Below are 144,179 nucleotides of genomic sequence, written 5' to 3'. Positions count from 1 at the left end.
AAACAGAAACTTCTAGAAACCTCGAACAGTGGTTTTTCCAGGTACTGGGGAGAGGGGAGAGTTCTTGGTTAAAGAATATAAAGTTTCAGTTTTGCAAGAGGAGTAAGTTCTGGAGCATGGGGGACTAGGGTTAATCAAACTGTATTATATACTGGAAATTGGCTAAGAGTGTAGATTTTAATTACCCTCAACACACACACAGAGAAAACTATATGAGGTGATGGATATGTTAATTAGCTTGGTTGTGATCATTTCAAAATGAATATCAAAACATCAAATTGTACACCTCAAGTATATGTAATTCCTGTGTGTCTATTATAGGTCAATTAACTGGGTTTTTTGGTTTGGGGTTTTTTGTTTTGGTTTTGGTTTTGGTTTTGGGGGTTTTGCTTAGTATTTAGTATTTATACCCACATCGATCTATTTTGTCAAATTGGTGCTTCCCTAGTCTGGATGCCACTGTCTAGTCCCCCTAACAGAACCGCTCTCACTGAATTGCATTTCATGTTTATACCACCGGCTCACATTACAGAATGTAATGAGGGACACTGACTTTGAAGATGTTGTTGAGGACACTGTTCTCTACGGTATACAGGGCTCTGCGTAAGGGCCAAGGGAGCACTTTATCTCCATTCCAGAAAAAGTTACTTCTCCCAAGCAATTGCTTTTTTCTCCTTTAGAGATCTAATGGGAATTCTAATGAGTGGTGGTACCTTTCTACTATGTTACAAAAACTCAGCTGACCTTGTGAACCTGAGTTTCCTCCAGTAATTTCAAAGCATTTTGAAATGGGTGATGACCCACATTTTGTGTACTGATCTCTCCTTCATTTTTACTCTATTTTTTCCAGTCTTCTGTCTCATTAGCTCCAATTTCCAGTGACACTGGGTGCCAGAAGTGGCAGAATGGGGGACTAGATCTGCATCTGAGGACAAGTCTATACTTGGAGCCCATCCTGAGCTCAGCTGACCTTGAAGGCTCAGCTGACCCTGAAGAACTTCCTGGAAAGGAGGAACTCAGCTCTGAAAGCATAAACACCTCCACTTCCACGCAGTGCCTCCCTTCCACCTCCAGAGAGACTGTAAGGAAGCTGGAGACCCCTAGGGAGAGAGTGCAGTATTGGGGTTAAGAAAGAAAACATACTCTCTCCATCAGGAGGAAAGGCTATAGTCACCCACTGAAGAGCCAAGGGAAGCACTCGTGAGCTTGGAGAAACCCCTGAAGCCTGAGCTCGCTGCACAGCTCAAGTGCCAGGAATGGAAGGTGTCTGAGAACAGCATGCACCCCTCTCTCCCAGGAGCCCCCCCGAGACCAGGGGTCTAGGCAGCTGGCCTTGCAGCTCAGCACACCTGCTAAAGGAAGAGAAAATGTGAAGAGAATGTGAAATTAAAAAATGAACAGGCAGGGCGCCTGGGTGGCTCAGAGGGTTAAGCCTCTGCCTTCAGCTCAGGTCATAATCTCAGGGTCCTGGGATTGAGCCCCGCATCAGGCTCTCTGCTCAGCAGGGAGCCTGCTTCCCCCACCCCTCTCTGCCTGCCTCTCTGCCTACTTGCGATCTCTCTCTGTGTCAAATAAATAAAATCTTAAAAAAAAAAAAAATGAACAGGAAGGGGCGCCTGGGTGGCTCAGTGGGTTAAGCTTCTGCCTTCGGCTCAGGTCATGATCCCAGGGTCCTGGGATCGAGCCCCGCATCGGGCTCTCTGCTCAGCGGTGAGCCTGCTTCCCCCCCCCCCCCCCCCCCGCCGCCTGCTGCTCTGCTTACTTGTGACCTCTCTGTGTCAAATACATAAATAAAATCTTTAAAAAAAATATTAACAGCAAGCAGCAAGACACCTACATGTGATTCCCAGCCAAAAAGCTGACAAATGTGCGGAACTGGGCTGAGATGCTGTGTAGGGCCAACAGGAGAAGAGTTTCATGGGGCAGTTCGGGGAGCATAAAGGGGCCTCCTGTTTAAGACCAGTGCGTGGAGACTCCTGACCCGGCTGTCTTCATGCTCTTACAGCCTCTTGACCACATTTTCCATTTGTCAGCCGCCAGCTCCCAACACGGCTCGCGAGCAGGGCACGCTGTAGGAGCCACGATGCTCCCAAATCAGATTTTGGAAAGTACAATGCTCTAAACTTACGGATACCCTTTGACTCAGTCATTTCTTCCTAGAAATTTACTATGAGGAGTAATCAGATACATGCCTGGAGATTTTCAAGGTCAATTCCACCTCAAGCGCCTGTTGGGAACTCCCTTGTTTCCTTTACCTTCCTCCTCCTCTTCCCTCAGGACAAACCAGGTTTGCTTCCAGCTGTCCGCCCTCCACACAGGTTTCCGGTTGTCCCAGTAAGGCTGACAGACCCTCAAAGTTCGCTGGATTTTTGGAGGCGGCTTTTAATCCATCGGAATTTTCACAGCAGCTCCTCAAGATGCTTTTAACGTTCTCCTGCTAATATTAATATAAACTGCCAGTTGTTTTCAACTTTCAGTGTGTCAAGCACAGATCCAAGAAATTTATATTTAATCTCTGAGATCATCCACGTTTTATAGATAGGACAACCCAGTTAGGAAGGCAAACTCAAGACAGTATAACTCTAGGATTCCATCTCATAACCTGACTTCTGTGACCGCTATAACCTTGTTGGGGGGATGGGTTTTATACCCTCAGACTAATCAAAATTGTCACTGTTCTCCAGTTTGCCAGAAGACCAAAGCTGGGGAAAGAAGGAAAAGGAGGATGGAATGGAGGAAAAGTCCACCCAAGAATGTTCATCATGGCACATTTTTAAATAGAAAAAATTGCAAATAATCTTGAGGACTGATATAATATGTTATGATACATCCAATTTACCACATGAAATCATTAAAATCATGTTTTAAGATGGGGCACCTGTGTGGCCCAGTGGGTTAAGCCTCTGCCTTCGGCTCAGGTCATGATCTCAGAGTCCTCAGATCAAGCCCCGAGTCGGGCTCTCTGCTCAGCAGGGAGCCTGCTTCCCCCCCCCTCTCTCTGCCTACTTGTGATCTCTGTCAAATAAAATCTTTTTTAAAAAGTCATGTTTTGGGGCGCCTGGGTGGCTCAGTGGGTTAAGGCCTCTGCCTTCGGCTCAGGTCATGATCCCAGGGTCCTGGGATCGAGCCCCACATCGGGCTCTCTGCTCAGTGGGGAGCCTGCTTCCTCCCCTCTCTGCGCCTGCCTCTCTGCCTACTTGTGATCTCTGTCAAATAAATAAATAAAATATTTTAAAAAAATAAATAAATAAAAGTCACTATCTGCAGGATAATATAAGATACACATATTATATGCATATCTAGAAGACTAGAAGTATGGGACTCAACATTTTAAACCACTATCTCTGGCGATGAAATTGGGGAGATGTTTCCCTTTGTGCCTTTCTAGTTTTTCCACGTCTTTACAACAAACTTGTGATACATTCTATTCAGAAGGGGGAAAGTTCCTTTTTGAAAAGGTAAAATATGACATCACAAAAACCACACCATCACTTGAGTCAGCTGAAATGCCAGCAGCTACTAGCACCATTTGGCTAACAGCAGTGAACTTGCACTCCCCCATAATAAAACATGATAGGACACCACAGTAACAATGTAGCACACACATAAAGACTGACAGTGCAACCAAATAATCTGGAAATGGAATCTAACACGTTATCTACTTGATAAGCATTTAGCATGTGACAAAGGTAGCATTACTAGTCATGCAGTAGGACGAAGGATTGTTTAGTAGATGTTGTAAAAATAGGCCATTAACTATTTTAAGAAGATAAATTATTATCTTATAACATACAACAACACCTAGTTCGGATGAATTAAATGGCTAAATGTAAACAGTATACTCAGGAGACCTTAGAAGAAACACATGTGAATTCGTGACCCTGAATTTAGAACACTTTTGTAAGCAAAATTTTAGAGGAAGAAAGTAAACCAGAGAAAGCAATTTTCCTACATTTCTGTATATTGCTTCCTTACATCAAAAACCACCACAGGGGCGCCTGGGTGGCTCAGTGGGTTAAAGCCTCTGCCTTCAGCTCAGGTCATGATCCCAGGGTCCTGGGATTGAGCCCCGTATCAGGCACTCTGCTCAGCAGGGGGCCTACTTCCTCTCTCTGCCTGCCTCTCTGCCTACCTGTAATCTCTGTCAAATAAATAAATAAAATCTTAAAAAAAAAAAAAAAAAAAAAAAACCACCACAGGGTCCTGGGATTGAGCCCCGTATCAGGCACTCTGCTCAGCAGGGGGCCTTCCTTCCTCTCTCTGCCTGCCTCTCTGCCTACCTGTAATCTCTGTCAAATAAATAAATAAAATCTTAAAAAAAAAAAAAAAAAAAAAAACCACCACAAATTTCGAGGTAAAAGACAAAAATAAGGAAATCTATAAACATATACAAAGAATTAAAATTCTAAGTGTAAAGAGATCTTATAGGTCAATAAAAAGAACCTTCCATTTTTTATATTTTTATTTTCTTTTCTAAATTAGAGAAAGGAGAGGATCAAGCATTAAGTTCCATTCCGGCAGGGATGGGTTCTCGTTCTCTGCTGATTCAGCAGAATGCGCCACACACAGTGAACCACCACTAAATATTGATCCCATAAGAGTGATAACTTACAAAAAGAGTAAATAGAAATGGCCCCAACAACCCCATATTTGGGGAGTCCAGAACCACTGGTAATCAAAGAAATGCACGATAGAGCTAACATTTTATTCTATTTGGCAAATTTTTTTTTTAGATAATGCCCACTGTGGTCAAGTATACGATAAATTGAACACTATTTACTGCTACTATGATTTTAAATTTGTTCAAACTTTTCACACAGTGATTTGTCCCTACAGAAATTTTCATGTTTTTCTGACCCTTAACAGGTATATTTATTTCTGGGTATTTATTCTGAGAAAGTCATCGAAATACACACAAAAATATGAATCTCTCCAATCTTTTTAGTGTTGTAAATTGTAAACAACTGAACTGTTAAACACAGGGAGTTGGCTAATAAGTAGATGCATGCGATACGTTATGAAAATAGTTATGATCTAGAATATTTAAATATATGGAAAACTGCGTATTATAAAATAAGTTTAAAAAGACAAATATACATGTATATATTGATTTCTACTTTCTTAAAAATATGTGGATATATGTTTACTTGGATAATGGAATAGGTTTTTGAAGTGTTTCCCATAAGAACTCATACTTATATAATATAAGTCAAAACTTTCAAGTCCTCTCTGAGGTTTGTAAGCTCTTCACGCTGTACAAGCTGTTATTTGAATATACTGTTATCCCAAAAAATAGAATATGCATTCTAAATTGAAACTTCCCCCATTTCTGCTATTAAACCACAATTCCAGTATGTGATAGAGTCATTGGTAAGATATCCGTATGTATAAAAACAAATTGCCATTCTTCATACCATATTCAACACTTAAAATGGATTGTAAACCTAAATATGAACTAAAACTATTAAACCTATAGAAGACAATGGGGGTAAAAATCACGATCTTAATTTGGCAGAGATTTCTTAAATAGGAAAAGAACCAAGACATTGAACTTCACCCAGAGACATCTATAGACAGTCCCTGGCTTACAACAGCTCATCTTATAATTCTTCAGCTGTACGATGGTGTGAGAGCCACATGGGTGTAGTAGAAGCCATACTTGGAGTTCTGGATGTGGATGGTTTCCGTGGGCTAGCGATGTGCACCGTGGTCCTCCTGACACAGGGCAGCAGCCACTACAGCTTCCAGTCAACCACGTGATCAAAGGTATCAATACACGGACTACCATTCTGGACCCACACAACCACTCCGTTTCACTCTTTCAGTGCAGTATTCAGTAAGCTACATGCAATATTCTACACTTCATTATCAAACAGGATTTGTGTTAGAGGATTTTGCCCAGCTGTAAGCTAACTTAAATGTTCTAAGCACTTTCAAGTTAAGGTAGGCTAAGCTAGGAGGTTTGGTAAGTTAGGTGTATTATCTCCATTTTCAACTTACAAGATTTTCAAATTATGATGGGTTTATCAGGATGCAACCCCATTTTAAGTCAAGGAGGATCTATATTTTGAAGATTTAAGATGACTGAGGGGGAAAAAATCTTATCAAAATATGGATCTGGGGTGCCTGGGTGGCTCAGTCGGTCAAGCGACTGCCTTGGGCTCAGGTCATGATCCTGGAGTCCTGGGATCGAGTCCCGCATCGGGCTCCCTGCTCCACAGGGAGTCTGCTTCTCCCTCTGACCCTCCCCCTTCTCATGCATGCGCTCGCTCTCGCTCTCTCTCTCTCTCTCTCTCTCTCATTCTCTCTCGCTGAAATAAATAGATAAAATCTTAAAAAAAAAAAAAAAAAAAAGAAACATGGATCTGCTGAAGTACGGGTATCAAGAACATATAAAGAACTTAGAACCACCACATCGTTTTTAAGAAACAGGAAATATACTTGAACACACACTTCACCAAAGAAGGTATGTGAAGGGCAATTAAGCACATAAAAAGATGTTCAACATTAGTCATTAGGGCAATTATTCCCAAATAATACCACATCGAGATACCACAGTGAGATTCCACAGGAATTGCTACAATTTAAAGACTGTTTTTAAGAATGTGGAGCAAGTGCACATCTCCTACATCACCGGCGGCAATGCAGAACGCTTCAACCTCTTTGGGAAAAGCTGCAAGCCCGCACCTCCCATAGGACCCTGCCATTCTACCCCTAGGCGTTTGCCCAAGGGAAAAAGAGCACGTCCGCACAGAGACACACGTGAATGTTCATAGCTTATAACAGCCAAAACCCAGAAACCATCCGAATGTCCAAGAGGAAGACTGACAGAAATTGTGGTGTGTTCTTACAATTAAATACTACTCATCAATAAAACGGAGTGAACTATGGATTCATACAACATGAAGGAATCTGGAAATAATGATTCTGAGTGAAAGAAACCAGGAAAAAACAGATTCTAATTAGAAAGAGAAGATTCCTTATTACTTAGCCATCCAAAACAATGAAATCTTGCCATTTGCAATGACATGGATGAAACTAGAGGGTATATGCTAAGGGAAATAAGGCAGTCAGAATGGCAATTATCATATGATCTCACTCATATGTGGAATTGAAGAAACAAAAACAGATGAACACTGGGTAAGGGAAGGAAAAATAAGATGAAATCAGAGAAGGAGACAAACCATAAGAGACTTAACTCTAGGAAAGACACGGAGGGCGGCTGGAGGGGAGGTGGTGGGGGATGGGCATTAAGGGCATTGATGTAATGAGCACTGGGTGTTGTATGCAACTCATGAATCACAAACCTCTATCTCTCAAAGTTACACTATGTTCATTTTAAATAAGAAAATGTAAGATTCCATACTTAACATTAAAGTCCTTTTGCCCAGACTGGGGAGCAACCTGATTGATCCACGCAGACCTGAATGGAGCCAGAGCACTCCCACATCTTTCATGAACTTAATGTGTTATTTAAGGTCTTAATTTTCCCTCTCACCGTTATCTATGGATGTCGGGATTCCAGAGGTTTTTCTTTTCTATTTTTATTAGGTTCCAAGTTTTCTTTCATGATCACATAATCCTTTCATAGTAAAAAAAAAAATTTATTTAAAAACATTTAATGAAAAGACCAATTTAAAAGATCTTATGATGGTAGAAACACTAAGCACCAAATGTTGAACCAGAGCTAAATGCTGATTGGAAATGTGTGCCTGAAGACGGACAGATGGGGCTGTACTGAGAGGTTTCACAAGGAACCACGTTAGTCTAGAGAAGAAGAAATGAAGGTGACCTCAGAGAAGAATTTTCTTTAGTAATGCCTTCAACTTCGCTTTGATATCATCTACCGCAAATCCTTGTCTTCTCATCAGCAGGGAGCGGAGGAGATTCTGCCACACCAGAGAAAGGCAAAGAAGCCTCCAGCAGTTTGCCCAAAAAAAGCCCAGGGTGCAGCAGAGGTTAGTCAAGCAGCTGCAGTCTTTGTTACGTGTGCACTATTTTGATGGGCACTAAGGGATGGCAAGGGCAACCTGACCTTGACAGCCGCCACAGACAGGCTCTAAAAGCAAGTGGCAAGGCTCTGCCGTCCCACATCTCTGGAATGCGCGAAAAATCTTCGCTAACCTCTTAGAATGAGATCACCCTTTGGAGACATTGCCTTTTTTAAATGTTTTCACCACCCAAGTGTTGCCTGCAGACACAGCACAAACTTAATGGCTCTGCATCAGTTCACCTTTGAAGAGAGTTCTGGTTCCAGAAGAAGATGCCACAGAACTGTCAAGGGCAAGAGAGACCCCACCTTACAGAAGGGGAGACCACGGTTCGGCATGCCCCCGACACAGAGTTGCATATGCTGAGCCACGAAGCTCCCATCCCTATCCAGATGTAGGCGGGCAAGGTGGGAGCAACTCCACCTGCCTCAAGGCAACTGAAGGGCCACTTAGAATTTTGAAGACATGAATTTTTTCTCTTTCAGAGGAGCACCCATGTTGAAAGTTAACCTCAGCTGTCAACAAATTTCACCAACCTAAGTCTTGGCCAGGACTGGACTTCCTTCTTACAACTTCTCGAAAAGCAGAGAGCCGGACCTGCAGTCTAGGTCACCCTGATATACCCCAGCAAGCGCTGGCGAGGAATCGGAGCCTGAGAGCTCATCTACTGAAGCACGTCCTGTCCAGTCTGCTCACCCCAAGGAGACAGGCAGTGCTAATCCCCTTCGCCTTTCCCACAGATTTAAAGAGAAGCAGGAAGAGAGCAGAGTCAGATCCTTGCTTTGTAAGCAACATAACTCCATAACAACCACTGTGTGGTAGAGGATCCAGAGGATTTACACTCACCAATTAGCTGCTTATCTTCCTTTTGGAAGGGTTAAAAGAACAATGGCCGGGGAAACAAGAAATGTAGACTCCAGAATGGCTTAGAACCAAGGTGGCCCTACCGAAGATCAGGCTGGAGACCTGGTAGAATGGAAGGTCTCAACACATAAATCCTAAAGACCTCCGTTCACTACAAAGCTCAGAGACAACAGTAGAGGACATCAAGCTAGGGAGATAGTGGGGGAGGGAGAAGTCAAGTCTCCTCAGGTTCTGATAGATGAGCTAAGGCTGGTGGCAACGGTCTTCTACCCAACCAAGGAGAGCTCCTGCCAGGTGCAGGAAAGTCCGTCACAGTGGAGTTCTGAATAATCGCTTACTAGGACTTCAGAAACCAACATTAGTATCAGCTGGCTGTGCTACCAGTTCCAAAAGCCTTTATTTACAAACCCATCGGTGTCGCCTCACTTTCTTGTCCAGAGACTTTATAATAGATGGACAGTCACATGACAATTGTGGTATTACCAACCCACAAGTTGCCCGAATAGACATATCCAAGGATGAAGATAAACAGCACAGCAGAGCTAGTCCCTTCTGTATCATCCCCATTTCACAGATGAAGAAACTGAATCAGTTACATAACTGGCCAACATCACAGCTAGGGCCAGAAATTGAACCCAAGTGACCTAGCTCCAGAGTTCACACTCCGTCACTGCACCGTATTGCAAAATGACCTATATAGGTTTCTAAGGAAAAATGCCTTATGCAGATCAAAGAGAGCTTTGTTCTGGTTAGAAAGTTAACCCGCACTCAGATTGTCATCCAAAGCCACAGATTTGGAATTAACAAGAGACAGAGCCATCATCGTGTCCAACCTCCACTCCAGACACTAAATTCTGTCTATAAAAAGCCTCCAACAGATTATCCATCCCCTAGTGTTGCCACAAATACCACAACCAATAAGAGGTAGTATTTACAAAGCATATACTCTGTGCATGCCTCTCCCAGGACTTTATGGACAGAGTCACATTTAGTCCCTATTAGGTAAAAAGCACATAATCCCCATCTTCCAGATAAAATAAATTTACACACACACACACACACACACACACACACACACACGCTCGCGTGCCTGAAAGAGTAAGTGATTTGTCGAGAATCACAGACCTTGTAATTAGCAAACTCAAGACTGCCCAATGGAAAGGGGTCTAGGAGTCAAGATGGAGGTGCAAACGGCTTCTGGGGAGGGGGGCCGCCTGTGCAGGCACAGGTGTCATCGGAGCCCCATGTGGCATGCGTGTGCCACAGGACTGCAGCCGATGTTTCCCATGCCATCAGTTTACTCTTTCTGCAAACTGTCTTTTTGCCCCCTCTCCTTAATCTGTTTGTTTTATCTCTTACTCATGTCAACAGATATTTAATGAGCACCCAGTGTGAGCCAGAGACTAATAGAAGCACTGAGGATACACCAGGGAGCCAAACAGATACACTGCTTCTCATGGAATGTGTACCCTGTCGGGGACGGGAGCAAGAATGTATGTGTGCGTGCAAAATATACAAGATAGGTAAATATCCCTATTGTCTACAGATATCTCCTATAAAATACAGCTGTACCTCACCATGCATCTATCCATGGGCAGATACTAGACACGGAGGAGGAAATCTTTGATATTACGGCAAGAAAATAGGAAGTAAGGCAAAGAAAGGATTGAAAGTGATAGTATAGGGAGGGGTAGAATTTTACATCCATTGGTAGGAAAAGTCTTTTCTAATGGAGGGACTTATAAGCAGAGACTAAGTAGATATTTCACGTACACTGGGGTCCTTAGATGTGGGAAGGGAAGGGGTCAGTAAGTCTCATCTCAACAGCCCTAGAGCAAGGTCTGTAGCTCTTCATTCATCCTGGAGTAGCTCAATGATTCCATTACACTAGACTCTGAAAGACAAGATGAAGAACCACCAGGGGTCTTGAATCAGGGTCCCTGGGAAACAGTCTTAGACTGGTATTTGTGAGCAGGAAGGAGTTTTATTGGGAGTGCTCTGGCGAACAGCATTGTAAGGGAGGAAGAGAAGCAATGCCAGGCAGAGGGGCATGCTGACTCGTCTCACGGGGAGCTCTGGAGCTGGGATGGCCCTACGAAGGCCAGGGCTTTGGACCTCTGCATCATCCCGTCCCTAGACAGCGGCTGTCCAAGAACACGGTGACCCCTGGCTATGCTGCTTTCTTCTACAGACAGCAGTTAGAAGCAAGGGGCTCCAGAAGTAATTAGCAGCCAGCACGTCCAGCAACTGCAGACCTGAATAATGAATGAACACCTTGCCTGGATGGAGGTCTGGGCCAGACGCCACAGCCCCCAGGGCATTCGCCATCCAATGCGTTCTCCGGAGGCAGGATCAGAAGATGGGTAAGAACATGCTGGGTCAGGGTAAATCGGACCCCATTTATCAGTAGGACTACGGATGAGTTCCCTCTGTGTCTGGGCACCCTGGTCTGTAAGATTAGGGTAACAATGGTATTTCCCCGGGTGGCTCTGAAGATTACAGGAGTTAGGACATGTAAAATGCTTAGAGAAACACCTGGCCTACTAGAACAAGCCCCGAATACATGGTTTTTGCTCTCAGAGTATCCCCTGCATGTATCAGTATTTCTCTTTTAACCGTCAAGTTGGGATAACCCACTATCTTCTCTCTCCCTTCCCTGCTCTGCCGTCCAGGTGGTGGGCACGGGGCTGGCGCTGCCCCTCGGGCACAGGGAGTCAGCCCATGAGTCGGGCCTGGCTCTTAGGGCTACGCAGCCCTTGCTGCCGATTCTGGAACAAGCATCCAGCCTCACAGAGACCAGCAACCCCTCCCTCCCCTGCGGCTGCCACCAGCCTTTCACTGCAACCTGTTCTTCCCCTGAAAATCCCAGCTCAAAAGCTTATATAAAAGATCCTGAAGTTTCCAGGAAATCGTCTTTTCTAAAGTTTGGAGACTGCCAGCCTAGAATGAAGCCAACCCAGAGGAATCGAAGCCAGAATAGGAGAGACCAGTTCCTAATGACAGTGATGGAGTTTCTGCATCGTGTCACAGCAGAAACAAGCCTTTTGGGTATTGTAAGGAAGAGAGGGAGAAGGAAGAAATTCTGTTTTTGAATCGGGTTTGAGCTGGGTTTTTTCACGGGCCATACTTGTCTAGAAAGTACAGCTGAGCCAGCCCAAAGTCAACTCTGAGCTCTGCAGAGGTGAGTGAGAGCCTGGGGTCCTGCTATGAAGAGAAGAAGGAAGGTAACAAGCAAAGGACGACCCCGGCCCAGGACGACCCCGGCCCAGGACGACCCCGGCCCAGGACGACCCCGGCCCAGGACGACCCCGGCCCAGGACGACCCCGGCCCAGGACGACCTTGTCAAAAGGAAGACTAACCCCTCACATGAGAGGATGAGAATGGCACTGCACCTCTGAGGCCTTCCTCCCCAAAACCCGTATCCCCAGGCTAGGCAGGAGAACACCATTGAAATCTGAAGAGCGATTCTACAAAGTGCCTGCCCAATCTCTTCAAGACTGTCAAGATACTCAAAAACAAGGAAAATCTTAAGGAAAAAAAAAAAAAAAAAGGAAGAAATTGTCACAGCCAAGAGGAGCTGGAGGATGATTAAACTGTCCTGGGGTGTCCTGGATGAGATCCAGGAACAGAAAAAGGACATTATACACAAGTAAGAGCTGAATAGAGGGGCACTCGGGTGGCTCAGTCGGTTAAGCGTCCGACTTGATTTCAGCTCATAATCGCAGGGTCCCGGGACTGAGCCCCACGTGGGGTTCCACGCTCAGCGGGGCATCTGCCTGCGGGGTCTCACTGTCCCTCTGCCCCTCCCAACTCATGCTCACATGCACTCTATCAAATAAATCTTTGAAAGAATAAAAATCAGAAGGAAGGTCATCTCTGCACTCACTTCACGTCTTTGCTCTGATGGCTGAGGGGCCTGGTAAGACAGCAGCAAAGCATAACCCTCAACTCTGGCCACCGCAGGTGCTTCCGTCACTCTGGTTCACCCCTTTCCATCACAGGCCTCTCCCGTTCATGTAGCACACCAGGCTGCGTGCAGGGTACTGGGGCTCAAAGGCTCAAGGCTATAGCCTTGCACTCAAGGAATTTGCAACCTAAGGAGCAAAAGTGGGTCTCTAGGCTCTCGTAGCAGCTCCCAGACTCCCTGTCTCCACTACAGAACGATCCTTAGCACTGGGGCTGGAGCCATCAGACCTTGGCTTAGAGAACCACCGTACGTCAAACAATGGGTCATGACAGGAGAAAGAGAAGGGAGAAAAGGAGTTGGCCCAGTCGGCTGCTTTGGAGAAAGGACCACAGGTTCTTAACTACAGATCTACGATCCCTTAAGTGAAATCCTTGAGCCAGATAAGCTTCAGAACAGAGAAATTCTCAGAATTTTAGAAAGCAGGGAGGTTGCAGGAAGGAGAGCTCCAGTATGGTCTGGGGCCACACCCCATAATCAACTGTATTATCAAAGCAGAACACAAATATGCACTCGAAGTGGGATCAACAGAATGACTGTAAATTGCCTCATGCATTCCGCACAGGTTTTGCAGTGAAAAAAAAAAAAATGTTGGTGCCAAACTTACAGTGAAATTCATGGTTTTCAGAGCTTTTATGACCTTAACACTTTCAGCTTCAACCCCAAGAGAGTCAGCAGGACTCTTCCCATCCACCTCCATTCCCCCTCAAGCTGTGTTTCTCTCCTAGCCCTGAGAAAGATCAGCTTTCAAGGTCCTTTCAAACTTCTTTCAGCCGTCCGATGATGGCAGCATTTGGAGGGAGAGGTCCTGAACTGGTTCCCCTCCCCAGCTACTGTCTCAGTTCCCAGCCTCTACCCCCCTACCGGCTACAACCTCGCCCACACACTCATCGGTCCCTCTAAGCTTGAGTGTACATCCCAGTCACCTGGAAGGCTTACGAAGACAGATCCTGAGCTCTGCGCCCAGCGCTCCCATTTCAGTGGGTCTGGAGCAGGGCCCCAGAATCGCATTTTTAGCAAGTTCCCACGTGTGTCCCTTGGATGCTGCTGGTCCTGGACCCCACTTTAAGGACCCACTGCATCACTGGATGGAGCTTTCTCATTCCACACTGCAGTGAAGGAATCAGTAAGCGCTCGAATCCATTTTTCATTCTTACAAAGATTAGCTCCCAAATGACCCCAGTGTGTATTTGATGGCTCACAGCTGCCTGCCTGTTTGACACATATAGAGACAAAAAGCCAGCTGGATACTTGTGAAAAGCCTGATTGCCATGGATTGTAATGGGATGTCACCCTGAGAAGCCCAGGCTAGGCTCGTCACTGGTGTAGAACTCAAAACAGCAATTCTAAAGGGGCTTGAAGAGCGGGGTTCGATTTTGATTTTAAAGAAGTTTCCTGAATTGAAATTATTTTCCCAAACCACCGTAGCATGTTGCTATGAGGGGGAAAACCGCAAATGATTTTCAAAAGTAATTAAATAAAATGCTATTTTCCTTTGAACATAAATAATTGTCAGCCAACATGGGAACCACTGCACACAGACGCCCTTTCTTCAGGAATCTGGGAAGTTGTGCCAACTCATGAGTTGATTTTCTTAATTCCTCTACCTAGAGGCCAGATGCTAACATCAAGATATTTCTTTAACTTTTTTTTCCCCCAACTCTATTACTCCATCTTCTAGATCTTATTAAGTCCAGAATAATCTTTTTTTTACTATTTCAATTCTCAGGGGAGAAATGGCCACACTCGATAAAGTAAAAGCCAGGACAGATCTACTCAAATACAAAGCTACGCATTTAGACACAAGAGTCTGTCACCAACCTCTCAAATTTTGGTGTCCTTCCATCTTTATGAAAACCTTTCTTCATATTTGTCTGTACATTTATGCAAACATCTTAATGATAACCAAAAATATACTCTTGAGTTTGTTATCTCCTTTATGATTGAATATTCTAGTACTCTTTTCACTTGTTTCTTTACAAGTATTATTTAACCTACATCATAGGTTTAATTTTGGAGGGTTAAGCTGGGAAACTATTCACGATTTATAATTCTGTAAGTCAAGGGATGTGTATTTTTGCTGCAGTAAAGATCTACAAGCTGGGACGTCGGGGTGGCTCAGTCGGTTGAATGTCTGACCTGATTTGGGCTCAGGCCACGCTCTCAAGGTTGTCCGATTCCACCCCTTCAGGCTCCACGCTGGGTGTGCAGCCTGCTTAGGATTCTCTCCCCCCTCTCCCCCTTCTTTCCCCTCCCTATTCCCAGCCTCACACACTCTTAAAAGAAAAAAAGGAAAGAGATATCTACAAGCCAGTCCATTCCTTGCTCAAGGACTATATGAATTTCTGTAGTCCCAAGCATGACATGTCTGTAATAACAGAGTCCCTTAATGAACATAGCCTAGCTAACTCCTACATCAAGCTGAACCATTTGGGTTTTTTCTTCTACAAAAAGATCTTTGCTTTTCAAAAGAACCAACCATAGTTTCCTTTAAATAGTCAGATGTGAAAGCGTATTTTGACTCACACAAATTTTCATGCACACAGCTGTTGCTAAAAGCAAATGAGAAAATGAAACAGAAATGAAGGGTAAGTATCATCGGTCTGATCTTAGGCCTGTAGATGCTGCCTTATTAGATTGATTCTCATTTCCTAACAGGAGGCTCCAAGCACATGACTTTCCCTGTGGAGATTAGATCTAACCTTGGCTGACACGACTGCATGCCCCCACTGTAGCTCAACAGTAAGCAGCCAGGTAAAATCTAGGACAAGGGATGTTTGCTGACGCCTTACACGTAGTTACCAACAGCAAGACTTCGAATGTCTAAAGACCAAACAATCTGTTTCCAAGTGGGTCTTCTATAGTTCACCCCGAGAGGCAAGAGTTGTATCTCAGGAAGTGCTGCCCTAATGGGAACTATTCTAAAATCAGGGTTCATGCACACCCTCTCCCTCAGTCAGGGTCCCTGACCCTAACCCTAATTGGAGATATTAAGGACGGGGTCTATAGGTGGGTTTTTAACATGCTGTTTCAGGCCTTAAGATGTTCTTACCTCACCATATGTCTTATCTTCTAGAAACAAAATTCAGCCCTGTTTCTAGAGAAGGACCAGGGTGGTACTTGTATCTTAAAGACACACAGCAACCCCGCAGCCTGCTTCTGTGGGAATAAGAATCCCTCACTCCCTAAGACCATGCGGTCTTCCTCCTGCATGTGTCACCGCGCCTGAAATCACGCCATCAGTCGTGGCCCGGATGCATATTTACTGGTGCCTCCTCTGTAACAGGTGCCTCCTAGGCCAACTTGGCCCCTAGCCTCATACGGCTCTGGGTCATTAGAAGGGGTCCCTTCTTGGGGGGTCAATTATTGTTCTCTGTGCACCTGTTAATATGCAACTACTTTCTACCCCATGGATATAACAAGGCAGGCTGTGGATTTGCTCATCGGGTCTTTCTTCCCCATCCTAAAGAAACTGGTGAAGAAAATAATTCTCGCAAACCTCTAGAAAGAAATACAATGACCCACAGATCCCAGTTTGAGAAAAACCACTCTGTCACCTTAAGACTGACTTGACTACAACCACTGTCCTAGGAGCGAGAGGCGAGCACCGGCCATGACTTCAACGAAACACTAGATGGCGCCAGAAACCCGCGGCAGAAGAGCAACCACACGCAGGCCTTGGCGGACATCTTTCCCCAGCATTTCACATACTAGGCTTAAAACTCGCCCTCACGGGTCACTTTGCTGAGAGGAGCTGAAGAAACAAATATTCTAACAGAAGAATCTCCTACCATTCTGTCAACATTCTGATTTAATGCACGGGGCTAGCAATGGGCCTTCAAGGAGACCAGGACTTTCAAGTTTCTCTGAGTTCTCATTTCCTGGGATACTAATTAGAGTTGGAATTTCATCCAGCTCCCCGGCAGAAACACGCAGGCACCAAACACCACAGTGGATCTGAAAGGCTTTTGTAAACTGGTGGGTTATTTACGAATCGCCTTTAGCACACAAAATGAACAGAAAGAGGAATAGGTGGCTTAACATGTTACCCCTTCCAGAAACATCGATATTTCCGTGAGAATGGAAATGAAAGAACATGGTTCCAACCAAAGGAACTAATCTCTAATGACTGAATGTAAGGCACTTGAAGAGATTTTAAGTTACCATCTCTTCCCATTGGAAAAGTCATCTTTCATAGCTTTTAAAAGAAGACGCAGCCGGCTTTTCTCCTTCTGCCCCGACCCCAACTTCTTCTCCTGGTCTATGCAGCTGACTACACACTGGTGCACCTGCCTTGCTTTCCTCCCCTCCATACCCCTCGGCAACCACACTTTCAAGTCTACAGAATCTTTCTTTCTGACCTTAAACTCAATGTTGAGGTTCTCCCTCTCTCTCTACACACACACACACTCAACAGAAATCAAGATAGCCACAACAGGACCACCAAAACTTAGCAATTATATAACTCTTCATACCACTTTCTGACTAAAAAAGAGAATGAAAATAGATGTGTTATCTCAACCCCCTGACACTGTGAGGTCTCACTGATTCCCTGAAATACTTCAGACAAATTCCAGCCTGTGCTGAACAGGACCCAGAGGAACCTTCCCATATCCCAGATTCAACCTCAGACCTCAGGTACCTCAAAAAAACCATGAGATGGGGGTGGGGGAAAGAGAAAGAGCTCTCAAAAAAAAGAACAGCTATCTGGACAGTAAAACCAGGTTCTTGAACCCAGATTTCTTAATCGTCCCTGAGGACGGCCCACATGGGAAGTACATCCTAGGCTGGTGAGAAAGACAACATACTTCTTGCATTTTTACTGGAACCCCCTCCTCGGACTTGACAGTACACCCACTCACAGCCTTTCCTCCCGTTCAGCCATTCCTGGGAATGCTTCCTCTTTGGCACCACAGGGCCGCATGCCCCTCCTGGGCCAGCCCAGTCCCGACGTGCGCACAGCGAAGCCTCTGTAAGAGCTGGCAGTCCTTCCCCGCTGGGGAGAGTCCAAGGCCTGGGAAGAGATTCCCTTCCCTAGAGCAGGAAGGAGGTGCCCAGAACACCTTCAGTCCTGAACTTTTCAACGTGGGGAAGGAGGCAAGCAAGGATTAGGAAGAATTAAAGATGGCCATTGAGAAGGGCCACCACCCGTCCTCTGAGAGTACAATCCTGGCAATGGCCCCTCTAAAAAAATGCACATCAGTATGAAATACTGAGAACTGGGAAAGTGGCCATGGCTCTCCAGGGCACCCCATCTCCTATGCTACCCTCCCCGTTAGACCCTATACCTAGAAAGGATTTCCACAGAAGACATCCAAGGGCAGAAACAGAAACAAGACATGAAGCTCATTCCGTCACCCCAAGAACGGGTCAGGAAGCCCTGGCAGCACTATGTAAGGCTGAGGTCACTGCTGCCCTGGGATTTACACGCCCGTGGTCTAAGCACTGCCCTCGCACCCCCTTGCCCCCAGAGGACAGGGGGATGCTGGAAATACACATGCATACGTGTGCATCTGTGTATACACGTCTTTAGGTTTCTCTGTAGCTGTGTGTACAAATCTACACATACACAACCCTTCACGAGTGTGACTCTGTGGGACTACGAAGGGCAAAAAAAAAAAAAAAAAAAAATACCCTACACTTTTATAAAGCTTTCTTACCTTATCAAAAACTGTTTCAACTAGGACTATATGGTTTCATTCCAAAGTTACAAGGTAGACTGGGCAGATAATATTAGCCCTATTAGAGGAGGAAATTAGACTTCCAATATATTGTACTGGTGTGAATCAAAACTAGATTTTTATCTCAAAATAACTATTGGTCTATTATTCTCAATCCTACCTGTGTATTAGGAATCAACTGAGGATTTTCACTGCCTTACTATCGAAGGCTTTTTGAACAGAACTATGTCTACCCCAAATGGAGGGGCAGCATGATGTGATGGAAGGAGGATCTGGAATCACACAGACCAGGTCTGACAATCTTAATGCCGTCACTCCAGTCACTAGCTGTAGGACATGGACAAGTCACTTCATCTCTCTGCATCTCACTCACCATCTTGCTCCCTGTGGAGGTTGGTCTGTTTCCTCCATCCATTCCCTCACATTTGGCCACCGCCCTCCCACTTTCTTCCAATACCCAAAGCTACCACTGGCCCTGGCTTCATGGGAATGATGGAGTCCCTCATAGTTGTCAGAATTCAACAAGACCATACATGCCTTCTCTGCGCCAGACACTGCCTGGGATCTATAATGAGCAAGACATGACCCTACCCTCAAGGAATCCACTCCAGCAAACCACCTAACATTGTACCTGGTATGGAGTAGGTGCTCAATATCTTGTTGGATGAACTCATAACTGAATAGTTGACTTTTTTTTTTAAAGATTTTATTTATTTATTTGACAGACAGATCACGAGTAGGCAGAGAGAGAGAGGAGGAAACAGGCTCTCTGCAGAGAGCCCGATGTGGGGCTCGATCCCAGGACGCCGGGACCACGACCTGAGTCGAAAACAGAGGCTTTAACCCACTGAGCCACCCAGGTTCCCTGAATAGTTGATTTCTAATAAATATCAATGCCTCGGCTTCACCCTGGCCAACTGAGGCAACCATTTGGGGGTAGACAGGGCAAAGTAATTTTTTAAAGCTCCATGTAGGACTTCACTGTGCAACTGCGGACTTGGGCATACGAGTACACCGTGTCCTCCAATGTGTACCTGAAGCCAGATCACTTTGTATATTCTGTACATTTTGTGTGTACACATGTCTATTTCTATAACTTCAGGATCTCCCAGTTTATCAGCTATGTAAAGGTCATTCTTTTCACAAACATTCAAATACAGTAACTCAAGCTACTATCTAACACATGGTGAGAAACCCACTTACCTGATTTCTGGGGCATCCAGGAAGCCAGTTTTCCCGGTTTATCTCACTCTAAATCTCCACGATGGCCAGTTTCTCTGTCCCACCCACCATCTTGCTTCCTGCAGAGACTGGCCTTTTCCTCAGCCCATCCCCTCACCTTGGCCACTACCTTCCCACTTTCTCTCCATACCCAAAGCAATGATCTGCCCTACTTCGTGGACCAAACCTTTACTGAAAGTTTAATAGAAGGAGACTAGAGGGGCGCCTGGGTGGCTCAGTGGGTTAAAGCCTCTGCCTTCGGCTCAGGTCATGATCCCAGGGTCCTGGGATCAAGCCCCGCATCGGGCTCTCTGCTCAGCAGGGAGCCTGCTTCCTCCTCTCTCTGCCTGCTTCTCTGCCTACTTGTGATCTCAGTCTGTCAAATAAATAAATAAAATCTTTAAAAAAAAAAAAAAAAAGGAGACTACAGCTCCTACTAAAGAAAAGTTTGCCACTGAGTCCTAAGACATCACTGTTCTTGAAGCTTCTTTCCTACACAGGGGATTCCCACTGCCCAGTTTGTCCACTTCCCTTAGTCATCAATAATTTTCTACGTTGCTGTATCTGACTCAACTTTTCCACTATCCTTCCTTCTGTCATAAACCCAGGGATTCCTTACCCACGTCCCACCAGCTTCCACCCAAGAAAGCTCACAGTCCCTCAATTACACAAAGTAGTTTAGCACTTTGGTTTCCTCTTCCGTAGATCATTCCAGGAGGTTTCACTTCTTTTTTTAAACCAAAAATATTCCATCTGGTATTTTCCTAAACAAAAAGTTCATCACCCTTTAGCATCTGGTGGGAGCTTTGAAGTTACTATTCTTCTTTGATCTGTCACAGACTGAGTTTGTAGATGGTGTTCCCTTCCCTCATGAGTCAGTATAGGTGTCCACGGATACACGTATAGGTACAGATAGGATTGGGAGCAAGAAGTCATTGGCTGTCATGTGTAAGAACAGTTACAACCTGGGGGAACACAGGACATGACAGGGAAGTTTGGGGGAGTACAGAGAGAAGGAACCAATCTAAACATGTGGCGACAGCCTGGGGAAATCAGACAGTTCTGAGAAGCAGCCAGAAAAGGACCAAAGGTGGGCCAAAGTGGTCAAGCACAGAACCACAGGAGAATGCCCCAAGGCCTGTTTCACTTAAGGCAATTGGAGATCTTGCCCCAAGCAATCAGAAAGACTTAACCAGTGACACTGAGAGGGAGGAGATCTACACTCCTGGGTAGCTATTCCGTGCCAGATGCTGAGCTGGGGACTTTCATCACAACAAAATTTTGAGGAAAGGGATGAAAGAATTCTGGACATCCCCTCTATCCCCAAATTGCACAATCTTGCTAGTGAGTTTTTCATAGAAGGCGGGCAGCCTCTTACTCATGACCTTCAGAGTCTTAACAAGCAAGCCGGACACTTCCGGACTGAACGTATCAACAGCTGTGGCAGTTTGGCCGAATTCGCAACCAAATCACGATTCCAGGAGCAGGGTATCTTGCCATGAGGAATGATCTTGAATTGGGGAGCTATAAAAGAATTCAAATCATTTAACTCACCCCTTTGTGACAAAGAAATCAGGGTCCAAGGGACAGAGATCTCTTACTGAATGCTTTTGGCTTCTTAGTGGCATGGCCAAGACTTTGTCTTCTGGCTTCCTGTTGAGGGACCTTTGGTGAACACACAACCTACCATAAAATGTACTATTAATCTTTATTTTTACTACTAGTAGAAGCCTTAAGATGTAAAACACAGTAACAAAACCATGATGGAGAGATGCCTGGGTGGCTTAGGGGGTTAAGCCCCTGCCTTTGGCGCAGGTCATGATCTCAGGGTCCTGGGATCAAGCCCCGCATCGGGCTCTCTGCTCAGCAAGGAACCTGCTTCCCTTCCTCTCTCTGCCTGGCTCTCTGCCTACTTGTGATCTCTCTGTGTCAAATAAATAAATCTTTAAAAAAAAAAACAAAAACGTGATGGTAGAAGAAAAACATTTGCTGACAAGTGTCATTTCCTTTCTGGCTATACTGCCCACTTCTCTTTCTCCCTAATACCACACCCATCCATCCACCCCAACCCCACCCCATATGTATTGTAATGCCAGAAGACCGAGCATCTCTTCACACGATCACCCATGAAAACAGCCTAGAAAAAGGCTGTGGTTCAGTCTGACCCCAGAATGAACTAACAGCAAAACTCAGAGCCCTGAACAAAATATAGCCTTAGTCTTGTTGGCTTAAGACATTTTCTCCCAGCACGTATTCTCAACTTTATCACCTCTAGATCTGCTACTTGCTCTACTAAAGTTGGGATATCAATGCCAACCTTGCCTATTAAAGCATGAGCCTATAAAATTCCTAGGATTTAGCTAAGATACCAGGCAATCCTCAAAGGAAATGTATCTCTGGGGCGCCTGGGTGGCTCAGTGGCTTAAAGCCTCTGCCTTCGGCTCGGGTCATGATCTCGGGGTCCTGGGATTGACCCCCGCATCAGGCTCTCTGTTCAGCAGGGAGCCTGCTTCCCTTCCTCTCCCCCTTCTGCCTGTCTCTCTGCTTACTTGTGATCTCTGACAAAAAAATAAATAAAATCTTAAAAAAAAAAAAAAAGAAAAAGGAAAAAGGAAATATATCTCAACCATGAAAAAATAAGTAAAAATGTAAAAGCTTTCCCAGCTAGGGCACAATGAGTAGCACAGTGATTTGAGTGGGAGTCAGGAGACCCAGATATAGTTCCAGCTTTTTTAGGGACACAAGACACCATCCCTGTGGGCCTTGCTTTCTTCACCTGAAATCAAGAACTTTGGACTAATAAACCCTACACATCTTCCATTCACATTTCTATGGCTTCATATAATCATTAGGACATCTGTGACGACCTGAGTGGTGGCACTTAGGTTGGGTCATCCAGAAGACCAGATCTGCCTCCACAGACCCCCTTGGCAAAGCACTAGAAGAAACTGAATGCTGCAAAGAAAAATTGACATTGAACGAGTAAGATCCCTTTCCTTGGAATTTGCTTTACTTGGAAGAAAAGCCTCAGAAGCTCAGTAGCCATGACCATGACTGAGGCAGTGAGACTCTTTTCCCACAGTCCAAGAACGGCCTCACCCAGCACAACTGGGGCGTCTTCTGATACTGGCTCAGAGGGTACTCACCCCGTTTGACCTTCCCCCACACACCATTTTCCTTGGAACATTCCTTATAAACACTTAACTACAACCCAGCCCTGCTTATCTTAAATGAATGCACCAGGCATGGCTCCTCCTGGTCCAGAGCCAGAAAAATAAAAACACAACTCATGGCTACTTAACTGAGGGCTTTCTGGGCAATGAAGAGGAGGCAGAGAAGTAGGCTCAGGAAGGAAGAGGTCATTGGAAATACTGAAGGGAGGACGCAAAGGAGGGATATAGTGCCAAGAACTCTCGGCAGTCGTGAAGTCAGGATGATGGGAAGGACTCGAAAAGTGGCCTCTCTACTACCAGTATGGGAGATTAATAATGGAGATGAAAATGTTATAGGACTGGCTAGCAGAGCGTACATTTCTCAGGCACATGCATTCAAGAGGTCTTCGCACTCCATACATAATTTGGTGCACGACGCTATAGCAGCCTTCCAATTTCACATTCAGAGCCTCAACTTCAAATATGGCAAAAATGTTGAAATTAGTGTGACCTTGAAAGAAGCAAACACATCAAGTGGGAGTATTTAGGAAGCATCCTGTCTATCGCAAAGCTCAAAGGTGGCAGCGGAGGGGGAAGGTCTATCGTGTTTTTCCCTTTCTCCATTCCACCACAGAATCTGAACATACCAAGTGTTATATACCGGATGCTTGTACCCCATGAAGTTTGTATGCTGAAGCCCTCTTATTGTGATGTTACTTGGAAGAAGGCATTTGGGATGTAAGATCTGGATGAGGGCATGAGGGTAGGGCTCCCATGATGACACGGATGTCCTTGTAAGAAGAGAGATCAGAGCACTCTCCACAAAGGGGTCATGGGAGAGGACGGTAGCCTACAAGCCAAGGGAAGGGACCTCACAATGAAACTTCCTTTGCCAGCACCTTGACCTTAGACTTCCAGCCTCTAGAACTGCAAGAAATCCATTTCTATTATTTAACCCAGCCAGCCTAGGATATTTTGCTATGGTTTCCTGAGCTAATACACCAAGACTCAAAAGTCACGGTCCTTCAATTAAGTGCTCTCCCCAAGGCCTCAGGTGAATGCCATGATGCATGGGAGGTCTTGAAACCCGAGTTCAATCAACACAAAGCAGGTTAAACAAATCCTGAGGGCCACAAGTTACGTACGGAGTAGAGTCTTCCAGACAAACAGACCTCTGCTGCCTCCTCATTGCGGTCTTTAATTTCTAACATGGAGGTTCTCTGATAAACTGAGAGGCCGGTCTGAACTCCGGACTCGTCTGACTATTTCACTTTCCCCTCACGATCAGCAGCACACCATTCAGCACGGACAGAGGCGCTATGGACTTCTCACGAGTGTTCTGCTGTTTTAACCTCTCTTCTCCCTGAAGATTGATCATAAGCCTCTCAAGGGCAGAGACCACATCTCTTTGTTTCCAGCCTCCACAAAGCCAGGCATAAGATTGACCATGTAACAGGAAATCAGTATGTACAGGATTTATTGGTGAAATAAACAGCAAAAATGTTTGTGGTCAGGGGAAGAACAATTTGTCACTTGTGTCAAGAGAAGGCCTGCCTTCTCTTACACACAGGAGAAGGAGCTTTGTTCCTACTCCTCATCACACCTAAGAGCAACAATGGTTAGCATGTGTCTCTCACGTGGCAGCACACAAACTACCTTCAAACATTCCCAAAGGTCCCCCCACACACAAATCTGACCAGCATGATCCCCAAATGGGATCCCCTCCACTCTGAGTCTCATCAAGCCCACCCCACCAAACATGACTGCCCTCAAACATTACAGATTTGAGACCATCAAATCTAGCAAAGTTTCCATGGTTGAAGTAAAACAGGGCCGTTTTAAAAACTGTTTACTCACAGGTAGGAGCCCTGTGGGAGAATCTCTAAATGACCTAAAGAATTTTTCTTGCAGACTTGGTCAGATTCGTCACATTCAAGACTCCCCTTTGGCTAAGGACTGAGTCCTTCCTTCCTAGGAAGGTTCGAGAAGCATACTCTATCCTGGGGTGTAACCCTGCATGTAAATTAGAGTGAAAGTCTCCTGGAGACAGATAAATTACCTATTTCTTTTATAGACAGAACCAGACAGCTTGTATGGGAAAAGTCATTCATGAAAGGATAACATCATGTCCTTGGGCAGAGGGGTGTATGCAAAAGAGGAAGGAGGTTGTCAAAATTCCTTTGTCCAAAGCAACAAACAAATCTCCAATTTGTTACACCCAATGAGTGCTTTCACTATTCGGGCAACCCCCCAAATGAGAGTCAGGACCGCATTGTTTAAAAACTGAACAAACAGAACAGATTTACTTCAATAGGACAGAGCACGTCACACTTAGGACCTGTCAGAATTGCTTCATGAAATTTTTTTTTTTTATTTTTTTTAAAGATTTTTATTCATGTATTTGACACAGAGAGAGATCACAAGTAGGCAGTGAGGCAGGCAGAGAGAGAGGAAGGGAAGCAGGCCCCCGGCTGAGCAGAGAGCCCGATGCGGGGCTCGATCCCAGGACCCTGAGATCATGACCTGAGCTGAAGGCAGAGGCTTTAACCCACTGAGCCACCCAGGCGCCCCTACTTCATGAAATTTTATGTATAAAACTGCATTGGGTCTTCCTGTTAAAAGAGATTTTTTACTATGGCAGTGAACCAAAAAAAATTTGCCAGTGTTGCCCCAGCAGTAGCAAGGCTGCTGGTGGAATCATACCGCTCGCCCTTTCTCCTTTCCTGCTAGGAGCACAATGAAAGAACAGCATTGTTTGTTTTCTGATAGAACAGCTCTCGACCCATGAGTGGCAGAGCAGGGTGGCGTAAAGCTTGGCATCCGGCCCATGAGTCATGGCTGCCTCACTGCTGAGTAGATAGGCCTGGGGCTAGTTACTTAACCTCTGAGAGTCTGGTTCTTCGGTCTCTGGAAGATACTACCTAGTTCATTCAGGAGTCCTGAGGACTGACTAAAATAGCGCCTACGAAGTACCTAGCGCAGTGCTCAACAGATACTCCATAAATGGAACTCCCCACCCCACACCACCCCTCCTGGAGGGCTTGTGGGGAGGGGGTCACCTCTGCATTTTTCCCACTCTTCTTAGGAGGCGCTCTGCCAACCCTGAAGATACTTAACAATCCAACCAAGTCATCTGAGGAGTAGTCACTGAACCAAAAGGAGGTGGGCACATCCTTTCCTCAAGTTTTTGGAAACACACTTCAAGGAGGAGACAAAACAAGACCTCACGAACGGTTAGTTGTCTTGGTTTGCACAGAGCAGAAGCCTAAGAGACAGATGGATTGACGAATGGTTTCGCCGTCTTTGGAGTCTCTCCTAAGATCCCTGGCCTCTTTGAAGCAATAAAATAGGTCTCCTCCCTGACTCTACACTCCTGGTAATCAGGGGGTTTCCCCAGCACCCAGAAAGGACTCCCAAAAAATATTAACAAAGGAAAAACGGACCAGGAGAAACTCTCCTCCTCTCTCCTGACTTAGCCATTAAATCAGAGACTGTTTTATCTGTTTCTGTGGAAACCCATCCTGCCCACTTCCGTAAGGATCAGCTGCTGTTTATCTGGTTTCAAACTCCACCAGGTGTGAAACTTTTTTTTTTTTTAAGATTTATTTATTTAGGGGCGCCTGGGTGGCTCAGTGGGTTAGAGCCTCTGCCTTCGGCTCAGGTCATGATCTCAGGGTCCTGGGATCGAGCCCCGCATCGGGCTCTCTGCTCAGCGGGGAGCCTGCTTCCCCTCCCCCCTCTCTGCCTGCCTCTCTGCCTACTTGTTATCTCTGCCTGTCAAATAAAATCTTTTGAAAAAAAAGATTTATTTATTTATTCCAGAGAGCGTATGCACAGGGAAGAGGGGCAGAGCAGACTCTCCAGCAGACTCTCTGTTGAGTGTGGAGCCTAACATGGGGCTTGATCTCGCAACCCGGAGATCATGACCTGAGTCAACATCAAAATTCAGACATTCAACCAACTGCACACCCAGGCACCCCAGGTGTTAAATTTTCCTAACTATGAAAGACCAACTGTCCTGAATCCAGGACTCCAAGGGAAGCAAGCTAATTCCAGATCGTCACCCGCTGGGTTTCCCCCACCTCCCCCCACCCCAGCGGAGTTTGCAAAACACAAACCCTCAAAACCTTCCAGTTCCTCACCAGCAACAACGGTGTCTGTTCTCACTGTTCCTTTCTCTCTCCAGGTCCATTCTTCCCTGAAATCTTCCCCCATGTCTCTTGTCCAAATACTTGTATTTGTCTTTGCCTTGCCTGCTAGGTTGTTTATACATTTCCCAGATCACAGACTATGTTCTGACGTTCACAATTACTTTGAAAGACGCCTGTTCTCCCCCAGAAACACTGGGCATCCTGAGAGCAGGGACCACCTCGCTGATCGCCTCTCCCCTGACCTTCAGCCACAACACAATGCCTGGCCCACCAGGAAGGTCCAATACAGGCTGTTAAAGTCCTTGGTCAGAGTTCTGCTTAACTTCAGGTGTTCGTGTGCTCCTAAAACCAAGAACAAGGGACTCCTCGCTTTGCCACCGTAAGAGGAGAGGGCATTTTAATACACTGCAAAGAAACAGAAAGGCTGGGGAAGAAAAGAAGCCAGGAGAAGGCAGAAAGGCTTTCTTCTGCACCATTTCTGCCCCGTCTGCCTATTCGACTGGAATTAAGGGACTGGTTTTACCTGAAAAGCAGCTCACCCACACTGAAGCTTTCAAAGGCTTCCCGGATCTCTAATGAGAACGACACCCGTGTTTTCATTTTGCATCCTTTTTACCGTTGTCTCAAAACTTTTTCCAGCTAAAGAACCAATCTTTATTAAGTCATCTGTCTGGTGCACCTCCCACCCACCACTCCTAACATTCAGGTCTTTGGAGCTGGACCCCTGCAGGAGGAGAGGGTGTCCAGCAAAGGTGGGACCGCCCACACGATCTCCATGCAGCCTTCCCCCCTCCCCCCGTCCCGTCTGCTGGTCACCGGCACACTGGCCCCGGCACTGCTATAGTCAACAGCTTAACACAGGACGTTGCCTGGGAAGAGATGCTGGAGCCCTTTTGCAGTGATGGCAGAGCTCACTCTGACCTACATTCCCAAGGCCAGAACAATGACAAGGGTCCTTTCAATCCCCTTTTTCCCCTGCACATCTGGAGACTGCACTTAAGGAGGCCCGGCTGAGTCACAGACAACAGACCCAGGGCTCAAGATGGCCCCCTCAGGTCCCTCACCCATAGAATGCCTATGGCACCCCCTCCTGCCTGCTCGTTACGGAAGCAAAAGAGGCATTTTTCCCCTTTAGGGCTGATGGTGGCTCTGACCATTGAGCTGAGCAGCCAGAAGCTCTGTGGCTCCGTCTGAATCCAATCCGGCCAGCGCTCTATACTTCTCAGAGACAGTAGGAACCAAGGCTATAACCTGGTTACAGATGCTTGCAAAGACTCCCCTCCGCCCCACCCGGCTTCAATCAGGAGACAATCTGGGGATGGTGCCCTCCATTACAGTTTTCATCCCACGTGAGGCTGCCCAATACATCCCAGGCTCCCACAACAAATGCACAGGGATAGGTAGATTCCTCCGTCAGAGTCTGTGGCCACACCATGCTCCCAGCTGCTGAAATAGGAGCCCACAAGTCATTCTGATTGCTTCACTTTTCCCTGTATCCAACGAGTTCATTCTAAGAGACTCTGACTCTTCTCTTCCTGCCATTGCTACGCTACGTCCAGCTAACTGGATTGGGTTCATTGCTCTTCTCCCTTAACTTCCTTCCACAAAGCTGCTGGAGTAGTTTTTCTAATGTTCAAGTCTGATTTCATTCTTTCGTTCAAAATTCTTCAGCAATCCCCAGCTCAACTCGGAGATAAAAACCAACTTTTTCAGATGGCTTCAGGATTTGGTCCTTCCCTACTTGTCCATCCACCCCTGTCACTCACTTTCTCCTGTGACTGCAGGGACTTTCATTGGCTTTGGGCTCAGCATAACTGCTAGACTCCCCACGTGCCCCCCAGAGGCACTCCCTTGCCTAGAAGGCACCTACTCTCTGGTTTGTGCCTAGTTTTCAAGACCTCCAAATATTGGACTGACTTGTCTAATCGCATTCTTTTTCCCACGCCCAAGCCAGGACACATGTTAGTCCATTCTTCTCTATGTTCTGTTTCTTTAGCCAGCCAAGGTCAGCAGAAGTTTGAGCATTCCCAAGCAAGAAACCCTGAAGGGGTGTTGTACACGGTGGGATCGGATAGAGAAAGCATGAAGTGGAAGGCAGAACAAAGCTGCAAAGTGGAACTGGGTTCTTGGTAACTTTGAGTGACTGAGCCACGCCTGTCTGGAACCCACTCTATATCTAGACTTTCTGATTATATCAACCACAAATTCCGTGTATTGTATTATTTAATGCTGTTTGAACCAGGTTTTCCATCTCTTGCAGCACAGAGTACCTTATCTGATACAGCAGAAATAATATTCTCTTTGGAAGTAAAAAAAAATAAAAAAGCTTTCCTTAGAATAAATGATAAAATAAAACCAAGGGGGTTCAGTAAATGGGGCACTAAATAGAGTCGAGATGTTTGAATTCTACCATAGGATTTCATTTATATGTGAAATCCAAAAAACAAAACCAATGAACAAACAAGAACGCAGAATCAGACCCATAGATACAGAGAACAAATTGACAGTTGCCAGAAGGGAGGGTGGAGGGTAGGGAGATGGACAAAATGGGCGAAGGGGAGTAGGAGGTACAGGCTTCTAGTTAGAAAAGGAGTAAGTCATGGGGATAAAAGATACAGTATAGAGAACACAGTCAGTGATACTGTAGTCATGCTGTATGGTGACAGGGTGGCTACACTTGTAAACAACAATGTATACACTTGTCAATCACTATGTTGTACACCAAAAACTAACGTAACACTATGTGTCAATTATACCTGACTTAAAAAAAAAAAACAATAAAGCTAAGGTGTGGGGAGGAAAAAATGCCTAAAAGAAGCTTGAATTTTAAGTGAAAATTTGCCTACAACTTTTCAGGTCCTAGTTTCTCATGCTTCATTTTTCTACCTATAAATTGAGGCTGTTCCTACCAACTCCTAATTTACCACACAGTTGATAGGAATCAAGTCTATAAAGATATCTTCGTCTCTGTGGGCTGTTGTAACCAAATACCACAGACTGGGTGGCTTAGTAAACAACAGAAATTTATTGCTCACCGTTCTGGAGGCCAGAAGTCAAGACTGGGATGCCACCACAGTGTGTTTCTGGTGAGAGCTTTTCCAGGTTGCAGAACGCCAACTTCTTGCTCTGTCCTCACGTGATAGAAGCAAGCATGCTCTCTGTGGTCCCTTTTTTAAGGGCACTAATCCCTTTCACATGGGCTCTCCCTTCATGACCTAATCGCCTCCCAAAGGCCCCACCTCCAAATACCATCATCTTGGGCTTTAGGTTTCCAGCCTATGATTTCAGGCCATGGTGAGTTTTGCTGCTCTTTCAAACACTGGCATTAGGTCATTTGAAAAACATCATTGAGCATTTCTTCTGTGCTTGGCAGAGAGTGTCATATATATGGACAAACCTGAGATATCCTCTAGGCTAGGGTTTGGCAAACTACAACTCACAGGCCAAATGTGGTCCCCCTCCTGCTTCTGCAAGTAAGTTTTATTGGAACTCAGCTGTACCCATTTGTTTACAGATTGTCTATAGCTCTTTTTACTCTATCACAGCTGAACTGAGTAGTTGTCACAGAGACCATATGACCCACAAAGCCTAAAATATTTACTATCTGGAACTTTCCAGAAGAAGTTTGCCAACCTCTGCTCTAGGCTATTCACCACAGCTAAAAGTTCTCATTACTATAAACCCTCCCTCCCTGAAGAGCCGTAGTGAAGTATACCTCATCAACTTTTGTGTAACACGGTCCCAAATACCGGATCAAACGCCTCAAGAAAGAAGAAAGTATTCTCCAGCATATATTCACTTGAATGAGTTTTGAGTTTCCAGAATTAACTGGAACCACAAATGGAATGCAGGCCCCATAAGCAATCACTAAGCTCCTCCTTGAGAGATGGGCAAAACCCGTTCCAGCTGGTGTCAATGGAAAACCAAGCGCAGACAATGTGACTCATTAACGAAGAAAGAAGAGAGGTTTGGTTTTTCTCTCCTCCACTCTTTTCCCCGGGTGCAGTCTGTTTCTGAGAACAGTGATCTCATTTTAAGAAACTACAGCCTAGGACTAGAAGGTAAAAAATAAAAACCACCCTATTTCTAAGTATTAATGCAAAAGATGAAATCTAGAAATTAAGTCCCTGGTCTTTTTTTTCTTTAACTGGTCTATGGTGACTCACAGGCTAACTTCTAGCCTAACTATCCCAGTTTCCATTGTGCACTCAAGGCTTTCCCAAAGCTCTTTTCAGGTGCTAGAGGGATTGGCGCCGAAATCACTCACATTATTGTACAGGGGAGTGAAAATAGCACAGGCTGTTGAACCCAACAGATACCGAGGAGAATCTGGTTTGCCTCTTACAATGTATACAACAGAGAAGAATGTTGTTTGTTTTTTTTTTTCTCTGAACTGCGCATTGCCCAACAGTATGCAGAATGCTAATTCCTATTTCTTGGAGTTGTTAAAGAATCAAATGAGGTCACACCTGAAAGCATCCAACACAGTTGCAGGCACAGCACTGTTTTCAATAAATGTGGCTTTCCTCCCTCTTCCCGTCATCCTTCTACACATGAGGAAATAAAAAGCATATCTCCTCTGAATAAGAGAATCACAGCCTCCTATTGTTTTGAGTCTTAACTGTTTTAAAAGAGAAACAAAAGTTAAAAGCTGCGAGATACAAAGAGATTTAATTGTGTTCTGGGACTTTCTCCTCCCCATTACTTCAACTCCCAGCCCCAAGATTAAAGATGAGAATAGGTTTCTATTTCTAAATGAACAGAATGCTGCAGGCATCAATCAGTAGGAACCACTAATGGAAACTTGGCCACTAGTACCTTCTCTGAGGCCGTCTGACACATTTGGATCTAATTGGCAGTCTGCTTTAGAGCAGCCAAAAAATATAGTGTCATACACATCACAGATCAAAGCGGAGACAAACTTGCTAGCGGCCATGCGGCTTTGATTGCCAAAATCAGGCGAGCAGGTCTGTGGGTTTTGTTTAGGGACAGGTAAATGCTCACCACCTTATTTCAAGAAAACCTCTAAAAGGCCCTGTTTTTAGCTAGCTTGGACCCAAAACATGAAGGAATAAGAAAAAGCATTCAGGGTAGCTGGCAGCTTGGGTGGTCAGAAAAAGAGACCAACTTATTTTCATCCTGCCACAAAATATGTTGGAAATTAATTAATATTCTCTTCTGGGCTTGGACATAATAAGTGACTTAGTCTTTTCAATAGGAAATATGCCTCAGCCTGAAGCTCAGGAATGTCAATTATACCCAAAAACCCCCTTAAATCCATTATTTGTAGGAGAAAACAAAATTTCTCCTTCTACTAAAAACTAACAAAAAGAATGCCTCTTTCTAATTCCAACATGACATATGAATGCCTACTCCCCAGAATTTAAATAATAAATGTTCCCATTGAACACTGTTTCTCTTTCTAGTGTCACAGTCCCCCGCAAAGTCATAGAACCCTCCTTTCAGATAAATACATACATGATTTTGTATACAATTTTGTTATTGACAGACTTCCTGAGGACCTCCCAGGGGTTCCCCTGGGCTCTGTACTTCCTAGATTATACTTCCTAAATTAAAGATGCTTGTATCAAATGTATTAAACAGAAGGACAAAACCATTTACTAAATGAAGGTTTACCCCTGAAGGTCTCTCATTACTTATAATTTATGCCAGTCATTGTAGATTGCCTGTTCCTACAAGGACCTCCAGGTCACCAGCCAAAGATTACTACCTTCTAATATCTTCCCATTCTCAGAACCCCACGGAGTATCTGCTATACAGAACTGAGAGGGCTACCGCCCAAATTCCTAGATAACCTTAGAGTAAAACAATGAAAAGAAGACAATGGAAAGCATTCAGATGTGGGAATTATTCATTCACTCCACAAATATTTACTGTATAGCTATTATGTGAAAGACGCTTTCAAGGCACTAGGTTTTATCAAAATGAACAAGACAGCGATGATTCCTGCCTTCAGAGAGCTGATACCTATGTTCAAAACTTGGCCCTACATTTACCGTATCAAGTTATCTGATGATAGCACAAGACTTGAAGCTCCCTAACAGAGGATTATCATTTATACCTTGTTCAGTGGTAGTAAATGTAGTTTTAATGATAATGCCAATGCACCTGACACACAGCGGACTTTCAAGTACCGCCCACTATTATTACTGTCGCGATGATTAATAGTGGCAAGCATGAATTCTTCAGATTACGCATCCCTACTGAAAGATCTTCCAATATCCCTACTCTTAGCAGATTCATACATATTAGCAAAGTATTGCACAAGCACTGGAGGAAATGACAAGGAGGAGGTTTGGGCTCAAGTCTACAGTTCTCGACCTTCTTCTACCAGCCTCAGTTGGGTTGTTTCCAGAATGTGCTCTTGTTAGTAGTCGTTGATCACTGTTGAATTTTGGTTAAGATGGTTCTTTCAGTATGTTTGCTGCTATCTTCCCTCTTCTAAGACCTTATATTTGTGAAAGGAAGTTCCTTTTTATCAAGTTGCTGTTGTTTATTTTCCACTTCAATCTCGCCATCACTGAACTATCCTACATCACATGGTAACTTTTAACACACAGGTGACTCCATGCTAGACCACGTCACCTGCTCAACTTCCTTGAAACCAAGAAGCAACAAGTTTGTACAGCCAAAAAATCTGCAATCCAACCACTAGGAAGTGTACAGTACCCTGGTTACAGGAAGTAAGGCTGTCTGACATCTGTCTTCAACATCAGACACCGCACTTGGAATGTGTTCCATTCTATATAATACTTCTAGGATATTAAAATCAATTCTGAAGGGCTATAAACTCATTCCAACTCCTATCCATGAGAAGTCCTGTGCTCCTCGGAACGTTGAGAAGACTAAGGCTACAAATACAACGAGAGGGGAAGAGCCAGAGAAAGACAATGACAAGCAGAGTTACCATGGAGGGTTCAGTGAGAAGACAGACTAGCTAACCAAGGAAAGACAAATCTAGGATCCTAGAAATAGACAACAAAAACAAAAGCAAAAACAAAAATCCCATCAGAGAAAGTAAACCACAGACCATCTGTAGAACATAAGGGATGAACCTAGAAATATGAGGTGAGTTTTCAAAGAGATGATCCATTTCAGAAAAAGTCACAAACATTTATCCTATTGTATTAATCATCAATGTGTTTGCCTCTAAGCTCTAAATCCACTCTTCACTGTCTGTTCCATAGACATGGATATGGGCCTTTCAAATATTTCTTCTTTGCTAGTTGGTATAACGCTAAGCTTTGTCAGTGGAGGGAGATGGGGGGACAGTGGATTAAAAGAGGTATTTTTCTCTTCGTGGTGTGCTAAGCTCCTTCTGCCAGGCTCCTACAGCTCCTGATTTCTCCAGCTTGGGCACCCGTGGCTCATGCCTTCTGCATATCCAGCTCGACAACGAACCGTTTCTATAAGGAATGGCTTCTTCAGCACCTGCTTCCCACAGTGTATGGGGGCAGCCAGCGGCACTCAGTGGCCAGTTGCTTTCCCAGCACTCCCTCAACTGGTCTTACAGGGAATTGCAGGGCACAGCACGTCCCTGTGGATGGCTCCGGCGTCTCAGAGGGTACATCTCCAGCAAGACCCACAAGCACAGCATCTCAGTGACTCCTGCAGTATCCCCTGAGCCAAGTAATGACACTCATTGCAGCAAAGTCTGTATCTCAGGCCTGATGGGAGAGGGAATGTTCCATCCCACTCCTAGATGTAATGATGCCCCTTTTATCTGATTTCTGAATTCTTCTAAGTTCTCTTTACTTCTTCCAGGTCAGTTCCCCCATTACGCTATTCCTCTATTATAGACACTAAGTCCTTAAGTTAAACTTCCCTTATTCCAGTTACTCTGTGGCTCTGTCTTCTGGTTGGATCCTGAGTTATACATTTGGGTACCACCTGTGAATTCATTCAGGTGCACAAAAGCCACTGTTTTAAGGAAGTAAGGTGCTATTTCTTCAGGTAGAGTATCACAGAACTAGATGTCAGAAATTACAAGAATCTTCGCAATCAAGATGGAAAATTAGAGGCACAATTATGCTAAGCCATTTCTGGGCCTATTCAAGGAAATTTAATCACTACCTTGTTTGTACCATCTCTCCACCTAGAATGCAATGTAGTCAGGACCCCGTGCTAAACGACTTGTTATACGTCTATCCATTTAGAGCACGTTCAGGGTCTGGCTCATATATTACTTGTTGTATCCCATGCACCCAGCAAAGTGCTTAGCACACAAGAGGAGCTTACTAAGCAATTTGTTCAAAGTAAAACAACTACTTAATTTCAGAACCAATGTATTCTCTTCTCCTTTCCAAAGGCTTGTTAACATTTATCCTTTAAATTCTCAAGAAATTAACACTCTATAATTAAAATAGCTCTGGGATCGGTGATATGTTAAGTGTTCTCTATTATTAATACTGGACTCTTCCTCCAGATTGGCTGGGTTCACTCTTTCCTGTGAATATTATTACTGAACTTTACCTGGTTATTTCCTAGAAACCATATTTCATCTTAATCAGATGTTGTTTTTATCTTTGTGTGAAAATTCTGAAGATATAATAGTAAATGAAACTCTGGATGAGGGAGGAAGGGGTTAGAAAAACTGTACCCATTACTATATACATATTAAATAAAAGAAATTCTAGGGGCGCCTGGGTGGCTCAGTGGGTTAAGGCCTCTGCCTTCAGCTCAGATCATGTTCCCAGGGTCCTGGGATCGAGCCCCACATCAGCCTCTCTGCTCAGCAGGGAGCCTGCTTCCTCCTCTCTCTCTTGCCTGCCTCTCCATCTACTTGTGATCTCTGTCAAATAAATAAATAAAATTTAAAAAAAAAAGAAATTCTAAAGATTTAAAAAGCGTAGCACTTAACAAAAAGAAAATGAAAACTGAAATATTAGTAGCAAAGTTAAATTTAAGGCAGACAAGCCTTAACAGGGGACAAAAGAAGCTGTTTTATTTTTCTATTAGGTAGAATGTAAAGGTAGGTGTAACAGTCATAAATGTTTTTGCACTAAACACAGTGTACATGGGAGCTTAATTATATAAAACAGAATTTCATTTCAGAATGGGAGGCCTGCAGGAATTGAAGTATCTCTTCCCTTTTTGTGAGAACCCACTTTAATTAAAGCAATCATTTTTAAAAGTATAAGCCTTCCAAAATAAGCAATAATGAGGGGAGGCCATCAGGGCAGAAAAGAGCTCAGTACATTTCTAGAGAATGGAACACAGATGGAAAAGCATTGACCAATGGATGAACCAGAGCAAAAAGTAACCACCTAATATATAAACCAAGAGGGAAAGTGCTTCTACCACGAAGGGACTTAACTTGCTTGACAGAACCCAAAGGGGATCTTGACTGAGACGCAGCATATACAACAGAGATGAGGAGTGAGAACTGGATCTGGACATAGGGAAATTGGTTGAAGACCTGTATAAGGAAGAGCCAACCACAGCTGTCTTCCCCGCTTCAAAAAAATATATATATATAGATAGATAGATAAAGATATATAAAGATATATATATACTATATATATATAGTATATATATATATCTTTATCTATATAGTATATATAGATAAAGATATATATACTATATATATCTTTATATATATTTATATATACATAAATATATAGAAATACATAAATATATAAATATATATAAAATATATAAAAATATATATTTATATATCTATATCTATAGGTATAGATATAGATATATAAATATAGATATAGATATAGATATTTTTGTTTTTTTCATTAGATAGAGGGAGAGAGAGAAGGAGAGCACAAGTAGGGGGAGTGAGAGAGGAAGAGAATCTTTCAAGCAGATTTTCCCTCTCGAGTGCAGAAGCCAGTGTCACTGGGGCTTGATCCCACAACTCTGAGATCACAACCTGAGCTGAAACCCAGGGCTGGATGCTTAACTGACTGAGTTACCCAAGGGTCCCTGCCTTCCCCTCTTTTGCCAGAAACTAAAGACTTTACCCCAAGGCCAAAATAAATAGGTTAGATAGGTGATGAAAATAGATAGATGATAGATAGGTAGATAGATAGATAGACAGACAGACAGATTGATTCTTCTCTAAAGAAAGTCAGTAAGTCTGCCAGGGAAGAAAGAGCAATCAGTGTGGATGTTGGTAATCAGAGAAATACAACCCAATTTAGAACTCAGAAAGCTACAGTATAGTGGTTAATTTCCTGACCACTCAGCTCAAAGAGAAGCCCCTCGGCCAACAGAACTCAGTCACATGCACCCGGCTGCTGATCATTCAGCTGACTCATCCTAAGTATGAACAGACAACCAAGGAACAACAAACATTTGAGAGAAGCTCGCAGCATTCAAGAGACTGTGGCAAACTTTTTAAAATAGTTTTGGGTTTTTTTGTTTGTTTGTTTGTTTGTTTGTTTAGAGAAAGAGCACAAATGGGAGGGGGCAGAGGGAGAGGGAGAGAGAGAATCCCAAGCAGGCTCCATACCCAGCATGGAGCCCAATGCAGGGCTCAATCTCATGACCCCAAGATCATGATCCGAGCCCAAATCAAGAGTGGGACACTTAACCGGCTGAGCCACCCAGGCACCCCTGTGGCAATCTGTTTCAAAATTAAAGTTCTAATTACCATCCTTAGAATAGATGCTGCATCTACAACAGGATGCTATGGAAAAGGGATGTCTAGAAATAAAAAGAAGCTCTTGGAGATTCAAAACAGTTGTCAAAACACGCACTGAAGCAGAATGGTTGACAGGCATAAAGTCTCCCACAAAGGAGAACACAGAGAAACATGTAGGATGAACACAGAGGATTCTATATTTAATAGGAGTGTTAGAGAGAGACAATGGAGGCAAAGAAGGAAGGAAATTTCCTTCCATTTTTGGAAAATTCCCAGAGCTTAAGAAGACCTGTCTTAACATCAAGACGACTTAGGAACTAATAATAAGAACAAAGGAAAAGGTCTCATATCTACAAACATGACTATGAAAGTTAAGAATGGAAGAAAACAAATCTCCTGCAAACTAATTAGATATCGGAAGGTATGGAATTAACATCTGTAGAAATCTGAGTGGGAAAAATTTACAATCTAAAATTCGGTACTCAGCCAAACTCTCAACTAAATGTGAGGGAAGACTAAAAAATACTGAAGACAAGCGAGGACTCAGAAGTTTGCCTTCCGCACATATTTTAGTTAAAGATGTACTTCAGCAAAACAAGTGGATAAGCCAAGAAAATGAAGACCTAGGACTCAGAAAACAGCAGATCAGAACCAGGAGTAGGAAGCAACATCTCAACATGACAGCCATGGAACTGGCCTAGAGGTACAAGTAGAGGCAGAAAGACTTGGATGTAAGACCTGAAAATGAAAAACTCCAAGAAAAAAACATAGGTGGTAAGCTCCTACACATTAATTCTGGCGATGATTTTTGGGGGGATTTGACCCTAAAAGCAGAAAAGGTGACAAAAGCAGAAAAAGTGGGCTGGGCTATGTTAAACTAGAAACTTCTGCACAGTAAAGCAAACCACTGATAAAATGAAAAGGCAGCCTACAGAATGGAAGCAATATTTGCAAAACCTTTATTTTGATAAGAGGTTAATACCCAAAATATATAAAGAACTCATACACTTCAATAGCAAAACAAAAACAATACCTATAATCTAATTTACAAAAGGGCAAAGGACCTGAATAGGCATTTTTCCCAAGAAGACACACAAATGATGAACAGGTACATGAAAAGGGGCTCAACATCATTAATCATCACGGAAATATAAAGCGAAACCACAATGAGTTATCACTTCACACCTGTTAGAATGGCCATAATCAAAAAGACAAAAGATAACACATGTGCGCAATAATATGGAGGAAAAAAAGGGAATTGTGACCTGAGCCCAAATCAAGAGTTTGGTAGATGATAGGCAGATAGATAGATAGATAGATAGATGATAGATAGATTGATTCTGTTGGTAGGAATGTAAACTGGTACAGCCACTATGGAAAACAGTAGAGATTTTTAAAAACATAATTAAAACAGAATTAATGAGCCAGTGCTGCCATTACTGAGTTTACATCCAAAGGAAAAGAAAACAGGATATCGAAGAGATAATCTGTACTCCCATGTTCATTGCGGAGTTATTCACAATAGGCAAAATATGGAAAGAACTTACATATCCACCCACAGACGAACAAAGGAGATGTACTATGTACACATACATTTTTTTTGTTATTTATTTATTTATTTTAATAAACATATAATGTATTTTTATCCCCAGGGGTACAGGTCTGTGAATCGCCAGGTTTACACGTTTCACAGCACTCATCATAGCACATACCCTCCCCCAATGTCCATATCCCCACCACCCTCTCCCGTCCCACCTCCCCCCAGCAACCCTCAGTCTGTTTTTTGAGATTGAGTCTTTTATGGTTTGTCTCCCTCCCAATCCCATCTTCTTTCATTTTTTCTTTTCCTACCTCCCCCCAACCCCCCCACATTACCCTATGACCCAGCAATTGCACTACTGGGTATATATCCTAAAGATACAAATGTGGTGCTCCAAAGGGGCACGTGCACCCGAATGTTTATAGCAGCAATGTCCACAATAGCCAAACTATGGAAAGAACCTAGATGTCCATCAACAGATTAACGGATAAAGAAGATGTGGTGTATATACACAATGGAATATTATGCAACCATCAAAAGAAATGAAATCTTGCCATTTGCAACGACGTGGATGGAACTAGAGGGTATTATGCTTAGCGAAATAAGTCAATCGGAGAAAGACAACTATCATATGATCTCTTTGATACACATACATTTTTGTACATGTATTTATACACACACAGAGAAATAGTGTTCAATCATGAGAATGAAGGAAATCCCGCCATTTGTGACAACATGGATGTATCTTGAAAGCATTCTGCTAAGTCAAATAAGTCAAAGAAAGAAAAACAAATACTGCATGGTATCACTTACATGTGGAACTTTTTTTTTTTTTAAGTCAAACTCATAGACCAGAAAAGTAGTAGGGGCTAGAAAGTGGGGGAAATAGGGAAAGCTTGGCAAAAAGATACAAAGTTTCAGCAGCAGATGCCTGAGTTCTAAGCACCTCATGGGACACAAGGAGACTATAGTTGGTCACACGGTATCGCATCATTGAAATGTGCTAGGGGTCGAATGTAAATGCTCTCTCTCACACACACAAAGATAACTAAGTGAAGTGAGGGATGTGTTAACTGACTGGGAGGAAATCCTTTCACGATGTACACATTACATCAGTATGAGGGATACTTCACAAATCTTAGAATTGTTCATCGATTATCCTTCCAAAAAGCTGAAATTCAAATAAGTAAGTCAAAAGCTTTGTACACATCAGAGAAAAATATGTGTTTATGAAATATCTTCTGATTATTTCCGACAAAGCATCCCTCCGTATATTCCCCAAAGTGGAGACAGTACGGGTTGTATGACCCCAATGCAAAAGCAAACAGTCTTAGAAATCTGTCATTTTTTAAAAAGATTTTATTTGACAGAGAGAGAGAGAGAGAGAGCACAAGTTGGCAGAGTGGCAGGCAGAGGGCGAGGGACAAGCAGGCTCTCCACTGAGCAGGGAGCCCAATATGGGGCTCGATCCCAGGATCCTGGGATCATGACCTGAGCCGCAGGAAGCTGCTTAACGAACTGAGCCACCCAGGAGCCCCGGAATCTGTCATATTTTTAAGGAAAAACAAAATGCACCTGCAAACCAAGACCAATCTTACCGAACCACTATTAAATAGAAATCAATATGGTGATTATTTTGCAGAAAAGACCAACAATGACAACACTATATATTCAAATTTGTTTTGGATGTCATCAAATTCATGTGGAAAGGAAAATTCATAGTTTCTCTTTAAAGATTTATTTATTTTAGAGACAGAGGGAGCATAAGCATGAGGGGCAGAGAGAGACTCTCAAGCAGATTCTGCACTGAACACAGAGCCAGTCACTGGGTTCTACCCTGAGATCAGGACCTGAGCCAAAACTAAGAGTCCGCTTAACCAACTACACCACCCCAGAAAATCCATAGTTTTAAATGGTTTTATGACTCAACAAGAAAGAATGGAAATAAGTGAAAAAGTCAACCCAAGATAGAAAAAGGAAAAAAAAATTAAAAGCTAAGAAAAGCAGGAGGGAAAATCACAAAGATTAAAAAATGAATTAGAAAGCAAAATAAAATTAATCCAAGGGTTCATTGTTTGAAAAAACTAAGAAAACAGACAAACATCTGGCTAGTAAGAAACAACAGAGAAAGAACCAGATAAAAGCATCATTCTGTCAATCAGATAATTTCTTTTTTAGATTTTATTTATCTATCTGACAGAGAGAGAGCACAAGCAGGGGAGCAGCAGGCAGAGGGAGAAGCAGACTCCCTGTTGAGCAAGGAGCCCAATGTGGGACTCAGTCCCAAGACTCTGAGATCATGACCCCAACCAAAGGCAGACACTTAACGGACTGAGCCACCCAGGTGCCCCAGAGACTGTTTTTAATTAAAAGACTTCTCTATCTGACTCAATTCTTCACCCTCTCAATACAACAAAACTAACAGCAAAACTGATAGAGGAACATTTGTGTGTGCCCGTATCTACGGATGAACTTGGGACAACAGTCCAAGCATTTCTCCAAGTTGTGCTTTTCCTCCTGCTCATCGACAGATCAGCACGGAAATGGGGAGGTGCTGAGCCCTCCTACTGTTTGTTACATGAAAGGACATGTTGGTCTCTGATCATCATTTATGCAACGATTCCTTTTTCTTTTTCCTCCTAAAATAATGGGTATTGATTAACAGAGGCCAAGCTGGCCAGAATTCAGTGTTCCTCGTTTCTGTTCCCTGGTCTCTGTTCAGCTATAATTAAGCAGACCTCCCACAGCTACTGTGCCAGACTTTCAAAGAGCAAATGGTTTCCACAGGCAAAGGGCAAAAGAATAGTCTAATGAGGTTGGGCTAATCATCAGTTCTAAAATAGAATCACTGAGTTAAGTGGGTGATTGCTGTAAGCTTTAGTTCTTCACACATAAGACAGAGGTATAGAACATCAGATTACATCCCTATCTCTTCTTAGCAGACAGAGAGGCAGCTCAGTAAGGGGAAAGACACACCTTACTGCTCTTTCAAAGGGAATTCCTTTCCAACTAAATGAAAACAAAGTGGTCAACCTTCGTCCTCGTCCTCGAGTGCTTTCAGGACTCGGCTCCATTTCCGGTCTTTGTTAAGCTGGCTGTGTACTGCAGTGCTCCCAGCTTTCCCCAAAAAAGGAGAAGGTAGCTGGGTTGAAAGCATTTCTTAAACACTAATGAATTCATTTCTACGGGAAACTCTCCTGTGCTTAGTTCATAACAAGTGAAGTTATAAAACCAAGGAGAACTCCATCTCCCACACAATTGTTCTACATTTGATCTGGCTGCCCTGTTATCATGCCTCATGAATAATTTTATTGATTCCCTGCTTTGTTCCAAAGAGGATTTAAGGGTAAAACCCATGAGTAAGCTTCACGTTAACAAAACCTCTTCTAAGCTGGTTCTGGGTAAAGACTGAGACTTTACCCAGTGTGGGGCTTCCGGATTTGATTCAATAATATGTTCAGGCAAGAAAAGAGCAGTGTTGTTATACTGTTGAATGCTGCTGAAAGTATTCTGTTGAATACTTTTTAAAAAGCGCTTATTCTGTAAATGATATGATCACCAAAATATTACTAAATTTTATATGCATGAAACATCTTTCTCATTTGCTCTGTCTCCCCTCCCTTTTCTCTGTGGACACTACTTTGCACCAGGCCTTAATTAAGTAATACCTAGACTACTGCCACACTGTTCGTGCTGCTCCCTTACAATTCAACCAATACGCTGCTGTCAGACTGGCCAGCAAATGTGTACCTTTGCAAAAATCACCTTTCAAGCGTACAGCGCTTAAACAGGTCCCACTCTAAAAAGACCCACCAACTCCTGAGTCTGGCAGCCAAGTCTCTTTTCTCATCTGCAGCTGGCTCTCCTTGGCCCTACAGGTGCTTTGTTTCAGCTTAATTAGACTATTAATCACCCCCCACCCCCAGCCACCTTGCTGTCACCATAGCCCCTCTCTGGAATGCCCTTGTCCTCTTCTTTGCAATCATGATCCTAACAATCTTTTAGAGCCTTGACCCAGTATCAGCTCTATGAACCCTTAGCCAGAAATCTCTGTGTTCTTCCACATGCTCATAGTACATATCTCTACCACTCACCTGGCGTTCATCAGGGATGACCCGATATGGTTATTCATCATCCTACGGCCCGGTGTGCTTCTTCTCCTAAACCAGAGTAAGCCACTGGAGGCAAGCAAGTGCCACACATTTGTCTGTACAAAGGCGGCTCTGAATATGTGCTTCATAATTAGGGGGGTAGTCTGAGAGCCTTGCCTTCTTCAGTGAGCTCAGTCATAGTCCATGCTTCTCAAATAGGCTTAGGCACACCCCTGGGGTACACCGTGGGTCCTGGAGAAAACAAGACAAAAAGAAAGCATCTTCAAGAAGTTCATTTTAGGGCGCCTGGGTGGCTCAGTCGTTAAGCAGATGACCTTCAGCTCAGGTCACCATCTCAGGACTCTGGGATCAAGCCCCACGTCAGGCTCCCTGCTCAGTGGGAAGCCTGCTTCTCCCTTTCCCACTCCCCCTGCTTGTGTTCTCTCTCTCTCGCTGTGTCTGTCTCTCTCTCTCTCTCTCTCTCTCTCGCGCGCGCGCTGACAAATAAATAAATAAATAAATATCTTAAAAAAAAAAAAAGTTGTTCATTTTACTTAGGTAATTTACGGTTACCTTTAAAGTGAAATCCAAACGACATGGAGTAGATTGTAATTTTTGGATGAATTTTAAAGACAATAAAATCAGGAAACAAAACAGGAGAGGTCAAGTAATTTTTTAGTCCTCAGTGGTTCACTTTGGGCAGTATTTCCAGGTCATCTCCTCTTTCTGCCAGGGGTGAATTCGTGTTCCTACACCAGCTGAGGATGTTTATGTGGAAACATCTGAGAAATACCCTGTAGATTATAAATGCGTAATAGGGAAAGAATACAATCATTTCCCCTTTTCTTTTTTCCCATCATTTCCATTTTAAGATGCAATCAATACACATTTTTGTTTTCATTAAAATGGGTAACAGGAATTAAGTCTGCAGATTTTTTTCAAGTCTTTGTTTTACTTCTTTGGTTATGTCACCAGCTAGACTCCAAGACCTGACCTTCACTGCCCACCTGCTAGTATTCACCCACCTCTGTCTCCCATTTTTCCTCGAGCTCTTCTTTCCACCGCATCTCTGACCTCGGGCAGGTGGGAAGAGACACCGCCGCTCCAGCGACAGCCGCCGCCCTGCGGGGACCCCCAGCCTGCCGAGACCACCCGCACCAGTTTGGCCGGAGCCCCTGGCATGCACCTGCGCAGATGGGCCAGAGAGTGACCTCTAGCATGACCGATGACCTTTACGTCATCATAACACTGAACTCTCCGCCGGGGGAGGAGCCTCAGCCTCATTTACATAACGTCCAGGGTACACAGAGGCACGGTTCCTTAAGGCGCATGCGCGACTTTACGCGGCCTCGGCACCTGTCGACAAAGCTTCTGTGTCTAATAGTCACCCTAACCCTCAATGACAGGAACTCATCCAGCCCTGCCCAAGGAGTCGTGGCTTTGGAAATTATTCCCAGTGAAAGTTTCCTTTGTGGGACCTCTCCACCCGCTGTGTCTGGGACTCCCGTGGGTTGCATTCCAAATCTGGTGCCCGGATGAGAGGACTGTTGGTCCTTCTGAGGTTCTGGCCCCTGGTCCCCTGGTTTCCAATGGATGGAGCCGAGGGAGGGGAGGGAGGGCGCGGGGAGGGCGGCAGCAGCTCACCCGGTAGAAACAGTTCAAGCCATAGATTCCAGAGGCAGCTCCCCGGAGGGGACTCTCTTCTTGGTGCTTGTGACCGCGGGCCTGGCGTTCTGGCCTCATCTGAAATCCAGGGGCCACTCTACTTTTACTCAAGAGGATTTCTTTTGGGGTGAGTTACGCCCGATCCGTGGCACAACTTTTAGAGCTATAGCTAGAGTTGTCTCACACAGTCTGGGCAAGCTGGCGTAACAGAACACTCCGGGCAAACAGGACCTCTCTGGGAAACGCTCTGGGGGATTGGACATCCAACGGGGCGGAGTCTAGACATCCCTGGTGGGCAGAGGATCCCACGACACGGCCATTCAGAGGCTTGCATGCTCCAGCCGGGAGAAACAGGCGTGATCTACTAGAGACTGTCTAGGGGCTGGGAGATAGAAACCTCCGTTCCACCAGGTTGCTTGGCCTGTTTGTTGCTGTTCTGTTTGCTGTTCCCGGTTCAAATTTCCAGCCTGGCAGCGTGGCCCCTGTGCACCTCCTCGGTCCCTTACAACCCTGGACAAAGGAGGCTGCAGTCCTCAGATTCCCCGGAAACATGCACCGAGAACAGGGAAGAGCTCGATTTCATTGGTTGAAAGATAAGCACTTAGAAACATCAGGCATTCTGAAAGTCAGAAAGGTAAAAACCAACCCAAATGTTTTTCAAGTTCATGTGATCTGGCATAATCTTTGGTAAATTAAAACAGACATGTCTTTTGGAGTTACCGACATCAGATATAACAATCAGCTTTCACTCTATCTGAATTTGTTAATTAAATTCATATAGTACCTGTTGTGATTTGTCAGCAAAAAATGACTTAAAAGGATGGTTGATTTTGTCTGTCTCCTGAAATTGCCATGGGAAATAGGTAAGAACAAGTAGGTTGAATAGATAAAAAGGTTTGCAGATAAAACTTTTATATACTTTTCAAAACCTTTGGTAACCTCAAACGTTGAAGTTCTGCTAAATTAAATAATATATTGGGTTGAATTCATTGGATATCTAGGTTTTGGGGTTCTTCAAATAAGATAGAATACTAAAACATTGATGACAGAATGAAGGTCTGTCTGCTTTAGGCTTTATATTGCAGAGAAATTCCTCAGTTTACTTGGGTCTGTTAATAAAGATGCTTTATGCCTAATGAAAGTCATACTATGAAAAAATGTTTCTAGAAATTGTGAAATACGTTCATAAATTTGTCAATCTAAAGATTTCTAGTGTAACAGTTTACCATTGGTTGCTACTTAATTTTCACTGAAGACTGAGGTTTCTAGAAGTCAAAATTCTAATAAATGTAATTGAGTCTGCTGGAAATTATGAGGAAAACAACTCTGTATGCAAGAAAAGTAAGATGTGTTTCAATAAGATACAAGGAACGGGAATATATTGAGGGGGGAAAAAGAAGAAAGTAATTTTGTCCCCAAATTAAGACTGATAGTTTAGAGAGAAGGCTGAGGACAAAATCTGAATGAGAAAGTTGTAGAAGGTTTATGAAGGGGAATCTTTGAAAGAATTTTATGTGTGATCAAGATAAACGAAGGCTGGGAGGATGGGGTAACTGGGTGATGGGCATTAAGAAGGGCATGTGATGGGGTGCCTGGTGGCTCAGTGGGTTGAGCCTCTGCCTTTGGCTCAGGTCATGACTCAGGATCTTGGGATCGAGCCCCGCATGGGGCTCTCTGCTCAGCGGGGAGCCTGCTTCCTCCCCTCTCTCTCTGTATGCCTCTCTGCCTACCTGTGATCTCTGTCTGTCAAAAAAATAAATTTTAAAAAAAATTAAAAAAAAAAAAAGACGGGCATGTGGTGTAATGAACACTGGGTGTTATATAAGACCTCTACCTCTGAAACTAATAATACACTATATGTTAATTAATTGAATTTAAATTTAAAACATAAAAATTTAATAACAATTTTTTTTAAATCCCAGCTAAGCAGTTCTTTGGGTTTTTTTGTTTTTGTTTTCTTTTGTTTCTTTCGTAATCTCTACATCCATCACGGGGCTTGAACCTAAGATCAAGAGCCACATATTCAACCGACTGAGCCCGCCAGGCACCTTCCAGCAAAGCAGATTTTAAAAACTCACAGGGTCAACTGCTATTCTTGCCAAGCTTATGTAAATAATTAGGCTAAGTTTGCTAAAACTGGACTTGTTTTACAAACGAATTAGTCTTATTTTGGCTATCTTTGATGCCAATGAGGGGGATTTTAGAGAAAAATTATAATAACACGTCTTTGTGGATGTTAGATTCCAGTTCTGATTGTTTCATGTTAGTTGTTTGCCTATAAACCTGGGCTGGATCCTGAATTTTTCTAGTTTATTAGAGCTGAATCTCTGGCTCTGACAGCCACACTAAGCTTTCCAATTTTCTTTCATTCTCTTGACTTGGAATCACTGAAAACTAAACCTGCCCCTTTTCCTGAAGCTGGACAATGCAAAGCCTTCTTTAGGAAGGCCCCAGCCTTAGTATTACCTGATTTTGACAAGCTGTTTGATTTGTGTGTACATGAAAGATAAGGAGTAGCTGTAGAGCTGGTAACCCAAAGACTGGGGCCTTTAAAAAAATGGTAGCTTATTTTTCTCTACAGTTGGACACAGTGGCCAGGCATTGGGCCCCTTGCCTGAGAGCTATAGCAGCCTCATTCCTCTTGGTAAAGGAAACAGAAAAACCATCAGCCAACCGATGACTGTTTGGACCCCACACCAGGTTTCAAGTTTTTTGGAATCAAAACAGAATGTTACAACAGCAGGCCATGCTCAGAGAGACACCCCCACGCCCCAGATAGAGCTGCCACCCTACTCCCCAGTCATAAAGTACTTGATCAAATTTACTCTAGCTGCAGAGATCTCCATAGTGAACCTCTGTCCAAAGCAGAGGAAGTCTGGTTTGTAGATGGCAGTGGTTTTATGGAAAATTGACTAAGAAAGGCAGAATATGGGGCTCCTGGGTGGCTCAGTGGATTAAGCCTCTGCCTTTGGCTCAGGTCATGATCTCGGGTCCTGGGATCGAGCCATGCATCGGGCTCTCTGCTCAGCAGGGAAGCCTGCTCCCCCCACCCCCCGCCATCTCTCTGCCTACTTGTGATCTCTATCAAATAAATAAATAAAATCTTTAAAAAAAAAAAAAGAAGAAGAAAAAGGGCAGAATATGCAGTAGTATCTCTAAATGCTCTCATAGAGACGAAAAGATGGCCCCAGGCACCTCAGCCCAAAAGGCAGAAATATTAGGCAGAACATTAGAACAGAGTAAAGACTGGGTGTTCACTATGTAGACTGATACTAAATACGCCTTCTCTGGAATTCCTGCCCATGGAGCCACATAAGAGAAAAGGGCTGCCAAGACTGGGGAGATTTTGCATTTGCCACCAACTCCCTCTCTGCCACTACGTAAATTCTCTCCATTCTACTTCCAAGATGAGATCAGGCTGTAAAATAAGGTTATTAATGGCCTCCAGTAGTCACAGGATGGATGGTAAACAACAATGAGAGAATCTGGGCAGGTTGCTTGGGAATTCCTTAAAAGTACGCACAACTTGGGGCACCTGGGTGGCTCAGTGGGTTAAAGCCTCTGCCTTCAGCTCAGGTCATGATCCCAGGTTCCTAGGATGGAGCTCCATGTCAGACTCTGTGCTCTGTGGGGAGCCTGCTTCCTTCTCTCTCTCTGCCTGCCTCTCTGCCTACTTGTGATCTCTGTCTGTCCAATAAATAAATAAAGTCTTAAAAAAAAAAAGTATGCACAACTCACCCATTAGGGTAAGCTTCATACCTACTGTTAATAAAGATTATGGGCATGCCAGCAATGAAGGAAATTATTGAGAGGATAAGAAACCAATGTGTCTCCTGCAGACAAATGTATAAACCAGACCTCCCATACCCTGTCTAGTTAGAGCAACCAGAGCTGGGGGACCATGCCGGGGAACACTGGTAAACAGACTTCCCTGTAATGCCAAAGGCCCCTGGAGGGTTCAGATACCTTTTGGTGTTCATAGATATATTTACTGGGTGGATAAAGGCCTTTTCCTGTAGGACAGAAGGAGCTAATAAAGTAACAAAGGCCTTAAACACAAGTTGAGATTAAACTCTGCCTGGAGGCCTCAGTCTTCATAGACGACAGACTGTGCTAACAGAACTCTGAAAAAGACCCTGGCAAAATTATGCCAGGAGACACAGGAGAATTGGTTGAAGTGACTACCAACAGCTCGCCCTAGAATGAGAGCCGCCCCAAAGGGCAAACTAAAAGCTCAGCCCATTCCAAATGACTTACATGAGGCTCTTTCCAAAAGGCTCTGACTCCTTCCAACCTCCTGAGGTTTCTCTAGACCTTAAGCATATAATTAATCTCCAACAGGTGGTAGATACACTCAACAAATATAGAAGATTTTTTTGCTTCCTGAAATTAAGCCTCACCTGTATGAACCTGGGGACTGGGTGGACATCAAAACTTAGAAAAACGGGCCCACCCCAGATCAACTATACCCTATATGGACAGGCTCTGCTTAGGGCTGTTAACTCCACACTCTTCCTTAAAATAGACTCGCATCTTGGATGCACCATACTAGAGTCAAAAAGCTTCTGCACCAGAGGCCCCAGAAGGAAGAAACGCCACCAGCACCAGATGACAACAGATACGCCTGTGAGCCAGTCACTAACGTGAAACTTCTATTCTGGAGACGAAATCATTCTCTCCATGACTGTCCAGTACATAGCAAAACGGACAGTACTCTAGCCCCCTCTACCTTGGTCTGATTTTAAAATGAACACTTTCTTGACGTTAGTCCTGGTCACTAGTATCCTAGAGATGCAAAAAGCCATAAACACACTAGAGCATGCTTGGGAAGTAAATTCCCCAGTAAATCTCAGTAGGGTCACGGCAGAGGGACACAAACTGAAGACGGCTCTTATTACTGATCGGACCTCGCATGCATAACTGTTGGGTATCATTTGGGTCCATGAGCATAGAGATCATCAAATTACAAACGGGAGCAACACAAGCAGCGTGGGGGGAACCTGGTGACCCACAGACACCCCTGAAACTAGCCAGGGGATATAATATGCTCGTCTATCACGTCCTATGACTCCCTCCATATCCAGCAGGAAGTAGCTACAGAAAACGGAGCTTCTCCTCGTGCCCCTCAAGAATGAGGAGCAGGAAAAAGCTAAAGGAGGGATTTGTCACCAGCTAGACCCCACACCTGACCTTCACTGCCCACCTGCTAGTATTCACCCACCTCTGTCTCCCATTTTTCCTCGAGCTCTTCTTTCCACCTCATCTCTGACCTCGGGCAGGTGGGAAGAGACACCGCCGCTCCAGCGACAGCCGCCGCCCTGCGGGGACCCCCAGCCTGCCGAGACCACCCGCACCAGTTTGGCCGGAGCCCCTGGCATGCACCTGCGCAGATGGGCCAGAGAGTGACCTCTAGCATGACCGATGACCTTTACGTCATCATAACACTGAACTCTCCGCCGGGGGAGGAGCCTCAGCCTCATTTACATAACGTCCAGGGTACGCAGAGGCACGGTCCCTTAAGGCGCATGCGCAGCCTCACGCCGGCTCCTGCACCTGTTGACAAGGCTTCCGTGCCTTAATAGTTACCCTAACCCTCAATGCCAGGAACTCATCCACCACTGCTCAGGGAGTCGTGCCTTTGGAAATTATTCCCGGTGATCTTACTTGCTGCAAATAGAGTTTCCATTGTGGGACCTCTCCACCTGCTGTGTCTGGGAGTCACCGAGGGAACTCGCGTGGGTTCGGTCACAGTAACATTTGTGACATCTGATATACTAGAAATAAGTTTAGTATCACCACTCTTAAAAATATTACTCTCCAATGTCAAAAGCCCTAAGTGGAAACATTTTGTCACAAATGAGAGAAGCTTATTGTGGGTTTCAGGCAATCCATGGAAAAATAAACACATTTAAGTTCAAAAATCAAAACGTTTTCTAAAGCCCTTAAAAATATTTATGTAACTTTTCATTCTTAATTCACTGTTTGAAATCCGGAAGTAGTTTCGTATTCTGCGTTTGAAAGTAAAATTTATTATTTCAGCCTGAATAAAAATGTCATGGTGTCTAAGTTGATGTGCCAGCCATCCACCTGGGTATTTACTACTCATTCACACACACACACACACACACACACACACACACACACACACACACACTTTTACATACTGTTGCATCCATCAACACACATAGAGTTACCCTTAAATTTAATTCACTTCATAGAACATGTGATGTGTACCAGAAACATTGAGAAAAATTAATCAACAGCAAGCAACTGAATGTTAAAAGAATCCTAAGACTGATACATGCAGAATATATATAATCCATTGTGTGCTTTAAATAAGGATAATGAGGTTCTGATGTCTCTAATATAAATGCTAGAAGAGGGGTGCTGGGTGGCTCAGTGGGTTAAAGCCTCTGCTTTCAGCTCAGGTCATGATCCCACCGTCCTGGGATTGAGTCCCGCATCGGGCTCTCCGCTCAGCAGGGAGCCTGCTTTCCCCTCTCTTTCTGCCTGCCTCTCTGACTACTTGTGATCTCTGTCTGTCAAATAAATAAATAAAATCTTAAAAAATAATAACAATAAATGCTAGAAGAAACACATCCCTGGAAATTCCTCCAAGCCATTTTTGCCATAAGTCTTTTCAACCATCGAGAACTATAAACAAATCATGAAGTTCAACCCTTGTTCTTTACATTTTCTTATTTTAAATAAACTGGTAATATTTTTCACACGCTTCTGGAATTATCCATTATTTGGTGCCGGGAAGCTGCTTCTGGCAATTACCAGTTCCTCATCTAGTAAGAAGTTCTTGGATCTAGAAAACAGTCGCTTCCAGTTGTCTAGATGAGGAAGCTGGAGCCAAGATAACTTGTCCAAAAGCCACAAGGGACTAGCAGCACTCTCACACCTTCCTCTACTCAGAAGAACGGCCTGTCTAGCTTAAAACACCTAAAGCACCTGGTCAGGGTCTGCATTCCTGCACTGGGCAGGAGAGTGGAGAAGGGGATGACCCTGATTTCCAGTACATGCCCCTCAACAACACCCAGCAACGGGTTAACTCACATCCCTTGCTTTAGTGGTCTGACTTGAGGAGAAACACTGTCCCGTACTTTAAATCAGCTCTCACAAGGCCTTGTCCCTTCTGAAACCGACACAAGTTTCAAGCCAATCCTGAAATTTCTGAAGCTTTGTTGAAAAACGTGAGATCGGCTTTTCCTCTAAGTCCGTTTAGGAAAATCTGTCTCCTGGAAAGACCAAATGGACCTTCCAGCCAGAAGAAGGGATGCTGCTCTCACCTTGGCTCTGCCAGATTCAAATGAAACCGGGGACCACAATCTCCTTATAGGAAAGCTAGGTTTTGCTCTTAACACTTCCCTGAGTTTGTGAATTCTTCAGCTGATAGCATCATGTCTGTGGCGTGTTTGGCTTCACAGAGCAGGGAAACAAAACAGCAAAAGGCGAAATGGCCCACTGAGAATGACCACCGCAAACACGTTGGCCTTTGTCCCTTTCAGGGAAATCAGAGATAGAGCAGAAGAGAAAGTCAAAGAGATCTGCAGTGACTGTGAGAAGAACTCTGTGAAAATAAAATGCAAACAGAACACAGCCTTGAAAATTCCCCCGAGCAGACAAAACCAGTTTAGTCATACAAACAAAGCTTAATTTAGCTTATTTTGCAAGGCTAACTTGACCTGGGTCATTTCTTGCTTGTGCCTCTGAAAATCACAAGCAAAACTGCTCCCTGAGGTTGATAGGAGGTCACCAGTGACCAATGTCCTATCATTCAAGAAAATTCCAATACTATAATTAATCACCGCTTTCTCACTCCATAAGCTATTTATGATAATATGCTGCTGAACCCAATATTCCATCTTTCAGTGCGAGTGTTCCTGGTTTACAAACTGTCTTTTTGGTGTGTGCACAGTAACCTCTTACTCATTACCACTTTGGCGATTCACTGGTTTCACTTCTGCTCTTTCTGAACCTTCGCCATTTCATGTCATGAGAGAAATGCGATCTGAAAAAGACCCCCAATGAGTCTGAGGCCGGTGAGCAGAACAGGTCTGGTACCCAGAGAGCCCACAAGATCACTGCTTTCTCATCAACCCCGAAATTGGATCGAAACTCCTGTCTTTGCATTCCGAGCCTCCAACTTCACTGTGCATGCTTGCTTTCTGATTTTGTTTGCTGCAGCTTCTTGGGAAGTCAGTCTAGTATGTTCAGAAGAGGGGGAGGGGCGCCTGGGTGGCTCAGTGGGTTAAGCCTTCGCGTTTGGCTCAGGTCATGATCTCAGGGTCCTGGCATCGAGCCCTGCATCGGGCTCTCTGCTCAACAGGGAGCCTAGCCTGCTACCCTCTCTCTCTCTCTGCCTGCCTCTCTGCCTACTTGTGATCTCTGTCTGCCAAATAAATACATAAAATCTTTATTTAAAAAAAAAAAAAAAGAAGTGGGGGAAACATGTGAGGCCCTGTGTTTTGTAATAGCTTTTGGAAAACAGAGCTCCTCAACGTTAGAACGTTGTAGTGTTATCTGAAAACAGAGATGGGTTCCACCTGGTCTGTGGACCAGGCTCTTGTGCCTTTTTGGAAAATGAGTGAACTTTTGGAATTGTAGTGGCTGTTTCGGGGAATCTTTAACTTAGATAAGTCCACTGTAAAGGAAATCCTTAAAAGAAAGGATTCCAAACCTCTCAGAGACAATGAAATTCATTTTTGATGGGTGTAGAGAAGTTACTAAAAAGACAAAATGACTCCAAAAGTAGCTGTGAAACGTTACAGCATGAAAATAAAATAAAACCTGATAGCATGCAAATAAAAATATTTAGTTAAAAGGAAAAAACTTAAGTCATCTGAGCAGGTAAACTTAACTTAGTCCATCTGCCAGAATACAATTCGGATACAACTGTTCTTTTCAGTTTTACACCTGGGTCATGGCTAACACCTTTAAAACAAAAACTATAAGATCTTTGTTTGTAACTGTATGTTTATGTATGTGTCATAGATATATAGATATGTTTTTCTACCTACAGATGGTATTGCGAAAACTTATTTGTACAGAGCTCTATTTAATTGGCTTAAAGAAACCAGCCCAAATGTTTTTCAATTTCACATGATCTGGGATAATCTTGGTTAAATAAATGCTAAAGTTTGTTGGCTTCATAAGGCAGGCATGCCTTGAAAAGCTGTCAATAACAAAACTATCTTAAGATAATGGTTAGCTGTTCAATGTCTAATCCAAACACAATTGTAAAAATAAGTAAATAAATGTAAATAAGAAAAATTTCTAAGATAAACTAAATAATAGGTATTTATTGAATATGTAAGTCATTTAAAAATAAGGTAAACATTAAATGATAAACGTAAGTATATTTACTTTGGTCTTTTAATTTTTTACAGAGAGACAAAAGATACTTAGTTTTATAAGTAAACATGTTTTACGCCACAATGAAGGAAAATTTTGTTAAAGATCATTTATTTAAGCCTTGTGGGTCTCATGGATGCAAGCAGTGCTGGGTTTTGGTGTGTTCCTGAGAGGAGGTGAGCCCAGGATTCTGCGTCGCTGTCTTGGAACCACTTCGGTGACCTGGATGGTGGCCACTACACTGCTTTCTGCAAGAACTCAGTGACCCAGGCCTGGTATAGCTTTGATGACACACGAGTCAGTGAGATTCCAGATACTTCAGTTCAAACTGCTACAGCCTATCTCCTGTTCTACAGCTGCCAGCCCTTTTCTATACCTATAACAAAATGCAAGAGCTAGGAAGAAGGGTATTTCCCAAAAACTGCAAAACAAGCGATCAGAAACTGGTACTTAAGTTTTGCTTTGTCATTAAACTCTTGCAACTTAAAAAAAAAAAAAAAAAGATCATTTATTTAAGAGAGTGTGCATGTGTATGTGCTCACGCATCCACACCAGCAGGGGGAGGGGCAGAGAGAGAGAGAAATCCTCAAACAGACTCCCCGCTGAGTGCAGAGGACGAGGAGGGCTCTATCCCAGGACCCCGAAATCATGACCTGAGTCCATATCAAGAGGAGGACTCTTAACGAACTAAGCCATCCAGATGTCCAGAAAATTTCATTATGAGGAAGAACACATGGGGTGTCAGCTCAGGTCATAACCCCGGGGTCCTGGGATCAAGCCCTGCATCAGGCTCCCTGCTCAGCAGAGAGCCTGTTTTCTACTCTCCCTCTGCTGCTCCCCCCGTTTGTGCTCTCTCTCTGTCAAATAAATAAAATCTTTTTTAGAAAAATGAGGAAGAATACAATTCTAGAAATTATGAAATGTATTTACAAATTGCTAATCTACTATGGGATACTAATATATGACCACTCACAATTGCTTGCTTCTAAGGTTTCTCTGGAAAGCGAAGATTATTAAAAGTTAAAATTTATAATCCATATGTAAAAATAAAACTGCTATAAATAACAAAAATGAAAGAAAACAACAGTATATGAAAAGTAGGTGAGGAAAATAGATTTTTTTTTATTTTTTATTTTTAATAAGGAAAGGGCTGAAGGATGTGGGGTTGATTGGTTGGTTAGTTTTTGGGAAAGGAAAAAAGAAGGCAATTTTGCCCTAATTAGAATGATTGTTCCAGAATCAGAAAAGAAAAAGAGGACAAAAGCTGAATGGCTATAGAAAGTTGTAGAAGGGTTTGTGGGAAAGGAATCTTGAGAAAGGAATTTTATGTGTGGTCAAGTCTGACTAAGATCAGAATAGATTTATTTAAGTTAAAAAGAAAAGAAGGGGTTTTAATGTCAAAAGTACACTGCTGTAAAATTTGAATTTGGTTTTCTCACTGTTAAAGGGACAAGGTTTTATTAGATTATGGGTCTGCTCTTAATAAGAAATTGTAAGCAAAGTTTTTCCTTTACCTTTAATGTAATCTGCCTAGAAAACTGAGATTCTGTGTTTTGTCTCTGTCAGGTCTTTGATTATTTAAGAAAACTGACTCTTCACTATTAGAAGAGTTAAATATTTTTTACAACTATGTAACTTTTGGTACGTTACATTTGAAAGAAAATAAATAGGAAGTGATGCTAAACTTTCTATAGGGGATATTTGTATGAAATTCCTAAAACCTGACGTGTCCTGGTATAAAATCCGTCATAATTTGTAAACGTATGTGATGGAAATGACCACATTCCCTTGTTGACTGCATTAAAATGAACTGTCCTCAGATCTTTAACCAGGGCCATTTTTAACTCTTTTGTCATTTATAGACAGTTATTGTTTTACTCTCGATTCTTCTCTGAGAACATTTACAATGAACTATAAACAAAAGTACTCCATCTTCAAGGAGATTCATGGAAAAGACCTTGACAAGAACTCTAAAACGCGGGGGTCTGAGGACTCGAACATCATAGCACCAAACTGGGTAAGAATTTCTAAAACTCCGATGGAAAACCGATTGACTCATAAAGCTGCTAAGCCAACGAGAAGCAAAGCAGGTATCATTACAGCATGAACTGATGGAGACTTTTTGTGATTCCAGTTAAAATGCTGCTGGTTCTTATTGGGGAGGGTATGTGCTATGGTGAGTGCTGTGAAGTGTGTAAACCTGGCGATTCACAGACCTGTACCCCTGGGGATAAAAATACATTATATGTTTATAAAAAAATTGAAAAAAACAAAAAATAAAATGCTGCTGGTTCTTTAATGTTTTGTTTCTGAGATTTAAAGAACCCCTTTTTCTCCTCTTTTAAGCTCTCTATAACTTACAGCAATTTGGTAAAGTATATCTTTGCAGCAAAGGTTGAAACACTTACCTTCTTGAGCCCTCCAGAATTCAGAAACTCTTATTAAATGTTCCTATTTCGTGACACTATATATACTTGCGTAAGTTAAATAAGAATCTGTTCTCCTTGGAAGAGGGCACAATTGGACAAGGCCTTGGCTCAGCTTTGTAGCCTCAAGAGAGTTTTGAATGCCCAGTCTGAGATTCCTCATGAAAATCTCCAGCAAAGCAGGTTTAACAGAGCCTATGTGGTCAGTCACATTCTTCGTTTATGTAAACAATCAGGACAAGTTTACTGAAACTAGATTTACTCTGCAGACAGATAAGACTTACAGTGGTTATCTTTGATGAAAAGGAAGATGATTTTTTGGGAAAAATTATCTGATATTTATGGATATCAGATGCGAAGTTGCTCATTGTCTTTGAGGTGTTGTGTTCTACCTATAACTGGGCTGAAACCTGAATTTTCTGGTTCCCCCAATATTTGGATAGAACCCTCCAAAAGCCAAATTTCTAATTTTCTCCCACTGTTTTGATTTGGAATTTCTATGGAACTAAAATCACTCTTTCCCAGAAACCACAGAAACTAAAGCTGGGCTATTTGATAAGGCCTTCAGAGAAGTCACCACAACAGCTGATGGGTGGGGGCAATCTTCGTGCCTTTTGCAATGTGTCCACTCAGAAACATCATTAGAAACATTCACATCACAAACCTGAAAACCTGACAGATCGCCACTGCCTGCCTGCGCTCCCGTCTGATGATTCTCACGACCCAACATCCAGAACTCTTCTCAATGGGCTGCTCTCTGAACTCAGAAACCAGTTTTATAATTTGCTTGAACTATCAACCTTTGTTTACCTTTTATTTCTATAGAAATATTTCTCATTTTATTACCTGATTTGCTCACATCATAGAGAAGCTCATTTAGGCGGAAGCCCTCCTACAAGTACCACCTTTTGAAACAAAACATCTCTGTCCGTCCTGTCCTAGGTAATCATGAGGACATGCGATCGCTAATCCATCGTGCTGTGCCTATGTATGTTAAGTTCAAGAATTATAACCCATTTGAGTTATTTAAATGGCTACATCTTGGCCCCTGAGAACTTTGCAGTCCTTAGTTATTGCTCTTTTTATAGTCATCCTATCAAACTTCTCCAGTGTGTTATATATTCTCTAGGGCTTTACACTTGTCGGCAGCTACTCACATACCAAATGGTATCCATCAGGATCAGACAACTGGATGAAACCAGAAATAACCACAGAAGTGGTGAAGATGTTGATTACATCTTGGCCTGATGATGCAACTGGACGGAAACATCAACTGTGCAATGATTCCCTAGCCTGACTGTATCAGTAGTGGTGACACGGAATAACACCATAGTGGTTGAGAATTCTCAGCCTATGGAGAGAATGACCAAAAGGGGGAATTGTTAAAATAAGAACAGAGACCAGTCTTGAAAATTCCCTGAATCACAATGGGGCGCCTGGGTGGCTCAGTGGGTTAAGCGTCTGCCTTCGGCTCAGGTCATGATCCCAGGGTCCTGGGATTGAGCCCCACGCTGAGCAGGGAGCCTGCTTCTCCTTCTGCTTGCCACTTCCCCTGCTTGTGTTCTCTCTGTCAAATAAATAAATAAAATCTTTAAAAAAAAAAAAAAGAAAGAAAGAAAGAAAGAAAAGAAAATGCCCTGAATTGCATTTTAAAACCAATTTAGTCATACAAACAAAGCTTAATTTAGCTTATTTTGCAAGACTAACTTGACCTGGGTCATTTCTTGCTTATACCTCTGAAAATTATATGCAAAACATGAACTGCCTCCCAAGGTTGGTATGAGGCAACTACTGACCATTTCATGATCATTTAAGGACATGCCACTATTATAACCAATCCCTCTGAAGAACACACACTGCTCTCTCATTATATAAGCTGCTTTATAACAATAGAACTCCGAACCACGTTCCAGGTTTTGGTTCACTGAGTGCTCCTGGTTCACAGTCTCTTTGGTGTGTGTTCCATCAACTTTTACTAACTATTCCTTGGGCAATTCATTGGTTTTGCTTCTGCTATTTCTGAACTTTTGACACCTCAGCGTCGCTTGAAGATACACAGGACCACAAGGAAGGCATGAGAAAGAACGGAATTCTGCCAACAATCAGTGCGCTTGGAAAAGAACTCTGAGCCCCAAATGACAACAGCTGGCCAAGACCTTGACCTTCAGCCCAGCAAGGTGGAGAGCAGAGAGGTCGGCCACCTCATGCCAAATTTCTGATGTACAGAAACTGAGGTTAATAAATGTGTTGCTTCAAGACACTTAAAAAAATTAAAATAATGCCAAGAGGTCCTAGGCTGGCTCATGAAAGATGTTTCTGTCACTAACCCACCCTATGATTGTGCCATGTCACCTAGGCCCTGAATCTCACCTCCCACCTGTCAGTTGGGGGGGCCGTATTAATATGTACTTGCTAGAGTAGTAGGAAGTGCCAAAGAAAATGTGTTTGAAAGTACTTTGCATACCATATGGCATTGTGAAATTGTGAGTTTTTACAGTAAACCAGCTCTCCACCAAAATCATTGTGTTAATATGAATTTTGCATTTTTCTTTCTACATAGCTTCCATTTTAATTGAGCATACAATTAGATAAATATTTATCTATGAAATATCTCCTTGTGAAAAAGCAACATAAAGGAAATTTTTAAATCTAGAAAGACGATGTATTTTCTGAGGAGGTCATTCCTCCCTCAACACACATCCACAAGCTTGAAATGTATTAGCCTCCCCCTTCTCCTTTGGGAACATGTCTGGCTGGAAACTGGTCACCCACACTCATGGCCGTAGCACACACAAGGCAATGGAATGGCTCTCCTCCTCACACCTCCTAAAAAACAATGCCCCTCTGATGCTTGTGATCTCATCAGACCCTCTTTGCCTGAGCCAGGACAGAGGAAATGACAGTTTAAACGGTTGGCCTGGGGACCACAGCACCAATCAAGAGTAAAGTCATCTTACTGCGAGCTGGGTATCTGTCCCCTGATCCCACACGCGTCTAGACTGGCAGGGGGGCAGGGAGAAGAGAGGACACTGCCTGCTTGTTCTGTGCCCGGGGTGACATCAGATTTGCCAACCCTCTCCCGACATTCTGTTCACGTGCCCTTGCAGTGCCAAAGTCCCAGGGCCAGGCTGGAATTCGGGACACATCATGCAGGTGGTGTGTGGGTTTCTGGACTTGTTTGCTTTTAGTTAAAAAAATGGGCTTTGCTTCAGAAACTAGGTCCAGACTGATCAATAATCAGAAGTGTCACAACTTGAGAAAAATTTCACACTCATTTTATCTGAATGCGTTCAATGTCATTAATATGAATCACCCCCCCACCATTCCTCAAAATTATTCCTCCTCGATCACACCAGATCGATAAGGCGAACAGGAGACCTCATTCTCTTCTCATCTAAAGCCTGAATTCTAGCTTCAACATGCAAAATAAATTAAAAAAAAATTAAAAAGGGAGAACTGATAGAATTGCATAGGTAAAATTGAAAAACATAGAGGCAGAAAATGGAATTCGAAGTACAACTTCTTCATACACATCAGAAACCCATTCAATAACTTCATTATTTACAGCCTCCTTTCTTGTTTTTGAAACTGCCAGTGGACTGATTTATTTAATGATCAGCCACAAATACACATTATAGCATAAGCTGGTGATGTTAAAAGGAAAGGATTTGGATTTAACAATCACTTTGAGTATTGACTGTCAACATCAGAGGAGCCTGTGACAACGTACTCTATATTGTAGAGAAGCAGCAAACATGTTGGCATCTGAACTAAGTACGTGGGCCCACCTGCAATTCTCATTTCAGTGTTAGCAGGATACACACCACCTAGTAATTTCTTGACTAGCTTGCCCTCCCTCCCTTGCCCTTCTCCTCTACCTAAACCAGGGAGGGACTGGGATTGACCTCAGGGGTGGCCATCTGCCCCAGGCAAGCTGTCAGACACACCAAAGCACAGAATCTCAATGGTTATTTGAAATAATGATTCTCTTACATATACCTCCACCAAAGCAGGTAATTGAGAGGGGAGTTCATTCCCTTGGTACTCACAGATACGGGAACGAAGACCAGATCCGAATTACTAACTAATGAAAGCGCTGAAAGTCTTCTGAAGGAGTCTTACATTCTTTTTCTGGCTGTCATTCATCAGTAGTGTGACCCTTGGCAAGACATGAACATAAAACCACTGCTTTCTCTATGAAATGCATCTAAGATCTATTCCATTTATCTCATAGGATTTTTCTCAAAAGTTCTTTAGAAAGTTTATGTAAAAATATATAAATAACACATAGTATAAATTGCTACTGAATTATTTGAAGAAACTCCTTTCTTTCTCATAATGTAGAGTTGGATACTATCGTTAGGGTCTAAAAAGTAAATTTATTATCTAACAGATGAAACTAATTGAATTACAGAAAAACCTAATTATAATTCTTCAGATTCACTAGGCTCATAATTTACATGGCAATGAGCTTGTGGGTTGGGCACTGATTAAAATCACTGCTGTTTAAAATGGTTCATTCAATCATTCTTTGGGGATGCAAACTCAAGTTTAGCAAACAAAGACACTTTAAAAATGAAATAATGTTGACATTCTAGGAAAGGATTAAGCAAATTAAGAAACCATAACTGAAAAATCTTTTAATACAATCTTACTGATTTCCTCAAAACTGAATGACCAGAAAATGGAATTTGAATTATAAGTCAATCCTAAGTCTTCGTCCCCAGTATCCTAATACAACCATATAATAGTCAATAAAGAGTCGCCATCACCAGCAGATAGGAATGTGAGCTTTCAGCTTTGCAGAAACACAAATTCTAGTTGGAAACCAACTTCTGGCACTCAGCATTTGGTGAGTCCTGCCTTGAATACTAATCAAATGCAAATAACCTTAAGTTAACAGTAATGTAAATCCTCTAACATTCTTAACGGGGAAGTACATTCCTCCAACAGACTTGTGGAAGGTTAGAACCAACCATGGAGAGTATGTAGCCCAAACCTCAATTTCTAGAACTAATGGCTTTAATGCCTCGCAGCATTTTTTATCAGAATGATCAAAGACCTAAATTATTGGTTATTTCTCTGGATAATGATCAGTGCCTGTGCACGGAGCGTGTGGGATATCCCACAAACAACAAAAATGTGTGCAACAAGGGAAGGCGTTGTACTTCCTCTTATTTAAGAAACAAGGCGGCAAGAGTTATTTCCATATCGGTATCGCAGATTTGGGTGCTTTTTGCAAGTTCTGAACCTGAGATTTAATAGTGCTTCGTGGGCTCCTGGAGGATAAACTTGAACGTGTCTAGAAACGTGCAGCACAACAGAAATGAAACACACACTTGCGTTCCTGCTCTGCATTTATTGGGGCTCCAGAGACTCCAACAGCTATTTTCCTCTCAAATAATTCAGAAAAATATAATACAACAGCAATTTCTTAAATACATAACAAAACTTTCTGGATCATGAAATCGACATGAGATGTAACAGCCTACAGGTATCAATTGGACAGCTTTATAAAATGTCACTCATCTACGGCGTTATGAAATTGTCTTCAGAGCTACACACATATATATACACGGTTCTATATACATGAAGGCATCCATTCATGAACACAGAGTCAAGCACTGTGTACAGAAGGGCAAAATAACATAGAGTCTGAACAATCTTTAAGAGACAATTTGGGGTTCCGAGCAATAGTGATTTACATTCAAATAAACATGTAGATTTTCAAATCTAGATAGGTAAAATGTTCATGATGCAGGCTACAGGAAAATTCACACTGTGAATTATTTGTTCTTCGAAGGCCTCTTTATCGAAATAGAGATTTCAACGCCAGAGCAAACATCCATTACGTGAACAAACAGAATGCCTCCGACTCTAAAATTTGCTTCCATATGCCTTTCGCCCTCATCTCCCTACCTAGTAACCAGAGAAAAATTCCCAGAAGGAGCAGCAGCTAGATGTTGTGCCTTTATATCTGTTAGTGTTTCTGGATGGGGGGTTATTACATCCAGATTAGAATTTGGTGAAGGAGTTTTGATTTCTATTTCAAACAGACTATACTACTCCAAACAGAAAGATTTTTTTGCCACGACATCCAAACGTGATCATGTAGGCCCGTATTTCTTCCTAGTATAGAAAGAGGATCACTAGAAGAGTATAAGACTGACAGAGGAAGGAGGCAGGTTAAACTCTCTCACTGGCCAATTATCCCAAATGAGAGCATCTATCTGTTATCGACATTGTCAGTTCTCTCCTTTATAAACAAAGTTTCTAGCTCGGCTTACACCTTGCCCTTCGATGCACCAGAGATCTATCTCCGTCTAACCCACCAGCCTATCCCTGTTGATTCTGACAGTCTTGCACAGGCCAATTCACGTAGCCACATAAGGAAGAAGTCACAATTTTCCAGGCACTTTTCGACATTTAAAAACTTAAATCCGGTGGTTAAAAATCTGTTTCACAAACAACCCCCACTCCCTGTGCCCTACGAAAAAGTGGCTGATTTTGTTACAGCATCTCTGTGAGAAGACAAATTCCTTCAGTTTGGCCAAGGAAACAGTATAGATGTTTTCTCCTACCTTTTACTCCAAATTTGGGAGCGCTGCCTCTGATCACATAGGATGTTAGGTTATTCGAAATCAGCCCGTTTAAAGATTCTTTGTGGACTCGAGCTTAGAGAGTTCACTCATGCTGGAGGACATTGCCACGACAGACATACTTGATACAAAAATGCAATTTCATTGAGTTCCTGTGATCCCCTGAGCAGTTATAAATGCCCTTTGCTATAATGAGGCAGTGTTAAGACAAAGCAAATTATTCAAATACATGTACACTTGTCTTTCTACTAATATGAAATACATTGATAGGAGAGGGTACTCTTGTTCTGAAGCGTTCAGTTTCAAAGGAAAATAAAGACACTTAATATTGAGACATTTCCAAAAAATGACTAAAAGTGTTTTTGGTTGGTTGCCATTCAAAAGTTTTCCCAGAGTTCTCATCTATGTTTTATACAAATGGTAAATAAAAATGTACACGACCAAGAGATGTACTACACACAAATCAGGTATCGATATGTACGTGTGAACTGAAGTTCCTTAAATATACACACCCCCACTCAGGATACATTCCATTACATCAGCAAAGCATTGTTCTTTAATAATAGGTCCAAGATAGCAGCAATTTAATAACTAGTTACCCAGATACCTTGGGGAAGTACGATGGGTTCTGACAGTCCCTCGTGGCAGTGTCACTAGCTTCAAGGAGAGCTCTCTACGAGCATCTTACATATTCCCATGAAGCACCGGGCTACGTTGCTAAGGGCAATTAGGTAATCCTGTCAATGGAGAAAAGGTTATTATCTTTTCAAAACCCGTGTATTCAAAAATCTGATAACGGGAAAAAGAAGTTGCCATAAGGCGATACCAACCCAAAGCATTTATGATACAGAAAGCATTTACATTTTATTTCTTGCTCTTTTTTTTTGTTATTTTTTTCCCTGTTTCTTGTACACACAGGAAGTGTCTGGATTGCCCTACCAGATGCCGGAAGAGCAATACGAAACTGCGGAGAAGAGAGCGGCTCTGAGCTTTGTCTGAAGAGCTGTAAGTAACCAGATTGTCGGTGTTTTTACAAAACTGAGATGGCATGACATTGAACTAGGCATTGTTTTAAAAGAGTTAGGTTTATGAGTCTATACCATGGGGTGAGTTACGAGCTTGCAACCAAAATTTACATATATAATATGCAAAAGAACAAACCCTTCAGGTTGACTTGTAATAAATCACATTTGTCCCAGAAGGAAAGACAGAATGGCTTTGAGGAAACATTTATATTCTGTGTACCACTGGATAGACTCACGCATGCCCAATGGATGGATATTCTAGGTAGGCAGCAGCTTATCGGACTGGTGTACACATGGACTTGGATACGCAACCCTGGTGTGTACTTTTAGGGCCAACTCTGTGTGGGGTGCATGAACACAGAGCTCAGGACAGGTCTCTGTTACCTAGGATGAAGGGTACCCTTGGCCCTCGGCCACTTGACCCATATTGCCTATAAACCAATCCTGGAGACCACAGCTACTGGCTGTAGGAGGACAGTTGATCGCCTTCACCAAGGTGCATTGGCCAAGGGAGGGCTACTGGATCAGACCACACTGTTTCAGTGGCCGCAACCCCTTCGCTTGGAAGGGACAACTCCCTCTGCACAGCAGTTTCTCCTGCTTGAAGCGGAGATCACATGGGAAGAAACCTATTGTGTTTCTGCCAAGTCACTGTGGGAATGCCGGGAACAGCACCCCCGGGAGCCCGCAGAGGCAGAACCAACAGATCCACTCCTGCTGCTCGGTGCTTACGACAACTTCCCCTTAAACGGTGTTATCCTTTCCCTCCTCCGGGGGGCCGGGTTTCTCCCATATTTCTCATGGGGGTCAAATCAACACAGAACAGATTCTAGCTGATGAGTTACGATGTGTGTTGCCAACCACGACAACACACTCATGACACTGAACGTTCACTCGGGCTCCTCGAATTTGGCTGGAAGTTGAACAGTCCAGTGGGATCCTGCGGAGGAGAAGGTGACGGTGGGTTAGCTCCTTCTCAGCAGCCCCAAAGCTTCCCGACATGCTCCACAGACGCCGGCCGAGACCGCAGAAGCCGGGTCCTTCTCTTCAGACAGGCTTTTCTGATGCCTTTTCTGATGCCAAAGGCAGGCAGGCAAGTTCAAAGTCTGGACACAGAGGCACTTCCAAAGTTTGGCAAGGAGGGGGCGAGTTCACTAGGTGGGGCTTTATCTCCGTGCTTCTCATTATAACCCCAGACGTCCGTGGCACGTGCACAGGAGCGGAGACCTTTAGGTTGTGGAGGGGTCGTGCTTTTTCTTCTTGCCCCGACAGGACTTGCACACACAGCAGATTATACACGGGGAAGCCAGGAGCAGCAAGGGTGAAGTCACCAGGGCAATGATGCCCAGTCCCACCAGGATCCCCACCACCTAGAAATTCAGAAGAAAAGCCTGCTTCAGCGCTTCAGTCTTCCTAGATGTATACTGAACCATCCACTACAGACGGATGTTTGTATCGTCCCCCACCTCGCAAAAATTCCCATGTTGAAACCTTAATGTCCAATATAATGGCATTTGGAAATGAAGGCCTTTGGGAGGTAATTAGGACTGGAGAGTGGAACCCTCATGGCGGGATTAGCGCCCTTACAAAAAGAGATATCAGAGAGCTTGCTTCCTCTCCCCCAGCTCAGCACCATGTGAGGCCGCCGTGAGAAGGTGGCCATCTGCAGACCAGGAAGAGGGTCCTTACCTGAACCCAACCATTGTGGCACCTTCAACTCGGGCTTATCTCCAGAACTGGGATAAATACGTGTCTATTTTTCAAACCACCCAGTTTTATGGTCATTTATTCTAGCGCAGCCTGAACGAAGACACCACCGCAGGCATATGAAAGAGTCACAATTATGGGACCTTTCAGCCAGTGTCCTGCATGATCTGAACTGGATATGAGCCAGGGAGGCAGCAAGGACTAGATCCGAGGTGAGAGGAAGAAACCGGACGCTAACCTGAGCTCTGGCACAGGCTCTGTGTCACCCCGAATTGTTGGCGCTCTCTCTACCCGAGTCTCCCTGACAGCCTCATAGGGATGCTAATATGATTCCGAGGCTATTAACACTGACGCCCTTAAAAGGAATGTAGTCTTTAATAAATATCAAACGCTATTAAAGATAAACCAGGACTCCCTCTGAACCTCCCAGAGAAACCCACCATGGCGTGTGCAGAGGGATCGAAGCTCCAGCAGGGGCCCACAGGATTTTAGAGAACTGCCTTTTATAAGAAATAAGACTCACAGGGCTTCAGGAAAGTCATTCTATCCTTTTTTCAAGAGGAGAGAATATCTGCCTGGATCCGGCAGGTCACTGTTAATTACTGGGTCGCTCTGGGGCCCTGCCCCTCGCCCTACCCTCAAGGGGATCATGCTCCTGAACTAGCTTCAGGCAGTTGCTGGTCCTGGCCCAGAGCTCCCCAGAACCTCCCAGGCTGGGATGGGTAAGCAGAGAACAGGGTGGGGTGGAGGACTGGGGGTGCTTTTTAAGCCATCCCAGGTCCCATACAGCTCCTGCTCCCTCAAAGGTCAGGGTACCTGCGTTCGGTTCCACATCACTGAGGCTCTCGAGTGGCCCAGCTTGTTCCTGCATGGCCCTTTGTCGTAATGTCTGAGGAAAATGTCATTCTGAAAAACAAAGAGAGAGGTTTCAGTGAACACGCTCTTTTGAACGCAGGACTAAACACTAACCACATCAGATGGCCGTGGTGGAAAGCAAAGGCTCTTTCAGAGAACACAAATGGTGGCCTCTGGGAATTCCAAGGCCACGATCTCTAGAATATGTCTCAGTACTTTTACAAATCACCGAGTGAAAACAGATCCTAATCATCGAGACCCCTGACTGAGTCTAGAAAGGATTAGAGTCCTGACCAACCATCTTTGAAAGGTGGCCCTAGCACTGGTGTGACGTGGAATGGAAATCAGGAGTGGAGAGCATGTGGGAAAAAATGCCAGCGGCTGAGATGGGAAACAGACATGGGGTCCTGGGAAGGTTACTAACTCGATGGGGGAAGAAGGAGAAGAAATCACAGATGAGAGGAAAAGCCCCGGATAGAGGCAGGAGCCTGGTCGAGAGAAATGACAACAGAGAGATGAACTTTGTTGGGAAGATGATGGCCACACTTTGGACAATTAAACTCAAGAGATACTCAAGCCATACTGTTCAAAAGGCAGCTGATTACACCGATGAGAATTCTGGGGAAAAGATGGGAATCAGCATACGTGGGGTGGAGAAAAACTATAGAAGTAGATGAGATCACCCAGGGAGAGAGTGTAGACAGGCAGGCAAAGAGGATGTAAGGAGGGGGGCGCCTGGGTGGCTCAGTTGGTTAAGCATCTGACTTTTGAGTTCGGCTCAGGTCATGATCTCAGAGTTGTGAGATAGAGCCCTATGCCCCGTGCAGAGTCTGCTTAAGATTCTTTCTCTCCCTCTTCCTCTGCCTTTCCCCCTTCTTGCTCTCTCACTCTAAAAAAAAAAAAAAAAAAAAAAAGTCAAAGAGCACCTGGAAAGGAAACAGAAGTGGCCAGAAATGTAGAAGGGAAATCAGAAGAGATGTCATCACTGAAGCAGAGGCGGTCAAGGCGTCAAAGGCAGCGGAGACTCTAGGTAAGAGGAGGACTGAAACATCCATTGAATTTTACCCAAAAGACAGTACTCAAAGCCTTGGCAAAACACAGTCAAGGCTGTGACAATGTGGCAAGCTAAGTGCATTTCAAAGGACTGGAGGTAAGTATCAAGGATGAGAGGCAATCATGCTGTTTTGAGCTTGGCTTCCAAGAGAGGGAGAGAGAAAGAGAACGGTAGTAAGGGAGACATGCAGGCTTGAGAAAAATGGGACTCGTTTTTAAGTGGGACACAGCTGAGCACATGGAGATGTTAGTAGAAATTGAAATCACAGGAGAGAGAAGAGAAAATGGAAAGGGACAAGTCGCTGAGGTCCCCAGAGCAGATTAAGAACACTTCGTCCTCTGAACCAGCAGGGATGAGGACCAAGGCAGGAGCAAACTCAACACCCCAGCAAAACTCAAAAATCACTCGGTTTGGGCATCTGTCTCAGGCTTGGCTCTTGGACAATCATCCTGCTCCCAGACCCAGGCTCTGAAACTTTCCTATAAACAAAGATCAACACCACCATCTGACACAGAACACTTGTCGAGAGAAAAACATCATTACCAACAAGCCAGTGCCCCTGGCGAAAACCAAGAAAATTAGATCTCAGAAAACAATGACCAGAAAAAGATGCTTCAGTATTTGAAATCTGTGTATCCAGCCTTTTAACATCTGTGCCATTTCAACTCGAGCACCGGAATAGTCCAAGTAACAGAACAGTGTGTTCCTTGCAACACCATACCCCAAACATATTTCAGCCAAAGGATGGGGAGATCTGGCACACATCTTTATTCCCTTACATTCTTGCTTCTTAAAAAGAACCTCATGGGTTCAGCCTCCTTGGGATATGAACCCAATTAATGTTCTGGTTAAACCTGAAGGCAAACAGAAAAGATGTCTTTCTTTTGTAAAAACACGAGGGGTGTACAGTCAGTGAAAACCTCGCCCAGAGTATCACACGTTTGGAATCATAATGGGTCTCAAATATCACACATACATTCAAGGGGTTAGGATCAATGGAATTAACGTAAATAAATAAATAAATAAATAAATACACTTCTTTCAACCTGAGCCGCCGAGATTCCACAGCCTAAAATGTCAGTTTTCTTTCCCCTAATATATACCTCTGCTTGAAATGCCAAGATCGGGCTGATTAAAATTCTTCCGCACAGATATCATCTGAAACAACTTGTCTAATTTTCACTTAAAAATCAGCCAGCATGCATCCCATAATAGCCACACACGGATTCACTAACCATGTGATACTAAAGGGTCACCAGAGCCGCTTATCAGACTGAAGCCAACCAGGCAACTGAAACGAAAAATTGCACAGGGTGCCCAGATAGCTCGGGCGGTTGGGCACCCAACTCTTGATTCCAGCTCAGGCTGTGACCTCAGGGTCATGTGACCGAGCCCCTCATCGGGCTCCATGCTCAGCCATGCTCAGTGTGGAGTCTGCTTGAGATTCTCTCTCTCCTCCTACCCTTCCCCCAACTTGCGCTCGCTTGCTCTCATTCTCTCTCTAAAATAAATAAATGAATCTTGTAAAAAAAAAAAAAAGAGAGAGAAATTGAGAAAAGAATGTCCGCCCCACCATGACAGAGAGCTCACCCTGGTATGGACGTATTTCATTGGTCCATATTGCCAGAATAGGAACTATCTATTCTTATTTGGGGTAGCACACACGTGCTAGAAGAAACACCAGAATTGAAGGGAGATCTGCTCAGCCGTCCTTCACAACACCTTTTACCTCTGAGGTTACCGTGAGCCTCAGCTCGGGACTGCCTGAGCTGCACCTGACCTGGGCCAGGTGTGCCTCACAAATGGTGAGGGGGAAAGAATCACTGAGGCAGACCCCGTTATCTGGGAATGGAGCCCTAACAAAACGAGAGCAAGACCACACTCGCGCCAATGAATGGTTATTTAAGACATCCCCTTGATTTGAGTGGCTTTCTTCTTTAAATTCAAAAAGAGGAAGAGAACCAAATTATGGTAGGCAGAAAAACTGCTCCCCTACTGATGTCCGTGGCCTACTCCCCAGAATTTGAGAATTTGTTGGCTTTCGTGGAAAAAGGGGCTTTACACATGTGATTAAAGCAAGAGCGTGAGATGACGGAGAACAGCCTGTATCATCCAGATGTGACCAGTCTAATCACTCTTTCATCCAGATGTGGCCAATCTCATCAGAGGGTCCTTAAGGGCAGAGCAGCTTTCCCAGCTGTGGTCAGAGGGAACTGCGACAAAGGAAGAAGGGGTCAGAGAGACGTGATGTGTGGCTGGCTTCACAGGTGGAGAAAAGCAGCCACAAGCCAATGAATGCGGGCAGCTTCTAGAAGCTACAAAACCCAAAGAAATGGATTCTCCCCTGGAATCCAGAAAAGAATGCAGCCCTGAGGACACCTTGATTTTAATCCAGTGAGACCCACATCAGATTTCCAGAGGATACAACTAAAGACAAAAAAAACTATGCTGTTTTATGCCACTACGTATGTGGTGATTTGTGACAGCAGCAAAATAAATGAATACACTGACGGCTCTCTACGTGATGAGAGGATACAGTTGCCCCCAACACAGAGGTTGTCCCTAAAACGAAAGCTTGCCTTTAAAGCTAAGCTGACACAGTGAAGGGACTCAAAGGGACATTTGCTAGACATTTAAGTAGCAGCCTCAGAGAGAATCCTTAAGAAAAACAACCTTCTTTTGCAGGATAAACACAGACTCAAGACTTTAAAAGGAAAGCCTGGAGGATCCCGATGGGCACAGAGATACGATGTAGAGAGAGACCACAGGAGAAGATGCTTCCAGGAGGCACTTACGTCCAGGTTCTGGAGACAGTACCAGCAAAACGTGTGTTTGCAATTCTTGCACATCATCTGGGCACAGCCCTCGTTGCGTTCGATGTAAACCCGACAGACGGGGCACTGCTTGATGGGGGCTTCTGCGTCTGTCCCAAAGAGGGCCCTAGAAACAAAATGGATGAGAAATTATTGGGGGTTGGGGGCGTCAAGAATGCTGCTAGAACTACAAAGGTGTCCACTAACCAGGGCTGGGGAAGAGTGGGCCAAGTGTCATTAATTCAACAGGTCACTAAAGCCCTTCTAGATTCCACTTCATGGGCACCAACTGAATTCCTAGGGCTCCTGAAGGGCGGGGTAGTGGCCTCTCCCTCATCTGAGCTTAATTCACTTCCATGGAAGAGGGTGGAGGTAAAAATAGGAGGGACACAGATTATTAGTAGTTCGGATAACTCAAAACAAAAAAGAACCTTAATTTATGTATCTTTGGCTAGGAGTCATGCTATAATTGTACTTTCCACACCTGACTTAGTTCCTTGTTTGGCCAAGTTAGTATTTCATTCCCTGAGCACACACTGTGCAAAGCAAAAGCACAAGCATTCCGCTACACAACAGAAAAACCAGTTCTGGACCTGACCACGGCATAGACAAATCTTTCTGGTGATCTGTTCTGATAAAGAAACGGAAGAGGTCGCGGGAGGCAAGAATCAATACCTGAAAATCAACGCCCAGTCTCATTAAAGAGACTCGCTCCCGATGGATGCCTAGGTCAACGCAGGCTCATAGCCTTAAGGGGCACGGAAAGTAAGTGGAACACATGGGGGGTGCGGTTAGGGGAGCCACAGCGCTGTGCTACACATTCGCTAGCATTCGTCAGAACCAGCCCCCCGGTACACGGAGACATCAAGTTCACAAAGCGTCCTTGGATCCAGGATCGGATTTGGTACTCACAGTAACCGTATTATAGCAGTGGGACAGTTACTATTTTAATTCTTTCCCCCACCACCTTTTTTTTCCCCCCAAATAGAGAAACAGACTCATAGAGGCTGAGTGACTTCCATGAGGTCCCGCCGATACCAAGTGACCATGTCAGAACTCAACCTCTCAGGGTGCCCGGGTGGCTCACCAAGTTGGGCGTCTGCCTTCAGCTCGGGTCATGATCCCAGAGTCTGGGGATAAAGCCCCGCATTGGCTCTCTGCTCAGTGGAGGGTCTGCTTCTCCCTCTAACTCTCCCCACCCCCACCATGCTCTCTCTTTCTTAAATAAATAAAATCTTAAGAAATAAAAATAAAAAATAGAACCCAACTCCTCTCTGCTCTGGGATCTTCCCCTTGTCCCATGATGCCCACAGACCTATCCGCCACGTGCAGAGGGTACTGGCTAAGAAGGCGCGTGCCTGCCACGGGCACTAGGTCTAGTTTTCCTCTTGGTTTGTCTGGTCCCAGATTCAAGCACAGTATCCTAGCCAGGTAGCGCTCCCGTTCCTGAAGAACGGTTCCACACTCTCTGAGGGTGTGGGGTGAGCCAGCCAACTAGACTGGGCACACCGATGCCTCTGTTCTCGCTGATGCAGAACAGCCAAAGCCTCCAGCAAGGCCAGGGATCGTGCACAAAGCTCTCTCACTCTGGGCCCTTCTGCTGCCGTAAAAACCCTTTGTACTGAAAGGTACAGATTTTTTTTTTTTTAATTTTTTAAATTTTTATTTATTTGAGGGAGAGAGATGACAAGTAGGCAGAGAGGCAGGCAGAGAGAGAGGGGGAAGCAGGCTCCCCGCTGAGCAGAGAGCCCAATACGGGGCTCGATCCCAGGACCCTGAGATCATGACCTGGGCCGAAGGCAGAGGCTTAACCTACTGAGCCACCCAGGCGCCCCTGAAAGGTACAGATTTAACTGCTTCTCACTGTCACCAACTCTGAACTTTGGCACCGTCTTTGCAGGGCACCACGTATAGGGGATGTAGCTCTTTTCCTCTAAGACCTGGGTATTGAGCATTGAGCCCCTGAAGGCCCGCTGCTTCTACTGTGCCCTCTCCGATAGGGCTGGCACACCCCACAAGCTGCCACACGGTCAGGTCACAACGTAACTTCCGCATCGCTTTGCAAGCAGGAAGAAATCCACGGCAGGAGCTCATGGCTTCTAAGCAAACGGCCGTGGACAAGTCACGCCCTGCTATTGAAAACCAGTGGGCCGTGGGCCTTCCAACCTGAAGAGCCTCATTTCAGCGGTATCTGGGAGAGTCTCCAGGGGTAAATACCTAAAATCCCCTTAGAAAGACTGTGTCGGTTACTCTTTGTTAACTACTTCCCAGTTCGGAGACGCTTCTCAGGGAAGTTCCGAGGGGGAAAGAACCCACCTCTGAATTCCATCACAGGAGAACTCCTTCTCCGGGTGACCTATTTGGGGTGAAGAATCACAAAGACCGTCTCTCCTTTCTCACCTGTGCTCTGTTGGCAGGACGATGGGCTGACTGTCTCTACAGGAGACCTCTGCGTGCCAAGCATCCTTGCAACAGGAGCAGAACTTCAGGTGACAAGAAGGGCACTCCACCTGCACGGGCTGTCCTGGGTCCCTGGAGGCAACAGCGCACACGGTCTGACAGTCTGCGACAGGACACCACGTTCGGTAGGGGTCCAGGTGAACTTCTAAAGCATGAACAAAGAAAAGGTGACGGTCTATGTGTCTTTCGTACGGGCCTAGACTTTCCCCCCTTCCTTCTTCTCTTTTATAGGCTAATATTTAGGGAAGGTTAGTACAACCGAGGGCAGTGATTTCTACTCTTGGTCTTCACGAGGGACCCAGACTTACGAGGTCACTCAGCGCTGCCATGTTTCTCAAAGTAGGTACTAGTGGAAGAGGCCACCACTGCCCTTATGAACAGATAGGAAGTGTTCTCGCTAACCCAAATGGGCAAGCCTTTTGGAATACTTCTCACCTTTCAGCACTCAAAGTAGGCAAAAATCTTAAGTCCCTGCTACAACTATTTGGGGGTATTATCTTGGAGGAAAACGGGACCTGAAGGACCTACAGAAGCAAAAGGAAAAAGAAATTCATGGGATTGTGTCCTTTCCGGGACTGCGAAAAAAGCAGTGATGTTTCTTATACTTTTTTTAGAGGGAACTGAAAGAACAAGGAAGAAATCAAAGAGTTGAAGGACCCAACAGTGCCTGGTGGGGCGTAGCCAAGAAGTCAGATTAGCTATCAATTTGGATATTCTGTTCTCCTACCACATGCTAGTTAGAGATATTTGTAAAAGACTCAGAAGATCCAAAATCAAAAGGTTTCACAGACCATAAAATGATAGTCAGTTATAGACTATACCAACCACATCCAAGTGGCCTGTAGGAAGGAATATGGAGTTGGGGGGAAGCCGACTGTCATTCTATTCAGATGTTTACAGATCGTGTTTGGTTTTCCATTTTTCTATTCAATAACAGACCTCACATTCTTGTCTTACAATGTGACCTTTAAGGGAACATATCATGTAAAAATGATGTTATTTGAGGAACAGAGTAGCCCTTTTTTCTCTGAACCAATGTATTTTGCAAATTTTAAACTGATGGATTCCAGTTTTAAATCTCCTAAGGCTTATGATTCTTGGAAATTTCCACACAGGAGGCAAACAGACCCAAAGAGTGGTGCGAAAAGGAAATGAAGGCATTAAGTATGAGCTTAGTTTTAAAGGTAATAATTTTACAAATTCAGTATCAAGGGAAATAAGTCCAAAATGTTCCAGCAAACACTGTCTCCATTAATCTCTCGTCTAGAAAAGGCAACAATCAGATCCATGCTTATTACAGGTTTTCATTCAAAAAGAGAACCCTTACACTTATTTTCTTATCTAACAATTCTGGGGAATAGGGGTCGGAGAACGATGAGCCAAATAAAATCAGAAAAGGGAAGCCTATGATTCACAGATACACAGACCCCAAGGGAGATGGACCCTTGAAAGAAATCCCTAAAAGTTTGAGAAAGGCTGGTTAGAAAATCAAGGAGACAGTGACACACACCTCTGCTCCAAGGTCCTGACCTTTTATTTCCACACATTTATATTTTTTTCCAAACTCTTATGACAGCATCACAAACACTAAGTCCAAAGAAATGAAGGCTCATGTATAAATTAGAGCTAAGGACTCACACATCACCTACCTTCTTAACCACCCATTCCAAATCGCAGGCCTTTTAATTTTTTTTTTCAGATTTTATGTATTTATTTCACAGAGAGAGACACAGCGAGAGAGGAAACACAAGCAGGGGGAGTGGGAAAGGGAGAAGCAGGCTTCACTCTGAGCAGGGAGCCCCATGCAGCGCTGGATCCCAGGACCCTGGGATCATGACCTGAGCCAAAGGCTGACGTTTAACGACTGAGCCACCCAGGTGCCCCCAAATCCCAGGTCTTTTAAAGGACTGACAATACGGAAAGGAAAGACTCATATTATAGTTAAATTAATAACATCCCTGCGGATCACCCTAAAAAAGATACAAGGATACAACTCGTTCTCATAATTCTAATCCAAATTATTTGGTAGGCATTCTGACCTATTGGTTTGTACCAACTTATTTTTCAGGTATCCGGGTTGCCACAGTAAAAGCAGAAACAATGAATACGGGAGCAGTCACAAATTTTGATGAATCCCCAGAAAGGAAAAAAACCTTAGGAAGCAAGGCAGCTGATGCACACTCCAGTGCAAAAAGCAACGGAAGAGTCCGAGCCGCAGGAAGCCGCGATGCTCTGGACTTTCCTCCACTGTGACAGAACAGGAATGATCGGGCGAAGGAGAGTGGTGGAAGGGGCAAAACGGAGACATTGCAGCCTTCTCCTTACTTCGTCAGAAGTCTTGGTCTTTAGGGATAGCTTATAGAGCTTAACCAACACCCGAAGTGGCGTTACCAGGAGACAGATTTTAACTCTACCCAGAACTGTGAGGGACTCCTCTAGCCACCTTTACAGTATCTGGTCAACATCTGTCCCAGCGTCTTTCTAACCTCCTGGCTGAGAGCGCTCAGGTCTCTACAGACACACAGCGGACTTGCGCTCTCGGCCTTCCGCACAGCCAGGGTGTGGTCATGTGACATGGTTCTGGCCAATGGGAGGCGAGGGAAGACTGCAAGGGGCTTCTGGGACTAAATCTCCTTCCGGATTCGCCGGCAAGGATCTCCCTTCCGTCTGCGAGCCTGTGAACACGGCTGTGTGAAGCGGTGATGCCTGGGCCGCCACAACCCTGGGACTCTAACGGGAAAATTACAGGAGTTGGAGAAGTTGAGCCGCTCCGTCAACCACACCCGCAACTGCCTACCTCTGGATTTCCTGAGCGCAAGGGAATTCAGTGCCTTCACTGGTTAAGGCACTTGTTAGCCCGGCATTCTGTTCCTTGCAGATGAAAGCATCTCAACCCATAAGGTTACCTCTCGCAACAGGGAGCAAATGCCCAGGTCAGACAAGGACTGCTCCTCCTGTGCGGCTGGTAAGTTTACAAAGGGGATTAAAGTACCATGTCCGAGAAGACATTTAAAGTCTTTATAAGTGAGGCGCGAGTAAATGTGTGTATGCAAATAGAAATAAAATATACACTACACACATCATCCTGTAGAAAACCTTATCTACATAATAAAATTTTATTTTTATTATTTATTAACCTTTTTAAAAAATTAACACCCTGTGCCAGACCCATAAGGCTTTTGTGTAGGTTACTAGACAAATAATATACATCCATATAGCTGAACACTAGGTAGCTGTAAAATAAGGTGAATTGATGTGACAATATGGAAAGATCCCAAAGATATATTGCCAGTTCAAAAATGCAGATTGAGGGGCGCCTGGATGGCTCAGTGGGTTAAAGCCTCTGCCTTCAGCTCAGGTCGTGATCCCGGGGTCCTGGGATCGAGCCCCACATCGGGCTCCCTGCTCGGCAGGAAGCCTGCTTCTCCCTCTCCCACTACCCCTGCTTGTGTTCCCTCTCTCTCTGTGTCTCTCTCTCTCAAAAAAAAAAAAAAAAATGCAGATTGAGGAAGGGTATAAATGAACCATGTTTATAAGAGTACGTATATATAGAAATATGTTTTAACATTTTCAGAAAATCTAAGAAGCATAAACAGTTATCCTTGAATAAAGGGCAGAGGTTGGAATAGGAGGCAAAGATTTACTTTAATACTAAACTTGAATTTGTTTTTTTAAAAAATACTTATTTTATTTATTTGAGAGAGAAAGAGAGAGAGAGCATGAGTTGAGGGGGCAGGGGGAGAGGGAGAAGCAGACACCCCGCTGAGCCAGGATCCAGATGCGGGGCTCAATCCCAGGACCCTGAGATCATGACCTGAGCCAAAAGCAGCCGCTTTAACCAACTGAGAAATACACATGCTCCTAAACTTGAATTTTAAGGATTTTTTTTTAAATTTATTTGAGAGAGAGAGAAAGCATGAGAAGGGGGAGGGTCAGAGGGAGAAGCAGACTCCCTGCCAAGCAGGGAGCCCGATGCGGAACTCGATCCCAGGACTCCAGGATCATGACCTGAGCCGAAGGCAGTTGCTCAACCAACTGAGCCACCCAGGTGCCCCTAAACTCGAATTTTAAAAAGAAACAGGAGCAAATACTACTTTTATAATTTTTTAAAGCTAGTTTTAAAAGGCTACTACCAACGGCACCTGGGTGGTAAGTCGGTTGGGCATCTGACTCTTGGTTTGGGCTCAGGTCATGATCTCAACGTCAGGAGATCAAGCCCGGCTTCGGGCTCTGTGCTCAGTGGGGAGTTTGCTCAAGATTCTCTCTCTCCCTCGCTGCCCCACCCTCCCTCCCCCTGTGCTTGCACACTCTCTCTAAAATAAATAAATAAGGTTGCCTGCATAGTTCAATCGGTTAAGCATCTGCCTTCAGCTCAGGTCATGATCCCAGGGTCCTGGGATCGAGGCCCACATCGGGCTCCCTGCTCATCAGGAAGCCTGCTTCTCCTTCTCCTACTCCCCTCTGCTTGTGTGCCTGCTCTCACTTTCTTTCTCCCTGTCACATAAACAAAGTCTTTTTTTAAAAAAGATTTAAAAAAAATAAAGGACCTACAACATACTTGTCTTAATTTTGGTGTCACAGAACCACCATCTTGTTCATTGCTGTGCTCTTGTCTCTTCATGGAGATGGCCTTTCTCTCTTAGGTTGTAGGCAAGGAATATTTATTTTATTTGTGTGCTCCAGTACACTGACACAGTGATGGGATGCTTCTTGTTGATTTATAGCAGTCATCCTTGGTTTTTTGTAAAAGCTAGATATACTCCTCTGCCAACAACTGCCTTACAATACACACACTACTAATACCATCTTGAAATTGCCTTGCACTGAAATTTATTTTCCATTCTCTTCTAGTACTTTCATCAACAGATGTTCATAGCACACTAAAACCATCCAATACCAGTCCTGGTGTTGAAAGTATGTTATGATTGTTATTAGACTCTAAAAATCTCCACCCACCTCAGTTAGGCTCTCTACATTTGGAAAGACACCAACTTGGCAAAACATGGAACTTTACATTTAGCACTCTCAAAATTAAACCTCCTTTATGAAGCATCACTTATAAGGGGGGCAATGAAAAAAATTTCCAACATTAAAATGAACAATAATTACCCTTGCTAGAACCCTACTTAGTGTCTCCCTGTACGTAACATCCATTTCACCTTCCTGTCTCATGTCAGTCCTTGGATGAGTGATCCAGATTCACTGATTCTCATTCCTTTCCCCTCATATCCTCCTTAAGTCTCTAAAGTAAACTTTTTCTTCCCAGCCCCTTAATAAACTGCTCTCTGAAAGTTAAAACCGCCATCCCTCTACTCATCCCCGGCAAATGTTTCTCCTTCTATCTTCTACCTGATACTCTTGGGGCTCTCCTCCGTAAGGCACCAGCCTCTCTATTCTCTTCCCACAACCAACCTCCTTTCACATCAGTACTGCTTCCTTTGGTTCCATCGATGGATGGTGTCAAAGACTCAGTCCTTGATTTCTCCCGAATATCCTTACTTACAGAACCCAAGCCATGACTGAGTCTCAACCTTGCTTTAAATTTGAACTATTCCAAACTTCTTCTTGAGGCCTGACTTCTTGTGCTGATATGCCTGAAAACTTAGTCAAATGTCTGTTATTCGTTGTTCATTCAACAAATGATCAATTTCAGGGACTGTTTAGAGACCCTAGCCTTAAAGAGATGAAAATAGAGGTTTGCTTCTCAGAAATCTCAGTGTGAAAAGAACAAGAGATGTTTAAATTAATGAAATATTTTCAAAAAGCAATGCAATAACTGACAGAGCACCCCATGAGATAACATAAAATAAACCGTTACTGTCTGCGAGCAGCTCTTAGGGGGGGAGGTAAGGAATGTATAAAATACAGAAGGTTTTCATAAGACAGGAATATTTTAATGCTTTTCTTATCGGAGTATCCATAATGAAGTTTCCCCTTTCAATCAGCTCTAAACTCAGGAAGTAGAACTGGTCGCTCCTGCTCACAGCACAAAGCAGATGGCACATGCTGAGATGAAGTTCGAGAGAACTAAGGCACCACGTAAACAGAGACTAAAAAACAAAAAACAGTCCCCAGAATAGCAACTCTGTAGGCAGCCAGAGTGTGGAAGGTATAAAAAGGAAAGAATAGTCTCCTTCCAGACACTGTAATAAAGATGCTGTACTTAAGATGACACGGAGCAAGGACATTGGCAGTCACCCTCTAAAGCGGGGTCTTGCCAGGAGCCAACAGCCTACTCCATCTTGTCAACTCCGCATTCGGTGACATCAAATGAATCGCCCACTTGAGAAATCAGCCGCGATGAGAGTATTTACACTACAGAAATTGGCAAACACCATAAATCAGAGCCTCCCCACTTCCCCCGCAAATCTGTTTACCAACACATCACTGAACACTGTCCAAACTGAGAGCAAACACTTAAATATATAAACCCGACTTCAACACCATCCAGTGGGGGGCACAGAGTGGGCAACCAAAGAACAGAACCTAGCACAAGAAGAGGAGAAATTGAAAGGACAACAGTGACAGTCCCTTTAGCCACATTTGCTGGCCAGCCTTTTCTCCTTCCTGAACATTCTACATACAGACAAGTACTTCTACCTGAAGTAACCTCGCCTGTCTCCCATGGGTGTATATCTTCTTCTTCTAGAGTATTTGGTATTTGGTTATATTCTCATTTTTTGATCATTATTTGCTTTTTGCACATCTGACTGGGATCTTTAACTCCAGTGAGAGCTACCCTAGAGGAGAGGCAAGCTCTTTCTTCCACTTAGAACCATAGCATGAGGGGTTCCTGGGTAACTCAGCTAAGCATCTGCCTTCGGCTCGGGTCATAACCCCAGGATCTTGGGATCGAGCCCCACGATGGGCTCCCTATGCCACGGGAAGCCTGTTCTCCCTCTCCTGCTCCCCCTGCTTGTGTTCCTTCTACCACTGTGTCTCTCTATGTCAAATAAATATAATCTTAAAAAAAGAACCATAGCATGTCACAAGTAAATATTTCTGGATCTCCCTATCCAATTTCCAAGCACCCCTCACAGCGCCAGTCAGATGGGATGCACTCAGTACATGTCTACCCAGCAAGTCAAAATTTTTTCCTTTATAAATACAGAGGGTCACAGGAGAAAACAGAAGACAGATATCTACTAATTTAAACCAATTACTTCTCTCAACTAGAGCCCCCTTTCAGCCACCCTTTTATTTACTTAAGTTTTTATTTAAATTCCAGTTAGTTCACATACATTGTAATATTAGCTGGGGGTGTCAAATTTAGTGATTCATACTTACATACAACACTCAGTGTTCATCCTAACAAGTGCCCTCCCTACTCCCCATCCCCCATTTAACCCATCCCCGCGTCCACCTCCCCTCCGGTAACCCTCAGTTTGTTCCCTAGAGTTAAGAGTCTGTTTCCTGGTTTGCCTCTTTTTTCCCCTCATGTTCATCTGTTTGGTTTCTTAAGTTCCACATATTAGTGAAATCACATGGTATTTGTCTTTTTCTGACTCCTTTTGCTTAGCATAAGACTCTCTAGCTTCATCCACGTTGTTGCAAATGACATGACTTGATTCTTTTTTGTGGTTGAGTAAGAGTCCATTGTATGTATACACCACATCATCTTTATCCCTTCATCTGTCAGTGGACATTTGGGCTCTTCCCATAACTTGGCTCTAGCTGATAATGTTACTATAAACCTCAGAATGCATGTGTCCTTTGAGTCTATTTTTGTATCCTTTGGTTAAATACTTCATAGTACCATTACTGGATCATCAGCCACTCTTTTTGAGAATTTAAATAAAAAGAAAGCACTGCTAGTTAGAATCTGACACAATTCTTTGAGAAATGTCCATCAATACAGGAGGCGCCCACAGTAGCAATACAGTATCATGTGTTTCTGTAACATCTGCTTTTGGGCACAGATATTCTTTACTCAAGTACTCGAGCTTGTCCGACAGCTTTGAAATTTTGTTCTGGTTATGTAAAAGATATTGCCAAAAGAGGGGTGCTATTGTCTTCTTGATAAACCATTAAGAGCAGAGGAAGTAACTCTTCTGAGGCAAAAAGACAAATCCAGCCAAATTCCTGACAGTCCCCTCAGCTTTCCGTTTCCGTGTTAACCTGAGGAGCTGAGTAAGTTAACCAGGAGTTAACGGAAGATTCAGAAGAGTAGTGACTCGACTTCTCTAACTGGAGATGGAGATAAGATTAAAGAGACTGATCCCTGGGCAGTCAAACAGCAGACACCAAACCTTCTATAGAAATTCAGGAAGGACATTTTTGAATGTGAAGAAAAGGTATACTGGTGCCTCTGGGCCTGAACGTACAAAGAATACTTACAGGATTTGTTTTTTTCCTCTGCCTGCTTTATTTTTGATTCATGACAGAGACCTCTCTGCTCAAAAGCACACTTTCCGCTTTTTCAACGAGGTAACTATCAATTTGGCCAGAATTGCTGGAGATAAGCCTCTGGGACTGTTACATTGGTGTGAGAACCAGATGACTCTGAGCAAACATTACTTCTGCTTGAGACTTATTTATAGATGTTCATTTTTTTAAAACACATTTAAGTCGATAGACTAGAACCATGACTAGGCAGCCAATCTACACGTGGTTTTGACTGGAAAGATTTCCAACGTATAGCCAAATGATGCAAAAGAAGTGACTTACACAGGTAAGAAGGCAGTAAAAGTTTACAAGGAGCTAAGCGAGCAAGGGGAAATGTCTCAGGAACAATCATCAAGGGCCTGGTCACAGATGAAGATGATAAGGCCTAAGCCCGATGAGAAGCCACTGGTGGGGAGTGCACATTTTTTGGGTAGTTTTATTAACACAAATACAGCATACCCATAAGCGGGCTGTCCATTCGTTTTCTTCGCTACACAGCCTGGCACTGGGACCCTGATGGCCAGCTGGATTGTTTTTTCCACAATGGCTTTGCAGTTCTTAGAGGAGACATTTTGACCAGTCTCTGCACGGTAAGATTTGTTGCACATCAAGCTCTTTGACACTGGAGACTAGGAATTTCTGAAAGCCACGGGAGAGCATGTGCTTTGTTTTCTTGTTGCTCTCATAGCCAACGCTGGGCATCAAGATCTGGCCCTTGGTTCTCCTGTGCACTCTATTGTCAATACCTCTGGGTTTCCATCAGTTGCATTTAATTTTGACATACTGGTCTGACTGGTGCCAGATGAACATCTTGGTCCTCCTTTTAGCAATCTTGGCCTTCACCAGAGGTCCGAGGGCAGCCATGATGCGAATAGGAGATGGCTGCCACCTCCACAGGGAGCTCCAACAAAAACAGGGGAGTGCCATCTTGATTAGGGGAGAGCCGTGATATGATTACCATTCTTAGAAGATGACTCTGGCTACTGAAGGGAGAATGGATTGTGGTGGCAACACAGATACTGTAGTAATCTAATCCAAGATGATACACTGGATTCGATGTTAGAAGTAAAAGTACTGACAGTTTGGAGCGTATATTGATGGTGAAACTGTCAAGATTTCCTAGTAAAGATGCAGCTGGAAGCAGTCATCCCAAGTCAACAACCACTGATCTAGAAAGCTTCCTGGAATGTAGTATTTGTTGAATAAATGAATGAAGCAACATAACAGAAGTGTAAGGAATGGTATCTGTAGATGCGTTCTCAATGGTAATAGAAAATAATGGTGGTATACACAGGAAGGTTCTATATTGCTCAGCCCTGCATTCAGATATTTCCCAGGAACAGACACAAATGAGTACTCAGGGAGATTTTTGCAGAGGGCATCTTGGCGTCTCTTGGAGAGCAGCTCCCAGCCCAACAGGGCTCCACACAGATGAGTCTGGCCGGATTACACGGAAGAGCGTGTCATCTGCCCTTCTCACTGCTTATCAGCCCAACTCCTAGAAGAGCAGTGACAAGCCAATGTCCATAGATGCTAAAAGAGTCATTATATTTAAGAATTACTAGAATTTCAATATGTCATGAAGAGCACAGTTTTGCTTTATATCAAGTTATAGAGTCTACCCTGAATGGAGCCTAGAGGCCAGCTTAGCAGAAAAGGAAAAAACACTGACGGGGCATCAGATATTAGTGGTCCTAAACTCACCAAAGAGGAACCAACTGATGGACTCCAGGTAGAAGCCAAATTGCTGTCCATGAACAAGGCCTTCCTCCCCTCACTCTTGACTCTACCCCAGTGAGCTGAGCAGAGTCAGAAGAGGGGGTGGCATATAGTAATAAAAAGTGTATTTAAAATTTTGCATTAACCATGTACAGGTACAGGTAAAAAAAAAAAGTATACTTTTTATTACTATTATTGTGAATTCAATTCTAACTCCTGGCTCTTGGCCTTGGAAACAGTTATTAGGTAGATAAGCAAAATGCACAATTATCCCAAAATTTCAATGTTTAGTTTCCCCCCCTTCAAATTTCCATTCCAAAGTTGGAGGAAGATGAACTCATGCATATTCAACTAATTTCTTCTGCATTAGCAGTGAGAAAATCTTCATGGAGCTCTGAGATGGGGGTAAATTTGGGAATCTAGAAAAAGAGCAAGCAGGGCCCTGTGTACATCATTCCCAGTGGTGCCCCCAACACCTTGACATGAACATGATTCAGCAGGGATTAAATATAATGGACTTACATCGGAGACAGACAAATTCACAAACTTCAACCAGAATTTACTTATGAAAGATAGAACTGATTACTGAAATAAAGCTCCATGACTACTTGATGTAAGACTACTTGTTCATATAAATTATGCAAGGCAGGAAATGCTATTCAAAGCTATTTCTACTTCTGTATTCTGACAATTATTGAGAAATAAACATTCTGAGAAAACTGCCAGGAGGGCCATATCAGACCCCAGTGATTGCCTTCAGTTTTCAAAAGCTGATCTCACAACCCTTGGTTTCCCCACCGGAAACTATCACCATTAGGGATGTAGAGTTTGCTTTTATCCTGTTGTAAATTCTCTTAACTAACATGAGTGAGTTTTCTGCCATCATGAAACTGTGCCAAAAAAGATATTCCATGATTTCTTATTGTGAGGAACACGATACATCCAAGCTAATTATCAGCTGAAATAAACCAAACTGTTTTAACTTTTATGACCCGCTGCATTTTTAATTATGCCAAAGTTAATTTGCTTTCTGATAGCTCAAAGAACAAAGGTCTTCTGTAGATAGTTAAAATGCAATTAAACTACACTGATCAGAATTAACATCTGCCATGGTAAATAAACTCAAATAGATGTGGCCTTGAGCCGAGGGGTTGCTGTCAAGACTGCGGAGGAGAAGTACAGAATTTCAAACCTGGAAACAGCTTCTGAGTTTATCTAGTCTCACGCTGTTACGTTACAACCCATGGAAGTTAGGCGTTTGCTTTACTCATGGTTAGTGAATATATGCCGAGACTGGGCTGTTTTTCCTCCTAGAAAACCATTGTCTGCGTAAAAACATAATCGTGTGATTAAATAGATTTCCATTTCCACTACCAGTACTGGAACCTTTTGTCTTTAAAGCAGCCACTTGCAAGTCATCATCTCCTTGGAAGTGGTCAGAGAAGGTGGATTTATGCTTCAAGTAAGAGTATGAAGGAACCAGATATGGCAGGTGGTGTAAGAAATTAGCTTTCATTATCACGGTGCCATATAGCACTTTTTTTTTTTTAATTGTGTTATGTCAGTCACCATACAGTACATCATTAGTATTTGATGTCATGTTCCATGATTCATTGTTTGCGTATGATGCCCAGTGCTCCAAGCGATCCGTGCCCTCCTTAATATCCATCGCCAGGCTCACCCCTCCCCCAACCTCCCTCCCTTCTAAAACCCTCTGTTTGTTTCCCGGAGTCCATAGTCTCTCATGGTTCGTCCCCCACTCCAATTTCTGCCCCTTCATTTTTCCCTTTTCCTAATGTCCCCCATGCTGTTCCTTATGGTCCACAAATAAGTGAAACCATATGATATTTGACTTTCTCTGCTTGACTTATTTCACTCAGCATAATCTCCTCCAGTCCTATCCAAGTTGATGCAAAAGTTGGGTGTTCATCCTTTCTGATGGCTGAGTAATATTCCACTGTGTATATGGACCATGTCTTCTTTATCCATTGTCTGTTGAAGGGCATCTTGGCTCTTTCCACATTTTGGTGATTGTGGACATGGCTGCTATGAACCTTGGGGAAGCATACAATGCTCTAGAATCTAGGACAATAAGGGTAGAGACATGCTGAAAAAGATACAAATTAAGATGAAAAGGGAACAAAAGTATTATTGTGTTATACATTCAGTCAAGATATGATCTGGATTCTAGAAGGTGTCTTCTTCATTTAGTTTAGAAAACTGGGGTAAAGGTCAGATGGGGTGGTGACAATGATGAATAACAAAACAACAATGACGACAACAGGGTGACAGACACACAGTATTAACTCACTCTGTACAGTATCCCCCTTTTACAGATGAGGAAATGAAGTGCACACAGGACGAGGCAAACACTTCACACAATGGAGAACATTCAGGGCCCCTTTAGAAATGTCACCCTACTCAATAATAAATGTCCTTTCTTGCAGATACTTCAGGTTTTTTTAGCTGAAACTGCTAGAGAGTGCTGTTTTAGATTTTGAGAACTAACCCACAAGAAAGACTTGATGGTGAAGGAGAGGAAGCAGGAAGCTGAGGAGAAAGTGTGAGCTCCCAGAAGCACAGAATAGCTTCGCAAGCGAATCCTAGGCTTAGTCACACATTTACCATAAAACACCAGAAAAACAGGCTCAAGAGGAGAACATGTGCACGCATGCACGTGCAAGCACAAGAATGGGCTTGCGATCAGCAACGACGAACAGGAAGATACCTAGTGAGAGACGGGAGGTGTTAACAAAATCAAACCAAACTGACACTAAGGTCACTAAAGTATCCCACAGCCCTAAAAAGAAAAAACACCAAAAGAAACCAAATAACCACACACTAGGTGAGAGAGAGTGTTTATCTCACACTAGGTGAGATAAAACCTCCAGGAATGGACACAAAAGAGTGGTGGGGACCATTTCACCAAGGACAGATAAAGGCACAAGAGGAAAGAAAGAGCCATATTATAAATGTTGGGACTCACAGCTAAAGGAGGCTGGGACAAACGCTCTGAGCGGATGGCTTTCAGAGAAAGGTGGGGCCGTGGCTGACGGCGGAGTCTAGAAGGGCACCTGGCACACAGCAGATACTCGGTCCCCCAAAAAGGAAATACTGAAGACGTGAGAGAATGCAGGAGGATTAACAGGTAACAGGAAAATAAATTCTTATTTTACTTCACTTCTCTCCAAAGGAGAACACTATGACCCTTGAACCATTTGTAGGCGTTCCCAGCCACTCCGTGAGAATACAAATATCCAAGAACGGACCCATTAACCTACCAAGAAATGGAAACAATTTGCAATTATAATAAGTAAAACAGTGTCACAAAAAAATAGGAAAAGTGCTTAAGGACTAGAGATGGAAAATCTTAACCCAGTTTAAAAAAAAAAAAACCTATTTTGAAAAAGAAGATTGTGGGCAAGCAGATTTGAGAGACAAGCAAAATTCTAACATTAATCATCAGGCATCATGTGCTTTGAGAACCAGTAGAGAGTACAGCAGTGATCACTAACACATGCCAAACTTAGTATCCTCTTTTCTTTGTTAATATTGGAAGGCTGACACAGAAAAGGAAAGCTGTAAACATGGTAGTAGCCAACGGAAAGTCACAGATGGAAGGAGAGTGGATTCATAGAATAACCAATCGATGCCAAATGCCGTTTCTCCACTTTATGTAAACAGTGATGGTTTAGGCTCGTTCCTATTCAAAATATTGTTCCCCATGAAGACTTAGATGAAAACAAAGCTATAAAAGGCGAGCTAACCGTATATGCAACGTAAAGCAGAAGACAAAACACAGATGACGAACTAAAAACTGAGAACTTGGTAGGCAATAAGAACTGGGCAAACTAATGAAAATTTTGGGAATTCAGAAACAGAGTTGCCACTGATCTGACTGTCCATTTTTCCAGAGCCACAACAATCTCTACAACTGTATCTGAGAGCCCAGCCAGAGACTTTTACTTTCCAATTAGTCATTTAGTTCATTCACAACATGAGTATTTAAAGCATCCCAAGATCCCATTCTAAACAGTTCCACATATAACACTCTCATGGCAGGGGCGCCTGCGTGGCTTAGTTGGTTAAGCATCTGCCTTAGGCTCAAGTCATGATCTTGGGGTCCTGGGATCCTTGGATCGAGCCCTGTATCAGGCTCCCTGCTCTGCTGCTCTGTGGGGAGGCTGCTTCTAGCCCTGTCTCTTCCCTCCTCCTCCCCCCCCCCCCCGCCCCGTGCTCTCTCATTCTCTCTCTTAAATAAATAAAATCTTAAAAAAAAAAAAAAAGAAAAAAAACTTTCATGGCCTAGACCTCAAAGTCACCTAGCTGATAAGTCTTGAGTTTGAGGTAGATAGGAAGTCTACCGAGTAAAAATGAGATACAGAATTCAGATAAAGACAATGACGATCAAGTAAATTTCATTATGTAACACTGTTAACTTAAATTTATTCTTACTCGGCAGGCCTATTTTCTAATAATAATTCTGTATTATGGATGATAATGAAGAAGTGCCTGAATTGGTACTGGAGAATTACAAATCGCCTTCCAGAATCACCTCACATCAATATGTCTCTGGACCTTGGTTTCCTTTCTTATAAAATGAGGGAGTTGAACCACATGGTCACCAGACTTAACATACTTCCAAATATAATGTACTCCCCATACTTTACAATAGTAAAAATGTCTAATCGGCAGTTCCTCCAACACTAAACCTAGAATCACCATTTGACACAGCAATTCCACTCCTGGGTATATACCCAAAAGAACTGAAAGCAAGGACTCGGAAAGATACTTGTACCCCAACGTTCACTGCAGCATTATTCACAATAGACAAGGTAGAAACCACCCAAGTGCCCTTCAACAGATGAATGGTTAAACAAAATGTGGTATATACATACCATGGAATATTATCCTTTGACCATAAAAAGAAACAGAAGTCCCGAGATATGCCAGGACATGGATGAACCTTCAAGACATTATACAAGTGAAATAAGCCAGACCCAAAAGGAAAATATTGTATGATTGCACTTACATGAAATATCTACACTAGGCAAATTTACAGAAGAGTCAGCAGAGCAGAAGTTACCAGGGGCTGGGGAAAAAAGGGAAATGGGAAGTTATTATTTAATTATAGTTTCTGCTTGGGGTGATAAAGAAATGGTAGTGATGTTTGCATAAAATTGTGTGTGTTCTTAAGGCCACTGAATTATACACTTAAAATGGGTGAAATGGTATGTTTTCTGTTTTAGATAGATGTTATCCTAAGGAAAAAAATATGGAGGGCGCCTGGGTGGCTCAGTTGGTTGAGCGACTGCCTTCAGCTCAGGTCATGATCCTGGAGTCCCGGGTTCGGGTCCCGCATTGGGCTCCCTGCTCAGCTAGGGGTCTGCTTCTCCCTCTGATTTCCCCCTCTCATGCTCGCTCTCTCAAATAAATAAATAAAATCTTTTTAAAAATATGGAATTATTCCTACAGATGAAGAAGCTTAGATACAGTCTATGCGATGCTAGGCGGGTCTCAACCTCTCCAATTTTCACTTTCTTCATCTAAAAAATAGGGATAATAAAATCCATGATCAATTCATGGGATCTGTAGTGGGACATCTGCCTAGAACCTGTGATAAAAAAGTAAGTTCTATATATGAGTCAAACTATTTGATCCACTTAAAATGCATCAAAGACAAGACATGCAAGACAACCCATGAAAGACTCACATGAGAGAGAAATGTTCCTCTTTCCCTCATTTTACCTCTTAGACTTTACTAATCCAGATTTAAGAGTTAGCAATCAGAAAACTTGCATGTTCATGCTAGATGAGAGTTTATTTTATACACTCAATGAGACTATGTGTTCTAGGGGAACAATTTTCTCCTATTTCTCAGATATAGAAAAACAGACCATTTAGAGGCGCCTGGGGGGGCTCAGTCGGTTAAGCGTCTGACTCTTGGTTTCAGCTCAGGTCATGATCTCAGGGTCCTGGGATGGAGCCCTGTATTGGGCTCTGCGCTCAGCAGGGAGTCTACTTCCCCTTTCTCTCTCCCTTGGCGCCTCTTCCCCGCTTGTGCAGGTACACTCTCTCTTTCTCTCTAAAATAAATCAATCTTTTAAAAAAAGAAAGAAAGAAAGAAAAACAGACCATTTAGTTCAAGAATGTCCAGAGTGTGACAGGACAGAAAGGGCTACTTAAAAAAAGATCTTGGTAAAAGAACAAAAATAAATAAATCTTACAGATAAAAAGGGAGTACAAATAGAAAGCTATATAAATTACCCCAAGGCCAAAGCCAGAAAGAAAATGAGACTGGTAGATTGTAAATTGCATTAGAATGACACAATTGCTATGATTACAGGTGTGGTATCAAAAGAACAAATAGTGAGTATTACAAGCAGCAGTAAAAATGTTTGGGTCGATGGAGGTTTTGAAGTGATCTTCAGGAGTGGGAAAGCTGGTGGTAAAAAGCATTTTAAGGAACATCTTCTTGTGTGAAACTATACAACTTTTGCAGAACTTGTCTCACATGAGCCAACTTAAAAATACACAACAGCCAACATAAGGAAGCTTCTATTTCCTGCTAGTCTGCATTTTTTCTGCCTGAGGCTGAGAAAGCTGAAATGTTACGGTGCAATGCCAGGTTTTCCCCTTTCGGAGTGCCCTTGCGGCTTTGTTGACAGCCCACAGCCTCCTTAACCTTCTGTGGAGGTTAGTGTGAAGATGACACAAGGAAAGCCACAACTCAACATGGGGACAGAAAGAGAAGGGCATACATACCTCGTTCAAATTTTAACCGCTGGTAGAGCTGAAACTGATCCACGGGCACCAGGGAGGCAATCTGAAACCAGAGATATTAACAAGATGAGGTCTCTCTCCTCACTGGAGTCCAGAGTTCCAGCCTTCAAACACCTCTCCTTCTTGTCTGGCTTACTTTATACCAGTGGTTCGAGAACTTTTTCTCTCCACAGTTCCGTGGTAAGACAAGTAGCAATTTCTACGGCAGCCACTACTCGAAGCACCCAAGACAGGACTCCTTCGTTAAATTCCATTCTTACCCTCAGCAGCGACTAAGACCAGACAACCAAACTTTTGGACTTCCCCAATTATTTGTGTATATATATATGAAAGATGTTCTTTATCACTCCACGTTCATTTAAGAAATGTTTAAAAGATTATGGTTCTAGCTTTAGAACACTTAAAAACTAAGGCCAGGTGGATAGTGCCTCAGGAATTTTGAAAACCTCATTGTCTCCTCGGGAATAGACTCTTCTAAACAATATGCAAATCATTTCTTCGGACCAAAAAAATCACTTTGCAGGGCCCTTGGTTGTCCCTCATCGTCATCCATGTCCTGGTAGGAAAGAAATGCTAAAGGTATTTCTTGTGATTGAACTCCTATTTCCATTGCAGATGGCGATATGAACCAAAGGTTTACGAGTAAATGACAGTGAGTCAGACCTAACCAAAGGACGTTTCAGATTAATCCTTTCAAATTGCATTTTGAAGTCAGATGCAGGAAAAGCTAACTGCTTTTACACTGGCATTCTAAAAATAATAGCTCCGTTGACGCCAACTATATTGATGTTGCTTAAAAGATTTATAACTGAGAAGACCCAAGGATTTGATATTAGGCTTCTAAACATTTAGCAAGTTGACACAGGACACTGTCGTAGCCTTGGAAATTCTGACTCGAAAACATTACATGTCCTTTGGTATGAAATATATCTAGACGGAAGTTCCTGCAACCAATGAAAGGAAGTCTGCTTTAAGAAAACAAGAGTAAAAAAAAATGAGGCAGTTAAAAACTACACTTAACATGTGTAAGCCTGACGATTCACAGACCTGTACCCCTGGGGCAAATAATACATTATATGTTAATAAAAATAATTAAAAATTAAAAAAAATTTAAAATTACACCGAACAAATACAGTACATTTTAACAGGTATTCAAAATCAAATCCTCCTCCTCACACACACAAAAAATTCAATTTGTTTACATTGCAAATGAATTAAACAAAGTTAGCTAAGACCTATGAAGGACTACAAAACAGGCAAGTTCAGTCTTCTCCATTCTAAGTACAGTAAAACATAAATTTAATTTAATTATAACATTTTTCTCCAGCTGGGAGGAAAAGGTTGCATTTTCATCTGGCACTTTAAATAAAGCTCCTGAGCAATCACTGTAAAAAAAATTATGGTTAATTTTATATGCTATGTGTTGTACCATACTTTTTTTTTAAAAAGTGTGTTTAGATTTTTATTACACTGAAAGCCAGTTCTGTTTCATCTGTTATAATACCACCTGGACATCCTTCCTAAAAGACAAAGGTGTCTCAAAAAAAGTTCTGAGTTGGAGACAGAAGACACAGGTAACCAAAGGGATGGGAGGCATTAAGGAATCGGAATTCAATTCCTCACTTAGTCATTGCTTCCTTGTGACAGAGAACAAATAATCTAATACTACTTCAACTTTGGGGCCAAGGTGACTTGGAGATGATGTCATCTGGGCCGAAGAGACCTCAGTGAGAGTCTGTATATCTATTTTAAAGCCCCCCGCCAAAGGCCTTTGATTCTATGGGACAGTCCTATACTCTACTTGCCCCCCAACTAAAACAGCTTCTGGACTGATGAAGAACTTCTTCAAACCCCTCAAAGTCAACTCCTAAAAATTCTGATTTTTTTTTCAATCACATGCAATATATGTAGCAGCTAAGTCAAATACCGTTGACAGATGACAAAGCAAACAGGAGATAGAGTACTTTAGACACAGATGAAATGCTAATGAGAAAACTGAAACAAATTAATGCAGTAAAAAGTCAACAACAGGAGAGATGGATGTTTAATTTTAAATTAGAAAACTAAATTTCATAGAGGACATGTCACTGCCAACAGGGAAGTCAGAGGGCTCTGATTTTTTTGGTATTTTATTCTACTTTGAATCTCCTATTTATTATTTTTTTTATAGATCAAAGATTTTTATGGAATTAAGACTTAATAGGGTAAATCAATTTTTTCTATTGAAATTTGTGATTAAAAAAAAGAAAACACCTTAGTTCTATCACCACCATTCTCTTCTCTTCCCAGACCCCACCACTTGGATTTGCACCTTTTCGGTGTTCTATCTGACAATGCACTAAAGGTACAACAGTGTCTGGAACCCTGGGAAGACAGACGAGGAAAGGGGGCAGAGAAGCTGCTCTCAAGGAACTTAAATTACCCAGAAGGCAATAAAGACACATAAGGTTTTTGTTTTTTTTTTTTTAAATCTACTCCTTGGGAAAAAAGAGAATCGACTCCTTGATCTTACTATTTGTTGGCTTTATGGATTAGACTAGATCTCTGAAATGTTTCTATTATACCCATGGCTTCAGATCAGAGAAAGCTGGACCTTGTAAAAAAAAAAAAAAAAAAAAAAACGATCCAAAGTATTAAATTCCCGGATTCACTGCCATGTGGACCTAAGTCTCGATTGCTCAAGGTCTCTTACAATTATAAACCTGAAATAAACGTGTTAGGATGATTACTGAAGGGTCGATTAGATCACAGGTTAAAGGGCTACTGCTTTCAAAAGCAAAACAAAACAAAACCTGGAACAATCAGACTTGCAAACTGATTGCAAAACTGAAACCCCAACGAAAGAGATTATGAAGAGGTGTCTTGAGATATATCACTGTCCTCTCCCTGCCAACAAAGAAATTCCAAATCGTTCAAAATCATATCAGAATGTTCCTTTTTAACTTTTTCATTTTGAAATAATCTTAGACCGACAAACTTGGGGAGAGTTCCTAAATCCCATTCTCCCCAACTTCTCCGAATGTTAATACCTTACATAACCATAGGTAAGAATTAAAGTAATGAAATTTACACTGATATAAAACAAACTATCTGCGAGCCTTATTCCATGTTCAAAACCTGTCCCACTTATGTCTTTTTTTTTTTTTTTCCCAGTCTAAGATCTAATTCAAGATACCTCCCTGCATTTAGTTGCCAAGTCTCCTTACCCTTCTCCAATCTGGGGCAGTTCCTCAGTTTGTCTTTGCCTTTCATGACCTTGACCTTTCATGACTTTGAAGAGTCCAGGCTAGTTATGTCCTACAGTGTTCTCTGATTTGGGTTCGTCTGATGCTTTCCCGTGATTAGGTTGAGCCTGTGCAGTTTTGGCAAGAATATCACAGAAGTGATGTTGAGCCATTAAGGAAGTACATGAGGACACCCATCTTGTTACTGGTTAACATTGACTTTTTAACTTGGTTACGGTGCTGTCCACCAGATTTCTCCACCCTTTGTAATCATCAAGTATCTTGTTCTTGTAGGAATACATTTTGAGATTCTGCAAATATCCTGTTTCTCATCACACTTTGCCCCATTAATTGTTGTATCTATTGATAATTCTTGCCTATAATAGTCATTACTGTGATATTTGCTTAATGATTTTCTATTTCCATCATTCATTCTGTATTTGTTAGTTAGGATTCTACTGTAAGAAAGAACTGTCCCTAGGGTGCCTAGGTGGCTCAGTCAATTAAGCATCCGCCTTCAGATCAGGGCATGAGCCCAGGGTCCTGGGATCGAGTCCTGCATGGGCCTTCCTGCTCAGTGGGGAGTCTGCTTCTTCCTCCATCCTTCCCCTGCTTGTGATCTCTCTCACTCTCAAATAAATAAAATCCTAAAAAAAAAAAAAAAAAAGAGCTGTCCCTTCTCCCCCATCTACTTATTATTCATTTATGTATTCAGGTCAGTATGGAGTACTGATATTTACTGCATTCAGGGGGTTCTAATCCACTAATAACCAGATCCACATGCAAGCTGTAAAAATAAAAATTTCCAAGTATCTTCCTCAACTATCAAGAGACCACTTCCCTCAGATCTAAAAAATTCTTATCTTGATTTAAAGTGATTTTTATTGCTATTTCTCCTTTGAAATTTATATTAATCTGCCTGTTACACAAAAGTTTCTCTCTCCTTCAATCCAAGTATGAAACACCAATTTTCTCATCCTCATTATTCTAGAAATTCTTTCCAAAAAGAAAGAAAATTTAATTCAAAGAGAAGATAAACTCAGTATAATTTTAACAGAATGAGAGCAGTAAGTACAGAACAGAAAGAACAAAAAGCTACCAATCGCCCATAATCACATTCTGGGTTGTATGAACCTGAGGATGCTTACTAAACTACTTTACTGCAAGCCATCGGTTCTCCATTCCACTCTAACCATAGCACAGGAGAACCAAGGCACTCAGAATATACATACGTGTGAGGAGCTGTAACTGTTACACATGGTGGTTAATTAGATACATCTAACATTCACAACTGACACGAAATGAAAAGTGAGGTATACCTTTGTTTCCTATATTAACTATGATCATAATATCGGAGCAGGCATTACCACTCACATTGACACTAGCCCTACAAAAACTAAAGAAGTGGGGCGCCTGGGTGGCTCAGTGGGTTAAAGCCTCTGCCTTCGGCTCAGGTCATGATCCCAGGGTCCTGGGATGGAGCCCAGGCTCTCTGCTCAGCGGGGAACCTGCTTCCTCCTCTCTCTCTGCCTGCCTCTCTGCCTATTTGTGATCTCTGTCAAATAAATAAATAAAATCTTAAAAAAAAAAAAAAAAAACCTAAAGAAGGAAGTGGGGGTGGGGGGAGACAGTAGAGCCTGCTTGCCAGAGAAGCATTTATGCTGAAATAGTATGTTCCCATAATACTGACCTCATATATAAATCTTATGTATAAAATATAATATGTATAGAAAAGATTACTTTTTTAAAGATTTTATTTATTTATTTGAGAGATAGAAAGTAAGAGACAGAGCATGAACAGAGGCAGAGGGGCAGAGGGAGAAGCAGGCTCCCCACTGAGCAGGTAGCCCACTGCAGGGCTCGATCCCAGGACCCTGAGATCATGACCTGAGCCGAAGGCAGGGGCTTAACCGACTGAGCCACCCAGGTGCCCCCATATCAAAGATTATAATATATATTATATTTTAGTTGGGAAAATGAAATGGTTAAAACTGTGAAGTTAGGGATTGGCTTCGTGCAAGTTCTACTCATCAAGGTCTCGACAGCCAGGAAAAAAGAGAAAAAGGAGAACGAAAAGCCTAGTCTTCACTTGGGTTTGGCCCTTTAAACCTACTTCTGCTACTGCTGCTTTAAAACATTACAGAGACAGACCCAACAAAGAATCCAAGAGAGAGTATATTTGAAGATAGGAGTGACCACGAGGAACTCATTAGAGCATGGCAATTTGTGAGGTGCTATGACTTGCAAAAATACTGGCAAGAGAAATAGTCCTACCCGTACGGATAAATGCCTTATCACACTGATACCAAAACTACCGGGTTTCCTGTCTCAACCCAGAAAATAAGAACTGTCCTTCCTAACATCCCCCATTCATCACTTGAGCGTGCTGACCGAGCTCCCGTCTCCTTCCCTCCGTACTGGATTTTGAAAACCTGCTGGAAAAAAACAAGAGGGCATCACTGTCCAAGAGCCGGAAGGCAGGGCCCTCCTGGGAAGTGAGAAAGATGACGGGAGCTGGAATGCCAGGGCAGGAACTGATTTCACAGTCCCCGAAGAAGGCAAGAAGGCTGCTCTCGCTGTTCCTTTTTCACCTGTTCTCCGGAACTCCCGCCCACACCCTCTCCCGCCTTTCTCCCGTGGCTCCTCCGTGAGTATAAGGGATTTGCCCATGTGCCCAACCATGTGACATGTTCAACCCACTGCTGCTCACTCTTCTTACACTTGCCTTTAGTTGAAGAAAAATCCTAGAAACATTTTTCTCCACTCGTATGCAGTTCTAAAGCAAAGCCTTAAATGCATTCCAAAGCGAAATTCGACTGGAACCCTCAAAGTAGCTATTGACACTGGCAGAGCCGACTGCTTTCTCCTCCACCACCCTGAGGTTCGGCTCATAATCCCCTCAACACACATCACAGCCCAAGGTTATCACAGACATACGCGGTCCCTTCCCGCCCAGATCCTTCAGCCACAGCCACAGGGATCTGGCTGCCTGGCGGGCGTCCTTACCTTCCCTCTGTCCCGCCTCACGCCGTGATGATGGGGAGGAAGAGTGTGACAAGAGGACACAGCAAGCGGGGGGTGTGCAGAAGGATCATCTGCGGGGAGCACATCGCTCTCTAGAACTCCAGCAGCCTTTACCAAAGCCACCCGAATAAACAGGCAACAAGAGTAGTATCTGCATTTATTCTGCAAATGTAGCTTCAAATTCCTTAGTGCTCCACTCCCCCCGCCCCCAGTCCTCCACGGCGCCCCACAGCCTAAACCTCCTCCTATAGAAATTCTGGAACCCCCATGCTTGGCACGAGCAGCTGCACGCATCCTTGCTCTGGGGCAGGTGGGGACTCTGGCCCAAGAAGTAGGCGGTCATGTCAATGCCCCAGGACTTGGAAGGAGACTTGGTTGTGAGAAGCTCTTCCCTGCCCTCCACTGCCAACTGGCAGAGGGAAGAAGTTGAATTTCTCAGGCCATGTAACGGTAGGTATGCGCTCACCACTCTAATTTTATAGGACCCCAACAAATGGCTCAGGTTTCCCCGGCAGGGGATGGTGTGCGACTTCCCTAACACAGGAAGGGAAGGGCCCCAGTAGTCATCACCTTTTTAATAGGGCTACGAACTCCCAGGGCCTTGCCGGAAGTGACGCTATCAGAACAGTCTTATCCGTCGTGGGTGAGATTCCCGCACCGGGTACCCGAGAAAAGCCCACCACCAGCTGACACTACCACGCGATGCAGGGAGGCCCCATTGTACTTTTCTACGGTCCTCCTCCAGAAGCAAGCCGTACTTGGATCGGATATTAAATGCTTTGCTAATGAAGCCATTCCTGATAAACAAAAATTACAGGGCAAAGCCACCGTTGATCCCAACTGGACACGGTAAGAAGGCAGGGGGTCCCACCGTGAGCAGGGGCGGACACACGGATCATGGGCAACCACGTGGGCTAGATCTACACCGGAAAGCATGTGAAGCAAAGAGTTTAAATGCCTAGTGTCCTGCGAAGATGAATGAAGACACGTTCTACTGACATGCATTTTGTAAGACAGTGGATGATGAAGAATCACATATTATAACATAAACAGCAGCAGCGCCAAGGGAACATAAGTCTCAACCAGAACTATTTGTAATGTGAAGTTTATTTATGTGTTACCTGTATAATTAAATATTTTTCTAAAAGGCAGAAGAAATAGTCATAGAGACAGAATCCAGCCAACCATAAGGCAGATTAGCCCCATTATGATATGCTCAATCATATCTGCATTAAGAGCTACCTATTCTAGGGGCGCCTGGGTGGCTCGGTCAGTTAAGCAACCGACTCTTGGTCTCAGCTCAGGTCTTGATCTCAGGGTCAAGAGTTTGAGCCTCACAGTGGACTTCATGAAAAAAAAAAAAAAAGAGTGAGAGAGAGAGTGAACTGCCTATCATAATAATAACCATATACAAGGAAAGCTTGATGTAAAGGAAGCCAGAAAGGAAGATGGTAGAGCCCAAGTTCATGTGTATGTGGTATTTGCTTTGAAAGGAATGGTCCCATATAAACTGGTAAAGCTACCAATATCTCTAACATAATGTTCTAGTCACGTCTCCATTCAAAATGAGAGACCGCTAACTACCACCAGCACAATGTTTTCCTCTGGGGACAAGGGGAAGTGGCCCGCTGGTTAAGAACTCTGACGACTGTACATTCATGCCCATCTTTAGTCAGGCTCTCGGCAGACCAGTGAGAACAGAACCGGCCCTTTAATGTCCTGGAGTGTCTTGCTACTCGCCTAATGGGAAACAGACTTTGAAGAATTGAAGACATACCATAATTTAGTTCAGAAGATGTTTTTGTTCTGCTTTTCTTTTTTTTTTTTTTTTTCAAATACCCTTTGGTAACTTCTAAGAGACATTATGGGTTTGTTGGGTTTCCACACAGCCTAAAAGTTAAACTGTTTTTAGAGTCAAACTGGGTACACGGAACGAGTACCGAGTAAGTGTGTTGAGCTTGGGTAATGATGGGGAAGGGGTAAGAAATCAGATGAGAGGGAGAACTGCAGTGAATATGAAAAGAAAATTCTATAGTAAGAAAATCAGGAAAATTAAATTCTGCTCTGGAGAGCTGTGAGACAGGCTCTCCTCACCCACTCGTCTGAACACATTAGCTCTAACATTTGATATCCGAATTGTCAATGGCTAGTGGTTACCTACGTTGAAAAGTCTACAACAGCGCCATGCCACTGACCTTTCTGCAATGTCAGAGATGTCATAGTCAGTGCTGTCTAATGGGGCAGCCATGAGCCATATGTGGCTACGGGGCACTTAGAACATGATTAGAGCAACCATAGGAATGAATTTTTATTTCATCTTAATTAATTTTTTAAAATTTTATTTACTCATCTGACAGAGAGAGAGAGCACAAGCAATGGAAGCAGTAAGCAGAGGGAGAGGGAGAAGCAGACTCCCCGCTGAGCAGGGAGCCCGACGTGGGACTCAACTCCAAGACCCTGAGATGATGACCTGAGCCAAAGGCAGACACTCAACCGACTGAGCCACCCAGCACCCCTAATCTCAATTAATTTAAATGTAAATAGCCACATGTAGCAAGTGGCTACTGGATTGGACAGTGCAAGGTCTAGGATACAGGCCTGTAGTTAATTTCACTTGTCATCCCATTAACGTCACTGTGCTGGACCAGAAACTCCAGGAGGCTAGCACGGGGCCGATCTTATTTGCCTCTGTATCCTGGAACAGGGCCTGGCAGGTTGTGCACTCTTGATAAACACCACTGACTGATCAGATTTTCACAGAGGCAAATCAAAAAGGAAGCACCTTTCCTAGAAGGATTATGCATCAAAAGATGCCCGTGAACACCCAAGTCTTACTTTATTTTTTTTTAAGATTTTATTTATTTATTTGACAGACAGAGATCACAAGTTGGCAGAGAGGCAGGCAGAGAGAGAAGGGGAAGCTGGCTCCCTGCTGAGCAGAGAGCCCAATGCGGGGCTTGATCCCAGGACCCTGAGATCATGACCTGAGCCAAAGGCAGAGGCTTTAACCCACTGAGCCACCCAGGCGCCTCCGAGTCTTACTTTAAAACCCACTGCCAAATTGTCTAGCTAACCCAGTCTTTCCCCACTTTAATTTCCTTCTATACTTTTCTCACACAAAAGAAAGCAGTATTTCTCAACACAGGATGACATAATCAGTATTATTTTTTTATTAAAAACATTCCATTATTTCATGATTTTCCTAAAACAATACACTTCTAAACCATTATATATTCCTTTTATCCTTCCCTAGAAAAAACTTCAAGCTCACTTGTAACCCCTAGCTGATATTCCATGAACTGAACAGGAGACACCCGGAGGCAGATTGGTTAAAAATGGTCTATAAACATCTTTCTGCCTGCTCTGCTTACAAAACAGAGGATGTGCTTTACAAACAAAGCGTATCAACACACACATCCCTACCTACACATACATATGTATACATATCCACGCACACATGCAAGCACACTACTGAGTCTCCAATGATCAGGTCCTTTATTACACAATCTACCTACCACCTTCTACTCTTAAAGCCATGTAGCTATGGTGGTCAGAAAGAACTGGATTAGAACTGTAGCTCTTCTGGGCTTTAGTATGCACTCTTGGGCAAATTGCTTAATCCCCCTGTGCCTCCCTTTCTAAGTCTGTTGAAGGGACTGGACGGTTCACCAGCCATGAAAGCATCTGGAAGACCACCTAGTGCACAGCAGGTGAGCTGTGTTTGCTGAACGAGTAACTTACTTCCTCTGTTTCATGGGACCTCTTTCCATTCTAACAATCAAGCCAAAGCAAAGAAGTAAAAGGAGCAATGCTTACAATCTTCCCAAAGATGGGTTAGCATGGGTTATCTCCTGATTTAAAGTGAGCAGGACCTGGGACACCTGGATGGCTCAGTCAGCTAAGCATCTGCCTTCGACTCAGGTCATGATCCCAGGGTCCTGGGATTGAGCCTCGTGTCAGGCTCCCTGCTCAGTGGGGAGTCTCCCTCTCCCTCTGCCCCCCACTCATGCTTCCTATCTCAAATAAATAAATAAAATCTTAAAAAAAAAAAAAAAAGGCAGATTCAAGGGCAAGGCTTCTGATCCGGGGTTGAAGAAACAAAGGAAAATGGTATGTCACAATCTTAAGGAAATGGGAGAAGAACTCATTCAAAAAAGACATTTCTGACATCTGATAAAGATCCAACCAGAGGCCTGTGGAAGTGATTCGACTCCGTCTCTCTCTGTAGAACCACAATAGTTTATATTGTCTATAACTGGTTAAAATCTGTCGTCCGTTTATCTTTAAAGTATTAGAGATCACAAGACCCCTCGTTCTTCCGCCTCCAAACCGCACATCTGGTAAACCTGATTCCTAGTGCCTTTGACTATTGGAGAGTTTCTTCAAGACGCAGACAGCATTTATCAACGGAACTGCGGTAAGCAACAGCTTCAACAGTCTGTATGAAGTATCCATAGGTATGTAGCAACAAAGGACTCCTTTAAAGAGTTAGACTCTGCATTTTGATTCTAGACGCCCTGGCAGGGAAGTACGTAGTAAGGATCCCAGGGAATAACATCAACAGGCAAGAGGGAAAGTCATGGGATTCGAGCATACCTCCGCCTCCTGCAGGGTCCCATGGTTCAGGCACACCGTGTCGGGGCAAGCAATGGGAGACCCACAGCCTTCTCGGATTGCCAGCTGCAGGTACTGTTTCAAGCACTAGAAGGTAAGAAGGAAAAAGACAATCACCCATTGCCTCACAGTAGCACAAAGTTTACACACCACCATCGCCCCCCCTTCCTTCAATGGCAGTCCTGGGCTCTCGTGCTTGGGGAAACTGGGGGAGGCCAAAGTGATCACAAGTGTGAACACTAAGACCCATCACTTGGGAAAGAAAGCAAGACTGGTGATTGATTACGTATGGCCTCATCCTAAGAATATTGAGTTTATGCAAGGCAACGAGTCAAATTCCCATATGCTCACACTTTTTATCCACCATGGATATGGGAAAGAAGAAACCCTCGTTTGCCCTGACAGCAAATGCCTTCTTTACTTTCTCTTTTTTTTAACTTATGTGACTTCCACTGATATGCACATTTTTTTAAATAAATACAGTGCTATAAGTATATTTTCTTTTATTATTTTCTTAACATTTTCTACAGCTTCCTTTATTGTAAGAATACAGTATATAATACATATATAGAATATGTATTAATCAACTGTTTATGTTATCAGTAAGGCTTCTGGTCAACAGTAGGCTATGAATAGTTAAGTTTTGGCTCAGTTGGTTAAGCGTCTACCTTCCGCTCAGGTCATGACTCCAGAGTCCCAGGATCGAGCCCTGAGTTGGGTTCCCTGCTCAGCAGGGAGTCTGCTTCTCCCTTTCCCTCTGCTCCTCCCCCTGCTCATGCTCTCTCTTGCTCACTCACTCTCTCAAATAAATAAAATCTTTAAAAAAGAAGAAAGAAATCCAGAAGTTGACTCCTCAGTTTCTACTAATTTGCTCATAATTGGGGCTTTTTTCTGTATGCATGATGAAAACAAGTCAAGCACACATGTTTGAGGACACCCCCAAAATACATAAGCCGGTCAATGAACTAACAACCCTTATAAAGTTATGATTATTTACAATTGGGTTCAGATTTTTCAAATTTCTGCATTTATGTATCAACCTGCTACATTAATAATATTGCTGTTGCACCAACCTTTTATAAAAGCTTAACCATTAAATAAATTCTATGGTCAGAATACAGATACCATAATTGTGAACCTATTTCTTTGTTCTTTTTTTTTTTTTTTGAAGATTTTATTTATTTATTTGAAAGAAGAGACAGAGAGACAGCAAACATGAGGGGGAGTAGTACAGAGGGAGAAGCAGACTCCCCACTGAGCAGGGAGCTGGATGCGGGGCTTGATCCTGGGACCCTGGGATCCTGACCTGAGCTGAAGACAGATGCTTAATGACTGAACCACCCAGGTGCCCCCATCTTTATTATTTTTCCCCGTCTGAAAATAAAACTAATATCACAATGGCATTATTTCAGGAAACTAATCCTGTATTGAGCTGATCGAAATTACTGTTACAGTGGACCCTGGAAGCAATGACTAGAGCAAAGCCTTTAAACCAGATTTGTATTTCTTCACATGCTTAATAATTCCCTTCCTCAAGGAGTCCATGTTCCCCCTATGCCATTCATCACCATTCATCATCAAAAAATGAGAAAGTAACCCAAATACCCAAAACAGAAGAACACGTAAATAAATGATGCTCAATTCATACAACAGCTCGCTGAGGAATCATGAAAAATATTTTCGAATGATGTTTAAACTCATGGGGAAGTGCTCCTGAGTCTGTATGGAGAATAAAAGGTATCCGGGAACAGGGCTCCTCTCGCAGAACTCTTCCTACCGTCGACTGCACTCTAGGTGCTGTATTTTAGCTCTTATTTTCTCGTTTGAGAGAAGGGTGAGCAATCACTTGCTCTGGGAGTTTCGGCGCCAGACATGGTCTCCTGCACTAAGAATGGGAAGCAGGAGAGAGCCACATCAGGAAATGCGGGGAAGAATTTCAGCACAGACGCAACACTCCAGAGGACCGCAGAGCTGGAAAGGAGTGTGACACCCAGGGACAAATGAAAAAATGATGTGAAGGCTTGTCCACCCAGCTCTGTTCTGAGGACCTCTCTGCCCTCCGTCCGCCACACAGGTGCCAATGTGACCACTTCGGTCTCCCCAGCTGCCACTTGAAATTTAAGCAGAAAGACTCTAAAAATGTATGGTCTCCAGGTTCAAGGGGAAGGTATCCGGGAAAACAAAGTGAACCGAGCAACGAGCATCTATCAGAATATCTGCGCTCCGGCCGTGGAGCCGCGCTAGCAAGCGACGATGGGAAAGTGACTTAGACTATGCCCCAGACCGGCTTCCCTTCACTGAAACACCAGAAATGATAACATCTGTTGGGGCGCCTGGGGGGCTCAGTGGGTTAAAGCCTCTGCCTTCATCTCAGGTCATGATCTCGGGGTCCTGGGATCGAGCCCCACATCGGGCTCTCTGCTGAGCAGGGAACCTGCCTCCCCCCACCCCCACCCCCGCCTCTCTGCCTACTTGTGATCTCTGTCAAATAAATAAAATATTTTTTAAAAAATGATAATATCGGTTATGGTTACCTCAAATGATTCAAAACACATGCACATACAAAACACAAACCTGAAATTCTGTATATGGGAACCCTTTGAAAAAGTCACAGACTGCAGAATTATTTCTACTCCACTTCGCGTGATCTTAGACTTTCTATCAAGAACTTTGTGGGGAGGGGCACCTGGGTGGCTCAGTGGGTTAAGCCTCTGCCTTCGGCTCAGGTCATGATCTCAGGGTCCTGGGATCAAGCCCCACATCGGGCTCTCTGCTTAGTGGGGAGTCTGCTTCCCCCTCACTCTCTGCCTGCCTCTTTGCCTACTTGTAATCTCCGTCTGTCAAAATAAATAAATAAAATCTTAAAAAAAAAAAAAAGAACTTTGTGGGGAAATGTTAATCCTCTGACCTTCTGAGATTATCCTTTCTCTACCCCCTTCCGAGAACCAGTGAAGCTGCTGTGGTCCAGAAGCATCATGAACAGGGCAGATATTTGCAACAGAAGAGCGCACACACCTCCGTCCAAGCCTCCCTTTAGAACGATTTGCATCTCTAGATAAAGCTTACGTCAAATAGAAACCAAAAAGAAAGACTGTGTGAGTCTTTACAGAAGACTCAGAAAAAAAAATTATTTCAACCTCTTTTGCAAACTTGTAAAGTTGAAACCTAAGCTTTCCCAAGAGTTTATCATAGATGTTCAGACTTTATTTATTTGTCAGAGAGAGAGAGAGAGAGCACGAGCAGGGGGAGCGGCAAGCAGGAGAAGCAGGCTTCCCACTGCACAAGGAGCCTAACGGGGGACTCGATCCCAGGACCCTGGAATCACGACCTGAGGCAGAGTCAGCCGCTTAACCACGGAGCCACACAGGGGCCTCTGCTCTCTTTTTTGTTTTTGTTTTTTTTTTTTAAGAAGAAAAGCTGTTAAGATGCATGAGCTATTTATTTCCTTTCATTTGTATTTCTTTTTTTTTTTTTGGTTATTAATTTCTTTTCAGCGTAACAGAATTCATTGTTTATGCACCACACCCAGTACTCATTGTTAATGTAATGTTCTCAGGTGCTGCATCTGGGACGTGTGGAGTCAGTAAATTCTGAAGCTGCCAAGAAGGCCTCTCCTGGCCACAATATTACGTGACACATGATTTTAGGAGAGAAGTTAGAGCTGTATACGGGGACTACGGGGCATAAATGTGTGTGTGTGTGTGTGTGTGTGTATTAATTCTAAGAAACACTGGTTCAAGACAGAGATGTGCAGCACGGGTGACCGGGTATGGGGCGAGCTGGGCACTTGCTGCTCCAGCCCTGTGAGCGAGCATTTCTAGTCGGAGGCCACGAGGAACAACAACCAGCCCTGGCTATTGCTTCTTGTTGAATCTTCAAGCACATTTTGTCCGCTCTACGTCTCCCATCGGCTTTCCCGAAGAATGTAATCTCAAACCCTGCTTCTCTTCCCAGCACTTCCGGCTGAAGCAGAAGAGAAGCAAAAGCATTCGCAGGAACGCCCTGGCAAACCAAACCTAGGTAGATGGTTAACAATTCTGGAAGAAAACAGTATCTAGACTGTAAACAAAAACAGAAAGGGGAAAAAAAAAAACACCTACCATCACTTCATCACATTAAAAAACCTGCATTCCAGGCAGACCCTCTCTGCGCTGCTCTCCCGCCCGTCACTCCCTTGCAGTGTATCTGGTAAATGCCTACCTCCTCTCTTCCGCTCTGGGTGAGTTCTTTCTCCCCATCCGGTCACCCCACATTTGCTGGCCCTTCCGGGGAACCTCTGCCGTGCCGGGGCCTGGCCTCCTCCCAGATTCTCCGGGAATCTCCTGGGACTTTCCCTGGGTGCACCAGACGCACTCCAGTGCTCCGTGGCGGATCTGAGGACCTCGGGCCAAGGTGACTCCTGAGTAAGGCTTTGCCCTCGGCAGGAGGGTGAGGGAGTCCCCCTCTGGCTCTTCGGCGAAATCCCCCACTCCCTTCCCTTGCACGCTCCGCCCTTGGCCGTGACTGTCCAACCCCAGTGCTTCCCGGGCAACTGAAGGTCTCTGGCCAGGGTGGCTCCCCGGTGTGGCCTGAAGGTCAGACTGTCCCTGCTTGCGACAGTGAAGGACACCTTCTCTCTGCTCTCCCACTGCCCCTCCTGAGATCCCCCCGCCCGCGGCTCAGCTGACAGTGGCAGCTCATCTGAGGCATTTCTGCACATGTGGAGAACTCACGGTGGCTCTCAGCCACCTTGCTTCTTTCGGGCCCCCACTCTCTCCCCTCTTCCCATGGGTCTGGCCACCCCAGAATACCGCTCCTGCACGTTGGGGTGAATCCAACCATCCCACCCAAGGATGATGAGGCAACAAGGATGCCAGCCCCTGCCCTTGTCAGAGGGTCCCCTCCCACTGTGCCCCATGGATCTGGCCACCACGCAGGTTCACTTAAATCTCCTGTCAGCGCGTGAGTCTAATACCAAGCTCTGGTCTGTAACTGCACAGAATCCCTGATGGGCCAACAGGTTTGAGTGGGGACAGGGTGTCCGCCCCCTACTGAAGACGACACCTGCATACAAATGCCAAAGATGTGTCATTGTCAATCTGTCCATGGGGAACGTAGAGGCTGCTTTGAGGCAACAGGCTTGAGCAGTGGAAACCAAAGTAAGGGAAAAGGGCCCATGGTGACCACGGGCTGAATGCAAACAGCCCGTTAAGGCTCCTTAAGGGACACACTTCAAAATAGCCATAGGCTCTAGCTGACCAGTGGCTACTGACAACAGGGCACAGGTACCAAAAAAAGTAAAATTCAATATGTTCCCATACCTTCTCACTTCCCCCCTTCACTAGAGTCCCCACACTGTCTCCTGACAGTCTCTCCTTTGCTATCCTGCCCACCACTCCCTTGCAATGTGGTCAATAAATGTCTATCTCCTTAAAAAACAATATTACAGGGACGCCTGGGAGGCTCAGTGGGTTAAAGCCTCTGCCTTAGGCTCAGGTCATGATCCCAGGGTCCTGGGATCGAGCCCCGCATCGGGTTCTCTGCTCAGCAGGGAGCCTGCTTCCCCCCTTCTCTCTGCCTGCCTCTCTGCCTCCTTGTGATCTCTGTCAAATAAATAAAATCTTTAAAAAAAATTACATTCCATTAAATATTAGCATTAAACAGATGCTTAAATATCCAATTTTCATAACAGCTAACAAATTCTAAGGGAAATGTTCTAAACACAAGGTTTTGAAAATCCTGATGACCCAAAAAAGAAAGCTTTTTCCCTTTTAAATAGTCAACATACCACTTAATCTGTATGGTAGAACATAGAAACATTTTTAGAAATGTTTAGAAACAGAAAGCATCATGTATAAGGATTGTTCTCTCCCCCAAATCCTGTCCTCATCCTGCATTTATTTATTTATTTTTCTTTCTTCCTTTCTTTCTTCCTTAGAGAGAGAGAGAGAGAGAGAGAGAGAGATCACAAGCAGGCAGAACAGCAGGCAGGGGTGGGGGGGAGCAGGGGGAAGCAGGCTCCCCGCTGAGCAGGGAGCCCGATGCGGGACTCAATCTCAGGACCCTGAGATCACGACCTGAGCCAAAGGCAGAGGTTTTAACCCACTGAGCCACCCAGGCGCCTCTCACCCTGCATTTTCTATCTCTGTGAATAGGACATTTCCATCCACCCAGCTGCACAACCCAGAAATGTATGGGTCATCTAGGACACCACTTTCTCGTACCCTGTATCCAATAAACACTTACTGGGTAGTCCTCCCCTGGCTGTTTAACGAAGCCCTCGCTACTTAACCGAGCCTTTGAATCCACCTTCCCCCACATACCAGCTTCCCCATCTCAGTAAATGGAACCAATTACCCAGTTACTCAGCCAAAACAAAAACAAAGACATCCTTGATTCCTCTTTTCCTCAAACTCTACAACCAAAACATGTCCCCACACTAAACGTTTCTCATCACTCCCGCTGCAAACTCAAGTCCCCGTCACCCCTTCAGGGGACCTCCTGCAATAGCTTTCTTGATGGTCTCTACTCTATCCAGTAGTCAAGGCACTCTTCATACATCTTTCTAAAATATAAATCCCATTTTATTCTCCTGCCCCAAACCCTCCAATGAATGTGCATCTCATTTAGATGGCCTCGCCAACTCCTTATCACGGCTCGCATGGCCCTACTAGTTCTGACTCCTGGCAGCTGCTCTGAGCTCCCTTCTACCACATTCCCCCTCTACTCCGGGGCTCTGAACCTGCTCGCTGTCTCCTCTATGTATCACGCTTGCTCCCGAATAAGGCCTTAACTTTCTTGGTTGGTGCCATTTCCTCCCCCTGGAATGTCCTTCCTCCCAGAGGGCTTGATGTCACGTCATTGAGGGCTCTCCTCAGTGTCCCGTCTGCAGACAGGCTTCACCGGCTAAAAAGGCCAACCTTCCCTCCCCTATCAGGCCTCCTTACCCTGCTTTGTATTTCTTCATAGCACTTTCTATTATCTAATGTTATTTACTTGTGTATTATCTTGTTGCCCCACTAGAAACTCAGCTATTAGTAGAGAGATGTGGTCTTATTCTCTGATGGATTCCAGAAAAACATGTAGAAGGTACTACAAAACACATTACTGGGACTTAATAAATTCAAAGTCCTATCCATCCCATGTCCTAAGTACTGATTAGGCCTTTCACCTCTATCCGTCTCCTCTACCCCACTCTTAGACCACTTTCCATTACCTCTTACCCAGCTTCTGCCTCGGTCCCTTCACTAATCTTCCTGTATCTGTTTTTGCCTCTTTCTAATTAATTCTCCACACTGCTGGCAGAAGGAACTTTAATAAAATGATCCCTTTTATAAATGATTTTAAAAATGATCCCTTTAATAAAAATGATCCCTTCTGCCATGCGCTTAAAACCCTTCCAAGACTGTAAACACTCTTTACATCTCCTTTATACACTTATTACGACTAGGACTTAAAAATTAGGTGGATATAGGGGCGCCTGGGTTGTTCAGTTGATTAAGCATCTGACTCTTAATTTCAGCTCAGGTCATGATCTCAGGGTCTTGGGGATTGAGCGAGCCTCATGTTGGGCTCCATGGTGGATGTGGAGCCTGTTTAAGGTTCTCTCTCTTCGGGGCACCTGGGTGGCTCAGTCGTTAAGTGTCTGCCTTCGGCTCAGGTGGTGATCCCGGGGTCCTGGGATGGAGCCCCACATGGGGGGGGGGTCCCCGCTCAGCGGGGAGTCTGCTTCTCCCTCTCTGATGCCCCCTGCTTGTGTTCCCTTTCTCTCTGTCTCTCTCTCTCTGTCAAATAAATAAATAAAATCTTTAAAAAACAATTAAAAAAAAAAAAAGAGATTCTCTCTCCCCCTCTGCCCCTTCCCATACCTTGAGGGTGCAGGTGCACTCTTGCTCTCTCTCACTATAAAATTAGGTGTCTATAATTATGTAACCCCCACCAAAGTCTCACGCTCTACACTCAGTCCACCTGTCAACATTACCAGAAATTTCAACCTTTAGATTTCTATGATTAAAACCTTGTCTCTAGAATAATCTGTCACCATTCGCCAATAATTAGGACAGGAGGATAGTCAGATGAGGCAGTAGCCTCCTGGCAGAGAGCAGAGCCTTAAAGAAAAGGACAGGAGACAGGTATGTTTCTATGGACAAGAAACACCGGAAACTACAGGACACTAATGGGAAAGGCTGCCATGATATTATGATTTGTAATAAGAAATACAAATACATTCTTCTTATTTCCAGCACAGAGCTTCTAAAACCCTTGAAATTTCCTGAGTGATGGGAAAGATAAAAAGTGTCTTTTGTTATGCTCAGAAAGAGACTCTGGGAATGCTCCTAGGTCACGTGAGGGCTGGTTGCCAGAAGTACCAACCCTGTGCGTGGAGAGCTGGACCTTTTAGTCCCACCCATGGACCTCCAGCGAGCAGAGAGAGCCTGGAGGTTACATCAGGGGCCACTGGTGACTGACTCACTCATGCCTACGGAATGAAACCTCCATAAAAACCCAAAAGTCTGAGTTCAGAGGGCTTACTGGTTGGTAAACACACGGAGATTTGGTAAGAGTGTTATGCTTTGGAGGACTTGGAAGATCCATGCTCTTTCCCCACATCTTGTCCTATGCATGTCTTCCCTCTGGCTGTTCCTGAGTTAATAGCATTTCATAATAAAGCAATAATCTAGTAAGTAAAATGCTTCTCTGAGTTCTCAGAGCGGCTCTAGCGCGGTAACCGAAGCCAAGGAGGAGGTCATGGGAAAGTATGATTTACAGCCCGCTGATCAAAAGTGCAGTTAACAACCTGGGCTTGTGACTGGCATGCAAAGTTTTAAGACTCCTTTGATCCAGACTTGTTTGGATAAATGTCTATTCCAATCCTTGGCCCATTTTTAATTGGGTTATTTGTGTTTTTATTATTGAGTTATAAGACTTCTTTGTACATTCTACAGGTGTCCTGTAACAGATATTATTTGCAAATATTTTATCCCATTCTGTGAGTTTTTTCACTTTCCTGAGGAGGTCCATCGTAAAGGTTTTTGATTTTGATGAGGTCTAATTTTTTTTTCTTCTGTTCATGCTTTGCCGAATCCGAGGTCGTGAAATTTTTTTCTATTTCCCATATTTTCTTCAAAGAGACAGGCAGAAGCCTTTTGAGTTAATGTTCATCCACGGTATGAGGAAACAGTCCAACTTCATTCTTTTGCAAATGGCATCCGGGGGTCCCAGCACTATTTATCGAAAAACTGTTCTTTCCCTCTTTGAACTGCTTTGGCACCCTTGATGGAAATCAACTGACAATGAACATGAGAATTTATTTCTGGAACTGTCAATTCTATTCCCTTGAGCTAACTGTCTATCCTTTCGACAGTGTGACATAGTTTTATTATAGCACTATAGGAAGTTTGAAGACCAGAAGTGAGTTCTCCAACTTTGCTCTTCTTTTACAAGATGGTTTGGGCTATCCGATTTCCCTCAATTCCCCATATGAATTTTGGGATAAGCTTGTCAATTTGCGCCAAGAAGATATTTGGGATGTTGATAGGATTTATATCTGTAGATCCATTTTCTGGCCATCTTACAGTATAGGCATACCTCGTGCTTTGTACTTACAGAGAGCACGTTTTTACAAACGGAAGGTTTGTGGCAACCTTACATCCAGCCAGTCTATCGGTACCAAGTTTCCAACAGCATTTGCTCACTTCATGTCTCTGTGTCATACCTTGGCAATTCTCGCCATATTTCAAATCTTTTCATTATATATTACATGTGTTATGGTGATCTGTCGATAATTGTGACTCATGGAAAGCTCAGAGGATGGTTAGCATTTTTTAGCAATAAAAAATTTTGTAATTAAACAGTGTGCATAGTTTTTTGGGACATAATGCTACTGCACACCTAAAAGACTATAGTAAAAGAATATAGTGTAAACAGGGGTGCCTGGGTGGCTCAGTGGGTTAAAGCCTCTGCCTTCAGCTCAGGTTACGGTCCCAGGGTCCTGGGATCAAGCCCCACACCGGGCTCTCTGCTCAGTGGGGAGCCTGCTTCCTGCCCCCCCCACCTGCCTCTCTGCCTACTTGTGATCTCTGTCCATCAAATAAATAAATAAAATCTTTAAAAAGAAAAAAAAGGGTATAGTGTAAACATAACTTTTATATGCACTGGGAAATGAGAGAATTCATTCGGCTTGCTTTATTGTGATATTTACTTTATTAAGTCTGGAACTGAATTCCCAATATCTCCTCAGTGTGCCTATATTGATCCATGAATATCAAGCATCTTTCTATTTAGTCTTCTTGAATTTCTTTCAACAATGTTCTGTAGTTTTCAGAGTATAAGTTTTGTGCTTCTTTTGTTAAAGTCATTCCTGAATATTTTATTCCTTTTGAAATTATTGCTAATAATTGTTGTTTTAATGTACCATTATCGTATTTTCCTTTGCTGGTGTATAGAAGTACAATTAATTTCTGTATACTGATGCTGCATTCTGCAGTCCTGTTAAGCGGCATCAGTGTTTTTAAACTCTGTGATTCCAGGGGTGCCTGGGTGGCTCAGTGGATTAAAGCTTCTGCCTTTGACTTAGGTCATGATCCCAGGATCCTGGGATCGAGCCCCACATCGGGCTCTCTGCTTGGCAGGGAGCCTGCTTCCTCCTCTCTCTCTCTCTCTCTCTGCCTGCCTCTCTGCCTACTTGTGATCTCTGTCTGCCAGATAAATAAATAAAATCTTTAAAAAAAAATAGAAATTAAATTAAATAAAAAAAAACACAAAAAACCTCTGTGATTCCAATCCACAACCAAGTTCAAGAACCTCTAGTTCAATACAATCCATGCCCTCAAGTCTCATCAAGGAAGATCCGTCCACCATCACTGCCCTAAGTTATTCTGTAATACTCAGAAGTATGATCTCCACAGGAAGGAAGGACTCCTTTCTAACCAACATCTCCATAGAGAATGCATGCATTTAGCTAGTTGCAGAAGAAACAGTAAAGGAAGCCTAAGAAGGAAGTTTTATATGTAAAAGTGAAAGCTCTGATTGAGATCCTTTAAATACTTAACCCCAAAGAGTGCTGCTACTGTTTTTAGAAAAGGGAACTAAGATCCACCTTGTCAGTTTGAGAACAGTCATTCAATACGGGAGATTAAATCTGGCCCCCAATCGAAAGCACCTCCAGTTCCCACCAAGCAAGAGCGATCAAATGCTTCTACCTTTGTCTCAGGAGATCATGAAATACCTACATTAAGAAACTCAGTGACATATGTAATAGCTCTGAAAAGAAACCCACTGGAAATGCTGCAGAGGGATCCAGTCCTCCCCGCAAAGGGAATCAATCGGGCTGGACTGGGAGCCCCTTTCAATCAGAGCAGGGAGCAGGCAGCAGGCATGAGCTTGGGAAGGATCTGCTTTCAACACCCGTAATTCAAGAACTCTCCCATTGACCTTTCAGAGGCTCTCCCTTTTATCCCAGCAGGGCTGCCTTTCTTAACAGAGGGGGCCCCAGTTCTCAGGCGAGTTCCAAAGAGAACCTTGTGTGCCAGGTGCTTACAACACAGTATACCCAGAAAAGCAACCAATGGCAATAAGGCTTGCCAAGTTTACATCCTTCCATTTCCTCCAAAGACACATTAGACCTCAGAACTGCCAGCCCTCAGCTGGCCCCAAGGCCCTAGCCAACAGGCCCAGGACAGGCAGTGAGAATAAGCACCGCCCGGATTAAGCATCAGGAGACTCTGCTGAACTCATTTACCACTTTCTTCAACCCCCTTCTGTGCACCGAAACAGTTCCTATTTGAACTCTTAGGCAGCCTTTCTGACTCTCCCGGAATGCACAGAAGGAAACAAACCCCAAACCAACAAAGCCCTTCAGCATGATGTAGGGCCATGCAAGGGAGCTGCATAAAATATAACCGATCAACCCATCCAAGTAAACACAGTGAGGAGTGCAGCACATTCATTCTACTAGAGAACGCACAGGGAGCATTCATGCATTTTATCCATGCAAAGGACAGACGCATGATAAGGCAAGCACAGTAAACGTTTAATGCTGGAATCCAGGACGGGGGAGGTATATAGATACTCATTGCTAAAATTCTTTCACCTTTGTTGTATGTTTGAACAATTCCCTAAAAAACCATTGTACACATTTTTAAGCTAAAAGGAAAAAAATTTACACCATTCACCAAATATCAGATTTTAATGTTCCTTAAAGCAAGAATCATCTATGTTGTATTTTATATAAAACCCCAATATCTGAATTGCATTTAAGCCAGAGTTTGAATAAATTCGAGTGAAATAAAATCTTATTAATGAAAATTAATGGCAGCAACATTAGTGATTATCTAGATTTTTGAAAAATTTCAAGAATATTTACATTGTATAAATGAGACAAGCTAACTCATCATCAATTACATTTTTTTTTTTCTACAGGATATAACCTACAAAGCCAGCATGCAAAATAGGTCACATCAATGACCCAGAAGTTAAACAATAGTGATGCTGTCAGTCTCTTCAAGAGGATATTTTTTCTCTACATAGACTACTAGTTAGGAAGTATAGCATAGACAAAAGTCTTAAGCGTGGAGCACCTGGGTGGCTCAGTCGGTTAAGGGACTGGCTTCAGGGGCACCTGGGTGACTCAGTGGGTCGAAGCCTCTGCCTTCGGCTCGGGTCATGATCTCAAGGTTCTGGGATCGAGCCCTGCATCGGGCTCTCTGCTCAGCGGGGAGTCTGCTTCCCTCCTCTCTCTCTCCCTGCCTCTCTGCCTACTTGCGATCTCTGTCTGTCAAATAAATAAATAAAATCTTAAAAAAAAAAAAAAAAAGGTCTGCCTTCAGCTCAGGTCATGATCTCAGGGTCATGGCATTCATGCTCCCTGTTCAGTAGGGAGTCTGCTTCTCCCTCTGCCCCTCTCCCTGCTCGGGCTCTCTCTCAAATAAATAAATAAAATCTTAAAAAAGAAAGAAGACATAAGCCTTAAGCAAACTTTCTCCTTGGCTACATTTACAAAAGAGAATGTATTAGATTTAAAAAATGTGAACTCTGAAAAAGCTGGACTAACAGTGACTTGGTTGAATGTGAGCCATCTTGTAATATTCAAAATTGATTTAAATGATTTTATTCAACAAGTCCACAGCAAAATCAGAATATCTTTCTACTTATAATAGAGATGGTAACAAACTTGCCACTATCCCTCATCTCATAATTTTCCCCCAAGACTTTGTTATGCAAAAACGGGAATGTTTTTGACATTCCTAAAAAGCTGATTTCTAGAAATCAGGGAGTTTATATCAGTGGTGCTTAGTTTCACTTTAATTGCCCTCATTTGAGTCAGTCTTCCTTTCTTTCTTTTAATAAACCCACAGGCTTGCATATCCAAGACTGCTCTTGGTCCTGTTAAAATCCAACCTAGTTACTGTCCTTGAATGGCCACTTTCCAAATTTTTCTTTAAGTTTTATTTATTTATTTGAGAGAGAGAGAGAGAGTAAGGAGGGGCAGAGGGAGGGGGTCTTCAAGCAGACTCCTCACTGAGCACAGAGCCTGACGCGGGGTTCGATCTCAGGACCCTGAGATCACGACCTGAGCTGAAACCAAGAGCCACCCAGGTGCTCCCAAATATTTTGAGTTAGCGCCATATTGTAGCAAATTAGACTATTAAGGCAAAGATCCTAAGTCAAAGCCATAAGACCAGTTGTTTCAGAAATGTGTCAGTGGTCATAAAAGAGTATTTTGTATTGTATTTGTAGTGTATTTGAAAGCACGTGATAGGGAGCAATTCATAAGTGCTTCACCTAAAGCCTGCTCTGCAAGGACCCTAAACCAGGGAAGCCCCCCCCCCCACCGCCCCTGGGGATGGGCTGAAACTCACATCAGTGGGCTCCACCCCCAGCGTTTCTGATCTAGTAGGTGGGGCTCCAGACCTCGTCACAGGTTCACAGTGGCTGTTTGGAGGACGACACTTGCAGAACCACTGGTCTGCAACAAAATTCCCTACACGAGAGGCCGGGGAAAGGCGGTCGATGAGGACAAGAATATCTGCCAAACTCCAAAGGTCGGTGTGATGTGTGTCTTAAAGCTCTCTCATTTTCTCTTCGCAGCCACTCGGAGACGGATATTGTCATCCTCATTTCACACTCAAGCATGAGAAAATACTAGGATCTTTACAACTTGAAAACACTACTTTTTTTCCTTCGGAAGGTTCTCAAGGCCATAAACTTTAAAGGTCTTCCAAGCCTAGACACCATTCCATATGAAGACAATTTGTATACACAGACTACCTAGAAAAAGCAGATGTGACAGCTACAAGTGTTTGTTTGTTTGTTTGTTTTTCCCCATTGCAGTAAGTAAAGTTCTCTGTGCTTTGGAGCCCCCTATCCATTCATCATCCTCAGCACACAGGAATCACTTGGAAACAAGTGTTCTTGTGAATACCAGTAACTTCCACAAATGTGATGTGCTTTGGGCATGGAAGAACATCAGTCTTTGAACCTGGAGGTCAGGCCCTGAGCACTGATCTTGGTTTCAACATCTGAATCTACACTAAGTGTGCTGGGAGCTTCCAAGTGTGCAAACCAGATGCCTTGAACCTCTCAGCCCTTGGTGTCCTCAAATAATGTGCCTGAACTCACACCGTGGAAAGTTCACAGCATGCCGCTCAATCCCTTCATTCTGAGGCTCCGGCCACAAGTGTGTTCAGATTCTATAGACTCTGGTCTCTGCAAAACTTTTTGGATTTTTTGGGGGGCACCTGGGTGGCTCAGTTGGTTAAGCATCTGCCTTCGGCTCAGCTCATCATCTAAGGTCCTGGGATGGAGCCCCACATTGGGCGCTCTGCTCAGCGGGGAGTCTGCTTCTCCCTCTCCCACTCCCCCTGCTTATGTTCCCTCTCTTGCTGTGTCTCTCTCTGTCAACTAAATAAACAAAATCTTTAAAAAAAAAAAAAAACTTTTTGAATTTTTTTTGATCCACTGCTCTTCACATTTTCTTTGTTCTAACTAAGCTTTTATATGCATGAAAACCAGTTGTCAGTCTTACATTACATAGGCTCTTGCCAAACTTTAGAAACTACAGGTAGAATCGTAAAATCCTAATTATGGGGCTCATTCATTGTCCAGGCTAACAAATAAAATTAAGGGAGCACATACTACGTCCCGGGAAGTATATTATGTATTTCCACAAACATTGCTCTCAACATCCAAACAACCCTATGATTTAGGAATTAAGACTATGGATCTTCAGCAAGTAACTTAATTCTGTACTGGTTTCTTTTTCTTTTTTTTGAGAGCGAGAGCGTGCATGAGAGCTGGGGTGGGGAGAAGGGAGGGTCAGAGGGAGAAGGAGAGAGAGAATCTTATGCAGGCTCCATACTCAGCATGGAGCCCAACAAGGGGGTCAGTCCCACAACCCTGAGATCTTGACCTGAGCAGAAACCAAGAGTCAGATGCTTAACCCACTGTGCCATCTGGGCGCCCCTGCACTGGTCTCTTAATGTGCAAACTGGAGGCTAAGAGTAAATAGAGGGGAGAAAATTGTACTCTTGCATTTTACATATGACATGGCAGGTACTTAAAGGCCTTACTTGTCCTTCCTTGACTTTTTTTTAATAGATGAATAAACCGAGGGTCAAAGACATTGAATAAAAACCCTCTACCCTACATTCATGTGGCTAATAACTCACAAAGGCTTAACCGAAAGAGTCAAACCCAAAGGACCTCCCTGCTGGGGGTGGGAAAAGCTCCAAAACCACTGAGGCTTTTGGTTAACACAGAGCTTATGTATTTCTATGGAAATGAGGCACTGACTGGGTCTAGCCTGAGCCCAAGAGGTGCCACGCCTCTCTGAACTCCCCACCTAACCAACCCCTGATGCACTTAAACAGTCAGAAAACGGAGCTTAAGAGTTCGCTGAATTTTCTAGTTTGCAACCTCTTTGTCTTCAACATGTCTACATTTTTTTTTTATTTAGACCTTTTGGCACTTTACTTTTTTTTTATTAACATATAATGTATTATCAGCCCCAGGGGTACAGGTCTGTGAATCGTCAGGCTTACATACTTCATAGCTCTCACCATAGCACATACCTTCTCTAATGTCCATAACCCAATGTGTCTACATTTTTATAAGTTCCTTTTTCTACATAGTAACTTCTTAACAGGGTCCATAAAACTTTTTGTGTGATAATGCATCTCTCCCCAACATTAGGACCAACCATATACACGCAGTATGTTATCATTCATTCATGTCTCCAAAATACAGTACACTTCTCTGAATAGGACCCATTTTTCTAACTTGACAGTGCTGTGGATACCAGGGTATAAAATCAGCTGAAATTGTGCTAACACTGAATACACTGTGTATTTTTTAAAGATAGACTCATGAGAGGAGTTTGTCTTGCTACAATTTGCTTCCTCTTGAAAAGAGGAAACATTGATTAAACAAAAAGATATGTTCTTTCCACATCTCAGATTAGAGAACATAAAAAATTTGAAAATGTCCAGAGAGCCAAAGAAGGGGGCTTTTTCCTACACATTTGGTGGGGGCTATTGGCACAACAGTTTGGGGGGGCAGGGCAATTTGGCAACATATCAATATAGAATGCACATACCTTCTTATTTGGCAATTCCACTGCTAGAAATTTTTCTTAAATAGATACAGTTTCACATTTATACAAGTACACAAATTTTTCATTTATAATAGCAAACACCTAAAAAGGAAGGTTTGTCTATATACTCTTACACAGAAGCGTGACCACAATACCCTAAGTAAAATTTGTAAAAGTCAAGTTAAGGAAAAATACCTATAAAGATCCCACTTGTCTATTAAATGATATGTATGAATATATATCCAACCCTGTGTTCACATATTTGCAACAGAGGAGGAGTCTGGAAGGCAAACTGATCATACAGTTGATACCTTGGAAGCTTTTTTGTTTTTGTTTTGTTTTAAAACCAGCATGAGGACACCTGGGTGGCTCAGTTGTTAAGCGACTGCCTTTGGCTCAGGTCATGATCCCGAGGTCCTGGGATTGAGTCCCACTTTGGGCTCCTTACTCAGCGGGGAGCCCGCTTCTCCCTCTGCCTGCCTCTCCCCCCTGCCTGTGCTCTCTCTCTGACAAATAAATAAATACAATCTTTAAAAATAAATAAAGAAAAGAAAAGAAAACCAGCATGACGGCACCTGGGCGGCTCAGCTGGGTAAGTGTCTAACTCTTGATTTCTGCTCAGGTCACGATGGCAGGATCATGAGGTCGAGCCCCACACCAGGCTCCACACCAGGCACGGAACCTGCTTAGGATCCTTTCCCTCTCTCTCCCTCCCCTTCTGCTCCTCCCCTGCTCTCTCTCCCCCTAAAAAAAATAAATAAATAAATAAAAAATAAATAAAAACCCAGCACATATGACTGGGTTATTATTAAGAATAAAAACTAGTCTTTAATTTTAAAAAGGAGAGAGCAAGGAAAAATGGGGTTAAAAAGAAAGAAAATAAGCACTAAAGTTTCACTCTATTTCTAATTACATTCTTTCCCCCCGCCCCCCGGCCAGGTACATGAAATCAGTGACTCAGACTTTGGCGTTGTGGCTGAAACCAAAGTCTGGGACGGATAGCACTGCACTCTGGGTTAGCAGTGGCATAGAAGAGAGCAATCAGCCCTGTGCCCTCGCCTTCTGCCTCGTCCCTTGGGGCCTTGGTTTGCCTACTGACTTCCCGTTTCTACAGAAAAACACAGAGGAACTAAAAAGCCTGCACAGCCCGCCAGAAAGGACTGCAGACTTCGCCGAAGCATGAGCATGAGCACAGGTGCTAATGGCAGTGGCTCTCAGGTTCAGGCACCATCGCTGCCCCCGACCTCAGCACTTCAGGAAAGTGGCCATCAGGTGAATGACTGGCTTGGGACAGAGCGCTGAGTGGGCCTCAAAACATGAGACCCCAACATCTGTGAGGCAAGTAAACGAGGAACTACTGTGTAATCTACGTCATGATCTTGAAAGAAGGGCTATGTTTTAATGAGCGATCCCGGCCATCACTTTATGGATGGAATGAGTTCAAGCACTTCGAATAATGTCTCAGGCTGAATGGGGTGGATGAATGCTGGCGACCGTCCTTGGGCAAGTGGGATCATTAATGATGCCTTTCTTCTAGGGCTTCTGCCCACACTGAACTTCAAGTCAAGGATGAAATGGTTGGAGGTCAGATTGCTGGAGTGGAAGGCAATACAGATACTTGCTTGGTTTTTGTTTTGTTTTTAAGATTTATTTATTTGAGAAAGAGTACGCACAAGCAGTGGGGGAGGGACAGAGGGAGAAGCAGGCTCCCTGCTGAGTACGGAGCCAGACGCTGGGCTCCATCCCAGGGCCCTGGGATCATGGCCTGAGCCAAAGGCAGACGCTTAACCCACTGAGCCACCTAGGTGCCCCAAAATACAGATATTTGTATGAAATCTATATGATTTTATTTTAATGCTAAATGCTTTCAGAGCAGAGTTGATCATTTTACACTAAGGTAGTCAATGCCATGAGGGTAAGAACCATGTTTGAGTTTTTCACCAATAAATCCCCCGATCTAGTATTCTGCTTGTCAAAGGACTTGTTGACTTGCAATTGTCCCGATCAGGCAATGAGACGGCCTTAGGAGCTGAGCCAGTGGTGTATTAAAGGAAGAAAAGAGGAAGATGCTAGAAAGAAGGAAAGACATGAGAGTGTGAGATGCGTCACGTGAGAGGCAGCAAAGGGTGATCTGGGCAGAAACTGTGTAACAGGACTTCGGTGTCAGCCCTAAGGAATAGGATTCAAGCAGGGGCACGTGAGAGAATGACAGGAGTGGCATTTTGACAGCAACATTTTAAGAAATCGGATGTTAACATACAAATGCATAGGAAAGAGAAATTGGGACATGAAAATACTTTTCATACTCCAGACCTCAAAATTGCAGTCTGCTATAATAAATACCACATATGTGGAGGAGGGACGTGTTCTCCAAGCTCTCATCGGCCCCCCTTATTTGCTCCCTTCCAGACCATTCTCCACTCTGTGCCAGAGCCATTCCCCCTACCCCATTCCCAAACAAAGCCTTTTGGTGGCTCCATAATGGTCTTTAACAAGTTATACAAGCCCCGCCCCATGCTCCCTCTCCAACCTCATGCTCAAGCACCCCCATACCTCTCACAACACGTTCCAGGGACGTCTCTCAGTTCAGTTCCTCGGTACACTACCCTGCCTTGGCTCTGTGCCTTCACCTGTGCCTGCCCCTCCTCCCTGTGGCTCTCTTCCTGTCCACAGCCTCACCAGCACCGCCATCAAACAAACAACCTCCTAGTCCTCTCCTGGTCTCAGCCACCCAGGAAATCTTACCTGACCTCCCCAACGCTAGTTTGGGTGGCTTCCCTCATGCTCCCATAGCACACTGTACGTCCCTTATCAGAGGGTCCACTTCCCACGGCTGGTACGTGGCCATATCAAATGGAAGAGCAGAGGCAGGATTAAGACGAGAACAGACTGGGATGCCTGGGTGGCTCGGTCGGTTAAGCGTCTGCCTTTGGCTCAGGTCATGATCTCCAGGTACCAGGATCGAGTCCCACATCGGACTCCCTGCTCAGCGGGGAGTCTGCTTCTCCCTCTGCCCCTCACCCAGCTTATGTGTGTTCTCTCTCCCTCTCAAATAAATAAATAAAATCTTTAAAAAAATAATTTTTTTAAAAAAGATGAAAACAGACTTATAGGAAATTGGAATAAAGATACAACTACAAGAGAAAAAACAGGAAAGCTCTGGTGACTCACTGGCTGGAAGGGAAAGTTCTCTCACTCTACTCCCACCTTTGCCTGCTCTCTGGTCACAGTCTGAATGTTTGGCCAGACTATCATATTCTGATAGGTGGTTTGAAAAATTAAACTTTGGCAAGGTATGCTGTGGGGAAAAAAAAAAAAAAAGAGTCTCCACAACACACCAACACGGATTGCCAATGTACCATCTTTTTATAACCTTCTTTGTGAAAAAGAAATTAAATCTTCTTCCATATTCCAGGACTGCCCCCCTTCCCTGATACCATATGCTTTCCGAAGAGAATATAGAAACGCCCGAAGTACTTGTTCAACCCATGATCAAAGTCAAGAATGTTGTGCAAATAAAGCTCATTCCAAAAGCTTGTGTCAACGAAAGGGGTGGAGAGGTGGGGGTGAAGTCTGATTTATTAATATCCTCACAATGGACAGAGCACTGTGGGAAAATTTTTAACGAGTAATCTTGTCCTAACAGAAAGATAAACGTCATTCGAATAATACAGAGCTAAGTCAGTAGAATAAAGATAAAATGTCAACCAGTTTTGTTCTGGACGACAGACCAGCGCTAATTGGTAGAATTTATATGGAAATGGGTTTCAAATGGATATAGAAGAAAAGACAGCTTAGAATTTTAAATTCTGCAGAAGTGCCCGGGTGGTTGGATCCGTGGAACATCCTACTCTTGATTTTGGCTCAGGTCGCGATGTCAGGGTCACAGGATCAAGCCCCATGGAGACTGTCTCTTTCCCTCTCCCTCTAGCCCACCCTCTGCTGGCATGCGCCCTCTCTCAAATGAATAAATACATCTAAAAAACCAAAATTTAAAATTCTGTAATTGAATAGCCAGTGTCATGGTAGGTCCCACTCCTGGAGGTTTTCAGGCAAAATCTCAATGATCACACTAAAATTAGTAGAGACCTATGTCTCTACTATCCTTGCTGCATTCCAGGCACTGGATTAAATGCTTTGCCCAGATTATCTATCGCAATCTTCTCTATAACCTTAGATGATTTATTATTATCCCTACATTCTATACAAGAAAATTAAGCTGGGGTGCCTGGGTGGCTCAGCCGTTAAGCGTCTGCCTTCAGCTCAGGTCACGATCCTGGGGTTCTGGGATGGAGCCCCAAATCGGGCTCCCTGCTCAGCGGGAAGCCTGCTTTTGCTCTCCCACTCCCCCTGTTCATGTTCCTGCTCTCGCTGTCTATCTCTCTGTGTCAAACAAAAAGATAAAATCTTTTAAAAAGAAAGCAAGTAAGAAAGAAAGAAAGAAAGAAAATGAAGCCTTAGACTACCCAAACACATGAGCGGCTACCATTCACTGGTCACGCCACTACCACCTCTGGTCTAGACTGTTCTATTTATCTTCTAACAAGTCTCTCTGCCTTCATCCTTGCCCCTCTAGTTAATTCTCTATGCAGCAGCCAGGGTGACCGTGATGGTTAATTTTATGTGTCAACCTGACCAGGCCATGGGATACTCAGGTATTTGGGTACAACATTATTTCTAGGTAGATCTATGAGGGTGTTTCCAGATGAGGCTGGTATGTAAATGGGTAGACAGAGGAAAGCAGACTGCCTCCCCACATGGGTGAGCCTCACCCAATCAGCTGAGGGACCGAACAGAACTACAAGGCAGCAAGTGGAAGGGAGAATTCATTCTCTCTGCCTGACCCCATGAGCTAAGACGCTGGTCTTCTCCTGCTCGCAGACTGGAACTTACACCAGCGGTTCTCCTCTAGTCTCTAGCTTGCAGGCAGGAGATCGGGAGACTTCACTTCCATAACTGCATGAGTGAGTTCTTTTTAATAATCTCTTCATATATACACACATGGACCTGTATCTCATGCTGGAGCTACGTATATCTACCTCCAACGGATCTGTTTCTCTGAATAATCCTTATTAACACAGTGACCGCTGTAAAACATGGTTAAATCAGGCGCCAGGGTGGCTCAGTCAGTTAAGCCTCTGCCTTCGGCTCAGGTCATGATCTCAGGGTCCTGGGATCCAGCCCCACATGGGGCTCCCTGCTCAGTGGGGAGCCTGCTTCTTCCTCTCCCTCTGCCCCTCCTCCTGCTTGCCATACCTGAACACCAAGCGCAATCCCAGTTTTGGACCGACCTCCACACTGCTCCCCTCTGCCAAAAACCCTCTTTTGCCAGATACCTACACAGCCCGTTTCCCTGGTCCTCCAGGTCTCTGCCCAAGGAATCCCTTATCAGCGAGGCTTCCCTGCCCACCCAACCCCGCCCCTACAGCACTCGCCGTCCCCCTCACCCTGCTCTCTTTTAACTCAGAGCCTCTATCATCATCTGACTTCCGTATTTGCTTGTCAGTATCCATGCTTTGTACCATGGTGTGAAGCCATCTGAAAACCGGGCTTTGATCCCACCTATACACGGCACCCATCCCAACTATACATGGCACAATCAATATTTTTGTATACGTAGACAAAGCCCAAGCAACCAGATTTGAGACCCAGTCTCACAGACACCGAACCAGACCGGCATCCAGAAGGAGGAGCCGCGGCAGTCACTCGGCCGGCAAAGTGTGGTCTCCTTTCGCTGCTCTTTCCTCTTGCTACATTTTACCACTTGCCTTGCATAAGTGAGCAGCGAGCGCTAAAGCACGGATGAGATCATGGTCCTCAAAGCCAACTCCTCCCTGAGTCATCCCTACTCCATTTCTCATGCTGCCGCAGTCTACTCCCACTTCTCAGATACTATCTGTCCCCAGCAGCTCCCTCGGTGGTGGGAAAATATAGTACCGAAATTTGCATTTCAAATCAGGGACTTGCCTGGTAAATACGAAGTCATCACAGCTCCATCATCGGAACTCTCGAGTTTAAGCAGTGAGAATACTGAGGTCATTTACGAACAGTGACAGATAAACCCTCTGAAACCCTGACAATGAAGAATTCACTTTACCAGTACAACGAACCTCACCCCCCCAGTGTATTTTAGTACCAGAAACCAACAGAATAAGAGAGGGCTTTAAATTGGCCTCATTGACTTCTGTCCATTCCACAGGACTGGAAGACAGGGGAGCGCAGAGAACTGGGGAATTTGAAAGCTTCAGAAAAGGCTGGCAGGTCACCACCAGAGGAGGGGACAAAAAAATTCTGTGACCTTGCTGGCCTGGGATGCCTCATGCTTTTTTGCAGTTCCAGAGAGTTCCCAATAAAAAATACTTAAAATGATCCCAGACTACACACATCAAACCAACCAGTTATTCTATTACTATATGCTTGTGGGGCAGGGGGAGCAGCTTCTAAATAAACGGTAGCTTGGGACACTTTGATCTGATCTCTTACATGCACCAGAAATGTGCTGATTTAGTCACAGTTATGATTTTTTAAGGTTTTATTTACTTTTATCATTTTTATTTTTAAAGATTTTATTTATTTATTTGACAGAGACAGAGTTCACAAGCAGGCAGAGAGGCAGGTAGAGGGAGGGGGAAGCAGGCTCCCTGCTGAGCAGAGAGCCCGATGCGGGGCTCGATCCCAGGACCCTGAGATCATGACCCGAGCTGAAGGCAGAGGCTCAACCCACTGAGCCACCCAGGTGCCCCCATTTTTATTTTAATTCTGGCATCAGTCCGTACAGTGTTACATTAGTTTCAGGTGTACAATACAGTGACTCACACCTCCAAGTATGACTCAGTGCTCACTGTGATAAGCTCCCTCCTTAATTTCCTTTATTTTACCCTTCCCCCACCCACCTCCCCTCTGGTCACCATCTGTTCTCTAGAGTTCAAGATTTGGTGTTTATTTGTTTGGTTGGGTTTTTTGGTTTGTTTGTTTGTTTGTTTTAGGTTTGTCTCTTTTCTTCCTTGGTTCATGGGTTTTGTTTCTTAAATTCCACATATGATTGAGATCATATGGTATCTGTCTGTCTCCGACTGACTTATTTCACTTAGCATAATACACTCTAGCTCTATCCATGTTGTTGCTAATGGCCAGAGTTCATTTTTTATGGCTGAGTGGTGTTCTACCGTATATATACACCTATATATCACATTTCCTTTACCCATTCATCTACCAGTGGACACTGGACTGCTTCCATAGTTTGGCTATTGTAAATGACACCTCAATAAACATAGGGTCCATATCCTTTCAAATTAGTGTTTTCCTATTCTTTGGGTAAATACCCTCTTCTATTCACTTTTAGAGCTGTATTGTTTTTCTTCTAAGTTCTACCTCTTGAGCTGAAGCACCCAGCCATCAGCCAATCTTTGGACAAATCCAACAGAGAAACCTCCTTCTCTATCCTAATAGTGAACCCATGGGTGTCTCAGGACAGGAGGAAGGCTGAAATCACCCATGCTACCATCTTTTTACAGAAGGCTAATGAGGAAAGCAGTCAAGTCTTTACAGGATTTCCTTTCTCTAAAACAGTTCCTGAAACACAGAACAGCTCAGCCTACTGAAGGAACTTCGGAAAGAAAGCTAGGGACTGCCCTGGGGGTCCTACCTGATGCCTCCCACAACACTCTGAGATCGCCATGATCCTCCCCTACCTCCCTCCACCCTTCAGGTCAGGACACTAAGGTTCAGAGGGGCCAAAGATCTGGCCTAAAGTCACACCCATGGATGGTGGCGAAGCCTGACCCGAGCCGGGGTCTCCCTCCCTCCAAGTCTACGTGGTTCACCACTGGAAAGGAAACATGGAAGTGGTAGTAGAAAGACAACATTCCTGCCGAAATCCTACTATGGATACCAGTTAGAATCCAGGGGAGAACCGCCACGGGTTCCCGGCTTCATCTGAAAGTTATCAGCCCGTGTGGGAGCACATGTGCGCACAAGTAACACACACACACACACACACACACACACGCACGCACACACACATGCACCAGCGCACGCACACACGGCAACTCTTTCCAAACTGTAAACCTCTCCCAGGCCGTATGTGGGCTTTTCTTAAAGGTCACTCGACAGGCCCCAAGGAAAAGAAGGGCTTGGTCTAAAAAGTTTTATATTTCCTCTCGCTTTTTTAAACATTGGAAAATCCATTTGGCTCAGAGAAATGAATAGTAAAAGGAGTTCTAACTACTTGGAGCCAACAAAATGTAATGGAAAAAAGGCAAGAATATGGCTGGACGTTATTTTCTTTTTGCTCAGCACATCCTGTCTGTAATCTGAAAGGTAAATAGACCATGCCCAACATACCGACTCTTTTCAGGTGAAATTATCTAGGTTAGAAAAACAAGCAACTGTGTTTCCATTATTCTTTAATTCGTGGCAGACAGAAATAGCTTCCAAAATAAATCAGGGAGGCAAAAATGGCTCACCAGGGAGCAAACCCACAAAATTTCCCTCCTTTTGATAACTGACTTTTGTGACTCTTTTTTCTTCCACTTGAATTATAATGGTGTGGTATTATCTGAAAGAGTATGGTGCAAATGCCAGAAAAGGAAATTTTGAATTTTCATGGGTTGGGTTATTTAAATCCACAGGAGAGAGGGAGCGAGAGAAGAGAAGAGAGAGTTTCTGCACATCATTAGTTAGTAGACTAACATCCCTGAGATATTTACCCTTCAAGAACAAGTAATTATGCAACATCTCTCTCCAGAACCCCAAAATACCAACTTCTTTGGCTCCATAATGCACCTCATGATCTACGAGACCAGTCATGCTCATGAGAGCTGTGCCCATTTCCGTTCTATATAGACTCCTTTGCTTTACACTACACGTTCTTCCATATATTAGAGCCGAGCAAAGAGTCTAACAGAAACCACCCTCCAAAACAGAACTCACAAAGTTTCCCTTACCAAGAAACCAGCTATATTGATAGGCTATCTGAAGCAATATGCATCACAGTCTGCTCTCTGGACGTCATTAAATCAAGAATTACCTACACGTCAATGATTTAAAGCAGCATTCGCCAGCGCACAAATTGTGGGCAAGTTAATGGGTATTGCACTAAAAAGGTGGCGTGGTCAAACGGAAACGCCTCCTCAGAAGTGAAACAGGATCCCTTGCTTTTCCTTTTTTTTTTTTTAAGATTTTATTTATTTATTTGACAGGCAGAGATCACAATTAGCAGAGAGGCAGGTAGAAAGAGAGGAAGAAGCAGGCTCCCTGCCGAGCAGAGAGCCCGACTCGGGGCTCGATCCCAGGACCCTGGGTTCATGACCTGAGCCGAAGGCAGAGGCTTTAACCCACTGAGCCACCCAGGTGCCCCGCTTTTCTTTTAACTGGAAGATTTCACAGAGCCTCTAGAGTGTCTTACGTCCCTTCCAAGAAGAGGAAGAGAGAACATGCCAGTTTCCAAGCTAATCTGGGCTTGGAACACTCTAGCCGAGGATCACCTCTGTTCCACAGAGCTGGAGGGCCACAGAGCACATGAGGGGTGGGGGCACCTACTTAAAGGCCAGATCTCGCTAAAGATAGGGACCCCATCCAATGGTCCAGTAAGACACTCCACATCTATCCACACTGCTTTCCCAGGGCACGCTGATCTTGGAAACAGAAAGAATTTAAGCTCACGGCCACCTGGTCAGGGATCATTCTTAGGGAAAACAGGACAAGGGTAAAAGGTATAAAAAGCTTTATTAAATCTATGAACGTATACTGGATCCAGCAAGAGGGCCGTTCTATTTGGTCAGCCTCCTAATGAGGAGGGGAGGGAGAACAGTCTCAGCAAAACTATTTTAAAGACATGACATGCCCAAGATGTCCCTCCCAGCCAATAATTAGGAGATGTCATCCAGTCATATTTAAAGCTGGAAATTACTAGTAGATGCTTATTAAAAAAATGTCACAAGGGGTCCCTGGGTGGCTCAGTCGGGTACTCACCTGCCTTTGGCTCTGGGCATGGGATGGAGTCCCCAGGTTGGGCTCCATGCCCAGCAGGGAGGCTGCTTCTCCCTCCCCTGTGCCCCTCCCCCCTGCTCATGCTGTCTGTGTGTGTGTGTCTCTCTCTCAAATAAATATATAAAATCTTCAAAAAGCAAAATCATAAATTTCTTTTCGGCCTTGAAAACACAAAACACCCTTGGTATCTTTAATATCAATATTTAATATCTAATATTTAAGTGCAAACTAGAATCTGGGGCATCAGACGCATCCTCTAATAGCTTTTTAAAAGAAGAAATGAAAGGTATAAACAATAAAAAGTTAGAGTAGTATTTCAGGTGAGCCTGATGTCAATTGCAAATTTACAGACACTAATGTAATCAAGTACATGCAGGTTACTAGTTTGGTAGATCACAGGGAATGGGGTAGAGGAAGCCAAGGAAGGTTAATGTTTATAGGTGCAGAAAGTTCCAGACTTGGAGGGATATCAAAAACACCAAGCCATTTGACTTTCCGGTTTGGAGCACTCACTCCCCAGCAATGAGGAAGTAGGGTCACAGATGACAGAATAATCCAATTGTCCTAACTCCTACCGTCCAATTGCCAAAGGAGAACCGAGAAGCTGTTGTGTTGCTTTTAACTGGGAACTGAGAGCTCTTGCAAACCATAACTGTGATGCCATCAGATATCGTGTCCCTGTTGGGGTGCAGAGGCTTGTGCCCAAACTAGAACCCTGAACTGCTGAGTCTCATCGCAAAAACTCAATCCCAGATCCTGCTTTTTCAATGTCAGTCACCCTGAGACAAAAATTTCCATCCTGCCTTGACCCGAACATTGCTTCTGACTCATTTGTTTCAAGGATTAGGCAAGGGTCCGAAACACAGGTGCACAAGTCAGAGAAACAACCCCTCAGAACGTAGTCGTCTGCAGCAAAGTGAGTCCAAAGGAAACTGAAGCCACCCCTGGATGACAAGGTCACTTCCTTAAGCAACACAGGACGAGGAGAAGAGGAAAAGCCAGCACAGATGTCCCTGAGGCCTCGTCCTGACAGCCTAATGGAAATGCAATCCCCCCAGCCCGCACTCCAGCTCCCTCGGCCGGCCCTACTCCTTCCCACAGCCCCACGACCTCATCCCGTAGAACTCGCCCCTTTGTTACATTTACTGTTTACTGCGCAACTGCCTTTGATAGAACGTATGCTCCTAAGAGCAAGGATCTCTGCTGGGTTTTGTTTCTTAAACTGGTCAGTTCTAGTGCCCAGAACAGTTCCTGGGACCTGCTAGGGCTCTGTGGGGACTGAATGATTAAATGGAAAAACATTCCGACTTGCTGTCATCTTTGGATGGGAGACCTAAGGGAAGGATTTTAATCTCTTTCTTCCTTTTTACCTACGAATAATCCCAAGGCTTCTCCCCACCCGAATTCTCGATCCCCCCCAAAATTTTTAATTGATATACACAAGCTTGAGAACATGTCGCATTGATTAACTGAACTAAGCGAAAAGAGAGAGAGCAAAATTTATTTCACCTTAACTTATGTGCTTTTTTCCCCCCCAAAGATATGCTTAGTAAACATGCTCTTGATAAATGATTCTACTTCCTTAACGATTCCTTTCTTCTTACTCCCCTTGATACAAGTGCTGGTCACTGTAACTGAGCCATTCAATTTCCTTCTCAAGTCAGGGCACTAAACCCACATTTGTCTGGTGATTATTATACTTTGGTATAATAAACATTAACAGCCTGCCACTACAAGGGCCACCAAAGCAAAGATAAATGGTAAATATTATAACTCGGGCATCAGGCCTCTGCCAGGCCGAGATGGCAGCACGTGTCCTGCACGGGTCTTACCCATCCTCAGTTTAAAAGTGCAGTTGAGGGGCACCTGGGTGGCTCAGTGGGTGAAAGCCTCTGCCTTCAGCTTGGGTCATGGTCCAGGCTCCTAGGATCGAGCCCCCCATTGGACTCTCTGCTTGGCGGGGAGCCTGCTTCCTCCTCTCTCTCTGCCTGCCTCTCTGCCTACTTGCGATCTTTCTCTGTCGAATAAATAAATAAATAAATAAAATCTTTTAAAAAAAAAAAAAAGTGCAGTTGATTCCAACACAAACAGGAGAGAGGCAGGTAACATGAGCAGAGGAGGGGCGCCTGGGTGGCTCAGTCGGTTGAGCATCCGACTCCTGGTTTCGGCGCTGGTCATGATCTCATGGGTCATGGCATCGAGCCCTGTGTTGGGCTCTGTGCTGGGCATGGGGTCTTTTTGGAGTTCTCTCCCTCTGTCTCTCTCCCCACTGATGTGCTTGCTTGCGTGCGCTCTCTCTCTTTAAAATAAATAAAAATAAATCTTTAAAAAATACATATATAGAGAGCTACGAATTGATGATTATGATTGATATATATATTAACAGAGGAAAGCTCATCTATTTCTGGGCCTATCAACATAGGCCCAGAGTAGCTATATCATACCACTTTTTCATTTTCTCATGAAATTTCCCAGTTGGGGATCCAAACAAAAATGCGTTGAGCCCAGACTTGGCCCACGAGCATCAGTTTACAACTTTTGCTTAAAGCCTTAGCTCAGAGATCACTGTCCCCAGGATGTCCCTCCCTCCCCCACATGCATGAGACCTTCCTCTGGTAGGTTGAGCTTCCCCGGATTCCACTAAACGTAGGCTCCTTCGATGTGTCCCTCTTCCCTGCGGGAACCATCTCCTTCACCGCTACGTTCCCAACATCCCACAGCATCCCTGGCACACAGGAGGAGCTCAAAAGATGTTTAATAAATGAAAATCTGAATAAGACCACCTGGGTTCACGCTTCTAGCAGCCACTTTGAATCCGTCGGTCTGTCTCCTGTCTTCACACCTTAACCAACCAACCTTCAGGGATCCGTGCGATCAGGTCACAGGCATTGATACCAAGTGTCAGAGTAAAAGAAACAAGCCCCCCCCCTGGAGATCTACAGGCTTCTCCTGTTCATGACAAATACATACCATCTGGCATACTGTGAAAATAGGGGGAGAAAAAAGAATCTTACTTTGTCATAACAAAGTAAAAGAATTAGATCTCATGGGCTTTGTAGGAGATGAGCAAGTCTACAGAAGAAAATTCAGGAATTTGCTACCTGCTTTCTCCATCATTCAAAATAACTGGCGAACGCCTTTCAGGTGGTAGTTAACTAAGACATGTTAGGAATATTTCTATTTTGTTCCTTGCCTCATCCTTTAAGAACAGATTCTGCTTCTTTAACCAATAATTACATTTCACACATACATTATCCTTTGCCTCCAAACCAGGAAATCTCAGATCCACCATTCAAGACACTACTTGGAGAGAGACCCAAAGGTGGAAGAGCTCTCCCACACGGGAGCCTGTTGTCGCAAACCCCGGCGTCCCAGAAAGCCACGGAAGCCGACCCTGTGCTTTCACGGTTCTCCCCTTCCGTATTTTCTCACGCTCGCGATGAAAGCATCAGGGAAGACTTACCGCTGTGCAGAAGAGGCAGCGGCATTCCTGGAGTGTGGTCATCTTGTCCAGGGGCTGTTCGCACAGGCACAGCTTGCAAGTGACAAGGGGGGCCGGAGCCAGCTCTCCCGCCGCCGGACTTTCGGTGGTCATGGTGAGGTACTGGGTCCTCCCACCCGAGCCCATCAGCCTCTCCGCGCCGGTCTCCAGTCTCCTCAGTCCCTACAGGAAGGTCCAAGGCAGAAAATACTTTATTCGTTCATACAGCGGTTGTTTAGGCAACACATCTGGGCTCCTCCACGGCAAACCTTCCCCTTCCACACCGTCTAGGCACACGGCAAAGGCAATTCTGAGAACCATGGGCTCCAGGACTTGCCACCTTAACAAGGTGTTCCCGGCGTCCTGACATTTACAGGGACCTCTCCATCCTGCCTCCTCTCATGTGAATTACAGGGAAGAAAAGACCACAAGGAACACACACACCGTTTAGTAGTTGCATGGCTACAATCCAACAGATTAAGAAGAAAGACACTTGAAAATAGGATGTCACTCAAAAAAGTTACACAAAGAATTACCGTATGATCCGACAATTCCACTTCTCGGTATACGCCCAAGAGAACGGGAACCGGGATGCAAACAGATCCTTGCATACCAAGGCTCCTAGCACCACTGTTCACAACAGTCAAAAGGTGGATACTATGAAATGCCCATCAAGAGATGAGCGGATACACAAAGGGTGATAGAAACATTCAACGGAATGTTATTCAGCCTTAAAAGGGAATGAGACTCTGACACACGCTACAATACGGATGGACCTTGAAGACATCGCGCTAAGTGAAATAAGCCAGACCCGAAAGGGTAAATGTTGTGTGATGCCATCAATGTGAGGTACCCAGCAAGTCGGATTCACAGAGACAGAAAGCAGAAAGGTGGGACTGGGGGTGGAAGGGGAATGGAGAGTTACCATTTCATCGGTACGGAGTTTCTGTCTGGAATGATTACAAAGTTCTACAAATGGACAGTGTGAACGTTGCACAAGACTATGAGTGTGCTTCGTGCCACCGAATGACACACTTACAATGATTGAAATGGTAAATTTTATGTTATGTCTATACATACCCTCCCACGGGGCATCAGTATTAACTGTGTTCTTTCATATATGTCATTTCACTTCAACTTTTGCAACCATGAGGATTATTTTATAGGTGAACTGAGGTCCTGAGAACAGTTAAATAATCTGCCACAGTTCTCAGAGCTTGGATATAGCAGAGCAAAATTCAAACCTCCACCTTCTGAGACTGAGCCCAGTGCCTGGTCCATTACCCCAGAGCTGCCTCACAAATATTACATGGAGGGGTGGAACGGGGAGAGAGAGAAGGAAGAAGGGGTAAGGAAAGAAGGGGGAAAAAAGGACAGAGAGACAGAAAGAGACAAAAAGCCCATGACTACAAGTACCATTAGGTCACTGAAACTATACAGAGCAAAATCTATCTCCAAACTTGGATGACTATAGAAAGGATTTTTCTACGATGGAAAATAAAAAGTAGAAACAGAAGCCCTTCCACGTGTTTTATTCAGATGATCTTTAAAAGAGGTAAAATAATTGTGAAAATACTCTATAGTTGGATATCAGGAAGCCCCGTGTTCTAATTAAAGAGAAGCAAAGTCTGGGGCGCCTGGGTGGCTCAGTGGGTGAAAGCCTCTGCCTTCGGCTCAGGTCATGATCCCAGGGTCCCGGGATCGAGCCCCACATCGGGCTCTCTGCTCGGCAGGGAGACTGCTTCTTCCCTCTCTCTCTGTCTGCCTCTCTGCCTACTTGTGATCTGTCTGTCAAATAAATAAATAAAATCTTAAAAAAAAAGAGAGAGAGAGAGAAGCAAAGTCCTACAGTTCTTACTATTCTAAAAGACTATGGCCAATTCTAAGAAATTTGGCCACAAAAATCATGGTAAACAGCCTCTCCCCCTAAGAGAACCAGACTCTTCTTGTCCCAATTTTTGAGCAAAAGAAATTATATGTTCAGGATTTGTTACAGAGCCCCACAATGGCTTACGTCTCAACATATAGGTTCAAAAGTACAAAAACAAGGGAGAGAAAACCAAATTGGATGAGATGGAAGGGGAAAAAAAAATCTATGAGCTCTAACTGCACTATCTTAATGTCATACCAGAAAGAACCAATAGTTACTGACTCTAGTAACCCGAAATACTCAAGGTTTTTCACCTACTCCTTGAGTAGTGGTAGACTAGATTAAAAATAAATTTGAATAGAAAACTAATCAATGATCAGCTTCCATAATATTTTGGAAAGGCTCAATAAGGTCTGAGACATGGTGTTCTTATTTGATTAACTATTGATGAGCTATCATCCAAGAGCAAATCAATATGCCTATCAAATTCAGTATTTTGAGGTTAAAAAAAAATCTCACTTTAGGGTCAATTAGGAGTAAAAATGAGTGATTATGCTTCTCTCCTCTTCCCAGTTTATGCACAGACAACTACCACCTGTCTGTTTCCGCAAGACATCCCCGTTCCAAAACGGGGGTATTATCAATCTCCCCCAGCTGCTGTCTTCACATTTCTATTTTCCCAACACAGCGCATACAACATATTCTGACGATCTTTGCCCAAAAAAAGAGAAATCCCAAGTCAAACATCAAGAAGAAACATAGCCAGTACACTTCTCATGATGAGCACTGGGTAACATATAAAATTGTTGAATTACTATAGCGTACACCTGAAACTAACAGAACACTACATTTTAACTACACTGGAATTAAAATGTTAAAACCTAATACAATTTTAGAAGAAGACGGAAGAGGGGGAGGGGCAGAAGAAGAAGGAAGGAGGAGGGGAAGGAGGAGAAGGATGAAGAAAGTCGCCAGTACATGCTTCCTGAGCCGGGAAGATGGGAATGACACAGGCCCAGCCACCCACCACCACAAATGTCAATTACACGAGGAGCCCACCCAGAGGAAGCGGTTATGAATAGGTAAATCCTGTTGTTCTAACCTAGCAGGAGATCTAGGTATTCTTCAACAAAGTCAATTATTTCTTACAGTCTCAACCTATATTATTTTTTATTTTTTAAAATTTTTAATGTAATCTCTACTCCCAATGTGAGGTTCAAAGTCATGACCCCAAGACCAAGAGTTGCATGCTACCTACCAAGGCTATCTACCAAGCCAGCCAGGTGCCTCCATCTTATATTTTTAGAAAGAGACATAGGACACTTGAGAAATGAAGACATAATTGACTACTTCTTAGATTATCTCTTAGAAGTAGTCTTTCGAAGGCAGAACTAGAAATTGTGTTCACTGTGGACACCTAAAACATGATTTTATCCCTCGCCATAGACACATTAAGTGTTCGCTCCTTCCTCTGTGGTTACAAATCAAAGTTATAAAAATATAAGAATATCTATCACCTCCAAAAGTTTCCTCCTGCCCCGTTTACATACCATTACTTGTGTGCGTGTATTTACGGTAAGAGCCCTTCACAGAAGATCTACCCTCCTAGCAAATGTTTAAGTAAGTATACAACATAGCATTGTTAAATAAAGGTATTACGCTGTTCCCCAGGCACAGATTTATCTTCTAACTCATCAAATTGTCTCCATTAAATATGTACATCTTCTTGTCCGTGTCAATCACACTTCAATAAAGTGATTTAATATATGTGCAAGTGTTCAAAGTATATTTTATATATGAAAATATTTTTATGACAAAAGCCTTTTCCAAAGCAGAAACCTGTCTTGTTAAAACAACAACAACAAAAATTCCAAGCATTCCAAACAAGGCGGCGCTCGTAACTGAGACAGAGGAAGGAGGTCACATATTTCATCTCTCTGAGATAGGAGCAATCCAAAATGATTCTTCAAAAAGAAGTGATTTGTTTTTCTGCACACCATAAACACCAATTCCATTCAAACACATGAAGCAACGGAATTTTACAGAAACACCATCTTACGTAAACTCCCATCAGAGCAAGGAGATGAGGGGGACCAGTGGTGGTCGAAGCAGTACTGGGAGCACGGGGCCGGGTCCCCTGGACCTTTCCCTCCAGGCACCACCACAGAAGCTGAGGGCGTTGCCAGGCACAGCTGGAAAACTAGCTTCTTGGTTTTTCACTCTGGGCAAAATCAATAATGAAAGTTTTAAAAGTGAATGACACACAGGGAGTGCTTTATAAAGGAAAAAAGAGCATCAGACGAGAAATCCTTTCCCCAGGGATGCCTGGGTGGCTCAGTTAGTTAAGCATCTGCCTTCAGCTCAGGTCATGATCCCAGGGTTCTTTCAGGCTCCCAGCTCAGTGGGGAGTCTGCTTCTCCCTTCGCCTGCTGCTCCCTGCTTGTGCGAGCTTTCTGCTCTCTTTCATGTGCTCTCTCTCTCTGACAAATAAATAAATAAAATATTTAAAAAAAAAATAAAAAGAGGGGCGCCTGGGTGGCTCAGTGGGTTAAAGTCTCTGCCTTCAGCTCAGGTCATGATCCCAAGGTCCTGGGATCGAGCCCCGCATCGGGCTCTCTGCTCAGCGGGGAGCCTGCTTCCCTCTCTCTCTGCCTGCCTCTCTGCCTACTTGTGATCTCTGTCTGTCAAATAAATAAATAAAATCTTTAAAAAAAAAAAAAAAGAAAGAAAGAAAGGAAATCCTTTCCCCATTGATTCATTACACATAGAGCTCTTCAAGCAATCATCAGGAGAATCCTGATGCTCCCTCCTTCGAGATGTTGGTGAATGGCTCCCAGGTGTCCTAGCAGCCTTCCATCGACGTCTTACTGGGATTTCCCAGTCTCTGACATGCAACCGCCAATAGCAGAAACTCACCAGCCCACCCACACCACGAGCACGTGGCATGAACCTCAGAGAGCGTGTCCAGAGGAAGGGGACACACCCCTGCAGCTCCTGACCCTTTCAGAGGACTACGCCTTCACAGGTACACGGACAACCCACACCCACTCCCCTCCAGGTTCCAAGAAATTCTTCCATGCAGACAGCCGGTAATCCCTTCTCACTAGCTTGCCCAACTTGTTCTGCCTCATACCTCATGTTTTACCTAAAATAAGAAAGTGACTTGAATGCTCCACACCCCCCTCCCGTTTGTTTTGAAACAGTAACAATTGTAATTGCTTTTATAATTATTACAAATGGGACCGAGCCGCTATTGGGTGTCAAGAACCCAATGAGAAAAGAATTTTGGCAGAGCACACAAGGGGTATATTGGGGGGGAAAAAAGCTGACAGCTCCCTTTAGGCTTGAACTTTTTGACTGGGGTGTGGTGAGAGCGGACTTCACCCAAACTGTGTAAGTATCACTTGCTGAAATACAAGCAGCCACGTAACAGGGCAGATGGGTTGGGCAATGTGAGCAAAGAAAGCCCCTCTAAAACATCTGATTTTGCACCAAATTACCAAGAAAGGGGAACCAGCAGTTCTACCTAGCCTGATTGTCTCTGGTACTATAAAGTGTTCATTATGTGAACAGCTAGTACGATCTGATAGGAAAGAACAAAAAAGTCACTTTTCCCCTCATGTGTTTTCATTAGAATTGCCAAGGAAAGGAGTACTTCACAAACCATGCTGGGAGCACAGGATGTATAAGGAATTTTCATATTCCACTGACGGCCTGAAAAAGCAATCTGCTCCAAAAACGGAGAGGGTAGGAGAGCCAACATTCAAAGTATTTTTAAGTAATGTAGTTTATGCCTGTTTCACTACCCAAAATCACAGCAGTTATTCCATTGCACAAAAAGATAATGCAGTTGGAAGGGAAAAGGTTTCACCAGGATACTTACCTAGTTGTTCAGGAGTTTTTACACTATTCAGCAAAAACTGTAAAATTTAGATAAATGGATAAAGCACAATTAAAGAGACTAAGAAAAAAAATTTTAAAAATAAAGAGACTAAGAAGAGGAGAAAGAAAAGAAAATGAAATCAACTGGATATTACTAATGTAACAGAATATTTATGTGAAAAGCCTGTTGATCTGTGCTGAGGTCTTAATTCTAAACTATGCTATAAAAGTCTAAGATCTACTCAAGATCAAGGGATAAAACAGAAGAAGAGACACAAGAATATTCTCAAAATGTTTACTGCCCATGTAGGACACTGAGTCATTCCTGTGAGGTAGTTGGAATAAAAGATATGAATGCATGACTCAGGGAGAGCTAACAAAGGGAAAAGTTTTCAGGATGCGTAGGTGGTGGGGAAGGTAAGGCTGAAGTGTTGCCTTTATATAATAGAGATTTTCTCAGGAAGCCAGTGCTCTAACAGAATAGAAAGATACAGCCATGCCGAGATCCCATCTCTGCCTTGTCACTCTCCCAGCACCGAGAATGATATGTCAGGCAACCAGATTCTACTCAACAAAATCTGAAAATTAGTATTGTGTTGACCTTAGCACTTCTGCCCAATACAATTATTTATTTCACTGCTAGTCCATGTCCTTTATAGGAGCTATTAATGACTCAAATAGTACTGACTGCGTCTAGTGAAGTGCTGGCCCTCATCAGCCGATAGCCATTTGCTGTAGTTCTACCCTAAATACAGTCTGGAATGGAAGGTAGACCAGTTGGCTGGTGGAGCAGCCAAAGCAATGGGTATTAGTGTTTCATGAGACAAGGACTTAAGGTAGACCTCCATAGTGGCCGGCGCTGGGATTCTCCTCTCTGCTTTGACCCACTCTCTGGTGATTCAAGAACTAGAGCGGCCAGTACAAATCCAGTAGTATCAGAAAAACAGAAATATTTTATACCTGTTTCATTATTTTTTAAAAGAATAATGCTCGAGGCCGATGAGTAGATGCCCAGCATCACATTTAGGATGCTTTGTCATTATTTGCAAAAAATAGATTAGACCCTATTCTCTAGTACAAAAAAAACCTAAAAAATACTTAATTCTTAGACGTGACGGAAGAAAATATTCACCTACTTGGGCCTTGTGAGGTCGCAGTGCTGTACAAGGCTGTTTACAACTGTGCCTCGTGTGATAGGACAGGGGACCCGGTTTTCCTCTCCCCCCTGTTTTTCAGCCTCATTCAGAGGAAACCAGAAAGTCAAACAATACTCCAGTCTGTAATTTCTTAGCTTTAACATCTTCATCTCAACAGTTACCAGGATGGAAATAAGACTATAAATGTGTAACCTGGAGACTGCGATCCTCTAAAAATGGAACAGACATGCAAATGTATCCCTATTAACTATCACACGGGTAAATAGGACAGATACTCCATTAGGAGGAGCTTCTTAAATATTAGCAAGTATTCTTAAATATTAGCAAGACTAAACAGTCTCTTTGCTATTTGAAATTAGGTTCTGTATAAAGTCTGGTACAGCTATGGATAAGATCTAATTTTCTTCCAGGTTTATTAAGATATAATTGAGATATAATACTGTGTAAACTTAAGGGATACAATGTAACAATCATACATACGTGCGTGTATATACATATCTGTCTATACATATTTCAAAATGATTACCATGATAACGTTAGTTAACACATTAATCCCCTCAGACACCAAAAAAATTTTTTACAGTGAGAATAAAAATATTCAATTTTTTTTCCTACAAAATATATAGGAGATATTTATGGAAACATTTGTGGAGATAATGGCCAACAAAGTAGATGACATTGTGAAAAGTTCATTCTCTAAGTCCTACAGAGGACAGGCATCTCGGATGGCAAATTTTAACATCTACAAAATGCTGATCCTTCTAAAAAGTGCATTTCTTTTTTTTCTCACCTTCTTTCCGTGTTCTCATTGCCACTGTAGGGAAAGGCCCAAGAGGAGAAAATCCATTCCTGGCTTTTCTAACAATAAAAACTTATCAAAGACGGTAGGAGGGAATATGAGGATAAGAACTCAATGATATTTTTGGCATTGTAATTCAGTCATCATGGTAGCTCTCTCCTTGAAACCACTGTGCCCTGCCCACCCCATTTTTTAATCAATGGTTCCCCTGCCTCCCACAATTATTCATAGAGCCCTGCTGAATAATTTTCTTCCCCTTGCCTGGCATAACAACAAAGCTCCCAGAAGCAGGAAGGAAGGCCACTTAAAGGCAGGTCAGACAATGATGTAATTAACAGATCAAGGAGGAGTGTTATTTTAGAAAGCCCTATAGAGCAAGACATGGGCTGATTTCCTGGGTCAACACATTACCAGGAAGCTACAGTGGCTAAAGCACAAATAGCTAAATCCAAATGTTTTCTCCAAATGAACAAAAACACATGTATGTATTATCCTGGAAAGTCAAAAGTTTCATACAGAAATTTTAATGAGATATAAATTTTAAACGGTTCGGGAGAGGACTCCCTTCCATCCCACACTAAGCAAAGGGGCAGCATGTGTACTTTTGTGTGCCTTTGCCAAAGCAGTTTCGTTTAAAAAAAAAAAAAATCAATAATGCAGGAAACCGAGTCAATCCACAAAGAACTGAATTCCACACTTTGGATGGTAGGGATGTAAGGTGGTTAAATCCAGACCCTGCTTACAAAGAGTAAACTAGTAGAAGAGGCTGTCAACAGATAGTTTCATACATGATGATACATAAGATAATTTGTGGGTTTATAGCTTCAGCCATAAGTCCAGCAAAGAGACAAATGAGAGATGTCTTGTTCTATCTTCCCGCAAAGACAAAGAACCAGTTGATTAAAGGCCTGGGACTCAAACTCATGACTGCAGAGGAACTAGAAACCAGTAAGACATGGATTTCAAAGTACATTCTTTAACAGACACTAAAAGCCCCGAGATCCACAGCCTCTTCAGCTGCAAATAAAAGACGTCTATTTCACTGAAGTTGCTGTGTTTTTCAGTCCAAGGATGGAGGCCTCGTCATATGAGAAGTTCCATGTTGCAAAACATTGACCGCTTCTCCTCTCTTCAATGTAGTATATTAATCTTATGTGTTTTAATAACCACTGCATGTGATGCGTTGGGTTTCGAAGTACGCATCGACCAAGCAAAAGCGAATGCCAAAGTTAATAAAAACAGAACATTAGTATAAGACCTCCCACATATACCTAAAGGTGAACAAGCAAATTAAAATGTAAATAATTAAATAAATTAACTTCGGTGCTGTTATGCCCCTTCGAGTTACTTAACTTGATGGCATATGGGAAACATTATCCAAAAAAAGAAAGAAAAAAGTCAAAATGAAAAGCCTCTAACATACTCAGGTCCACTCAGAACAACACGAATGAAAAGCTGCTGCTCCAGAACAATGTCATTTCCAATCTTACACCAATGCCTTTGCGACAGAGGCCACCTCTTATCCATCTTTCCATTGTCAGCATCGAGCCCACACCTACCTAGATCCCACAGTGGATAACTTCTTTACAAGTACATGGAGGAGAGAGAATATCAAAAGGCCCGGCTCTCATGTGCATTCACTTCCGGCAATTCAAAGTCTAAAAATATTGATAATTTATAATAGCTAAGGAGCTTCTATCAATTGGGATGGGCATCCCTGGAAAATAAAATCTCAGGACTTGGGAGCAATGGCTATAGATACCTACTCCCCAAAGCTCGAAGTGGAAAGCATGATTTGTGTGGCATCTTGGCCCCGTTCCCATATCCAAAATAATCAGTTGCACAAAGTAGGTTGAGTCCCAAAACCGTTTGGACTTTGTTCCTCTCCCAACATCTGGGTTCAGCATGATTCCTGACCTCTACCTCAAACTGGTGATTTCAAACACGAAGAACCTCACTTGACAAGAAATTAATGCTTTAAGTCAAGGCCAGGGGAAACACGGAAGCCAGAATTAGCAGAAACACCAAGAGGAATGACTCCAATGTCCTAATAAATGTTTCTAAATACCTAAAATATTAAAACTGCTTCTCGAAAACAAAAATTTAAATACACTTCCTCAGATTAAAACGACTCATATTGTTGAAGAGAAAGATCGTTTTCTGGAAGCTAAACGGTTATTATAGAGATAAAATAAACTTTTTTTCTTTTTAGACAGAGTATAACTTTTCTCTCTGCTGTTAAGTTTGCCTCAGAAAACCTGATTCACAATCTGGGAGACCCAAAAACTAATTATTAAAAAAAAAAAAAAAGATGTGTCTTAAACTGACCTAGTTTGGAAGCCCAGATGCCTTTAAATTGCCAATGAACTGAAGCCATTCATGAGAATGGAGCTTTTGAATGCTGAGAATGTTCTGTGAGGCTCAGTGCAAAGATATTTGGCAGAGATGACTGTAAATATTTGTAAAACTCTGGGTAAATGGACAGTGCTTGACCACACTCACAGCTCACTTCCAGCACAGTAGTGCAAGAGAAAGTTATCTAGGGTGATTGGTTTGGGGGTTTGGGGGGGGTGGGTTATGTTTTCTTCTGTTTGTTTTAAATAAAAAGTCAAGGAGTGGATTCTGCTACTCTGACTTCTTTTTTTTTTAAAGATTTTATTTATTTATTTGACAGACAGAGATCACAAGTAAGCAGAGAAGCAGGCAGAGAGAGAGAGGAGGAAGCAGGCTCCCAGCTGAGCAGAAAGCCCGATGTGGGGCTCAATCCCAGGACCTTGGGATCATGACCTGAGTGGAAGGCAGAGGCCTTAACCCACTGAGCCACCCAGGTGCCCCTCTGACTTCTTTTTTATACTTACATTCTCTATACACAGTTACCTTGTATCTGTTTACTCATCAAGACAGTCAGTGAGGGGCTACTTTAGAAGCAGAAGGGTTTTTCTCTTTCCTGTTTTTCCGCGTGTGTGCCCACCACAAAGAAAAAAAGACCGGTCGCAAGTGTGCAAGAGTTAAACAGGAGGGGTGTGATAACGTGGCCTTGGATTTAATACAGTTATCTCAGTGTGGCTCGTGGGTCTGATACAAAGATCTTTCTTGCCCCCTCCAACTCCTCCTCAAGAGAGTTTCAGAAATACTTAAGGGGCCGGTACTTATCACAGGACTAAGGAAAACAGTTCATAAGGATAAGGGAGGAGAGAGTCGGGAGAAGAAGGGACCCACAAAGCAGTGGGATGTGAAAGGGACCAGGAGGCTCATCTCAGTGAAAACTGCAGAAGCCGGATACTTTAATTAGCCAGCAACTCAGGGAAGACTGGCTGGGATCCCTTTGCCTCTTACGCACACCCTAAGCACTGAGTCATCCCCAAGTTCATTTCTTTTGCTTCTGGGCCGAGGACCCCCCCCCCTCCCCAACACCACCACCAATCTGCCGCTTCAGAAAAGTTAGATACATTGTTCTTTAATTCAGACCTGGCAGTGTTCAAATAAACATCCAGAAATGCCACATTACAAGAACACAGACAGTCCTATGGGGACCCCCAGGTCATGTTTGGTAAGATGTGTGCAGCCGCAAGAAATGAAGTGTCACACAATACTGGAAGCCAGAAAGAGGACGTTTTCCCAGAGAGGAGAATTCATTTCTGAGAAATGTGAACGTGAGAAGTATAAGCGAGAAGAGGAGCGGACTCAGGGCAGAATCCCCGGAACTAGTGCGAAAAGCAAAAAGGTGCCCTGGTAAAAGTGAGCTCAAGATCCCTCTTCTCTGCTGAAAGGGAATCGGTTTCATTTTAACTTAAACTTGCCAAGAGCCGGAGAGGAAGAGAGTTTCACTCTGGGTTATCAGCAATTCCCTGACAAGATAACGTGTGGCCAAGATCCCATCTCACTCCGATCTGTGCGCGTCAACACCGCGGGGTGCATTTCCGAGCAAGAGAAGGGAAGCGTCCGAGATGCCACCAACTTCTGGGGTCCCCTTAGGAAAGACACGGGGCGGTCTGAGCGCACCTCGAATTCGCCAACCCACACATTTTGCAGAGACTGTTTTGCTAGGAATTCGTTTCTCCCCACCTCGACCGAGGCGTGTTTTTTAGACGCTAACAGGTGTTCAAGGCGTTCGGAATGAGTTCCACGCCGCACGGCTTCGGCCCCGGAGGCAGGAAATCCAGCTCCGAACCAGGCAATCACAGTCTCTTGTGCCCCCCACCCCCACCCCCGTCCCCCACCTTCATCCCAGCGCGGCGCCCCGCCCGCCCGGCCCTGCGCGCCCCGCGTGGAAGGCTCGCGGACCCTACCTGGCAGGGCAGCCCGCCGGTCCCGGCGCCGCCGGCTTCTCAGCAGCGGCCGCCGCGCGCCCCGGGGAGGCGGAGCCGTGTCATTCCGTCCCGGGTCGTCCGCGCTCTGCCGCCGGCGGCTCCGCGCTCCGCAGGACGGCGGCGGGGGCAGGGCAGGAGGGCAGGAGGGCAGGAGCGGGGAGGAGGCCCGGCGAGCGGCCGCGTCGCCCCGAGCCCCGCGGAGCGTGGGGCGCAGCTCGCCAGCGGGCGCGCCGGGCGCCGCGCGTCTATTTATACAGGAAGCTCAGGCGCGGCACTTCCTACTTCCCATCTGGGTCGCGCTCCAGCGGCAGGTGATGGTCTTTTAACCCCGTCGGAGCCCGGGCGGCCGCGCGCCCGCACGCCGGCCCCGGGGCGCTCGCCGCACCGCTCCGGACGGCTCCCTCTCGCCCCGCGGGGACGGCCTCCGGGGCGGGGTGTCCCGCGGCGGCCCTTGGTGTCCCTCCTCGCGCGCAGACCGGGACACGGCCCCCCTCGGCCTTCCCGGCTTCGCGCTGGTGCGCACGTGTCCCGCGGGGACACCCTCCCTCCCGCGCGCCTGAGGACCCCGGCCTGCCTGCCCGGCGCGGCGGAGCGCGGGTCGCGGAGAAACGCTTCCCGGGCGCGTCTCCCCAGAAACACCTCGTACCTGACTCGTCCCTTCGCGTCCCCTGACCGAAGCAGAACGCGGGCAAATCAAAGCCGGACAGTCCTCGTTCGCCCGCACACCTCGATGACACGACGGTTGTTGCTTGAAGCGCTTTCTCAACCAATGTATGTGGGAGCCCACTGCAACCTCGCAGGGGGTAGTCAGTTAAAGAAAAGGCCACACGGTAATCCAGAAGCTGTAGCAGGGCATGCAGTCGTGTGCCTCCCGCACTCCAAAACCTAGGAGACTGCATTTGGGTGATGTTTAAAAACTATAATGAAATCGACTCACTCCCCGCCCCGGTTGCACAACCCCTTCCCAGGTCCCAGTCACAGCCCCAAATCTTTTGAACGGCTGCGACTTAGAAAGGGCACTGCTCTGACACAGGAATCTTCTGGGCCTACTCTGCAAGGTCACTCGACTTCTGCAAAAGCAGTCAAGAATGTGCGTCCTTAAAGGAAAGGACTCGGTAGTCCTTTATGGAGAG

At 43.9% G+C, this 144,179-nt stretch overlaps 1 protein-coding gene and 1 pseudogene across 2 annotated transcripts; both read right to left on the bottom strand.

Annotated features, from left to right (window-relative positions):
• Positions 1–62,069: 62,069 nt before the first annotated feature.
• On the bottom strand, positions 62,070–143,278 carry RNF144B (ring finger protein 144B). The gene is made up of 8 exons (XM_080807297.1): positions 143,026–143,278; positions 131,011–131,211; positions 100,970–101,074; positions 90,108–90,168; positions 73,179–73,383; positions 70,761–70,905; positions 66,873–66,962; positions 62,070–65,719 (listed from the first exon to the last, which is right to left on the bottom strand). Exons 2-8 carry the CDS (start codon positions 131,173–131,175, stop codon positions 65,579–65,581), a joined length of 912 nt encoding a protein of 303 aa, XP_080663423.1. The 5' UTR covers positions 131,176–131,211; positions 143,026–143,278; the 3' UTR covers positions 62,070–65,578.
• On the bottom strand, positions 75,804–82,510 carry LOC308345123 (putative large ribosomal subunit protein eL32'; annotated as a pseudogene). The gene is made up of 2 exons: positions 82,083–82,510; positions 75,804–75,968 (listed from the first exon to the last, which is right to left on the bottom strand). The product of its transcript is annotated as a putative large ribosomal subunit protein eL32' (transcript).
• Positions 143,279–144,179: the final 901 nt, after the last annotated feature.

Source organism: Martes martes (genome assembly GCF_963455335.1).
Source record: "Martes martes genome assembly, chromosome: 6".
NCBI classification, from domain to species: domain Eukaryota; kingdom Metazoa; phylum Chordata; class Mammalia; order Carnivora; family Mustelidae; genus Martes; species Martes martes.
Note: the sequence above shows the minus strand (reverse complement) of the source record. Positions and strands in the feature narration are given on the sequence as shown.

Coding starts and splice junctions, on each gene's coding strand:
- RNF144B (XM_080807297.1), bottom strand. CDS start 131,175: ATGGGCTCGGGTGGGAGGACCCAGTACCTCACCATGACCACCGAAAGT. Junction 70,906..73,178: donor GTCCTGCCAACAGAGCACAG/GTGAGAAAGGAG, acceptor TTTTGTTTCTAG/GGCCCTCTTTGGGACAGACG. Junction 66,963..70,760: donor ACTGTCTCCAGAACCTGGAC/GTAAGTGCCTCC, acceptor TTTGTTTTTCAG/AATGACATTTTCCTCAGACA.